The 144,179-nt window shown below is 35.1% G+C and overlaps 1 protein-coding gene across 1 annotated transcript; it reads right to left on the bottom strand.

Annotated features, from left to right (window-relative positions):
- Positions 1 to 32,881: 32,881 nt before the first annotated feature.
- LOC145684600 (doublesex- and mab-3-related transcription factor A2-like) lies at positions 32,882 to 136,804 on the bottom strand. The gene is made up of 2 exons (XM_081756993.1): positions 135,722 to 136,804; positions 32,882 to 44,956 (listed from the first exon to the last, which is right to left on the bottom strand). Exons 1-2 carry the CDS (start codon positions 136,221 to 136,223, stop codon positions 43,854 to 43,856), a joined length of 1,605 nt encoding a protein of 534 aa, XP_081613119.1. The 5' UTR covers positions 136,224 to 136,804; the 3' UTR covers positions 32,882 to 43,853.
- Between the last annotated feature and the right edge of the window lie 7,375 nt (positions 136,805 to 144,179).

Below are 144,179 nucleotides of genomic sequence, written 5' to 3'. Positions count from 1 at the left end.
CCAGCACTGTCAGGGAATTCTGAATAACATTTTTCGTGATAAATGGATCGAGCAAGGATCACAACTTCCGTCTTTTTATTGATGTCCCAAAAGTTCAGACCTCACGTCTTGGGATAAGATCAAGGGACGTGTTTTCTAAGAGCGCTAACAGACCTGCTAAAACAGCTTTTGAAACAATTACCAAAGCAATGATTGTTAAATATCACATATGACACTGCGCAACATCATGTACCACGTAAACGGTGGTGTTCATACAGTCTTTCTGGATGTGTGACAGTGACAGTGAATGAAAGTCGCAGTGATCAATTAAATTCGTTACGTGTGATCAGAGCCGTAGCCTTGGGGGGGGGGCGCAAGCGGGGCGGTTGTTCCGGCCGCTGATTGCAAAAGGGCGCCGAACGGGCAGTAAGAAATGAAAAGTGTTGGAAATGAGTAAATGACGCCTCTCCCCGAAAAGGTATTGGCACCCCATTAAATTAATATTGTTGTAGGTTTGCAAAATAGATTTGATAAATATTTTCTTGCTCGCTCCGCTCGCAACCCAAATGCTTCAATAACAGTCACAACAAGTTTTTACTTATTACTTACAGATATCGAATTTCTTAATGACAATGTGATATACAAGGTAGCGGATAGTGACTTACAGTATACACAGGAACGTTTACAAAATCAGAAACGCTCAAAGTCCGAAATACGCGTTCGTCGTTTTGCTGGTGTTGACTTCGTAAATCACGCTTTTCTACCCAATCGGATTAGTCACGACGGTGAGAATGAATGTATGACAATAAGAGGAGTGCAAGAGACACACGCAAGCTGTTGTTTGGGTGGGAATATTAAAGATGAAGATAAACAAAGGGAAGCAGTTGTAGAATAGAGGGTTAAGGGATCAGAACTTAACCCAACGAATTTCATCTTTTCCAAAGAGTGATATTTTTATCTATCTGCATAGATACAACATATATATATATACACAGTAGAGCGTCGGTTATCCGAAGTAATTGGGGGACATGGGTGTTCGGAAAACAGGTTCGGATAATCGAACTGTACTGTACTGTACTGTACTTCTACAGCCAGTGCCAAACCGACAGAAGTGTGATGATTGTTGAAACACAGCGACTGGCGGCTTGGCCGGTCAGCAGCGCCTTATGAAGGCCCCATTAGAAGCAATGTTCCTTTCCGCCAGCGGTGGCTCAGTGCGGCGACTACTGTGGGAAACTTGGTTTGGGAGTGAGGGGGATGATGGACGGTAGGGTGGGAGAGTAACAGGTGCGAGCGAGTACACAGTTCGGTTAAGCGGTCGTTCGGTTGACCGACGTTCGGATAATCGACGCTCTACTGTATATATATATATATATATATATATATATATATATATATATATATATAGTGTGTATTTATGTTATTGTATTTTTAATATGTTAATAATCAGTAACCTTAAATTCAGAATTTTCATCAGAACTTCCAATCATTAAGAAATTAAGTAATTACTATAATTTCAATCATATGCAGTATCCAAACTATATTTTGGATTTTAAATATAAACATTACACATATTTCTCACCTCCATTGATCAATATTGAAAAATTTCCAAACAAGGCTCCTTCTGAATTTCCGTTACATTTCACAAAATGTTTCTTTTACCGTAAAAGAATCGAAATTAAAATGCTATTTGTGTGGTCATATACAGAATGAAAAGTTTACAATTATTACTTGAAATTAATGCTGTCACCCATTTCGGACTTTTTAAAATAACATAGTTTCTGAGGTATTGAAATTTCATTTCATATACCTCGTATCGATAGTATGAAATGTTGTAAATTTGCATAACTGTTCCCTAAGTGGATTTGTATAGAACTAAAGGTGGTTTTGTCAAGTTTAACAGAAAGTCCAAAATAAGTCTCTTAAAAACAGCTCCTTTTTGTAAAAGAATACATAATTATCGCTTTTGGGTGTTGCAATGGTTTGTCCAAGTAGCTTAATAAGAATTCAGCGTAGCGTTAGAACAAAAGCTGCTTCTCTTATATGTAAAGAAAAGAAAAAAAAAACTTGTTAAGGAGAGTGTGCGGGGGCCGTTACCTACTACTTCGCCCCGGGCGCCGAAATCTCTAGCTACAGGTCTGCATGTGAGTAGTATTATCGTATTATTCTTACCTTTCAGAAGAGGGTAACAAGACATTTGAACCGCTCTGTACAATCGTCATTAATTTTCATTGCCATAACATTTCTTCTTTGGATTTAACTTACGTAAACGTAATATGAGAAACAGAAACATCGAGACTTTTACTCTATGTAAATTATCAGATAGCTCTCTCTGCTGTAAGGATAAGCTGTCTTCCATAATACCTGTTGGGGGACCTCATTCGATTATGACAAGCGGACATCATAAAATTAATTAGCCGTTACATGTTACTCAAACCTTGAGTTGCATTGATTATTGTTTTCTGCTCCCAAGCTTTGCGCTCCAAAGTCATCTGAGGAAATAAAAGCAAATAAGCTATGAGATTCTAAATATGAAGTATTATCCCGTATTAAAAAATTCATGGCATTCCATTTAGCATAACTCATTCTCCTTGTTTTCATAGTCATAACACTAGGGCGTAACATCACTGCAACTACGAGCATATTTATATTATTGCTTTGCACTTATTCTATTCATTTTATCTGTACATTAAAGCGCGTTTAAACTAAGAAGCAGAGAAGTTTCACCACCAAGTCTATAAATTCACGCACAGCGACTGACATATAACTCACTTCATTCTGCATTCTGGGTTCCCTCATCAATTGTTTCTCGTATCATTCTTCATTCCAAAATGGCAATTTTTGAGATGTTTCAAAAATTTTCTAGCAATAGAACCGAACAGAACAGGCACTGCAACCTGTATTCTACGATTTCCAGATCTCAAGGTTGCTGGAAACGTTTCCGCAAAACTACTACTTACAGTGGCCCTAGTGTTCTGCCAGAAACTTAGAAGAGTACAAAAATCAGTTGTTTAAATTATCTTTCATTGTTTAAGCCGATTCGTTTGTTTCTCACAGCAGTTAAGGAAGTAGTTTTATGAGAGAAATGAACGTTTTCGTGAACACTTTCGGATGATTTCAAATGTAGTTTAGCACCAAACCAATGTATGAAGCGACTTGATTTACCCCTTGGGGGATGAAGCATCATTCAATAGGACTGTATACAATTGGTTTTCCGAATTCCTGCGTGGTTGCATATTTCTCAGTGATGAATCTCGTGAACGTCGTCCATTTACTTCTGTTGTTGCCAGTAATGTTGATGTTCTGTGTGAAATGATTGAAAGAGATCGGTATGTGGCATACTGTGAGACTCAGGCATCCTTGCACAATGGGAGCCAGAAAAAAAGAATTCTAGGTGAGGGAGCTCAAATCCCTTATTGCTATATTACGTTCGGTATTTTTTATTTGTATGAGGCACATTTCAAAAGAAAGGGCCGATATTTTATTATAACCGACTGGCAATAGTGATAGGATCACGCTTGCGCAGTAACATCACTTGGACCATTGGCTATCAAACAACCATAGTTTCGCCAGTCATCTGTTTGTTTTCGTGTGTGCTGGAGCGTGTTAAAATGGCTGCGCGCATACACAATCCCACCAGGTGTGAGGTCCGCTCTATGATTAGATTTCTTCATGTCAAACGACAAAGTGCTGCTGAAGTTCATAGAGAATTGTGTGCAGTGTACGGCGACAGTGTAATTAGTGAACGAAAGGTACGGCAATGGTATCGTGCATTCAAAGAAGGCCGTACAAATATCCACGACGAAGAGAAGAGTGGAAGACCAAGCATTCAGACTGACGACTTGGTGCAGCGAGTGAATGAAAAAGTTAAAGAAAATCGTCGCTTTATCATTACCAAGTGACTATCACCTCTTTCTGCACCTAAAAAAGAGGCTTTCATCTCAACGATTTGAAGAACCTAATGAATTGAAAACGGCAGTGTTGAAGTGGCTGAACTCCCAGGCGGCGAACTTCTATGCAATAGGGTATAAAAAAAACTTGTGCCACGGTACAGAAAGTGCTTGGAAAATAATGGTGACTATGTTGAAAAAGAAAGTGGATATGTACTTGTTTTTACCCAATAAAACAATGTTGCTAAACTCCTCAGTGGGGGAGGGGGTCTTGGGCGCCACCCTGCCCTTCCCTTCGGGCGCCCATGCTTGCACAATAAGATGAAAGCAATGCATACGATTTTGTGTGATCAGATAAACATACGGATAATTTCAAGCCCTGGCCTTGTGTTCAATGATATAAATAAATGCTTAAAAAAAATACAATTGAGATAGGTTAAATGTAAACCCAATGTAAATACTTCACTACAGGAGACGAAGCTTGGATCTATTCGCATGAATCCGAAACTAAAAGCAATTCACTGTTTGGCTGTTTCAAATGAGCCGAAACTAACAAAAATTATTTGTTCGAGGAGTTCTGCCAAATAAATGGTTGTTTGTTACTTCGGTTACACCACATATTCTAACGATGCAGAGCGCTGTTTCAGAGCAACAAAAAGGATTTGATCATGCCGTATATGACAATGGATGGAACATGGATCCATCACTACACTCCGAAGTCAAATCGGTAGTCAAATGAGTGAACAAGAATTTTCGAAAGCAGCCCAAAGCGACCAAAAGCGCCATTGTCAACTGGTAATGTTTTTGCCTCCGTATTCTGGGATGCGTACGGTCTTTTATTCATCGATTACCTTGAGAAAGGAAGAACCTTCACTGGTGAATATTACATGGCGTTATTGGTGAGTTTGAAGGAATAAATTGCGAAACAATGACCCCAGATGAAGCAGAAAAAAGTGCTTATTCAGCAAGACAATGCACCGTGTCACAAGTCGATCGCAACTATGGTAAAATTGCACGAACTATACTTTGAATTGCTTTCCCATCCACTGTACCCTCCGGATCTAGCTCCAAGAGACTACTACATGTTTGCAGGCCTAAAAGAAATGCTCCAGGGAAAGAGATTTGGCTCCAATAAAGAAGTAGTTAACGAAACTTAAGCCTATTTTGAGGTCAAAGATAAATCGTTCTACAAAAATGCATCGAAATGTTAGAGAAGTATAAGAATGAATTTATCACTGTTGAAGGGGACTATGTTGATGGATAAGTAAAACTACCTAAAAGTTGCTTTATTAGTCATTCTATGAACTTATTGAGTGATATGTATCATAAAAATGACATCTACGTTGTCTGTCTCATCATAACAAGAAAAAGGCTGAGTTGTTATGAATGATTTTTTTTTTAAAAAAAACATACAGAACCTACCTCGAACTGGGTTCTTTATCGTGTCACATTGAACAAAATGCGTGTCTTGAGGGTGAAAGGGGATAAGTTTAAAAATTGCGTGCCAAGAACAGAATTTCTCACGAGTTCCTGGACTTAGGGCGGTGAAACTAGAAATTGTTCATTGCAATTGAACAATTGAAATTACTCATTAAAAATAATCGGAAACATGCATATAGGGAAAGGCGGATTTCTATAATATTTACGACATTGTCTGTCTCATCATCACGAAAATACAGCTGAACTGTTTGCAATGAATTTCGGAATAGTTAGCATTCGGCTCTAGGCGAGTTTTCATCGTATTACATTAAAATGCATATTTTAAGTACGGAAGTGTAGGCCCATCTTTAAAATATTTTTCGTAAGCCTATTCTTCCCGTGCAAAGAGCAGGCATTTGACTCCACCAAGCACGTAGCCAGGATTTCGTTATAGGGGGGGGGGAAGGTCCGTGACGAAACCCTGTGGTTTTCACACCAGGGACTGGATCGCTCTAAACTATTTTACTGGCAACATATATTAGTTCGTTTAGCCAGGATTTCATAATGGGGGGGGGGTCGTAACATGAAGTACTGTTGCTATACACCAGGGACTCGATCAATCTAAACTATTTTACTGGCAACATACCCATATTGGTTTCTTAGGACAATAAAATTAGGATATCTTTGTAAGTATTTTAATAACAAACTATAAAGAACTCTCCAGTAAAAGAATATTTTAAAATTATTGAAAAAGATATAGTCTCTCGAGGTCATTTGAACTCGGTTCGTCTTGTTTTCTTTCTTCTTTTTCTTATCTTCGTTTAATGCCGTCAAGGATAGCAACGAGATCTCTTTAGCAGTAAAGACATCCTATAAAATGGATTAGTGTTGCTGCGAAATTGAAATTTTTTCTGACACTTGTAACCGGAATCTATGTTGCCAGGCTCATAGTATTGGTGATTGTGGGCATTTTTTAAGTTCTACCTGACAGTCTATCTGATCCGGGCACTTAGCCAAGGGAGGGGGGTCTGGGGGTTTCGGACCCCCCTATTTTCGAAACCAGAAATGAAAAAAAATTAAGGAAGGAAGAAGCGAAATGAAATAAGAAAAAGAAGCATCAGCGTTAATTTTAAAAAAAAAATCTACAGGAAGCTTTTGGTTACTCTTTCTTATGAAGAGATTTGTATTAGTTACAATACATGTTGCCGAGGTGAACGAGATATCCTGGAAGAGTCAGGAAATTTGAAATTTCTAGAAAAGTTACGGAATTCTCAAAATTTCTGTTACTAGTCAGGGAGATTTCAAGCTTCCGAAAGCATAGTGCCGTTGTGTAACAGCGTGGACATTTTTTTAATCATAATTTTTCGTCATCGATCCTTGCACTATCAAACATGTTATTTCAAAAACAATTTTCTACTGCTCCTTTAACCTGTCATTTGGAACCGACAGTAGTTGACGGAATAATGAAAACAAAAATTTATGTGGAAAGAAAGTTCTGTTAGCATTTGATTCGACAGAGAAAGGAACGCAGATATTGTAAAATATTTTACAAGACATTATTGAGTATATACTTTTTATAATACACTCTGTAAAGAAAAAATAGCGACACTTGCTCGGATATGGTTTTCTCAACATACTCCAATCAATATGATTTTTTACATGAATTCATGATAATATTACAATACATATTCTTAATGAGCAGTTCATTCTTAATACTTGCGCCAGAGTTTCAGGCTTTTGACATGAATTTAGTGAATTTATATGCATATATAAGTAGCTATGTGTGTTTTGAGCAAAATCGTTTGTAGGAAGAGTAATACATAAAACTGAAAAAGATCAACAACAATAGCAGAAAACAAGAAATGGAATTTCTTTAGGGTAAGACATATTGTGTGCAAACATCGGGAAGTACGATACACCAAACTAGTATTTTGTATGTGCACCATGGGCTTTCTGCAGTGCAGCGAATCATCGGAGCCCTTTGGTAACAAGGCTATTGCAAATGCAACCTCGATTTCACGGAATAACACCCGGATTATCTGTTCTTTGAATTCCATTCTGTTTGAGATAGTTGTCTATTGAATCTTCTGCTCATATTGATCCACAAATTGTAAACTGGATTCATGTCAGGTGAGTTTGTAGGCCACAGGAGTCTCTAAATAGAAATATTCTTGAACCACGTATTAACGATTTTCGCTCGGTAACATGAAGTATTATCGTCCTGAAAAAGGAAGTAGTCCAAATTTTCTTCAGAAAAGTCGTCTTTAGCTATTTTAAGAATTTTAACTACCAGAATTTGAAGATATTTTCGTGCATCAAACATCCTTCACATATATCCGTTGGTCTGATGCCTTTAACGGTGAACCAAGCCCATACCATCACTCAGTAACTGAATATTTGCATCTCTTAAACTAAATCCTTGTCAAGTTCCTTGCTTGTTCGTATCCACAACTTCACACCACCATCGTTTCCCACTATTCTAAACTTCTTTTCAACGAAGAAAACGACATGCTTTAAGTTGTCAAAAGTCCAAGTTGAATATCGACTCACAAAACTACATGTTGAAGTCCTCTGTGTTTTGTCAGTTTCGACCTTCTACACGGTTTCTTCTTTGTAAATATCCTCTTCATACAGTCAAGACAATACAGTTGTACGAGTAACTGCAGATCCAAGATCATGTCAAACTACAGAAGCGATTTTTGGGGAAATCACTCCTTAAATCTGCGGTGCTATTGATTTCATTTAGCAATCTGCTCTGGTTGATGCTTTCTTTTTTCTTTCACACTGTTGACGAAGGGACGATTTGTTATGCTGTTTCCGCTTATAAATTACTCTTCCTGCCGTAGAATGATGTATTTTCAATATTCCATCTATTCCCTTAGAGATTTGCCTTAGCTGCGCAAAGCAAGAATTATGTCTTGTTCACATGGCAACAACTCACATTTCTTACCCATCTTATTTGTTTACGGTCCACATGTAGCAACAATATCACACACAAACATCACTGCACAACAACAATTTTGCCACTTGACACTGTTCAAACAATGAGAAAGCAAAGAACAATCATAAAATGCTATTTACCTCAGCCCACACATCACAAATGCAATGCAGAATTTCTCACTACAATAATTTACGAGACGCACTCAGTGCCATGTATCGAAAATACTACTGATACACAAACAATTGACAAGCGATGTCGTACACCACAGGTGTCAGAGATAACGCAAATGAACTATCCCACTCTTCATTTCCTTCTATTCCTCTTCTAACGGGCTGGAACTATGGTTTTCTGTGTAAGTTACTTTGAAAATTGAGGTGTCGCTATTTTTTCTTTACAGAGTGTAGTTGAGGTCATATTGAAAGGAAAATTGTTATATTTGAATAAACAGAGGAATGGTGTAAATATTGTAAAATCTTCTTCAATATGTTTTCTTTTTATTTTACTCGAGATTTCTATTGTCCTAACAAACTCAGTAAAGTAGTTTAGATTGACCAAGCTCCTGAGCCTTTTCATGTCACGCCGCTCCGCCCCCCTCCCCCCGTTACGAAATCCTGGCTAAATGAACCAATATATGTTCCAGTAAAATAGTTTAAAATGATCGAGTCCCTGCTGTGATGACTACAGTATTTCATGTCACGGACCCCGCTTTCACGAAATCCTGTCTACGTGCCTGATCTGATCGAACCGGTTTATCGATTGTCATTTGTAGTCCATAGGATTAACATGGAGCTAGATGGAATTCGGAATGATCCGTTCCAATAATGTCCATTTTAAACTTCAACCCCTTCCGTTTCCTCCACACAAAGCTCCTCATAAAAAAAAAGAGAGAGAGAGAGAGAGAGAGAAACCAAACGTGTGTTGTAGTTTTATATTTTTAACGCTGATTCTTCTTTTTCTCGTTTCTTTTTGTTTCGTCGTTCCTTAATTTTTTCGTTTATGGTTTCGAAAGGCGGGGTCCGGACCCCCCGGACCCACCCCTAGGCTACGTGCTAGACTCCACCTAATATACACTTTTTTTAAGAATATAGAAGTACACTAACTTCGCAGTAACAATTCACTCTGCGGTTAATGTCAAACCGAGTGGTTGTAGAAGAGGCAAAATACATGAATGGATGAATTTACTCGTACTAAGCGCCATTCTTGCAGTGGCAATGATGAGTAAGTGCAAATGGAGTTTCAGCGTTTATTCATTTCTCTGTTGACAAGTAAATAGTGTACACTTTCAAATCTTGAGTTATGCAATCAAGATGACTGTTAATTTTGGGCAAATTAGCTACAGTATTTGCAGTGTAATAGCAACAGCAAACATCACGTAAACAAAGAAAATAATGAATACAAAAGAACTGCATGCGGGCGCATTGTGTGCTTTGTTCAAATATGCACAAGTATAATTCTTTATAAATATAATAATGTATAATGTACAATGTATCGTAAAAAAGAAGACATTTTTACCATATTGTGGTTTAAAACATTGTTGTTTTATTCTTTAATTCACACACAGATTTATTTTTAAGACTTCTATTTGTTCAATTCAGAAAGTACTAGAGTATTTTGAACTAGTGTTGAAGGTGATTCCAGTATGGTCATTCTGATTATGGATGCAGTGGTGCCAATCTCTAAACAATAGACAATAACTCAAAATTCCTTAAACTTTAAAATGTTATTTTAATTAAGTCATGTTATATATATATATATATATATATATATATATATATATATATATATATATATATAGCCTATATATATATATAAGACTAGGCATTGGCTAGCTGGGGAATCCGCCCCCAGAACCCCGCCTACGGCCTCACATTTCTTATGTATCAACCTTTGCATAAAGAATTAACTTCGTGCATTTGCTCTTTAATTACATTTCCTGAATTTGGCCCAACTGGAGCCCGCCCCCTAACCTCCACGTTTACTCGGCCTACGGCGTCGGACGTCTTAAACCCACAATTGTACTGAATTTCAAATTTCCGTTCCTATTTCAAGTATCTAAAAAATAAGATTTTGTATTTCAAGAAAACGCCCATTTAAATAACATGGGAAATTTTTCATGCCCCTTTACACTTCTTAAAAACTAAAAAATATTCACTTTTGGCAATTTTCCTGTCGGTTAGTTTCCGAAGGCTACAATAGTGCCAAATTTCCTCATTCTAATTCTGCCGGAAGTGATTATACATTTTGGGATAGGTGTAGAAGATGTCCCGTAAATAACATATGACAGATTTTTCAGTTCCCCATAAAACCACTCTATAGTTGGAAATATTTATTTTTGGCGATTCACTTAGTTAACGCTAACAAAAACATGTAAGCATACCGAATTTCAGTTTTTTTCAATTCCAAGTGCATAAAACATGAGATTATAAATCCTTAAAAAAAACACTTAAATAACATAGGGGATTTCTTCATGACCTCTTTAGACCTCCTAAAAATTGTAAAAAATACTGTATTCACTTTCTGATAAACCTGAATAATGACCTCCCCTCCCCCGGTCATAAAGTTATATTAAAATCAAAATAAGTGAAAAAATTCATATGGACCTGACAGAAAAGTGCATAATTTCAAAGGGAAAGGCTGTCCAAAATTGTCAAAAAGCAAAATTCAACACACCTTCTTTCGAATCAGAGAAACCGTGGAGTGTTGGTGCATACCAGATTAAAGAAAGTCATACATACGCACTCCAAAAATACACATTTCATCAATGTGTAATTGGTGTGCAGGGAATACCCTACAGGATATCCCAGACATGAGTGAAAAAACACAACTTAATGTTTGGTTGGGAACACTGTTAATCTAGTGGTATTGAAGAGTGTATCTAACAATGTTCACTGTCTATATTTCCATGGTACGAAATTTCAGCGTTTCGAGAACGGGGGCAATGCAAAACTCGGGGTTTTGTGACAAAAACAGCACAAAACTTTGGCAGAAAATGAAATGAAAAATGAATTTTTTGAGTTCTACGTCTCACAATTATGCCGAATAGGTTAAAGGAGAAGGTGATGATGAGAAATGAATAAAATGGTTTAATGAAGACAGTGGGAGGAAAGGGGAGAACCCCAAGGAAACCCATTCACACGGTGTTTGTCCACCACAAAGTTCACTTGGGGCGAGCTGGGGTTAAACCAAGGACCCCATTCATCAGAGGTGAACGCTCTACCACTGAGCCACCGCGGACCCAAGAAAACTTCGGGATGGAAAAAAAGTCAATTTCTAAAGTTGGGACTGGATGTCTCCATCCTCCAATTTTATTTTTACTGTAACTAACAAACTAGTTACTGCATAAAACTTTGACATAGTAAAAGTTTTCAATTTGTGAACTGAGTGTGTGTGTGGAAGGGGGGAACATGGACCTTTTTCTGTAAGTTTACTACTTGTCTCATTGCGCTCACGAATGCCTTTCTTGTGTTCTAAATTTCACAAACAGTAGCTTCGATTGGATTAAGTTAAACGTCCCTTTCAGCAGCGAGGATATGTAAGAAGTGGACCTAGAGCTTAAAGTGGAATTCGAAACCACATGAGCTCCCGCCGGGAGCCGAACCAGGGTCTCGCGCGCCAGAGATGCATACGCTGGTCATATAGCCACAAGGAACCATACAAATAGCACTATACTATAGCACAATTAATAATTATATGTGGAAATAATGGTTACCACTACATTTGTCAAAGAAAAATCTCTAGTATTTTTATTTAAAAAAACAAATCGCTATTAAAGTCGTAGATTTATTCTTTTATTTTCAGACATGAAAGTCATAAAAGACTTGAAAGTATTTATTAAAATCTTTATTTGCAATGTAATCCATGATTGTATTCATCAGTACACAAAGGTTTATTACATGTTTGAACTTTGCTCTTTGTTTTCTAATGAAACAAAAATCCAATAGGTTAGAGAGAACGTAAAGGGTTCTGTGGACCCCTATTCATAATTGATTGGCTATGTACAAGTGCAAGATTCTTACTTACCAATATAAAAAAAAAAGCTCTTTATTTTTGTATTATTATTATTTCAGTATGTATATTTTAATGCTCTCTTCCCTATCAATCACTTTTGCGTTTTTGTGCGAGATTTCTGTACGTATCATTATTAATCATACCTTTTGATATCGTACTATTTTCATTTGTTTTCATTTCTTTTTTTTTTTTTTTAAATCGTTGTCTTCTGTTGAATGTACAGTTGCCAGGTCTACAGATTTTTCTGTAGCTCTACAGATGTTTCATAGCTACAATAGAAATCAAGAATTTCTGATATGATCTACTTATTTACTTTATATTACAAGGGGGGGAACAAAAGGAATGCCTCCTGTGTCACAAAACATGTATTAATGAACATAGAACAAGACAGCTATTGCAGAGCACAGCCTAAACTGTCCTCTACAGAACCTTACCCTTCAACATAGTATCCATGAATTTGAACACATTTACGCCATCTTTGAACCCAGGCATCAAAACCTTCCTGGAAATATTCAGGAGGTTGCTTTTTGACGCATCATTTTACAGCTGTTTTAACTTCATCCAAATCATTGTATCGGCATCCACGTAGGTGTTCTTTGAAAGAGCCAAACAGATAAAAGTAAACACAAGCATTGCACTTTGCTCTCAGGGTCATACAGCTATGCCCACGTCTCATCTCCAGTGACCACATTTTTTGAAGAAGTCTTGATTTTCAGCTGCAAATGCGTCCAGGAGCTCTTGACAAATGTCCACTCGCCTCCTCCGATTATCAACACCCAATTGCTTGGGTACCCACTTAGGACACATTTTGTAATAACCCAAGTCAACAATTATTCCTTGGACAGAGACATACGAGATGTTCAATGCATCAGCAACACTCTAAACTGTAATGCGCCTGTCTTCTCGAATCAATTCCTCAGCACATTCTCGATTTGCATCTGTAATCGATATTGTTGCCCGGCCGCTTCTGGATTTATCAGAGTTTCTGTTTCTCCGTTACTAAACTTCTTCACCCAAAGCCGCACATTGCTAATGTTCATTACCGCATCCCCATAAACATTCTTCAAGCGCATGTGGATTTCCTTAGGTGGACAACCTTCTTTTGCCAAAAAATCGATGACGACTCTTTCTTTTAGCTTCAGATCCACGGTTCTAATAGCTCAATCTGAAAAAGAAAAGACTACATTAGTGGAGGAAGGCTACCACTATAACGTCATGCATGGATAAGTCACTAGCTGTAATAGAAAAAATATAATGCGGGAGGCACTACTTTTTGATTCTCCCTCGTATTATTATTATTATTATTATTATTATTATTATTATTATTATTATTATTATTATTATTATTATTATTATTATTATTATTATTATTATTATTATTATTCAGTTTTGTGTATTACTGTATAGGCTCTCATAACTAATAACCACATGAACTTACATTCTCAGATATATATATATATATATATATATATATATATATATATATATATATATATATATATATATATATATATATATATATATATATATATATATCCAGAATGTAACAAATGCATGGCCAAATGTGAGGAGGTGATTGCGGGCATCCAAATAAGTAGAAGTGTTCCTTTAAACATCGATCCAATGCCACTTCGCTTCCGAGATACAGGGTGTTCAAATGTTTACATACGAACGTCTAGTGCTATTTTAAAACATAACACTTTGTACTAGGTTGGCAACACTGACAACCCAACAACCTCAAATGTTGGTTAGTTTCATTCTCTATGTTAGTGTAAATGTGTTTACACATGTATAATTCCACTTGATTGTATTATTCCTGTAATATTGAACATTTCCATTCGGTTTCCCATAGTGAGCCATTGAAGGTACTCGTCATTTAAACACTCTGTATCTCGGAAACGAAGCAGCATCAGACCCATATTTATAGGAACATTTTTACTTATTTGGATGCCCACAATCACCTCGTCACTTTTGGCCATGCATTTGTTACACCCTGTACATAAAATATATGTGGTAATCAAATTTGTGATGCTTCTATAATAATAACCACGGGACAGGGGGCAAGGTGCGCGTGACTCCGGTGGTTAAGCTTGTCCCCCCGACTGCATCCCAGAAAAATTGTATTGTATTCCTGGCCAAGTGATACGAAACTATCCCTTTCAATATATAAAAAAGTAGCTGCCCACCTTAAAACTTCTCCGTCTTCCTCCCCCTCGAAAAAAATAGTACTGAATTAATTTTGTTTGGGTGGGCTTAATGTTTGAAGAATTAGCAAAAAGCTGAGGTAAGTACAAACATCATGATAGATATTACTGCAGACATTCTACTATAAAAAAGTAGAAGTGAATCAAACTCAGAAGTTCTCGGCATACAGAGCTGTGGAACACAGCCTCTTTTGCTGAGCTCAGCCACCACATAGCGATCTTTATTTCTTAAATCTTGGGCTACTTGTCCACCAAATTTAGTTTAGATCCGGCCAGCAGTTATCTAGAAATAGAGTACCATGTGCAGTTGGAGTGAAACTACAAGGGTGAGGAATGACCTCAGAATTCTAGCACACAATATACCTGTATTTACTACTGTACAATGAAAACATGTTAATATTCAAAATATATACCCTCGTATTAGTCTGTCTGTAGCCACCTTCCTGCCAGTTCCTCGATTCTACATTGATATCATGTCTTATCCTTAGAGGCAAAATGTCTGCCACTGCTATTTCCAGCTATTGCTGCTTGATGAACCATCGTAATTTCAGAAAATTCACTATGAACCGAAAGGGTGTGGTATAATTTTGATGCTATCAAGTGTCTGCATTTTTGTTGCATTTTTCAAGCACGGTGTGGTTATGTGATATTTTGTTGCAGTAGGGAGTTCTTTCGTTCACCAATTTTAACATAGTGGACATTTTTAACATAGTGCAGCACATACGCTCCAATTGTTCAGAGCGAAGGCTTACATTGATGGTGAATTGCCCGTTTGTAGTTCCAGCACACACAGAACGTGACTTTATAATCGGAATAGCCCTGTTTGACGACCGGGTCTGAAAGTAGGCCTTACTCAACAACTGTTTTTGCACATTCAGGTTTCAGAAAAAACACCCACTTTTTGCCCCATGTGGCAATCCGTTTCAGGAAACTCATATTACGCGGATTTTGCACAAGCTGTCGACACACATCCACTCTCCTTTGGGTCTGAGGTAGGATCAACTCAATTTGTATAATGCAACAGTTCCTGATTATTTCCCAAGTTCGTGAAAGTGATACACCGCAGTGGACTAGGACATGCTAGGTTCGTTTGACAATCGTGTACTGCAGATGAACTTTCCTCAATAGCGTGTCGTATAACGTCAGATTCTGTTACCCTGGGATGGCTGGTCCTGACTACTTTTCAACATTTATACAACCTGCACTTAATTTCTGGAACCAACAAATTGCTGTGCTGTCGTTCAATGCACCTCCCTCTTCAGCACGATAAAAGTTTTGGGTTGCTGCTCATAGAGTAACAGTTCAGGTATTAGATGTTATTGAACATTCATCATCACTGTCACTAAAAACTGACTGAAGATACTGACGGTGGCCCCCTGTTAAATAGTTTACTTACCATATTACGTATGCACAGTTTGACCTTGGACTTACGATCAATAACGGCGTATATACAAACCTTCCTTTCCGGTTGTGGAAATAAGCAAGACTTATGACTTACCTTTGTATAAGTTCTATTCTCTGTTTCACATAAAAGGATAGGAAAAAGAAGAAGTTTTTTCCCCCACCACGCTCAAGTACAGGTGAATGTTGGTGTTCCGTCTTCCACCATCAGCCCCCGCACACGGAGGTATAGAGTGTATTTAAATATGTCTAGGCCTAAATAATAAATTACAACTTTCATAATAACATTGAGTATTTTAAAACACTTAACGACATTTACCTGCATTAGTGAGTAAGTAGCACATGTGTCATTTTAATGGAAATTTTATTGAACAGTTGTATTGTTTATTTTCCTTCTTGTTTGGCAGTCGGGGTTATGACATAATGTTGGAATGGCAAGGGATGTCAGGGTTGGTAATTGAATTGGTATTTACTGCTTTGATACATGAATTTCATAATATAAAATCGGAAACCAAGTACAATACGTATGTATGGGTAAATTATTAGTGCGTTAAGACAATAACAATAGAACCTGAAATATAATAATAATAATAATAATAATAATAATAATAATAATAATAATAATAATAATAATAATAATAATAATAATAATGATAATACACTTCTTGTTTCCTCTCTTATATACATGTGTTCTTACATTAAAAAGAACCAGAAGAAAAATAACCATATGTATACACACTGATAATAGTGAATAAATGCGTCTCGCCCCGGGCGCCTCAACTCAGGAGGCAAATGCCCTGGTTTCTATTGATTATTTTTCAATGAAATCATTTTCCTACGTTTTTCTCTTCGTACGTACACCTGATGTGATGGTGGCAAAGTATCTTTTTTTGTTTGTTGTTTATTAATACGCGACGATAAATTTACGGTAAAGCATCATAATACAAGATTCATCAACATTGAAGTCTTCTGAGTTTATTAAGGGGGGAAATTTGTTATGGTGGACTTAGAAAAACAATCCCAGATTGATTGAAGCCTGACACGAAATAGTAACTACAGATGCTACGTAATTTGAACAGGCCCATGTCTGAGTCTGTCGTTTCAAGCAAAATTATAATATTGGAGCTTAACCATCATAGTGAATTTGACGCCCCTAAAATTTGGCGCCTTGTGTGGTTGCAATCCTCACCCGGCCCTTTCGTTGGCCTTGAGTTTAGCCAATTGATAATAAAGGAAACTGACTTTTGAATTGTTACTTGACTATTTTAATAAAAACGGAGGTGTCAACAGTCCTGACGACCGTTGAGGGGGAGGGAGAGTAACAGATGTTTGGAAATAAAATTAAATCTTTGAGTTTTACGTATCGCAGTTATGCCGGGTAGGCTAAAGGAGACTGTGATGACAATGAATGAAACAGTGCAAAGAAAAAAGTAGGAGGAAACAGGAGAACTCCGAGAAAATCTGCAAAAACAGTGCTTGTCCACCACAAAGCCCACTAAGCACGAGCTGGGATCGAATCAGGGCCTTATGCCCCATAGGTGAACCCTCTACGATGGAGCCACCACGGCTCCAACAAAACTTTTTAGTTCTCACAGAACTCTTGTCTGGAGGTCAATGCAATTAATGGGTGCTATACATACTTGAATTTCATTATTTTCAACAGTCTATGGAGAGTTGAGTGAGAAAAGCAGGGCAGTTCATCATCGGTATTTATAGCTATCAGAATTTTATTTAACGTTGGCAATTCATTACGGAAAAAGACCTGATGAACCTTTGATCGAATTGCCGATTTCGTGAAGTCGTCATAGTTTTCCGAGAGGGGAAATACTTGTACGCGTATTTTTGTGACTTCTTAATTTATTTTCATTAAATTTAGCCTCCCGCCTACTTCTATAAACAGTTAGTTGCCTTTCCTACACTTGTCTGTTTCCCAGTCATGTCGGCGAATTCTTCAACAGTTAAATTAGGGTGTTGTTCTCTTAAAGCATGGAAGATATTCAAAATGCAACGCTTCTCACCACTTCGTAACGCTGTCCCGGGCTCATGTTTTATCGCAGAACTACTGCAAGCATCATGAATTGTCGCTTCACAAAGCACTAAATACGCAATTATTTACAATTTAATATGCACTAAAATTTGTTTCAGATAATATAAACTATACAAAACATAATGGATACAGAATACAATTTAATATGCACTAATTTCACACGACACTATATATAATATAGTTACCACACACGCTAAATTCATACAATATTTGCACAGGTCGATAGTCTGCGCACTCGATACTCAGACAGCCAGAAGATTACCTTCCTTGAAATTGTAAATAAAGACAGAATGTCAACAGGATTGGTTTGCTTTCTCTCCCGATTCTTAAGTGAAAAAATGATGGAAATTAACTTTATAACGAATTAGTTCTTATTTCTAGAAATGCAATTTAATAAGTAGGACTAAAGCCAAAACTTTAATACATAAATAGTAAAAAATACTTTTCTTAAAGACAACAATTAAAAACTGTAATTGTTTGTTTTTCGGGGTTGACAGGTAAAAACAGCAGTCAGCGCTTTCTCACCATCAGGTGCGAGCGAATTGACGTACGAATTTAGTGTGTACACGATTTTGTTTATTAGAAAAGCTTCCCTCCCTGTGAAGGTCAACGGCTTGATTTCCCCTCCGTACTGGAGAGTGGTGGGAGGAAGGGGAGTTTCCTATCAGGTTGCTTGGAATAGATCTTAGTATGCTTACGTCGCGGGAGCTAATAAGAATTTTTTATATGTATTTTATGGTAGATCGTTTGCCTGTTCGATCTGGCAACACTGGTTGAAAGAATGTGAGATGCGCGAGCCAATACGTAACACTTTTTTTCTTTAAAAAAAATCCCACTCACAAACATATATGTTGAAAAGAAAGAAAAACAAAACCACTCATTATTTGCGTCAGGGCAAGGTACAAAGAAACGCACAGTGTCTATATGAGGACTTCCTCTCCCAGTATTGTATAGAAAAAAACCTTTTGTCTATCTCCATACTCTTCAATATGGCTTCCAATCAATTTTCGAAAAGTTATTTTAGTGCTCTTTTGTCTTTCTTTTACCTTTTGCTTCCCCAACTTTGTGGTGCCCTCTTCAGGTGAAAAGTACTTTTTGAAGTAGAGTTCACCAGCAGATCTTCCACTGTTACTCACACGAAATAATACAAAACGATAACAACAACAACAAAAAAAAAAGTCAATAATGAAATAGATTAAACATTACATTGTAAAGCTTCTGCCAGTTATATCAGCCCCTCTGTTTCTCATAAAAGAAAGAAAACTCTTCTACGCTGTTAGAGTGTTTTGTTTTCTGCGCTGAACTGAAACAAAAGAACACCAGTTTCTTTTCTATTTTGTTCCCCCTGTTTTTTGTTATTTTGAGAGTATTTTGTTTCTTTTCGTTTTTTTTTATTTTCTTTCTTTTTTTTGATCTGTTTCCTTCCGAAAAATCCTCTTTTCATTGTTCTTGTCTTGGATGTTAAGAGCTAATCTTTGTGCTTGAGTACTCAACACCTGACACTTGTGTATCTGTGTATCTCAACAAGAAAAACTTTTTTTTTTTTTTCTTTTTTAAATCTAAAGTGTAAGAGGTTCATAGCAAAAATTTTTCAAATATAAGCTTACTCTTCTCTATAGTTACCTGCTGAAGATTACATGTTCTGACTCTCGGACTTAGTTTACGCTTTCCACTCAATTTCTCATTAGGTATATTATTTCTTTAATAATATCTACAGTAGGATAACAATTATTGCACGTGGAGAAACAGCATACACAGAATTTTATTATGAACGAAAGAAATCCACCAATAGAATTTTCATATAATATCGCGAAAATTTGTCAAATGAGGCGCCTAGTGTCAAAATCCGATATATCGATTTCGCTTAGTTTCGATTAAGGGGGCAGATTACTAAATATTTTTGAAAAGCTAAGAAATTTTCTTTTGCCCGTTTTTCGTAAGTGAAAAGAGATAATGAAATGTAACTTACCACAATAATAGATAATGTTATTCTACATCCAAAAATACGAATCGGAAGAATTATCAGTGATGCAATCCATAGAAATTACAGTGTGTCCAAATTTTGAATTACCCAAAATTCTAGGTTAAGGCAGCGACTAAAAAAATGAACTCAACGTAGTTGATTTCTCATCATGTTGTCTAGGTTTCTTGTTTACTACTTTTTGAATAATGTTTGTATTTATTTTGTAATAACTTACAGAAATTATTACAAAATAAATAAGGTATTACAAAATAAATACAAACATTATTTAAACAGTAGTAAACAAGAAACCTAGACAACATGATAAGTAATCAACTACCGTTGAGTTCATTTTTGTAGTCGCTGTCTTAACTTAGACTTTTGGGTAACTCAAATTTTGGACACACTGTAATTTCTATGGATGGCAACACTGATAATTCTTCTGATTCGTATTTTCGGATGTAGAATAACATTATCTATTATTGTGGTAAGTTACATTTTATTATCACTTTTCACTTAACGAAAAACGTTCAAAAGAAACTTTGTTAGCATTTCAAAAATATTTAGTAGTCTGCCCCCTTAATCTCACAAATCGTGCGGTGAAGCTCCATATACACGCGTACAAAGTCCCATATTTGAACTAGTTTTTTTTTTTTTTTTTTTTTTTTTTTTTTTTTTTTTTTTAGGATGAAATATTAAGCTTTTTAAACAAAATTCTGCTTCCATGCAATTCCTTTACATCAAATATATAACAAGCGAAATATAACTCGATTTCGGAAAAAGAAAAAATCTTGCAGCTTTTGATACTAGGTGCCTCAAATACTCTTTCTACATTTTCGTAAAAGCTGTTATTTTTATCCTCATTCTTATCTTCTGATGGGACATAAACGATAATATCGCATCACTGACCCTGAAGATTAATAAGAAGCCTAACATCAAATTCAACACGTTTAATTGTTGATATTCGTTTCTGAACTAAAACTTCTGTTTCTGCTTGGTGATTTTTATTTCCTTCCTCATTAAAAATAAATAAATAAATAAACATAAAATTTCCGGGCTGCACCCTCTTTCCTTCTCATCTAACTTCCTGAACTCCTACCAAGTCCATCCTATATTTCTCTAATTCACTTGTTACGGATTTTAATGCACCTGCAATATAAATACTTCTTATAGTCCATGTTGAAAATCTCTTGTCCATTTTACTTTGTACTTTGCTGAAGTCTTGCCAAGTCCTACTCCGAGGCTTCTGTGATTTTTTTTCTGAACCAGCGTTTTTTCTTACAGGATGACGTTGTTAATTTCACGCTAAACCGCCAACCACCCTCTTGTCGACTGTCCACGACTGCTTATTAAACAAATTCACAGCTAACCTTCATATCTAGAAGCCTTCGTCTCGATCCGCAACCTGAGGACACGCCATGCCATGCTGACAGGAACCCACGTTGCACAGTTAAGGAGAAACAAATCAAGAATTTTCTGATTTCTCCGCAAATGACATTTCATCATTGAAACATTACTCTAATTTGCCAGGCAGACAGAACATTTTCTGTGTATAAACATGTGTTAAGCGACAGGAAATATTCGCTTATTGCAACTCAATGGTAAGTAAGAAATGCATAAGTATGAATTTGAAGCCCAAAAATTTATTTTACCATAAGTAAAGGAGAAATTCTTACATTAGTTTCTTCTACATATACACCAATTTCTGGCACTGAAACTCGCTCATATTGAGCATGTTCACTTACATTAGATGTAATGAATTTGCTCATCAAAATGTAAAATGGGATTGTTGGATGTTTACCACGGTTCTGCATATTTTAGTGCATTTACCTCTTTACCACATATTTGATTGCATATTTTCGCAATTTTTAGTGCATAATTGCTTGCATATTTTGACGTCGTGTAGTGCCTATCAATCCGAAGTCTAGACATGATATTGCCAATAACCTAACTACAAAAAGGAGCTCAACATTCGGGTGCTACACAATCTGACTCAAGAACATCTACTCGATCGAATTTTTACCTACGAGTCTCTCAGTGGCGAAGGGTGATAGTTTCAAGAGGGTAGGCCCAATGTTATAATAATAATAATAATAATAATAATAATAATAATAATAATAATAATAATAATAATAATAATAATAATAATAATAATAATAATAATAATAATAATAATAATACGTAAATTAATTCCAAGTGCCAGTCTTTCTTCTCATCAAATATGTCTATTACTTTCTTCCTGAAAACTGTATCCTTGGCTAATATCCTTCAGAGTTCATTTCTGTAGTGATTGAAGCTAATGCACTAAGTCTGTCGTTACTCATTATATTGCTCCGGAATGTTTTAATTCTCTTCAGAGAACCTATGCGTTTGTTTCACATAGTGTTGTAGTAACTGGAATACTTAAGCACACATGTAACAAGTGAAGACTTTCTAGGTACACTTCTTGCAGACCATTTGATGAGATGTCTACGATGCTGTTTTACGTTGTAAAATACGATTGTGAGTTCATTCCGCAGCTGATTACCGTCGAAAGTGGGATACAGTTTAAGAAGATTCTCTAGTTTTTTCCTACGAAAATCACTATTGTAATCCTGAAACTGTTCACAGTCAAGTAGTTCTACAGATTCCAAAGAGAATAAATCCCGAAAACTCGTTTCCATCTGAACTTCAAGTGTATCCAAAATTTTGTAGGAGAGTGGCTTTTAAGTTTTGCTTTTCCTTATCACCGAACTGCAAACGAACTAATATTTTAACAAATCATGCAGTTTCTTCTGAACACAGTCAATGTTTGCATGACTCCTTTGTATCTAAGCGTGACATATCGAAAGTATATTTTCTTTTGCAAAATATGAAATAGATTATCGATAGATATAAATATTTTACTACAGAAACACAAGAAGACAAATTCATATGCACTTAACGTAATAATTGTAGACCATCGACCGTACTTATCTTGTTCTCAATTTTCATAATGAAATTCACGTATCGGTATGTGACTCATAGCTGATCTTAATTCGCCATAATGCAATTTAATTGTTTCAATTGGGTGTGATCGGGTGGGGAAGATGGACTATCACATTATCTGCGCTTTACAAGAAACATTTAATATATTGTTCAAAACATGTGACAAGCTTTCAATCAAGTCATTTTGTACGGCACTTGAATCCCTTTTAAAAACTTGCAGAACTTACCAATGAATGCAGAACTCGCTTGCCCCCTGTTTTTTCTGTTTTCAACACAGGCGTTGGTCTTCGTTCCTTAATGACACATTAATTTTAAAAAGACACTGACAGAAAATTCTTTAATAGGAATTATATTATGTTCATATTCTCCACTTACTGGCATTTTCTCTCATTCACTTTTGTAAAATAAATAAATAAATAAATAAATAAATAAATAAATAAATAAAAATAAAAATAAAAATAAAAAATAAAAAAACAATATCTCGAAAATAGACACTCTCTACTCAATTCTAATGAACACAATGCATCCAGGAGCTCTTGACAAATGTCCACTCGCCTCCTCCGATTGTACTCTTGACAATGCTGTAGTTTGAGTGCACCTAGTAATTCAAAAGAAATGGCCGTAGCTGGTTGACAACTATGTATACTTCGCTTAAAATGCCAGAGTGCATACATTTTTAAACGGCTCGTCAGAAATTGAGAGTATCTGGCTGGAAGATTTTAATGTTTCCATACCGTATAGCGCGGCCTGGCATCTTCAGATTATGTTTGTGGGTAGAGCAATAATATAAAACAATGTCGGCAACCAAGAAACAAAAATTTGCCAGATGATCCAAAACCCTTTTTGAATGACCCTTTATCTACCTGAGTCAGTTCGTTGAAGCTAGCATACTGCATGGGAACGCCCCAGCCCACATGACTGTTGTTCTCAAAGCTGCAGTGGAAGACTATGCCTTTGAAGAGATTTAGAGGCCCAGCCTACAGCCCAGATTTAACACTGCAGTGTTGGCAATAACAAATGTGTAGACTGCAGCATTGCCATGCAATATGCGAGTTCGACGACGCACACTGCATCGATTCAAATGACCACCTTTAACAAACTGACGTAGTTATACAGTTAAAACTGATACATTATTTTGTTCATAGATGGCACTATATGTCATAAACGCCTTATTATCAGTACCTCAGAGTCAGACTGAAACTTTTGGTATTACCCTCGTATACATATCATCTTGAAATGTAAGCTTCTGGGAACATGTGTAAGTTAATTAGGGTTCAATTTAGTATTTTTACCTTAGAACACGATACTATCCCTGGTTAGAATGTGTGTGGTTCCAAGGGCAAGCTAATGTGAAGTCCTCATTTTAATGAGATCAGTTCAGAAAGGTTACAAACTCCGAACAGGTAAATATATGCTGTGAAACCTCTCTTAACGGACACCTTCATAAGAAGGATTTTTTTTGTCCCGTTAAAAATATACGTAGTATTATGGGACAGAACCCTCCCTTTTACGAACACTCTCAATACGGACACTGACGACGGAGTTCTTGCACTCTCAATATTTTAGAAACCTTTCCATAACGGACAGGACTTATTCTCAGTCCATATGCGTTTACTGTGTCTCAGGAAATCCTTCCCGTAATTGAAATTAAGTATATATTTGACCTGATTTAGGAGTTACAAAGTATTTTTCGATCAGAAAACTAGCACCTGCAAGATTACGGGCAAACAATTTTCGCAGACTTTTATATAGAAAGCCATAAACCGTCATGATTGGTTAATACTTTCTACATTTGTTAGTATTTAGTAATACTTTTGGATGTTCTTATAGTATTGCCTTTATTTTTTAATACAATTAGCAAGCAAATTAAGGGATTTGTTTTTTTAGATATGGCATACTTGAGAAGAAAATCATCATAGAAGGATTTGCACGATTTGAACTAAAACTCGACTCAAATTTAAGTGAGTTTCGAGCTAAGTCAAAGTTAATATTCTCGAGTCGAATTCCGAGCCGAGTCACTGTTTTTGAGGTCGTGTTTCGAGTCGAGTCGAGTCGAGTTTGATAAATGTCTCTCTCGTTCAGCTCGTTTTAAGTCGTTTTGAAATCATGGCCTGATTAGACTGTAAAGCAAAAGCCATGCGAAATGCAAGCAGTTGTGTGGAATACTTCTAGTGTTGCTCACCCGAGAGGGGACACTGTCGATAACAAGACGACAATAAGATTTTTATAAAGAGACAGCCTCAAATGTCGTCAAGTCTGAGACCTGCACGGTCGAATTTTTGAGCCCAAGCAGAAGCCCAACTATGGTAATAACGTCAACCGGCTCGGCTCAGTTCAACTGAGCGAACAGCTCGAACCGGTTGGGTTCGGTTTAGCCACCGGCTAGAGTCGGCTCAGTTGGAATGAACCATCTGTTTAATTCGACTCACCGGAGCAGACAACCCTAAACCCGAGTCGAACAGTTTTGTACATCCAGAACCTCGTGAACGATGTCCTTGCCTCCTAGACGATGTAATGATGTCTACCGAGATCGGCAGTCAACTAGTTTTTAGTATACAGATACAAACCGCCAATCTTTCATGTTCATACGCGGTGTTGTTGTTATAAGAAGAAGAAGAAGTTGCAGTAGTAATGATAATGATAATGATAACGATAATTGATAATGATTATATTGTCTACGTAAAATACTTGAAGACAGTACTTGAAACTACACGTAAGATTTGGCTCGACTCGACTCGAAACTCGACCCAAATTTGAGTCGAGTAGGAGGAAATTTTTCGAAAAGATCTCAAGTCGAGTTCAAGGATGTCTGTTTCGAATCGAGTCGAGTTTCAAAGAAAACTCGCTTGAACTTGCTCCTGCCCATCCCTAGTACTAACCATATTTTACAGGACATGTCCATATAACCATATCCTAGAGCGGTATTTTTGTTTCCTTAGGAGGGAGATTTCCCAACTGTTTCCCCAGTAATTCGAACATTGAGTACCTATTTCGATACTAGCCTATATTTACGTTTATAACTATTGTAATTACTGCGTCCTGCATACAATTACTACGTAACCTGTGAGTAATCGAAACTTATCTAATTTTTCATTAACGGACACCTCTCAGTTATGGACAAAATGTCATGTCCCATCGGTGTCCGTTATTGAGAAGTTTTGTTGTCACCCAAGTGAGTCAGGTGATCTTTGACTGATAATTTATGCCATATCGGGTGTTGAGCACGTGAACAATTTCAGCTCGAGTATTGGTTATCATTAATACTCTATAAAATTGTGCAGTAATTGATTAAACCTTATGCTCTATGTTCAAATCCAAATCCACGGTAATATTTTTAGGCACGGTAAGAAAAATATATATGAAATTATATTTGGGGTAATCAGAAAGCCTGTAGTGAAATGTGTATATATTATTTCATACAACCAATACATCCAACAGATAATATATACGAGGGCCGTGCCGTGGGGGGCTAGCGGGGCAACGGCCCCGGGCGCCGAAGTAAGGGTGGCGAAAAATTCGGGAGAAAAAAGGAAAAAGATAGGAAAAATTGCTTGGAATAGATGTATGGGGGCGCCGTCGTATACTCTCGCCCCGGGCGCTGATTTTCCACGGCACGGCCCTGGTATGTACACTATGTTACATAATCTTGATAGCGGTTAAGGCACTTATCGCATCGTGGGATGATTTTTAAGACTCTCTCCTGGAAAAAATCCTGTCTTTGCTTGTTCAGTCACGTAGTCACGGAGTGTTTCATCTCCTCGTCTGAAGCGAAGCGACGGTCTCCGAGGTGCTCCTTCAAGTGCGGGAACAGGTGTAAATCGCTTGGAGCGAGGTCCGGGCTGTAGGGATGATGGTCGATGTCAAATCTGTTAATGCCATGCTGAGTCGGCCACTGCGCTCCTTGTCGGTTTTCTCTACCAACCGCAAACTTTCGTCACCATTCTGCGACGTGCTGACGAAGCATTAAAGTCCCTTCATAAATCTCTACCAGCTGCCGATGAATTTCAGCCGAGGTTACATGTTTGGCCCACAGAAATCAAATAACTGAGCGGGTTTCTTTGCGAGACCAATTTTCCAAACGAATCCCCATTTGTGTTTACCTATAAGTAACGCCGGTAGGTGGCTGAAAGTCTGCAGAGTTGCCAACTCCATGTATTAAAATTACCACACACACCTCATTCCTCTATAACAAACGAAACTTCAGAAATATCTGTCTTGTAACATTAGTTTCTGATCCTCCCTCGTATTTGAAATATTCAAAACATTGTACTACCTTGACTAATAAACATCGCACTGGAAGTCAAACAAGTAAATATTTGAACTCAAATAGTGGATATCATTAGTCCACTATAAAATTCTACAGTAATGGTGTAGAGTTGATATTTCAGCAGCTTATGGGTCGTCGAATCTGTCCGAGTCTCCGAGTTTGTCTGGTTCATTGTGTAAAGGGAACTGAGAAGTAAGACACAGACCATGATGATCCGGACAAAAGTTGTGAGCGAAGTCTTGGTGCCAAAGATATTAGTTTAACTTTAGTATAATTGTGTCTATAAGAGAGTTTTGCACATTAGCAAACGCAAGAGAGACATAATAAATAAATAAAAAAAAAAAAACAGAAATGTTACAGCCGTCCTTGGTTTCCCTTCGTAACAACTTTACCTTAAACCAAAATAGTGATTCCGGATGAATATAAATTGATCACAAAAAGATTGTTAAAAGACATTTAAATACAAACAAGTTGATTTTTTTTTCAAATGTTCTCCAAACCTCATCCTCATCGATTCCAAGTTGATTCAAGCAAAATTTTAAGTACTCTTTCGGTAACGACAACTGAAATTCCAAACCCCATGAAACAAATTCGAAGTTAAGAAGTAAAATGCTTTGAAATGGCAACATAAACTTATAGAAAACCCTTTGTGAGGGAACCATATGGCCGAATTCAAGTAATAGACCTTTCCTTGCGTTTCCCAAGAATTGAATGTTAATTGAATACCGCAGAGACAAGTCGCTTTATCAAGAAAGAGGATTGCAAAGAGAAACCGTAACTACATCTTCCAGGTCTTAAAAAAAGCATTCCAGTAGAATTTCATGACATAATGCTAACCATCGATTTTTATTTTCCAATGGAATGCCATTTCGCGTTGACTCTTTAACAAACTGTTTTTCCTTCAACCTTCCGCCCATGCAATTTCTCTTGCTCTTCATTGAATATTCAAAAAAACTCAGTGCCCCTCGCGTGGAGCAAATGACGCAATACATGAAACTATGACGCTAAAAAGAAAGACAAGTATGTTAGACTGTAGAATTGAACAGTACAATTGCCTATGCATGTGATTAGATGCGTTGAAATCGTTATGAACGCGAAGTTTCATTCAATCTCAAACGTAAGATCGAAAACTGCTCCAGGAGAAAAGATATTGAGAAGCCCAACCCTCCCAGAAAAGTTTAGTTTATTTTTAGAATCGCGAATAACTTACGAATAAATTGACAGTGTAAATGTAGCTCTAAAGATCAAGAATATTTAAATATAAACGGAAAGGTTATAGGTCTGTATCATTCTGACAAATACGCGAAAAAGAGCATGATAAGCAGTGGCGGTTCTCGAGGAAAAAACTGGGAGGGGAACTCTCAACATTGCATATTATATGCTGTCCTGCAAATTTCATCTAAATGAAAGAACGAAGAGATATATATTCAGAGTGATATGAAAGAACGAAGAGATATATTCAGAGTGATATGAAAGAATGAAGAGATATATTCAGAGTGATATGAAAGAACGAAGAGATATATTCAGAGTGATATGAAAGAACGAAGAGATATATTCAGAGTGATGTGAAAGAACGAAGAGATATATTCAGAGTGATATGAAAGAATGAAGAGATATATTCAGAGTGATATGAAAGAACGAAGAGATATATTCAGAGTGATATGAAAGAACGAAGAGATATATTCAGAGTGATATGAAAGAATGAAGAGATATATTCAGAGCGATATTGAGTGGGGGAAGGGGAAAATTATCTCACTTTTTATCCCCCTCAAATATTAAGTTTATCCCTGGGTGAAATAGTATAAGGGAGGGAACATTGTTTCATAATAAAAGTCTGTTTTACTTCTATTATTTTTGTATCGAAGTTTAGCGACCTAACCATCAGGCTACAGAGAAGCTCATCACTGCATGGGATTTATGGAATTTACAGAGGAAAACTTATAGTTAACTGGCAAATTTACACCGGATAAAATCACTTGATTGATTTTACACTACATAAAATGGCATTAAGAGCCCTCCATCTACACACACATAGAAATCTATAAATATTTTTCTACCATACTGGATATATTGGTATAATTCAACACCAATTTAGACCTAAATAAGTTGATTTTAAAAATTCTACTTTTTATTTGTAGGTCGGACTAGAGATTCCTATATTATTTTTATAGTAAAAAGTAAGTCGGACAACGATTAACGTTTTGTCGTTTTCGGTATATAAGCTACTGGTGGTATAATTTCGTTCCCTTTGTTACAAGTTGTTGATAGTGAAGACTTCTAAAAGGTTTTAAACACAACGGAATCTGTGTAACATAACCAAAAAAAACAATAATATAACTACTTGAAACTTGTTCTAAGAAATTTAAAAAAAAAAAAAAATCGTTTAAAACGCAGTTTTTAACATACACTGTGACTCCTTCCCCCACTCCATGTTTATAGAAGAATCTTATCATGGTACATTTCATTTCATGTTGAAGAAGCGATAACATTAAATTTCTTGAAAATAAATATTAATTACTAAATATTTCAGGACAATTGAAAATACTAGTTTATCTTCATTGAACAAAAACTGGGGGTACCAGGCCTAGAACCGCCGCTGCTGATTATTACTAGATGTGTCAAGATTTTTTTTTTTTTTTTTTTTTTTTTTTTTTGCATATAGCAACGTGATAAGATTTAAAAAGATATTTGCTATTAAAAACTTTTTTAACAGATAAAGAATGGCTGGCTTTGAAGTATTATATCGTAATGAGGTTATGCAAATGGCAGTATTAAAGGAAGGTCCGTGACAAAGAAAAAGCTGTACAAGAATTAAATTGATCATATAACATAATATGGGGGGGAGGACTGTGTGAACCTGGTCCTCCACTTTGTTTTCTTAATTTCTCATACTATAGTACAGTACAACCCAAGTAATTGCGGAACAAACCGGTACAAACTAAGTACTTTTTAATGATGTACGGAAATCGTTTTTACCGGGAGATGTGGGGGAAGCAAGTTTACAAAGGTGACTTGTTACCATATATAAAAAATTGCATATCATATTTACATTTTACATGTATATATTGATTGGTTTCTAAGGTTCAGCTGTTTTAAAGTATATTTGGGTAGTGTTTGAATTCACTGGTTTCTGAATGTGTTTCTTTGTGAGTTGAGTAAGCAAGTGTAATTAGTAATTTATAAAATATGTTTTGGCTTTGTAATTAGGCCTAATGTTCGTAAGCATTTGTTAGTTGGTTTAATGGAATGTGTGTGTGTATGCAGATATACCTGATGTGTGTGACTAAGTATGCACCTGTGTGAGTTCTATAGGATCCAACACTAATATTCAATTGTATCGAACAGAAAATAAAAGAAAACAAAAAGCTTCTCAAGAAAGAAAATTATTAAGAATTTACCTTATTTACCGGAGTATAAAAGCACTTTTTCTTTCGTTTGACAATAAGTAACAAAAATGGGATACATTTTACATATGCCGGAACAGAGAAATGAATAAATTAATTTTTTTTATAAATTTTCCTGATTTTATACTGTTCGATGACATTCTTGCTTCCAGATGGCGTACAGTTCAGTAAATCAGGAAACACAGTTTGCATACAATTAATTTATTCATTGTTTCACAGTCTATGTTTTTTTTCTCTGGACGCAAATGCGCTATAGACATTCCTAGACTCGCGCGTGACTCTATATTTGGTTAAGCATTGTTAACTTCACACAACATACTGTAAGTAAATGTACGTTCCATGCTAAAATATCACTATCGTATACAAAAAGTATCCTATGCCGCAATCGTCAGTGGACCACCGACGGGCAACTAACGACATCTCGCCAAAAATTGGCAGCCCCGCACCGAAGGTCCGCGGTGGCCCCTCTTCCATTTTCAAGGTTATACCACAAACGTCAGAGGCGCAACGAAACGCCAATCAACTGCAAAATTATTCCTCTAAAATGTGTTAAATTGCCTATATAAGTGATTGTTTACACTAAGGTGATTCTGAAAAACACTATAAAAAAGAAACAAAAATACTCTGCGGTAGGTGCGAACTACCAACTTTATGGTTATCAGGCACGTGTTCTTCTGACTTTGCCACGCAGTCGATGCAGAAAACGTAGCTTACAGAGGCTTAAACCGTTTAGATCTTTTCAATTTGGCTAATTAGAGTGCTCCTTTAACTGTGTATATTCGACGACAAATGCGTTCGCCATGTAATTTTATAACAAAATGACGCTCGTCTATTTACTTTATTTCATAGTTCTCCCATATTCACTTTCTAATGGCCGGCTACAGTTGCCATACATTCACACAATTCATGCAAATCCACATACATTCATCTAAATTCATACAATTATACACATTCATCTCAAGATTTTTCACTTTATGATGTAGAGACAAGGGTCATTCTTGCTCCCTGGAGCTCACTTTAGAAACAATTCGTCAGGAAAATATAATAGATAATAATAACGGCATGAACATGACAGGCGATCGTGTTGGTCCCTTCGCGATTCTTGACGACGAATCGAAGGAGGTTTGACCAAAATGAAGTCCTCGCTGCTATGCGGTGGGAACTTCAACACCTCGACTCTAGATATCTATTTCGACTCAATGAAATCTTGGCACCATTTGCACACTAGCGACAATTCTTCGAAGCGTCGCTATATCAACGATGGACATTTACCGGCCCACTAGGTGTTGACGACGGTAGCCTGGGGTAGCCTTCGGCTAGCTGGAGACTTCGCCCCCGGATCCCTGCTTTTCCTCAGCCTACGGCCTCGCACTTCTTATATCCCTAACATATCGCTAATCTTAAGGGATTTCGAGATATTGCTACTATAACGATTGCAGCTCCCGCCATTTTTCTTCCCTTCTAATGGAAGCATCAAAAAATGCGGAACGTATTTAATTAGCGTGTCTCTACTTTTAAGGAATTTCGAGATATGGCTATTATAACGATTGCAACCCCCATTAATTTTTTTCTCCCCCTTCTAACAGAAACATCAAATAATTTAGACGAAATGAAACGATAAAACCTTATTTTTTTGTTTCGCCTTATCTCGTCGGTAACTCTATTTTCGAAAATATGACTCAAAGTTTGATTGCTTATAACTCAGAAACCACATGGCTACAAAACATTATCCGCTTGTATGGGCAGTTCAGGATATACTACCATGTCAAGTTTGATCTCAATCGGATACGTTTGGTTGAACTCTTACGTTGTAATTGATTTTGCAGGATAAAATCAAATTAAGAACAAAAATAAGTGTTACTATTGTAAATTATTCAAAAATTCAGAGTTCTTTTTAGATATTAACAGGTTGACTGCCAAAGCGAAATTGTAACATTCTGTGGGGCCGTAATAAAAATTTGCGGAAATGAATCAAACTAGTACGTCCATTTTGACGCCATTGTTATAAGCGTCGGTTGATTTTCAGGGCTAGGCTACGAGTATTGTGCAACATTCTGGAGAAAAAAGATTATTTATTTTTAAATCATGTTAACAAGTGACAAGTGAAACCTATATGCGGGTATCGCGGCTTGAAACAGCTGGTAAAATGAGACACAAAAGTGGGTATTACGGCCTCACGAATGACAGTACTTGAGGCCTAATTTTGGGCCTCATGGCAGTCAATTTGTTAATTGGAAATTCACTTTATTTATTATGAATATGATTAAATGGGTAGATCTTATAACCTTCATCACCTAAACTTCTAAGACATTAAAGTAAAACCTAAATAAATGAAGACCTCTGTTATTCATAAGACTAAGATTTGGAAAGACAAAAGAAAAATATTCATTTTAACACATTCTCTTTATTTGCAATAGCTTCTAACGTACAGATAATTAATTCATCTCTTCCAATAACATTATTTTGGCACCGTACTTCTCTATTTGTTTTAAAATTATGTCTTTCTCTCTCATTCTCGTGTTTACAATAAATTATAATTGTAGGTTCTTTCTTTCTTTCTTTCTTTCTTAATTAATTAATATTTACATACATTTATTTCTCATACATTTATGTACACAAATACATTTTTAAATATATTTTCTTTGAATATGCATTTTTTTTAAATATCAAGTATACAGCAAGCAGTGATTGAGATATAAAATATTCTTATTCACAATTTGACATAAAATAATTCACTTACAGTACATTATTATGTCTTACTTTAAATATCTCTTCTTAGGCAAACTTTATGGAATTTTTCTGGTTGGTAGAGTTCAAGCTTTATTTTTAAGGTTCTTCTTAGGACACAGAACATTTGAATCTTGTAATCGCTTCTTTTACGAAACGATGTTATATTTTAGTGTGATGTAGGGCTACTAGACTTATTTATTTTTTTTTCTTTTTAGAAATGGTTGGCGAATTTCTTCACGAAGAAACAAATCTTTAGTCGGAGAAAGGAATGTGTTTGAAAAACAGTTATGATTATGATAATAATAAGATATATAATCGCTTTTAAATAAGTTAGTTTCATTATCTACAATTTTCAGCAAGTATAATTTATATTGTAGTTTCATAAGAACTGAATTTATTTCTTTGTGGCTACCGCAATCAAGCAAATTATTGAAATTTATAAGTCTAACACCATAAAGAAAAATTAAGACGATCAGTGCTAAACAGTGCAGGTAGACAGAATTAGCGTAATTTTGCATTGTAATGTATGCTCTTTTAAAACCCCTAGAATTATGTCTTTATGTATGAGAATCCTTTGAAAATTAAAATTATTTAAGTAAACGCCAGAGAGAAAAAGTGTGAAAGAGACAGTGAAAAATTATTGTTATGATAAAAATAAGCAACAATGAAAGAAAAACTAAAATCTGGTAACCCAACTTTGAAGGCACTAAACAGTTACTAAGAGTATATATATAAACCAAAATATAACAACGAAAACATAAAATTACATTTTGGATTCCTTATTTACAACTAGAAAACTTGAAAAGTATTTCTTTACAATGTATCCTTCTTCAATAATATCCGTCTGTAAACCAACTTTGTCATAAGAATTACTAAATGGAACTTGTACAATTTGTACTGCATGGCTAGTTTACATTTACTACTGAAACGTTTGTTACTGGCTACTGTAAAATGAATAGTCAGAGTAGTTCACATTCATATGCAATAAAAATAAAGAGAACACTTAAATTTACAATGTATCATCTGTAAAATTTTCCATCTCCTGAAGCATTTCTTGAGGATATGTTAAGTGTATATATAGGCAGGACGAAAATTAACTTCATTTTTTAAAATTTTCTAGTCAAAATAGAGATGCCATAGTCTAGCTCTTAAATTTTAGAAACAAATTATTTGAGAAAAGCAGAAAATAAATCATTTTCTTTTCTTCAGTCATTAAAAAAATAAATTATTGGATAAAATAACATATAATTTACATTATGTTATTTTAAAGAATAAAGTTATAAATTTTAAATTTCAATTATTAATTTTTCCTGATTTACATTGAACGATTTTTTCTCTTTCAATATTCATTTTTTGTTGTCTATCTTGCAGGAAGCAAAACGAAACTTTATGTACACAAATAAAAAAATTTTGTATGTGACATATTTTCCACCAAAAATCTTCGTTAATCCTTATGAGGAAAAAACTTAGTGATTCATATTTCATATAATAAGTTGTATTGAAAAATATTCTTGAAAATATAATTTTAAATTAGCATTTATGACTACTATAAAAAGACTCAGCAGCAAAATAATACATATTTTTGACAGCCGATTTTGAAACATTACTAGCACGTATATTGTAAAAATCCAAAATAAAATCAAATAAAACTTTAGACTTATAAACTCATTGACTTCCAACTATCTTAAATGACATTGTTTAACAAAGCAGCTTTCATACAAACATTTTTGGTAAAATCTTTCAAAAAGAAATACGAAAATAGAATTGTGTAGGCCTTATACAATTTAGGCCTACTCTATATTTTGACTTTGAAAGTTAGAAAAAATTGCATAGAGATTTTGTTTCATTAACTGATCTAAAATGAGATGTTTGAAATTTAATGGATTAGAAGAATACAACTTAAAATGAAACTGGCCAATCATAGGTTAAATTTTCATAAGTTTGTCCACACATGTAATGAAAACCGTTATGAAGTAAACAAAGCAACTACGTAACATAGCTAGTGGAACACTTTCTCAATATGAAAAGAATCTAAATAGCTACAGTTCAGCAGTTTATAAACCATCAGAAATCTCATTTGACAATGTTGTCACACAGTCACAATAGCAAATACAATATTAAATGCTTAGTTTGCAACGTAGATTTCAAGAAACCAAGTGGATAATCATAATCTGATTCATTTCGCCTATGAATGGAATTACAATGCATTTTAAGGAAGGATAAATGAGTTGTTTGGACATAACTGTGCCTTAGATTTCCTTCATTTTCATATTGAACAGAAGAAGAACGAAATAATATATAAAAACCATAAATCTTCCAGTCTGATATTATATGTATTATATTTATTAAATTCTCCAATATATAGGCCTACTTACGACACTTTAGACACGTTATAAGAAAATATTGCGATAATATTGAATACAATTTAATATATCATACAATTTAAAAAGAAGCCGTAGAAAATTGTGTTCGAAATCAAATATATTCTTTGTTTGTTGGCAAAATAAATTTTGTACTTTTTGTTTGTTAGGTACATAGCTTATGTATTGAATACTCTATTTGTTCTTAAATTAAAATTACTTGAAAACAAGCAAAACATGAAATTTACAAAAAAAACAGTGTTTTATGCAACACAAAGTGTTAGGATTAGGAATTAAACTTACTGGCTTTCTGCAGTTAATACAATGTTAGCCTGTCAAATATGGGAATTACATACCTAGGATATCACACTTCCCAAGGAACCGGGGAGGAAGAAAAATGGGAAAGAAAAGAAGCGCCCTGGGACCATTATGTTAGATAACAATCTAGCATTTGCCTAGTGGTAATGAGGAAAATATCACTCAGAAGAATGGACTGACAAAGCTCTTACACATTCTCGATCGTGTCCCAACGGATATCGAATCCGGGACCCTCGCACCTAAGCTGAGAGCGACAGCGGTCACGCTAAATGCTTGTATAAATTGCTCGATTTTAGAAAATAGGCTATATTATAGATATTATGAAATGAATTAATTACCTAAAACAAAATTAACTTTTAAATTATTTATTGATTTATTACGAAATTAATGTAATGAAGTATTTTTCGATAACTTTAGTGGAAATTTTAATATTTTGATTACTTCTTCATAGTTCTTTTAAAGTCGTTTAATTTATAAAAATGAACTTTCACCGAAAGAAAGCGAAGTAATTTGTAGACTCATAAGCAATTTTTAAAATTCTAAGGTTGTATGATTTCATTCTTCAAAATAAGTACTTTGATTTCTATGGCAAATATAATCCTTTCACTTTGCTTTTAATATAATAAGTATTTTAATGTTTTAATTATGTTTGTATCTTCCTTGCAGTTACTTACATATGTCGTGCTTTGTAAAATACTTGTTTAGGTTTTGTATTTATATATAACTTTAAGAGCATGTAAATTTTAATTTAAAATTTAAAAGATTTGAAGTAAATTTTAAAGTGCCAAATAAAGAATTGTTATTAACACTTCAAAGATTATTATCTATATATTACTTCTATGTATCTATAAACTTATAAAAGTAGGCCTGTGCATTTCGAATTTATTTAATAATTATTATAAGACATTCTATCAGAATAGAGAATAGTTACACAGTACTATTTTACTCTTGTATGTATTTATTTAAAAAGTATATTTTACCTTTTAACCAATTTTTATTTTCATTTTTCATGTTTTATTTTTTGTATTGTTCTGTATGTCGGTGACTAACATGCCTAACTGTATATCATTTTTATTCTCGTCATAAAAAATGAGTTCCGACTGTAAAAGAAAAGTGTAAATGGTTGAGTGGAAGAAAAGGTTATGCCTTAACTCCGCCATTTTAAATAATAAATAAATGCCTTTCTTTTTCCTTACTTATAATGTTAAATTTTTAATGTAAGATGGCATGTATCTTAATTTTTTAAACAAATATAACTAAATTATGTAAGTTTGCAGATATTTAAATATGTAAGTTTGCAGATATTATAAGTTTACAATTTATATAAAAATAGAATTGAGAAGATTTTTATAACATGATAGAGAACTGAAAAAATAAACAGAGAACTGAAAAGAGTAAAATATTATTAATTTTGTTTATAATGTTATCCATGAAAGTCACAAAATCTAGGGCGCATATTAAGAGTTAAATTTGATCTACGTTAATCTTTAGTAAGATAAAGTTGTGAAATGTTAAATACAAATATCGCTTTTGTAATTTGTAATTTGATTATAGGTTATATCGCTTTTCTTACATACAAACAATAATATAATTAATGTCTTGATTATTTTAGTTATAAACCAAAACTGTCATCAACACATTAAATATTACGATATTTAGGTTTCGTGTGCTTACATTATATGGAAAACTATTTGTTGAAATAAATGTTGATACATGTATGAAGGCTGTCAAAAGTCGCTGTCATTTTTGAATTTTAGTGCTTTTGAATGAATATTTGCAATGAAATAAATGACCACTGGTTTCTTTAGTGTTGTTACTTCAACATCTCTTGCTTCGTAGAAGCAATTCATACGCGATTATATATTACTAGCTTCTGTTTCGACTAACTAAGACAAACCAATATTATTTTATTTATTGTTAAGCCAGTTCCCTGGTAATAGTTTAGCTCAGTTTCAGTTACTCACATGCGACAAACTATCCATTATTCTTCGATTTTAAATCATAATTCGTTTGAGTTAATCAACAAGCAACTTTGTCGCATGTGAGTAATTGAAACTGAGCTAAACCAATAGCAGGGATCTGAGTTAACAATATTCTATATAAAATTATATTGTGTGTCATAGTTTGTCGAAAAGGCAAGTAAAATAAAAATATGCATAAATTACTTTTAGAAAGCAAGAGATGTTTAAGCAGCAGCATTAAAGAAATCAGTGATCATTTACTGGTATTTCATTGCAAATATACATTCAAAAGCACTAAAATTCAAAAATGACAGCGACATTTAACAACCTTCAAACACATATCTCCATTTATTTCAACAAATATTTTTTTCATATAAGTTAAGCATATGAAACCTAAATATCATACCTATATTTAATAAGTTGATAACCTTTTGATTTATAACTAAAAGAGTCAATACATAAATTGTATTTTAATTTGTATGTAATAGAAGTTATATAGCTTACAAAATCGAAAAATATTTGTATTTAACGTTTCACAAATTTAACTTATCAAAGAGCAATGTTAATTCCTTAAAATAAGCAAATTCAAAAAATAATGATGAATTAATTTGCAATAGATTTCAATTTTAAACGTGGTCAACATCTATTTCTAGCTAAAAAGCATTGGTAGATCTAATTTCAATTGAATTTTGAATTGTTCTTCCATATTTGAGTATCAGTTATTTCTTAATGTCGAAATGAATGGAGGTGATTGAACTTAAGATAAATAATGAAAATCTAACCGAATTACTATTAAGATATTTGGTAATGAAGCATTAAGATTTCAAATTTACATTTATTTCCACGGATAGACTAAAGAAGTTAACATTTACTGGTACTGTTTTAATGTTCTTCTTATTGTTTGCTATATCGCACCTTTACGAGAAAAGTGACACAAGTCAAAAAACCTAAAGGTCCAAGCTCGTATCCCTCGCAAGAAAAATGACATAACACGTAACTTGTTTTAAAGTCATTTTATAGTCACAGTGTTTTTTTTTCTTTTATATGTAAAAGTATTGTAAATATAGCTTTAAAATTATCCCAAAATCAGAGTGTATTAGAACAAAATGACAAATTTCGTATTATGTCACTAGAATATTATTACTAATTTCAATGTTGACTTCCGCTGTAACTCTAAGTGTAATATTAACTTTAAGTCCAATAACTATGAATCACCAGTGCTTGTATTTACTTAATTAAAAAGGTTGCCGTATATATATTTATGAGCCAACAGGATCTTACAAAGAATTCAAACAGAACAGGAGCAGTTTCAACTTCGTATTTAACTACTTTTAAGTTTACAAGTAAATAATCAACATTTTATTTAAAATGTTATGTTAAAAAATAAATAAAGATAATGCCATATAAATTATTACTTTGTGTTACTTTCTACAAAGTTTTTTTTTAATTTTACAGAAATCCCGTAAGAATTTGCTCTCAAAGTATCTTAGGTTTCAAGTAAACAAGGGGTCGCGGTGGATCAGAGGTAGAGTGTTCACCTCTGATGTATGGAGTCCCTGGTTCGATCCCAGCTCGCGCCAAGTGAACCATTTGGTGGACAAACACCGTGTGCGTTGGTTTCCTCGGGATTCTTCCGTTTCCTCCTACTTTCTTCATTCCACCATTTCATTCATTTCTCATCATCACCGTCTCCTTTAGTCTACCTGACATAACTGTAGGACGTAAAACTCTAAGATTTCATTTCATTTCATTTCAAGTAAACAATTTGGATCTATATATTATTTCTGTTGCTGTTTCTGTTAAATATGTTGAATATATATGTTTCTAGTGTATTACAGTATTTTAAAGCATTTTTTTGTTATCAATAAAGAAAAAATATTTTTTAAAGAAAATTGTAATGGATAATCTAATTTTGGTATTTTCCAAACCAACCTAGACAATGTTATCATAAATGAACTGATCATTCTTTGTTTATTTTTAATATAATTAGAAGGACCTTGAAACAACTAAGCACAAAAGTGTAGTATTGGTTCAAAATATATAATTAGATTATATTTTTCAATCTCCAAATAATGGAAGATGAAACATTTAAACCCTATCTGTATTTATATATACGGATAGTTAAGTAAGGTCGGTGCTTACTCGTGTTTCACTTTACTCAAAATTTTCAAAACACCAATGTACTTCAAAGTATGAATACATTTAGAATCGTGTTTTAGTTGTAACTTAATATTCGCAAATACAAGAAAATAAAATTATTTCTGGTTACTCGTGAAAAAAAAAGGAAAAACAGCTTCTTGTTTTATAGTATGTTCGTTACAAAATCAGATTTGTAATAATTTCTTAGTTTTTACGCAGTTCTTCCAGAAAACTAAAACATTGAGTATATTTTGCGGTATTGTTGAAAGTAGTGTTTAATATTTTGTAGTATTATCATGGTAACTATACAAGTTATTTTTAATTTATGATGTTTCAAATAAGACATAAAAAGTGAAATTAGACAATAACCGAACTAATATTAGCAATTGCTACATTTTAAGTCAATTTGACCACCTTATACTCGGTAAATATGATACTTTAATTGTTAAATCATAATTGTCATCAACATTGAACTATAACCACTAATTACAGTTCAATGGATGAGACATTAGCTAATTTTTATTGCAGTTTTATCGAAAAATATTATAATGTACCATTTGAGATTAAAATTGAAGTTTTCAGAACATCTATGGTTTGTTCTGTTATTTTATATTGTGTATCTAATTAACATTTTTTAAAAAATTAAATAAATGGATAGCAATATATATATTGTAAAAATTTTGTGCATATTTTAACAATAGTTGTTTAAAAATATTTTTCTTCCAAATTATACACGACCCAAGTATTACGTACCGGTATATATTCCAGGAAATAGAAATTTCTTGTGAAAGTTTTCCAGAAGCACGTCCCATGTCAATCACAATCTTTTTCTTTCAGCTGTGCCGACACAAACAAAAGATTTCCTTTAGATTTTTTTAAAGAACAATATATTCACAAGCGCGCACACTCACATACATACATACATAGTGTTTCAAACACGTTTATTTGCAAATGAGCTTCGTTCAACTCCATCGTTGAGTGTTTTATGAGTACACACAAGTAGTTTGAACTTCGTTTCTTTTTCCCATGTTTCCACGTCTATGTACCCATTATCAAAACAAACAACTTCAAATAATGCTACATCCACATACTTGCTATGTCCATACATAGGCACAGAAATAGGTAATCAACACGCCTGGGTTTTAAAACTTTTAGAGGATAGATTGTGTTGGATTTTATGCGAAAATCAAAATATTAGCAGGAAAATTAAAGAAGTGCTTTAAGTACTCTTTTAGTACATGAAGCAGCTTACTATATCCTCAAAGTAAGTACATTAATATATGTTACATGTTTTGTCCTTAAGATAGATATTGTAACGAAACATCTGTTCACTTTCTGCAAAAGTTTACAGTACTTGTAAAATTACATCAGCTTTATTCTCTCCGGAAATGATGTCACCAAGGAAAAATTCGAAAACTTACCACTTATATATGTAAATTACTATTTGTGACCCAATTTAAAATGTAAACTGAAAAAAAAAACAGATATTTACTTTATGTGTCTGTCTGTATTCAGCAAACAAATTATAAATTCTGTGAATCAGAAAGTGCTTTGTCATGTCTTCATGATTTCAAAATGCAACATTCATATTTAAAACATATAAAAGTACGCCCTTGTGAATATTCAAGAAATATGTTTATACTTTGAAAAGTTAAATAATTAAAAAGATTAAGAAACGTAGATGATGATGAAGATTTGTGCATACTTCTTTATCTGAAGATAAAACCAACAAAAAGTAGTCTCATAAGAAGTAATATGGATGACAGGAAATAATTTCACAAGTTTCTTCGAAATTCTCGATTTCCAAGATCTAAAAAGTAGCTAAATGTATTACAGTATTATTTCGATTCTTTTTACGTCATTTACTTTGAAATGTTAATCTCTTTTACAAACGGAATTTTTATAGATTTCTTTTACAGATAAATCTTTTATAAAACTCGCAATAACATAAAAGGACATGATAAAATAAATTGGTTTGCAGTAAATTAGATCATTCATCTATCGTAAACAAGATTTTACTCCCTCACATCAAGAGAAATTACACATCCAATCATATGGTGTTAAACTGTATTTTTTAAACTTTCTACAGATTGTTTTTGAAGCATGCAAATTTATTAATTTTAACTAAACTTTAAACTTTAAAATCGAGAGATTTTGTAATTAATCGCTTAGACTTATTTTCTAAATAGCCAAATCTTTCTAAATTACATAAAAATATAAAAATTCTTAAAAAGTATTAAATCACTGGTCAAATCCACCAAAGTTATGTTTTACAAATAACAGGGAATATTTAAACGAAAGTCTAAACACGAAGATAAGAAACACATTTTGCATCTTTGAGAGTACAATCTACATTTTTTTCTCTATATTAGAAGAAAAGAATGTAGGGCAATGTTCTGACAGAAAAAATAGAAGGACTTAATAATTTTAGAATCAAGTTTAAAAAATAATGCTTCATCTAAGTTACTCTATATCAGTGCTTATAAATACTTTTATTAAACAGATAATCACTTTGTTTTTAAAAAAAAATCCGATAGAGAATACCAAGCTTAATTACCCAATTTTCGAGCTATTTGGAGACTAAAATCAACATTTAATAAGGTTCTGCTCGTCCAAGCAACACAGTATATTTCATTTTAGTGTATAATTATGAAAATTATGAAAATTACATTTTTTCCAGCTTCAACAATACAATTAATTAATATCGTCAGGAACTCAAACATGAGTAGAATGATGTAGATATCTTTAATGATACTAAATTTAGAGAGTTCATGTGGTTCGGATTCCACGTTAATCAGTAGGTCCACGTCTCATATAGCCTCGCTGCTGAACGGGACGTAAAACTCAAAACTCAACTCACCTCAACTAAATTTAGAGAGAAGCAATAGAATATTGTATTCGAAATTTTCACTTCACGGACAACTTCGAAACTCTATTAAAACACGACACAAAAATGCTTGTATGCTGCTTTTGACCAAAGGATTTGAATAGAGCTTTCTTAATTATCCCCACAGATATATAAAGAACAGATCGGCAACAAGTGATATTCAAAATATGCTATCTTGACTGACATGGAACAATGTCTTGCTATCTATGATTCTAATAATCATGTCACCTTAACTCGATAATGGGACGCAATAAGATAATTGTTCATTGACTATTTTATCTCCAATAAAATTAAGACCTTTTCTCAGGAATACTGCTCTTATGGAAAGACAAGAGCAAAGAATGCAATTATTTTTCTATCCCATCCTTGCTTCAACCCAAATTGTAGGGAGAACAATAAAGCCGATTATATTCTTTACATATCTATGACTACTCTCTTACGAAAAAAATTCTTTACAACAATTGAGTCTCATTAATTCTCAATGCAAGCCAACCTTCGTCTTCGACTAGTGAGATCACTAAAGATCATAATTTATGGATAACCACTCAAGAATCCGTGCAAGAATAAATTAACATAGCAATTCTAAGCTTCTGTCAAATTTACACGCATTTCAGTTTCATTTTTTATCATTTCTACCTCTGTTGTCAAGCATAATAGTACAATAAGAAATTATTTTCACTCCTTTTGAGTAATTAGATTGTTTCCCTCATAATTATGCTCAAAACAGCATTTCTACTCAAAGATATAGAAATGCCTCAATACAATTAATTTTCCATTTCCAATGTTTCACTCACAACTCCACTTCAAATTTACACTCCACTCCAATTCCAAAGTCTAAGTCTGTATATATATATTTTAAATATTTAAATAAAAATTGTAACAAAACTTGTACTCCACCTAATACTTATGCACATTCAACAACATTCGTTTCTTAAACAGCTATAGCCCTCCCACAGTCAATAAGTATATATTTACTCAGAATAAGAGGTTTTGTCAGATCCTGTACCTGAGCCTGGGGACGCTGCTTTTTCACTATAATAGTCTGTGGTCCCCAGTGAAATACCAGATTGTGTGACCGTTGTTCCCAAAGTGGTTGGAGGAGATCCTGGAAGACTTACCAGTGGTAGTGCACCATAAGTGTTGAAATCTGGAGGTCTAATTATAGTTGGTAAATAACCAGTGCCTGCGTAGGGGGCGGATAGAAATCGACGATGAGGGTTGTAGCCTAGTCGTGCTGAATTAAGAGGTGATGAGGTTACTGTTGGGAATGGAGATCCCAGAGGTGAGAAAGCTGACTTCATAACATCTATGTCTTGATATCCTCTTGCAGAATCAGCCATGGCTCCAAGTTGTTCTCTGCTCAAGTCACTGACTCCTCGATCCCCACTTGATGGACATAAACCTTTGGCGCCATCACCACCATCTGATGGACAGGTCTCGCTAGTATACGCTAAGTGTTCGATAGCTTGGAGAACATCACCTTTGCAGCGCTGGAGGAGTATCTCAACTTCACTGCGTCGCTTATTTGGAAACACCCGCATTAAAATATCGATTGGAGATCTGGTACCAATTCTTGGAACAGGAGAGTGTCCTCTTGGGTGATGTTGACTATGGTGCCTGTAAGTAATACCAGGAGGTTTCTTCGGTAACGATAGATTTTCAGGAGCGCAGTTTGATTCTACTTGTTGGATTGAAGAGGGATCATAAGGTATTGAAGCCTCTTCATCCGGATGCTGACCTGTCTCCGCTCCTCGACCATCGGCTGGCGAAGATGCACTATCTTCTCCATCTTCACCATCTGGACCAACATCTGCATCTTCACCTTCATGCTGATGTTGCTGAAGAAGGTAGGCTGTCTGAGGAGCTACCATATCAGGTGAACGGCATTTAAGTGCAACTGACGTAGAGCCTATCTTTCCTTCTGCTTCGTCTGGTGATAGGAGAGGAGAATTTGACCTACTTCTCTTCTCTTCAGAAGCTCCACCTGATGTTGTCAGTGGAATAGCCTCGCCTACACCGCCTCCCACTTCATCATCTTCTTCCTCCTCTGTCAATGTCCGAGGTCGTTTTCCATCTGAAATCACAAAAATGACAAACAAAACGTTAACACTGTTATAGCTTTCATTACTGCTTTACAAACATGAGATATTAATTAAGCGAGGGCTTCTTTTAGGCTTTCTCATTTGAAATTAAATTGAATAAAAAGTTTTAATTTAACCTCCGGTGGTTGTACCTTTTTCATCTATAGAAACTAAATAATAAATACACTTGAATAATACCGAAGAAGTTGCTGGAATGAAGAAAAAATGGAAGGAAAAACGGGAAATCCCGAAGATAATCTGAGGACATGATGAACAAAAGCCGTTTGCGATAGAAATAGATACTCCTTCTATCAGAGGTAATGTGCTTGTTTCTATTTGCATTTTGGGTCTTTCCTTTGTTACTGTAGCATTTTATTTATCCAACATTTCCCTCTGAGTGACTGAGATGTCACTTCCTAGATGGCTAACTTGAAGTAATTTCTTACTCAATTTATTATACCCGAGCTTTTTAATGCCCGAGATTCTATAAGGAAATAGGGCTTTAAAAAAGCTTAGCTAGAAATATCGCCAATATTCCCTCCTTCTCTTAATGAGAGATTTCAACAACACAAGATTCCACAGAAAAATGAATTTGCGTATTCGGAAGCAGCTTTTGTGTGTTGTTGGGCAGAATAACGCAATAGGCTATTCGGTGACTGCTGTATACGCTCGTGTGATGTTCTCACATTTTAACCAAAAAAATTCAACTAAAATTTCAAAGTGTGGACATTACCTGGGTCTCTCAGAGCGTAAGTTTGAGTCCCGGTACTTTCCTTTGAAAGTGTAAAGAGCTTAATTATATTAAATACAAAATCAAGAATTCCTTCATTAGATGAATTGAGATCAAACCATTCTTCACTTAGCACATTTCAATAATCCGAATATTTAAAAAAAAAAAAAAAAAAAAAAGTGGAAAAGACAAATTTTCTTATGATGATATTGTGTTTTCTCCCTCTCTCCTATCTGTCAAAGGAAAACAGAAGACGAATAAAATAAACTGATAAAAAAAATGCTGGTAGCAAAGATACCTTCCGCCTTGTCCCCTGCCATTCACACTCAAAATTGAATACATCTCGTGTTTCCCTTGTGTCATACAGATTCTGTTATATATATATATACGGTATATAAAGAAAAACAGGAGACATGATTTATCGCTGATTCTCATCTCCATGGTGACATATACAATTTGAGCCAAACTTTGTATGTATATCCACTGCTTCTGCATATATTACAGTTACTGAGAGCCCCTTGAAACATGACGCCTATTTGTATTTGTGTCAAGGAAGAGTCTGATCCTCTTTCTCATATCTTTTTTTCTTTCTTTCTTTCTTTTAAGCGAAACTTTTCGGGGAGGGAGGAGGAAGAAGTAAACAGAACGTAAAGACATGAAAGAAACTTGTGAAATAAAATAGGATTTAAAAAATGAAAGAAAGAAAGAAAGAAAAATCTCTTATACAGAATACACTCCAAAAGATATCATTGCTCCGGTATATTTGTATACGATATCTTTCTATTATTCCAATGTTAAATGTTAAGAGTGAGAAGAAGGTATAGTGTACTATATTAAAAGAACTGGTATCCTACTTAAAAAGGGATCTGATATTTTTCTGTCTTGGTGTGAAAAGTGTTGTGTATCATTGGCATTTGAATATTAATTTATTAAATGTAATTTAATTATCTTTTAGCTGGATACTATTATCAACAATGCCAAATAAACATATGTACTTGTGTTAGGTCTATCCCAGCCCCCGCCAAGTGAACTTTGTGGTGGACAAACACCGTGCTCGTGGGTTTTCTCGGGGTTCTCCCGTTTCCTCCCACTTTCTTCATTCCACCATTTCACTCATCTCTCATCATCACCGTCTCCTTTAGCCTAACCGGCATAACCGTGGGACGTAAAACTCAAAGATTTCATTTTTTGTGTTAGGTCTTGCACTACTTATGTCAAAGTCCCATAACATCGCTTTTATAGGTGTAACAAGAGTTTAAGGAATGATCAAAAAACGGATCAAAAGATTGCGATCTTGGCCAAAAATTAGTTTTTGGATCAGGGGCCACAAAATTTTTGAACGGCCCCTAAATCGATTTTTCCTATTTTCTACGGAATAAGCTCATCATATTAGGCATATATTCCGAAGTTGGGCGTCCGCTTTCGTCGAGTTTTTTCACTGTTATCTCCTTTCCACACTTTCTGCAATTTGTTATTAGGTTCATTAATCCGTGCTCTTCACAAACTTTTAAAAGATTTTGCTCGTTATCAATGTATTCCTTCACAGATGTTAAAACTGCTAGTTCATTGCCCTTGTACATTCGCCATGTTGGTAACATAAATGCTCGTTTTTTCCCACAATGCAACTGTTCGGTTACCTTGCGCCAAGTAGTTCCTCTCCGCCCGCCATATAGTTCCATGTTTATTACCGCTTATATATAACAAATAAACAGATTTTTCGAGACTCTTATATATTATCAAGCACACAAACGATCAAATTATTCCTGTAAATTTTAGAAATTTCGCTGGAAACGGACGCTCAACTTTGGAATTTAACCCTCATATTAAGTTAAGTGATAATTTGGTTATATGTAGTTCTCCAGATATAAGGCGTCCAAGAAAATTTTTGATTGAAATATACTGGATCTTTTGATTTAAAAAAAACTATGAACAAAACGAAATTGCATGCAATTTATACGATTACAAGTGATCATTTTTAAAATATAACAATTACAATTAGTTTTTATCTAAAAGAGGATGTGTGTCACCGTTCGGAAAAAAGAATTTGACATAATCTTCTAATTAAGAATGTACTTTGTAGAATACACAGTACAGAAACAATTAAAAATTTCTTCCAACAAAACAAAACCTGTCAATTATAATTGGCAACGAATGATGTATATTTTTAGTACCGCAGAAGTTCGTTTTTCTTTCTTTTTAATGACTTAAAAAAAGGGAGTTCTCAGTTTGACCTGTAGGTTTGTAGGGTGCACCGACATTGCGCAAATTTTCCCACGCTTATCTGTTGACACAGATAAAGCCTTAATGAGCAGGCAACAAAATTGGAAATTGCGAAAAAAATCTTGTGCAACGTTGCCATCATTACCATAAGTATATCGACTAATAAAAACAGTCACCAAAATGCAAGTCGTTTTAACAAAAAAAAAAAAAAAAATACAAAGTAATGGATAACAATAGCATTTTCAGTCATCTATATTATATGTGTGCAATGGCGTCGTTAGAGAGGGTGACTGGGGAATGTGTCCCAGTCATTCATTTTCCGTATCATATCTAACTGTAAGATTAAAACTGTAAGAATATAGTTATTGAAAGCAAATAGTTTTGAAATACTGTAAGGAAAACAAACATATATAAAATAAACAATATATATAAATATTTCTAGAAGTTCTCTTGAAATATCGTGAACAGACGTTCGACCAATCAGAAATAAAGATTTGTCTATATCTTCCAGTTTTGGCCAATCAGAAACAAGCACTTGTATACATATTTCAGGTGTGTCTACCACATATCTTAATAACTATCCTTTCACCTTTCTATAAATGATACTTAGATTTGCATTTGCGTCTTAGTTGTTCTTAGGTGCTGTGAGAAACATTTGTTATATATTACCTAGGTATTATCGTATAAATTGTTACAAGAATGAGTGGTCAGTGTATTAGAGATAAATAGGGCCCCTTGGCAAGAGGAATAGCTTTATATATTTCATTTCGATGCAAAATTTCACACAATTCCTTAAATCCTGTTGTTGGCAACGTCGCGGCGGAAATTTGCGCAATTTCAGCACTTTCTGCTCCTCGTTAATAAGACATAAATTACTTAGATTATCAACGATCTAATCTTTAGAAAAATTTGCGCAATGTCGTTGCATCGGGTTTGTATGGTTGTATGTATGTATGGTTGTCATTGCACGACATTATCTCGAGACCCGTTGGTCATATTTCGATGTGGTTTTCACTAATCGAATAAGCTATTCCCAAGGAAGGTTTATATATATATATATATATATATATATATATATATATATATATATATATATATATATATATATATATATATATATATATATATATATATATATATATTAAAAAATGAAAAAGTAATAATTAATTATTTTTTATTAAAAAATGAAATACCGTATTTACTCGCGTAATTTTCGCACTTTCTTAGACGAAAAAAGTTGTTTTGAAACAAGGGTGCGTAAATTATGCGGAAAAAAAATTAGCCACATCAGTGAACATCATCTAATTTTTTCCCCAGTCAAAATAACACGAAAATACCGGTACACATTTTCTTTGTAGCAAGAATTGACAACAAACAACTAATTCTAAATTTGTAGAAAAATAACATTAAAAAATTGATTAAGAAGTCGTGTGGTTTCTTACAATACAACAATGGATTTGCTGCATTGCCAATTGTTCATTAGCTACAGTAATTGATTTCTGGAAAAATGCTGCTTCACAAAAAGTTTCCGCGTGCGTAAATTACGCGAGGAAAATAAAATATACAGAAAATGCCCTTCAAAATTGGGATGCGAAAATTATGCGAGGGCGAAAATTGCGCGCGTATTTACGGTAATACCTTCAACCTGAGAAACTTATCCTACAATATACTGCAACCATAAATTCACTATATTAAGGCGGGTTACATATAATCAAGGGGTAAGAACCATTTGTTTTTTCAGCCAGCTTGCTTAACTTTTGCTAGAATATCATCTACTTTTTCTGTGATTGGCCGCCTTCTACGAGAAGTATTTTTAAATCGAAATTTCCGGAACGAAAACTACTGTTTTACTGACTTTTATGTCTATGTTTCCTATTTGAAGTGACTAAATATCCAGAGCCTACTAAAAATAAACCTATAGGGAGTTACCATAGCCATTCGTAGAGGCTTACATCTGGTTTTAAGAGTCGGATGTTTGATTTCAGGCCATGTGAGTTCGTGAAGGACGACATTGAGAAAGAGAGAGAGAGAGAGAGAGAAGATTCAAATATGAGGACACATTCACATGCAAGCTTAGAATTGAAGGAACAAATAATCTGATAGTATCCGTATTCTGAGCAAAATTGTGACTTCTTGAAGCATAATAAGAATCATAAGTTCTCAGTAAAACCTGTGAGCTTCACACCCGCAGTTGTCGAATTAAGGTGGAGAATACTTTTCTATCTTTGAAGCGTTAGATGATTACGCAATGAGAGAAAGATCTTAACACATGACAATGGAGAATTTCTTTTAAAAAATCACAGCTTTCGGAGACGGATTTCAAACCAAGAACCTCTCTGTTATCGAGCCATGACATTAACCACTCACCCACGCAAGAGGCTCCTTATGAAACTATGTTTTTCTTGCATATCTCGAGAATGCCAACATTTTCGACGCACGAAAGTTGGAAATATTCTCTTATTGTTTCTATGTTTCCTATTTGAAATTTCTAAATAACCGCATCCCACTAACAGAGAAGTTATAGCGAGTCACGATGGCTAATTGGTAAAGTGCTTACATCTGGTTTCAAGAAATGTAGATTTGACCCCAGGCCATAAATTTGTAACGGGTGACATTGAGTAAAAGACAAGAGGGAGTGAGATTCAAGTATGGGGACAGAAAGAGAAACATATTTTAAAGGACAAAATGTATCAACATCACATACGCAATTTGGCTGATCTACGGGAAGCTATCACAGAAGAGTTTCACAGGATACCAGTACGGCTCTATTAAGCTGCTTATAACAACGTTGTACTTTGTCTCCAGGCATGTTTCGATTTGGAAGGTGCATTCATTGCTGGACCATGCTATGGAGAACAGATATTAGAATAAGAATATGAGAGTAATGTGTTTATATCCAATTTTATGTTCGAGTTATATTCCTAATTTCTTTATCTCAGTCTTTGAAACATTATGTACCATATATGAAACATTATCGGTCACCCTGTATAATAAAAATGTGACATAAAAACTATGAAAGGCGAATTTTCTTTTGTTATATAGAAAGTTTATTAGTTAAATTTCTTCATTGTTTGTAAGTTAATATTGTGGTAGAAAGCATGGTGTAAAACCATTAAACAAAGAAATTAACCATTCTGTACTATTCATCAAAACATTGCTTTCTTTCAATGTTTTACAGTTATATATTTTTTTTATGATTAAATGCCTGAAAAATCTATTTACAACAATAGCGTTTGATCTCTAATTGCTCCTATAGCTAAAGGCTTGTTACCCCCCCCCCTTCACCGCTTACTCTGGCACGAACGTCATTCATGCAATGTGACCGTAACTCTCTATGAATCAATGGCGCAGCGGGAGGAACCAGTGTTAATACTTCCATGGTAGCATCGTTTGATATGTTTGAAGTTATTTGCATTATTACCACTTCCTCTCCAGCTACGGAAGGAAAAAAAAATAAACGGTACTGTTACGTGGTGATAACAACGCCGATATGCAGGCCCGTATCCACGGGGGGGCAAGAGGGGGCCGCCCCCCTAAATTTTGGCTCGCCCCCATAAAATTTCACGGTAGGCTTGCAAATAAACTATAATATGGTGAAGAAGTATAACATGATTGGGTCGGGGCCCCCTAACTTCTACCGGCCCTTCCCCTAAATTTTTGGGCTGGCTACGGGCCTGCCAATATGGTTATTTTAGCCCGTTCTGGGATATTGCAAAAAAATTAGTTTACATTTCATTACAAGCGGTATATTCGTAACTGTTTGGAATGTGTATGTCACTGCTAGGAGCTTGTCTGTCACTGTTAGAAGAAGACCAATCTGATAGTTTGATCTTATAAATACATAAACATTTTGTTCTAGTAGATCTAGCAATTATTATTGACAACGAAATTTTTAACACCATAAAAGCTCATAGTTTTGTCAATTTTCTCACAAACTATACATTAGAGTTTTACTCTTAAGCTTGTCATTTTAAGTTTAATTAAGCTTGAAACAGTTGATTATACTTAGTAGCGCTTTAACTGGCTTATTTTCTACATTTTTCTTTTTCTTTTTCCTCTTTCATCGTCTTTAAGTGATTCAATAAAACTCATAAAAGTACAGGAAAGTTTAGCGAAGAGTGTTGAAGAGCCTGCCTTCCTAAAAATAATACAAAATTTACATTTTTCTTGTGCTTGTTTATTCATAAGTGAAAGAAGATAATGAAATGCAACTTAATACAATCATAGATAACGTTATTCTACAACACCAAATATGAAATTGAAGAATTTTCAGTGTTGCCAACCATAGAAATTACAGTGTTGACAGAATAACAATTTCCCCAAAATCTAATTTAAGGCAGCGACTACAGTAACGAACTCAACTGCATTTGATTACGTGTCATGTTGTTTTGGTATCCTGTGAACTACTTTTTAAATAATAATTGCATTTAGTTTGTAATAAACAATATAGTTTTAACATACAATTATTAAAATTAAATAATAATATTATTTTACAAAGTAGTTCACAGGATACCAAAACAACATAATATGTAATTAAATGCAGTTGAGTTCGTTCCTCTAGCCGCTGCCTTAACTCAGATTTTAGGGGAGTTGTTATTGTGGTAACAGTGTAATTTCTATGGATGGCGACACTGCAAATTCTTCAGGTTCATGTTTCTTGTTCTAGAGTAATATTATCTATGATTATAGTAAGTTGCATTTCATTTATCTCATTTCACTTTTGAAAAAACAAGCAAGAGAAAAATGATAAATTTTGTATTATTTTTAGTAAGGCAGGCTCTTAAGTAGCACAATGTATCCATTTTTCTTTTCTTTTTTTCTCCTAAGAATGACATGCTAGTTCTAACACTGACTTACATAGTCATAACAGCCACATATATGCTCCGAACAGTGACGTAGTCTGTCCTCCCAACAGTAACACATATGCTCCCTTCAGAGATGTATCTATATGTTTCTAACAGTGACACATGCACTTAAGTGACATACTCCTAACTGTGAAGTGTATGTTTATAACAATGACGTACATGCTCCAAAATTTTACTTATGTGCTTCTAACAGTGATGTATATGCTCCTAACAGTGGCGTATATGCTCCTAACAGTGACGTATATGCTCTTAACAGTGACTATATGATCCTAACAGTGACGTATATGCTACTTAGAGTGACGTATAGACCCTATGCTCTTAACAGTAACTACATGATCCTAACAGTGACGTATATGCTTCTAACAGTCACATACATGCACTTAACAGTGGCATATGTTCTCCTGACAGTGACATATATGCTTCTAATTGTGACGTATATGCTGCTAACCGTAACGTATATGCTCCAGTCTGACCTATGCGCACATAACAGTGATTATGCACCTCATAGTGACGCATATGCACCCAACAGTAACGTATACGCTTGTAACTGTGATCTATATGGTCCTAACAGTGGTATATATGCTTCTAACAGTGACATACATGCACTTAACAGTGACAATGACATATATACTTCTATCTACGATGTATATGCTCCAAACTCAGATATATGTGCGCATAATAGTGATAAATATGCACCTAACAGTGACGTATATTCTCCAAGTTGTGGCGCTTATGCTCTTAAATGTCACGTACATGCTCCTAACAGTGACGTATATGCTCTTAAGAGTGATGTATGTGCTTCCAACAGTGACATACCTGCACTTAACAGTGATTATGTGCTCTTGATACAGACATATATGCTTTTAACTGTGACGTATATGCTCCTAGATATGACATATATGCTCCTAAGAGTGATATATTTTCTCCTAACTGTGGTGTACATGCTCATATCTGTGATAGAAATACTTATAATTTCCTATTTTCTTGATGGAAAGAAAAATTCTTAGTTTCATAACAATTTAAGCTTCATATTTTTCCTCACAGGAAAAGCAGCAGAAGCAAGTTGTGTTAAGAGGGTACTGTGTTAGAGGAGGAGGCAACAAGGAGCAAATAATTCTCTTTATTGTTTTCCAAACATCAGAAGTATTTTTTAAAAAATCTTGTTTTTGAATGTCATTAGCGTAAGTGGTAATAACGAAAGAACTTGCAGCTAAGGGACGGCATCGCATCTCGAAGCTACGGTACGCAAAGGACATATTTGAGAATTGTTGTTAAAATGAAGAGCACGAGAAGAAAAAAAAACTGCTATCTCAATTCTTCTTTCCATCTCTCTTTCTTTCCCTCGTTTATCGTTCCTTCTCTTCTTTCCCTCCCTTTGTTTCTCTGGCTATTCGTTCCCAGCAGCGGTAGCTATATAGACACATTCAGCTACCATCATCAACACGCAGAGAGAGGGAAAAAAACATTCGTCGCTCTTATTGCAAAATTCCTAGAGTATCATTCATAAGAATGATGACAGTTAGCTGGGGTGGAAGGGGAGGTCAAATGGCTATGGAATAACTGTATCTGGAACTAGTCATCACGTGCCCAACATTCCGTTTGTCGTCAGTGAATGTGGCTTATTAGAGAGCTTTAATGAAGAAACTTGGAGCTCGTCTTTTTACAACTCTCGCCTATATCATTTATTATTCGCCATTTATACGCTCAGCCAACAGCTGATAAATACGCTCTTCTGTTCCACTTTTACAGTGGTGTATGTCAACTCCCTTCCATCACGTTGCCATCCGCCACTTCGATATTTTGGATAGTCATCATAACATCGGTGTTAAAAAAAAAAAAGTTATCTACTCGTTTATTATCTTTTATGTTTTTTTTTTCCTGTTTAAATTTCAAGAACTCGACACATATTAAGAGTATTGTATTAGTATGAATATCAACAGGAAAATGTTTCTCTAGACAATGAAAGTAATATCACTCCTGGCACACACAGATATACACATGAAACAAATACTGATGTATATTGCCTTAGATTGGCCACTCGAGGGCCCTCAGACAAATCTTGAAAAGTCAACTATAAAACAAAAGAAAAGAACATCTATATCTATAATTATATCTATCTACCTAACCTACCTATCTATCTGTTCATACGCACTCATTCACTGACATAAAATAATGAGTACCTCCGGTTGACGTGGAAAGTTAAAATTTGGCATGATTGTATCTTTTCGCGACTAACCCACAGAAAAATTGCTAAAAGTCTCTATTTTTAATTTTTAGGGAGTCTAAAGGAGGATGAAGAAATTTCCCATGTTATTTAAATAAGTCTCTTTTTTTTCTGGATCTATAATCTCGTATTTTAGGTACTTGGAATAAAAACTTGAATTTGGCGTGCCCAAACAAAAATCTTTTCAAGCTTCTATCTGGGAGGAAGCTTGGTGCCTGTCCAAATGAAAACTCATGTTGAACTTGACTTCGGCAATATAATACGAACCTGGGCAGACACAAATATCACTTACGTTCTACTTGGTAGTATACAAAAGACATGACCAAGCAAAAGCCAGCATTAAAAGAGAACTATACCTATAGCAAGATACCCTAAGGGTGGTGTGGAAATACTACAAAGTTTAAAAAAAAAGAATCAAACTTTGTCTTGGTAGTATGCAAGAGGCCTGGTCGAACAAAAATCCTGGATTTTTTCTGAAAACTAGAAATAACAAATAAATTGTAACCTCTGTGAATGAAAATCCAACATCATCATCGTCATACAATAAGTCGATACACTGTGAATGACAAAACAAAGATTACCGTGTGACTGAGTAAGTAGAGTATGAAGAAGCAAAGACTAATACATATGAAATCCGAGGCCGTAGGTCAAGCAAACGCAGAGGTCTGGGACAAAGCCCCAGATGGCCAAAGGTAGTATATATATAACTGAACAATTTCTGAAGATCAGTAATTAAAACATTTATTCAAAATTGTAATATGCCAAGTACATTAGTTCTTGAAATAATCAGGACCAAATTTTGCGTCGTCTTAGATACATAGATGCTCAGAGCTGTATCAATATTAGAGATCCCCTTAAGAGGCCTAATGGCTGCGAAATTAAACTACCGCCAATTAAACTAATTAAATTAAACTTTTACAGTAATTATGTGATATCTTTAAATATATAAAAGATAATCGAAATGTGAAACAAAAGCGTGCTAGACAACATTATTTTGCATGAGGTACCGTTATCACGAGTCACCCAGTACCTTTTCGTTTGCAGCCATTTAGAAACGTGAAAATAAATGCCAATTTTTCTAAATCGCTCAAAATCGAAAGCAGATAAGTGAGTCGTGATAACCGTACCTCATGTAAAATAATATTGTGTAGGGCGCTCTTGTTCCACATTTCGATTATCTTTTATCTATTTGAAGATATCACATAATTATTGTAAAATTAGTGATATTTTAATTTCGTTGTGATGTGGCCTCTTAAGGATCAATTGTTCGATCTTTTTTATTTTATTAACTAACATATAACGGTGTCAATTGTTGTACCTCATTAGGGTATATTATTTTTTCATAATAGTGAAATAAACATTACACTCTATGCCTATCACGAATTTAACAGAACGACGTTAAACAGTAGGTCTTACGTTCTATAGGCTATGGTTACACTGATTGGGTATTTTCAGCATCGCAAAGTAAGCTTGGTCTAAGGTTTAGTTGATTGGCTCTTCTGGAGATATTGCATATACTTAATTTAAATTTAACATTAGTTTTATCTGCTGTTGATGATGTGATCTTTGGAACAAGAAAATGAAATCAGTCTAAGATTTAAGTGATTGTCTGATGATGATCTTATCTTCGGAACTGTTAGCTAATTTTATTTTGAGATCTAGCTGATACATAATATACCAAATTACCATTTATTTACTTTTTGGAAAGAAAAGTAACTTGGGTTTAACTGATTACATCATGTAGTCATGAAGTTACTTCATAACTTCAGGTGCAAATTTGATCTAAGATTTGGCTGATTCGGCTATCTAATATTGATGTTACTTTTGCAGTTTTGACCTGATTGTGAGGTTTAAGTGATATTTTTTCATTTAATGGTGATCCGCAACGTAAACATAAAGTTGGTCTGTGTTGAACTATTAGCATTTATGTTATGTACTCGTGATCTCATATTTGAAGCCCGAAGAAGAAATCAATCAGAAACTTAACTGATTAATTTTGTCTGAAGGTAGTTTTCTTTGAGTACAAATTAATTTGTCTGATAATAATTATTTAGAGCTTTATTAGAAAGTTGGTTAATCTGGCTTTCGGAACGTTCAGCTTGTTCGGAGGTGGTCTGTTTATCAAATTAAGAATTTAGTTAAAAGCTGTAAGTTGGTTCTGAGGCCTAACTAACCAGTTTATCTTTAAAGAAAAAAATTGGAATGTTATATTACTTTCATCTAAGTGTTAGTTGAAGTTGTAGTGCCCAATTCATCTGTGTGTCTCATATATATAGATAGATAGATAGATAGATAGATAGATAGATAGATATAGATATAGATATAGATAGATAGATAGATAGAGAGAGAGAGAGAGAGAGAGAGAGAGAGAGAGAGAAAAGATAATACAGTATGCTAACATACAAGTCATTCCATTGAAATACCGTTGCACGGTGTCTATCGGTTACGAATGTCACGAAATCAGAAAATGATCATGAAAGTCAAGAAAAAGTCACGAAATTTAATTTTTGGGTTACCATTTTTTTCTCATCTGTACTAATATAAGTACAGACTGAAATGTTTTATTCTATAAGACATCAAAATTCACCACCAAAAAGGTCTATGGGCGGGTTTAGTCGCTACCAAATCGCTAGCAAAGCACGCTTCTTTTGTATCCATGAAAATTCGGCCTAATTCGCACCCAAATTCCCTCTTGAGAATGTTAAGAAATTTTATGGTTTGGTACAGAAAAGGTCACGAAAAAGTCACGAAATTTCATTTTGGAATTTTAGTAGACACCCTGCGTTGAAATGCGCCGTCATTTAAATCAGCGAACGAGTACATGATTGTATATTTTTTTTCCTTTATTTAGTCATCATGCAATGTTAAAATTGTGTTCTCTTTTCTCAATTCAAATGAAAATAAAATCAATTTATATACGTGAGACAAAGAATAAAATGCAATTTTTACCATCATCTCTGCTATCTTTTGTCGTTGCAATGAATGTGATGTTTTCGCTTTGTAAAATTGGATGTGGTTGGAGCTCCGTTGTTTATATAGAGAGAAATATATTGCATTGTCCTGCTATTGTTGTGTTAGTAGCAGTGTGTGTCTGTCTTTTAGATTAGGCTGCTTGCTGCTTGGAATAAAAGGGCATTTTTTTTTGTCGTCCCCCACCCACCCAAATGGTTCATGGCAATGTTGCAGGGAGAAGGGGAGGGGGATGGGATTTCGAAGTGTAAATCAGAAAGTGTCACGAGCACTGAAGTGCTAACTGGTCTGGCCAACTATTTGACTGTCAGAAACTTTTAATGAGCGCATAATTAATCAGCAGTTTATCATGCGCCGTGAAAATTGGAACAAAAGGCTAGCTTAGTCCCTTTTAACGGTGTGATTTTCCACAAGGAAAATGGTTTCTCGTGAAACAGTTAGCGTTTTATTATTTCATTTTCCAAGCGCTAGATGTCGCCACCACCACCACTGTCAGGAGATTCTTCTGGAGTATGAGGAGAAAACTGCAAGCAAGAAACGTTAAGGGAAATTGAGGGAGGGAGAAAATGAGAGACAGAAAAGATTTAAATTTTCTATACACACTGCCGAAGTCAATTGTGCTACTAAATTTATGAACCATGGTATTTGCTTCGCTTGCAGATTAAGGGCGGGTTTCAGGGTAGGGGCATTGGAATCGGGGGGAAAGTGGGGGAGGTATGAACAGGAAGGTAAAAATGATTTCTAATGAACGAAATGCGCGTGTCCAGAGCAGTTGCTAGCCTACCTGATATATGGTCATTAAAACTAGCTTCTCACTGTTCCAAAACCCTTATAGCAGAGAGTTACTTTAAAAACCGTCTAGCGAATTCAATTGGCAAAGTCGTTAGACTAGGGAAGAAAAGATTTCAGAATAATAGCAGTTCCCGCCTCTTTTGTTTTAACTGTCTTCATTTCCCAATCACACTTCCTTTTTTATTAATTCTCTTTAACTCAATAATTTCTCCCTTTCTGCTCCCTAATTGCAACGATAATGGTTATTCATTTGTCAAATAATGACCACATTGTCCTTGAAGCAATTAATTGATGTAGAAAAAAAGGGAAAATCGTTACTCAAAATGTTTCTTTAGTTGAAAAGTTTGAGTAATGTCTCTCTAGATGTCACGTTGCTAGAGAATTTTGTTAAATGTTAGTTCCAACACAAATTTAACTTTAGGGCTATAATCTTAAGTATCAATTTTCATAGGTTACATGACCACTGTCAAGGACAAACTTGGTATGTGTAGGTTACCAGTGTAAGGTTACCTCCATTTATTTTGGTGTGTCAGAATATCAACTTCTGTATTTATTTATTTATTTATTCACAAGGTCCGAGACGAACTGAATTTTATTTTGCAACCATTCGCTGAAGTACTTGATACGTTGTGTTGGAACATACACTTTTTCATTATTTATCGTAATCACCACAGATATTCTGCCATTATTGGCAATTCACTTGCCGCAACTGAAAAGCTTCCATGCTCCACGATTTTCAGCTAACCCCTTCGTCTTTACGTACGATTTTTTTTTATTATTTGATATCGTTCATCAATTGTAGCCTCTTTTGCCCCTTCCTCTCTTTTCTGTCACCACGTTCTTTTCTCTCTAGTACGTCCTTCTAGTACATCGAGAAAACCTGCGTACACGCTAATATATCCATCATAACTTTTCCAGGGATCGAACCAGGGAGACCACACACCAGAGGTAAGTACATGATCACGGAGCCACCGTGTTCCCTCTTCCCCTCAAAGCTTTCAACACGATAAGGAAATATTCAACGATGTAGTCATTTCTGTTGCGACAAAGTGACTATCATATGTATGTTTCTGAATGTGTAGGTGTGCTGGAAAATCCATTGTTTGTTTGTACATATTTGCACTCGCCACAGAAGATCCAGTCCTGGCATTGTGATATTTGGGAAAGAAGTGTCTCATTCGTCTCTGGTTTTCATTTAGGAAAATTACGACTAATGCATTGTGAATCTTCAATCTTTCCTCCGATCTTATACATACATATATTTTAGCAAGATCCCATCTTCCAGCAGAACAACGCGCGTCTCATACCTCTGAGGTAATCCAGTGTCCCCCTACTCGACAAATTTATTCTACTCTCGCTTTCAAGACCTTCGTTCGTAAATTCTTGGGAATACGTGTGAGGACTTTGCTACAACGTAGTTTTGTGAGTAAGAATATATCATAGTGCAGATTCTTTGCATATGATCATTAGTACACATTTTACCTTGTAGCCTCTAAGGTAAAGAGTCATCATCTTAAGTGTTCTGGCATCAGTAGCAGGTCAGTTGCCGCAAGATGGGAATTTCATGAATTTCTGTCTCCTAGTTTTGATGTAAGAATTGCCACCTTTAATTCGTCCATGTTAAAGTTGAAATAGTTTAGCAGGGATAAAACAGAATATGTATATATTTGGCAATGCAAAGAAATTGTTAATTGCTTGATAAGTTTCTGATTAAAGATATGTTCAGACTAGTAACTAGTTCTAATCTCAAATACGTGCACAACTTTAAATAAACTCTTCTAAAGATGGTATAGATTGTCACGTGTAATTATGAATAAATGGGTAGGTGTTTTAATAAGGACTAAAAATACAGGGTTATTGTAAATGATGGATCCATTTTTAAAAATTCGTAGTAATTAAAGTACAAATCCAAAATGAACAATCTTTATACCAATAGAAAGAGGAAGGTTGAAAGTTTCGGTGGGCAATGATGGTTCCCAAAGCGGTCGGTAGAGTTCGCGCGGCAGTAGGCCGCCATTCGTTTCCCTCTCAGTTATGAGTGAGATGGCTACTATGGAGCACAAGGTTTTCTGAGCTCTTGAGTTCCCAAGAAGTGAGTCACAAATTGTAGTGCAGCGGGCATTTCGTACAAAATTCGGTTATGTTAAGGAAGCTGTTCATGTCCCATCTCTACCAATAACTCTGGACGATCTGCGGAACCGTATCACAGCTGCCGTGCACTCCGTAACAGTAGATACACTTGCTCGTGTGTGGAACGAGTTCAGCTACCGCATAGATGTTTGCCATGCAGCAGACGGTGGACACATTGAACATTTATAATATATTGCAAAAAAAAACTTTGACTTTCTACTTTCCATTGGTATAAAGATTGTTCATTTTTGATTTGTACTTGAATAAATACACATCTTTAAAAATGGGTCCATCATTTATAATAACCCTGTATATAAAAGTTTTCGCCTAGATATTAATGCAACCCACAACTCTTCAATGTTTTGATGGTTGCATATTAAAGTTGAGCGAAATATACAGTATCTTTTTTATGATTGAATGGGATATAGATAACTACCGTTTAAGTTAGCGTTAGATCAAACAGGAGCGTCATTTAGGGGTCAGGGAGGCATTTGTCCCCTGAAATTTATATTTATATAGATTTTATCAATAAAATAGTAGTAAATCAGTGAAAAACGTGAAATTTTACTTATATATCAGGGGGTTTCCCCCCCCCCCCCAGCAAAATCAGAAATGACGCTCCTGGGATCAAATTTGACCGTTATAATAGTTCTAGCTGTCTATTTAAGAAAAAAATCAAAAATTTGACTCTATTCAGGAGTTATTTGTGCAGTAACGTACTACGTAAGGCACTTACATTGCAATCTTATAAATGCTACTAGCGTGATCCTAATAACTCAGTCCTCAGTCCTATCAGGCAAATGCCGGGATGGTACCTACTAAACAGGTCCTGGCCGATACCTTACCAAATTCTTTCCATTGTTGTTGTTATTGTTGTTAGATATCCAGTGTAAAATGGTCCCGGAGCTGTATCTGGTGATTGTTAAATAAATAAATAAATAATTCTCAAATTATCATGATGAGACGATGTTCAGATCAAGGATCTCGCAATTCGAAACGTAGAATGCTGATTAGACACGTTCACTGATCTTGTAATTTTGCTTTTGTTTATAAATTACAAATAGTATGTGCATCTGCGATTAGGAGTGCGTTAGGCACTATTTATAGCAACCAAACAACAGATACAATCTGATATGTAACACTTGAGTATTTTTCATACACTATACAGTGCATAAATGCATCAAATAAAAACTGCCTGGCCTTCTTACAGTTTCTCTGTTAACAACAGTCATAGTATTTAATGCTATAAAGATTCGTCTTTCTCGAAAACTGCGCAACAGAATTCATTCCATTTCGCCGAACTCTATGTAGTCCATAGATTAATGTCTGTCTAAACTTTCGACAATATTATAGATTAATCTCTCCCAACTGGTAGTCTGCGGACTCCTAGATTCCATGGAACAAATTTAGAGGGTAAATGGCATTATTTACATTTCATAATTTATCAAAGATATAAATACTCCCTTGTATGTATATAGGGTATTTGTTGTATTTTTATAATAGAAATAAAGGTTTGTAAATTATTGTTAATATTGCTACCTACTTCTCAATTATTATTACTACTACGCAGATGCCAAAATTTAAAGGTGTAGGATCAGTACCTTTCCTAAAAACTAAAAAAGGGGTTTGCAACTTTGAAGTAATTGGAGGACTACTGTTATATAGGTAAAGAAAAATTGTAGAGTTGTAAGTTAGTCATAGTTAATTTTGGGCTGTGTTTCATTAATTTTGTTTCAGTTTCATTAACAGTTTGTCATTAACAGTTTCATTAATTTTGGGCTGTGTCAGGACCATATACTGGGATATATATCTCCTTAACTATACCATATACTTGGCTATATCTCATTAATTCATACCATATACTTGGCTATATCTCATTAATTCATACCATCTACTGAGCTATATTACATTAACCATATAATTTACTGTGCTATATCTCATTAACCATACCGTCTACTGGGGAATGTCTCGTTAACCATACCATCTACTGGGTAATATCTCATTAATCTAACCATCTACTGGGCAATATCTCATTAATCTAACCATCTACTGGGCAATATCTCATTAATCTTACCATCTACTGGGCAATATCTCATTAATCATACTATATACCGGGCTATATCTCATTAATCATACTTTATAAAGTTGTCTTCCTAGCGTTAAAATGAAAAACTTGATTACTGTATATGTCAGGATGTTTCATTTTAATATGTGCCTTTGTTATAGTACAATATTTTTATTTTAAAAGTTACAAAAATTATTTTTGTCGATTTTCTCTAAAACTACGCTTACACTCGCCCGTATCATTTTGTTTAGCTCGATTAGACTTATCAAATGGCACATGCGACATGTTTAGATTTTGTTGTCAGTAAACGCTAATATAATATTGTAGAACTGAAGAAAAAAGGAAATATTTCAATTCTTAAGATTTTGAAGGAACCAATTAAATAAATATCAATTTAAAAATTTCAGTTCACTAGAATGTAGGACAAAGGTGATCAGAATAATTATAAATTCTTACTGCTCTTTTTTTTTTTTTTTTTAGTTTTGTGGAGAAGCATCTCTTGTCCATTGTAATAGGAAAGAGCGAAGAGTTTAAAATGCTCACCACGATTCTTATTAACGGCGACTGCTCTATAAACTCCTGCCAAAGAACGCTCATTAAAAAATCTTCACGAAAATAATAATCGAGACGAGAACTTTTCTCTCTTCACATCATTCTAGCTTTTCTTTCTTTCTTTCTTTTCCATCTTTAACCCTTGACAGACTTAATATCTGTGTGAAAGATTGGATTGACACTCATTCATTTGTCCATTTTTCAATGGACAAATACTGTTATAACCAGTGAGGGACAAATTTTCTCACACCTAGAATGTTGCCACTATACAAGTACACTCCCAAACAACAGTGGAGAAACAAATAAATAATAGCTGACTTCATTTAATTCGACATATCCAAGAGCTCTTTTGTGACTAAGTGGTTAGCGTACTCGCCTTTGGCGTAGGAAACCCGTGTTCAATTTCCGGCGGGAACTCATGTGGTTCGGATTCCACCTTAATCAACAGGTCCCGTCTCATATAGCCTTGCTGCTGAAAAGGACGTTAAACTCAAATTCAACTTAACTCGACATATCCAAAAATAAGCAATTTTATAAAGGTAACCAAGAAAGTTCTGCCGCTTTTTGTGGAGGTCTGTGTTCAATTGGCCCTCACACCGTAAGTCGAATGCGAATAGAGATAAGGCGAAGGTCAGTTATTGGTGTGGATATATCCAACATACTACCTGGTTGCGGCAGTTCAGTTATACCGTGAACTTGTGTAAGGACAGAGTGAACATAGGACCTCCACAGAACGTTATAAAGGCATATATGCTGTACGAGTTCAAAAACTGGAGTCAAACGCCGCTGCAGCGCGGCGAAAAGATATGTCAGGCCTTTGGTGAGGGTGTCCCGATTACGAGGGCAGTGCAGCGGTGGTTTTAACAAGTTTAAGGACGCTGACGAAACTTGGGAAGCACTACAAGTTGGGTCGATGGGTCCCAGGTGATTTGATTCCGGGCCAGAAAGTAACGCGAGCAGACAACTGAGTTTCTTTCCTGTCTCGTCCAAGAAAGGAAACATTTCTGGACATGTGGTGGAAAGTGGGTCCTGTACGAACCTCCACGGCACCGTGATCATTGGTTAAAATCCCATGAACCAGTTCCGAAACAGCCGAAACCAGCACTGTACCAGAAGAAGTTCCTCCTGTGTGTTTGGTGAAATGCTCACGGCATCGTGCATCTGGAAATGCTACCAGTTGGTCAGCGCATCAATGCAACTATGTAGTGTCATCAGTTGAGAAGTGAGCAGTTCAAGAAAAACTCAAAACTCTGTAGCCAGCACCTCTAAATCGCAAAAGGGTCCTTCTGTTGCAGGACAACGCTAAAGCCCCACGTGGCTAGGATGACCCGGGACACCATTCCTTGGACAATCACCTTAGAGAACGCCAGTGCAGTAGAGGTACAAAGTGCACTTGATAGCTATCTTCTTCGCTTCATGGCCCACCAAGTTCTACCGTGATGGAATCCATGGCCTTCCAGAACGTTGGCAGAAGGTCGTTGATGCTGATGTGATCTTCCAGATACGTCTTAGGTGATATATCGTTGTTTGAAGGTGGTGAGTGAAAAAGATACAGAACTTTGTTGGTTATCTTTATAGAAGATGTCCCATATAAATAACATGGGAAAGATTTTTTACTTCACCATAAAACCACTCTACGTTAGGAAATTTTTAATTTTGTTAAGTTACTTCGATAACGCTAATGAAAACGTACAGTCATAGGGAATTTCAAGTTTTAATTCCAAGTACCTGAAGTACAGTATGAGTTTTTAAATCCAAAAAAAGGCTCATTTAAGTAACATGGAGAATTTCTTCATTGCCCCTTTAGACCCTCTAAAAATAAAAATATTTACTTTTGGCAATTTTCCTGTTGGTTAATCCCTGAAAGCTACAATCATGCTAAAGTTCAACTTTCCACATCAACCGGAAGTACTATTTTATTTTATGTCAATTCATGTAAATTTATATATAGTTAGGAAGGATATAGATATATAGACGTCATTTGCTGTTGAAATACTGTAATTGTGTACCAAAAGGGCTTCTGTACCTTCAAGTTAAAAAGTTTTTTTTTTTTTTTTTTTTGTCTTATTATTTATAGCCTAGTATGATGTCAGTAATTAAAAAGCTTTGAATTATCCAAGAATTAGGTCTACATATTTTGTTTTCTGCAACGTCATCTGTTATTTATCGTTTAATTAAGTTAATTACTATATAAATGCTGTTTTTTTTATGAAATTGAAAAACTAAAAGATTCCAAAAGTACATTTTCCCTGAAGGAGGAACTATATATATATAGTGTTAACGGTGATAGAGAGGGAGAGAGAAAACTGAGAAAAGAAAAAAAACAGTAGGTCACATTTCATGTGGTGATTTGTGCTGGTGGTCCAACGTTTTATTTCACTTTTTTTAAAAATTTATTTATTTATTTCAACCTCCCTAATTGGCTGGATGAACACTGTTTATGTAAGTGGCATTTCTCTCTTTTCAACTTGCAATTTTATCGTCAAGTGGACTTGGTCCATTACAGAACGAGAAAAATAAAAAAGAGGGAGGGATATTATACTGGTATATATATAGACCAAGAGAGACACAAGGGGCAGAGAAAAGTTAACCTTTCAATGTAAAATGATTATTTTTTTATTTATTTTTTAAATGGACGCACTTGAGAATTCACGCAAGGAAAAACGGAAACGAAAATACAATAGTAAATAGTATTGTATTATTGTTGCTTGAAAAATGACCAACAGTAGTCACCCAGGTTATTTTTCTCTTTTTCAAAAAAAAAAAGAATGTTAAAAAAAGTACTAAACGTATGTGTAAGTGGCCAAAGTGGGTGGTGTTTTTTTTTTATTTTTTAAAAGCAATTACTAGCTGAATAGGATTTTTCAAAAACAAAAAAAAAAGTAAAATAGGAAGAAAAAATAGAAAGAGTGGGCAGTTAGTTCATTTTTTATTATTTTACTTTTACAAATAAAGTAAAAAGCTATATATATGCCTTCCTTTTTCTTCTTTTGTAAAGTAATAATAAAAAAATCTCGTTTTTCTCTCAACTTCGTAATTACTGTTGTAAAATGTTGGTTTTTCCAGATGAAGGGTTCAAATAAAACTTCTCTCTCGAAACCGTCGAAAGTGGTCACTGTATTCAAAGCACTTACACACTGACCAATCATATAAAAGCTTCATTCACTTGTTTTAATAACTTCCCCCCTCTTATTCCAATCTTTATCCACTTCTCTCTCTCTCCTTTTAAATCTCCTCCATTTTAAAACAATTTTATGTCTTTCTCTAAGTTTCTTTTTTTAAATTTTTCTTCAATGATCTGAGTAACTCAATAACATTGCCGGAATCATAGGCATTCTACAATTTAAAATGAAAGGCTTTTTATTTTTTAAAAAAATCAAAATGCATAAAAGAATGACTTGTTTGTTTAGTAATACGTAATTCTTCTCAGGATTTACTTTATATGAGATCTGGACCATTAAGTTAATGTAAAATCTAAACCGCAAGACTCTTATGAAATATGATCTATCATTAACTATATTTTTTTTACCACAATTATATTTCGTTAACGAAATTAACTTATTTTTTTCTCTCAGTAATTACAGTTACATCTATCGTTTTTATTTTTTAAATAGTTTTTTTTACAGTTTCTCTGTTTTGTGTGTTCTACTTGAGAGCAAATTGTATAGTTTAGTTTAACCCTCTCACTACCAATTGGAAGGGGTACTTTGTGCTCATCACATTTTTTTTTTTAATTACTATTCTAACCATTTCTTCAAAATCCTAAAAGAAAATTTTATTGCTCAACTTCTTTAGCTAAAGTGTATACATTACGGTGATGCAAATTGAAAGTTACTGTGTCTTATAAATTTGCTATTTTAAGCTGGTAGGTACAAAGTACCCCCTCCCTCTCCGTTCGTAAGAGATGTGACTGACATTTAGAAGTGTCACTCCTAGATGGCAGTACAATAAAAAAAAGCCGTTAGTCATACCGTGTACTGTTCACTTCAATTGCTGTAGAATTTTGTGAGAATTTCTAATTTGTTTCTTTTGCGAGATATATTTAGTCTTAACTGGTGGGTACAAAATGATCCCCCCCCCCTCAATGGTAGTCTGCGTTAAAAAATAAAATACGTAGGTAGTGCGAGGATTAACACAACTGGACAGGGATACTAAACGTTCACAACAGGGTCAGAAAATAGAAACAATATTTCCCCCTTGTCATTAGAAAATTATCTTTGGTACACTGAAATACATAATGTATAAAAACACAAAGCCGAAACCAACAATATTAGAATTTAATACTAAGCGGAGTTTCCCAACCTTTTTTTCATATCACGATCCTCTTTTTATCACAACCTCTGGAGCGTGGGTTCGATCCCCGGCCAATCCGTAAGTTTTCTCGAGGTACTCTTGTTTCCTTCGACATTCTCATTCCACCAATTCTTCCATAATCATTCATTTGTCTTAATCATCCGTTTCCCTTAGTCTAAAGTTCGTAATCATAGGACATTTCATTTTCCCCTTTTATTACATCCTTTTGCCAGCGACCCCCACACGTGTAAAAATAATATTTTATGTTTTTTCTGCTACTAGATCCTAATTATATTGATCACTTTCACCTTTCTTTGTGACTCTCCTAGGTGTCTTACCAGAGATGTACATAAGGCAGCTTTTTTGAGATTGAAATATTTTCCCATAAAAGCCGGCTTTTTGAGGAAGGGAACGGAAATTTTAACTTTTTTTGCTATATTAATGATTTGCCATTTTGTCATAAATACCGCCTTCGTTTTCCTGTAGTGGATTGCTCAGTTTTTTAAAGTGCCTTTACAATATTCATTACTTATGAGTCCTATATTCAATCCCTAGATGACAGAAACACCAGTATTACAGGACAAAATTTTGATAGAATAACAAACTTTTAAAGTCATGTTCCCACAAATGTGTAATTTTGACTTGTAACAGTCTTTCACCGTGTGTATGATATCTATGCATCTACTATCTCTTTCTTTCCCTTTCAACAGATCATCATCATCATAGGTATTCTGCTTTTATTGGCAGGTCACTTGCTGCAGCTGAGAAGCTTCCATGCTCCACGGTCCTCCGTTAACCTTTTCGTCTTCGCATATGATCTTTCTGCTTTTATATCATCCATTAATTGCAGTTTCCTTCGACACCTCCCTCTCTTTCCCGCCACCATACCATCTACAACGTCCCTCATGATACAATCTCTTCTTAGACAATGTCCCAACCAGTTTCTTTTCCTCTTCCTAATAATATCTAAAAGTGTTCTTTTCTCACTCACCATTTCTAACACTCTCTCATTCGTTTTCCGCTCGACTCAACTAATTCTTTCCATTCTTCTCCACACCCACATTTCGAAGGCTTCCAGTCGATTTTCATCACCTTCACGTAATGTCCATGTTTCCGCCCCATACAGTACAACACTCCACACGAAGCATTTTATGAATCTTTTTCTCAACTCTTTATTCAAGGTCCCACAAAACAGACTTTTCTTTCTTTTAAAGGCTTCTTTCGCCATTATTATCCTTGCTTTTATTTCACGTTCGCACTTCATGTTATTACTAAGAATACTACCCAGATATCGAACACTATTCACTTGTTCTATTTTCTCCCCTCCTACTTTTATATTTGACACAGACCCCTTCGTTTCAATCACCATGGCTTTTGTATTTCTAACATTTATTTTCATCCCATATTCTTCAAAGCCTTTTCACATTTTTTCTAACATTTTATTGATTTTCTTTTCAGATTTTGCACGAAGCGCCATATCGTCTGCAAATCTTATGCATCTAATCATTCTACCTCCTACCGAAATGCCATCATCATCATGTAGGCTCTGTTTCACTATCTCTTCTAGATAGACATTATATAATGTTGGTGAGAGGCAGCATCATTGTCGAACTCCCCTTCCAATTGCACTCTCTTCCGTCAGTTCTTCCCCTATCCTAACACTTATAAAAAATTAGAATAGTACTACTGTATAGGGGGTCAAAACTTAGGACTCGAATTCCTGATGGATATTCTTCGACAGGAAGTAAACAGAAGATTATGTGTACCAGAGGGATAAAAATATTAAAATTTCTTTTGAATAAACACGATTATTTCTTTCTTGGTGATAAAAAAAAAGTAAGCACTTTATTCTGTAAGTATTTTTAAATGATTCTTTTGTATAAACCGCTTAATGAATTCTTTCGAACCTATCTAATTATTCTGGGGGAAAAAATGGAACGCTATTAACTACGACCACACACACACACAATTCCAAATACTGGTAAAATTCATGAAAATAAATAATTGAAAGAAAAAGTCTTAAAAACATGTACGAGTTATCATAAAATTTAATCTTTTAACAAATTTTTACAAGCATTGATGTAAATAATAATTATCAAAAGTGTAAATAATGCTTTTAGTTTCTTCTTTAGAAGTTTCATTTAAACTTTTTTTTTTTTTTTTTACAATTACGGATATTTGTTTATAAAGAATCGCTTTTCACTTCAATCTCTAACCTTGTTAATCGTCTGAAAAGATTTTACTTTTTTAAAAAATGTTTAGAAAACAACCAAATAGAGGCACAGAATACAAAAATACAGATTCTTTTCGTTTCACTATTTTTTTTTTTTTTTTTTAATCTTTCATTATATTTCACTGGAATTATACAGAAATACTTGAAATTTCAAGAGTTTTATGTCCGTAAAATCAGTTTCTTTTTCTCTACAAGCGTTTATCTTTTCTGATTGTGCTTCAATTTTTTTTTTTTTTATCTTCTTTCTTTCTTTCATCCTCATCGCTAATGGTCGGAATCAATTTGAGACGTTTTTGCCCTTTTTAACCAACTTGTTATACGTTTCTTTCAACCCTGTTTTCTCTCTTTCTCTTCATCCCTCTCATGTTTCTTTACAACTATCCTCGGATATTCTTACCCATCTTTTTCTTTCTCTCTCTCTATATATATATATCTTTTGCTCTGTGTATATCTATACAAGAGACAGATTTCAAAAGGCTTTGGTCAAGAGATGCTTCAAGTTGCTATCTATTTCTGTTCCTTCCAAATAACGATAGAAAAATCTTGTTTCAACTTCTCTTCTTCTTCTTCTTTATTTTCTTTTTTGTTTTTATACAGTGAAACCTGTGTTTGACGAAATTCAATGATCCGTGACTTTATTTCCGTTCCGGGCAGGAATTGGTTGTCGAAAATATAAAATGAATTTAAATCTTTGGGTTTTACGTCTCACAATTATGCCGTGTGGGCTAAAGAAGACGGTGATGAGAAATGAATGAAATGGTGGAAAAGTGGAAATGGAAGAAAGTTGAAAAAAACTTGAGAATCTACACAAAACTCACGCACATGATGTTTGTCTACCACAAAGCCCACATGGCTCAAGCTGTGATCGAACCTACGCACCAGAGGTGAACGCTTTACCACTGAGCCACCGCGGCCCTTGCCAAAATTGAATCTGCACAAATTCGAAGAAGTAGCGGACCGAAAAATGTATAAATTAAGAAAAATCTATGATGTTTGCACTGAGCAAATAATACTTGGATTTCTATAATCTGTCTAGGATAGTTAATCTGCCTGGTCAAGTTATTGTCGGGTTTTACTATTACTAAGAGCTAGCAGTACAATTTCTCTTTCAATTATATCGCGATTCTTTATTTATTATGATCTATAATTTGATATCGAAATTCCAATTATTGCGCTCTAAATTCGAATTCGCATGGCCGCGAAATGTAGGCCACTATATATAAAACCAAAATTACATTTACTTCAAGCTTACTCACTCTGCATGTAAGCTTTCGTCTTGCCGACGGCATGAGTTCACAAAGTACCTTTGCCTCAAGTGGATAGTTTTTCTTCCCATGTATTCCATATAATCTATATCTATATCTATCTATATCTATATCTATATTTATATCTATATCTATATCTATATCTATATCTATATTTATATCTATATCTATATTTATATCTATATCTATATCTATATCTATATCTATATCTATATCTATCTATATACAAAGATTAAAGAATAGTCTTTTTAAAAGAATAAACGTTCATTTTTCAATTAACGAGTGTAACACATTTAATCTATTTCATCTTGTATATAAAATTTGATAATTAGATTTGAAAAATCCTTGGTAGTGATTGCACATTTTACACGTCTTATTTAGCTCCATGCATTATCGCGGAATCCATTATTCAGGTATTTACGTGATAACAATTAATAATCGAGGTATTTCCGTGCATTAAGAAAACATGGGTTAATCTCCGAAATCGAAGTCTGGCTATATTACAGTACTGCCACATATACAAATGATGAGTACAACAAACTTAATTCAATAGGAGATTTCGTTTAACATCGATTTTATCTGCTCTAACGTGTAGCACATGTAGTGATGGACTATAACTCGGAAGCCACAGGTTTTTATACGAAAATATTTCAGATAGATACTGAGCAAATTAAGATCTTCCTTCGTACCAAGTTTGGCCAAGATTCGGTACTACGATCACGAAAGATATATATGGGACTGATCTGATTCTTTTGCTTTCTTTGTTTTGAAAAGTCCGGGTGATGACATCAAAAGAAACAGAGAAATAAATAGAGAAAAAGAATGAAATTTTTAGAAATTGTAAGTTAAAAATTACAGTCAAGTAAACGGTAGATGCGTGTTTATCTAGTGAAAGTCTTGTTCTTGAAATTGTGGTCGTGGAACATTACTGGTTTCCGCCAAGCTTTGGGCTGGTCGCATTTTCGCCGATCCCAAGCGTTTCAGTATTCGTGCTTTTACCCTGCTTTTTTTTTTTCGCTCGCTACACTAGTGAGCTAATTTAAGTTGGTCATTTAAAATTTACAGAAAAATTTGGGCAAGTCTTTAATTTGCCCATTCCATGTTGAGAACAGAACCCAACCAACCCCTTCGGGGCTTCTAACCTGTTCCTCCTCATCATCATCATCTTTCTCCTCCTCCTCCTCCAACTACTACTCGGTAAATAACTCTTTTGAGTATTATTTTCAATTGTATTTTGGGGGCCGCGGTGGCTCAGTGGTAGAGCGTTCACCTCTGGTGCTTGGGGTTCCGGGTTCGATCCCACCCCCCGCCAAGTGAACTTTGTGGTAGACAAACACCGTGCTCGTGGGTTTTCTCGGGGTTCTCCCGTTTCCTCCCACTTACTTCATTCTACCATTTCACTCATCTCTCATCATCACCATCTCCTTTAGCCTAACCGGCATAACCATGGGACGTAAAACTCAAAGATTTCATTTCATTTTTCAATTGTATTTTAACGAAAAAAGTGTTATGAAAATTTAAAAAAATAGAAAAAACTTTCCTTTGACAAGGTTTGAACCCACGCCAAAATTGATGTTCTTTACTAGAAAACCAATTTTTTCCGTTCACTAGCACGCTCGGTTACGAGGTCCGACAGCATCTGGTGTTTTCTTTCTGCTATATTAATGTCATGACTTGATATCCTATGTGTATCGAATAATAAGATCACAGAATACCTGAAACGGTTGGGATCCGCGAATATGCGGGCTGGTCTACAGGTTGTCCACACACTAGCGACATCTTTTGACATTAGATAGGAACCAGTGGAAACTAGCGACAACTATTAACCTGTCTGCGAACTATTAGGAGCGTGTCTTAGACGTCTTCCTTTTATAGAGTAATTGCGTAATGTTTAAGCGTTTAGAAAAGAAAAAGTCCAATAATGAAACACGTACTAATGGATAAAACTTGATTAGACTGAACGAAATTATATGCGTGACTGTAAAAGCTGATGTGTAGTTTTCGACGAAATGGAACAAAGTAAAAATTTTGTAAACTAATAATTATTGTACGACAAACATTATACTTACTGTTATGAAGCTGATACTGAAATATAGTCTCATAAAGTTCTTCATTATGATGCTAGTAAGGTGACAGTGCATAGTATGGTTAATAATGAGATAAAACCTAAAAATTATGGTTAACTCTTAAATTTTAACTTCTGTTTAACTAAACCAATGCCCAAATCAGGGGTGTGCCCACGGCGGCGCACCGGATCCGAAGCTAACCAAACTTACTATCTCAACATATATTTCTTCACTTTCTCATTAAAACTATACTTGTTTAACAGGGAAATGATTAATGTAAAATTAAAATTTGATCTTATACTCCATCCGCACTCTCTTTCTCATAAAAAATAATCTAATCCTATATTATATATAGGTGCAGAATAATACCCGTTTAATACTACATAAACGTAGTGGCTTGTATAAAGATAACCAAAAAAGTCGCTTTTTCACCCACTACTTTCGAACATCGATATGTCACCTAAGACGTACCTGAAGATCAAAAATAGTTCCTATCAGCACCGACGACCTTCTGCCAACGTTCTGGAAGGACATGGATTCCATCACGGTAGAACTTGGCGGGCCGTTAAGCGAAGAAGGTATAAAGTGCATTTTGGAACTCTACTAGGGATTTGAACTGGCGTCCTCTAAGGTGATTGTCCAAGGAATGGAACAGGTAAAAATCGGACGGTGCAATATCCGGGGAGTATGGCGGTTGCAATAGTATTTCCTATTCAATGCGTAGAATGGTGTTCTGAGTCATCCTAACCACGTGGGGCTTATCGTTGTTCTGTAACAGGAGGACCCTTTTGCGATTCAGAATTGCTGGCTTCAGAGTTCTGAGTTTTTCTTGAACACAGCTCAACTACTGACAGTACACAGTTGCATTGATGTTCTGATCAGCTGATAGCAGTTCCCAATGCACGATGCCGCGAGTAGTTCACCTTCTTCTGGTGCAGTGCTGGTTTCGGCTGTTTTGGAACTGATTCATGGGATGCTAACTAATGACGACGGCGCCGTGGAACTTCGTACAGGACCCAAACTTACTTCTCATCACATATCAACACCCTGTCCAGAAATGGCTCCTTCCTCAGAAGAGACAGGAAAGAAATACAGATGTCTGCTCTCGTTGCCTTCTGACCCGGAGCCAAATCATGTGGGACCCATCAACCTAACTTGTAGTGCTTCCCAAGTTGATGGATGTGCAGCCGAATGGTTTCTCCACTCACATTGAATTGTAGTTTCAGTTCCTCACGTGTCTGGCCACTAAACCACCGCTGCCCTGCCCGCGTAATTGGGACACCTTCACCAAAGACCTGGCGTATCTTCTGCCTGCTGCAGCGATGTTTGACCCCAGTTTGAACTTGTACAACATACACGCTCTTATAACACTCTGTGGAGGTCTTATGTTCTCTCTGACCTTACGCAAGTTCACAGTGTAACTGAACTGTCACAACCATGTAGAATGTTGGATATATCCACATCAACAACTGACCTTCGCCTTATCTTCATTCGTATTCAACTCACTGTGTGAGGACCTATGGAATACAGACTTTCACAAATAGCGACAGAATTCCTTGTCTATCTTCATAGTATTAGACCCCCCTAAAGCTTGGGCCTCTCCCAACAAAAATTTCTGGGTGTGTGCCTGATCTGAACCTAAAAGAAGGAGTCGTCATTGAACTTTTGTAAAAGAAGGTTGTCCACCTAAGGAAATCCGTATTCACTTGAAAACTTTTTATGGAGACGGTATAATGAACATTAGCAATGTGCGGAGTTGCGTGAAGAAGCTTAGAAACGGAGAAACAGAAACGGAGATAAACGGAGAAGTGGCCGCCGACATCAGTCACAGATGAAAATCGAGAACGTACTGATGAATTGTTCGAGGAGACAATCACATTACAGTTCAGAGTGTTGTTGATGCATTGAACGTCTTGTAAGGCTCTATAAAGGACAGTTCAGGCTACGGTCTGTAATACATACCTTATGGCAGGGCGCAAAATTTCCGGTCGCCAGGCCGCCATTGGCGACTATAAATTTAGAGCTGGCGACCAGTGTTCACTAAGAATGGTTTCTGCCTAAACTCACAGTGCTACTAGTTTTTGTTTCGCACGAAAATAATTCTCACTGAGTGAGAGAAAACACGGAATGTGTAATTTGGCCGTGAAGTGGGGGAGAATCTCTCATAAGTCGTACGTGAGAGATACCGGCGACCATCATTTTAGGATTGGCGAGTGAAACTGACTTTGAAATTTTGCGCCCTGCCTTATGGTGTTATATATTCATTAATACATTTTTTTATGCCACAGGAGGCATTACTTTTTTTTTATTCGCTCTCGTATAATCTTTGTAAGAATACATTGTACTAGGAATTATGTTCTTTACTTCTAAATGTTTTATTTACTTCAACTTTATCGTTTTAATTATTAGGCCTATTGTTTAATTTTTGTTTCCATTCCCTCAAACAAACTAACTCTATGGCCTATGGAACCCGGAGGTTCAATGTCGCGTTCACAAAAGCTCTCCACTGACTTCTATCCTTAGCTAACTGCATCCAGTTTCTACTTTGTATTCCAATCTCTGAGAGATCCATCTTGATATTGTCCTCCCATCTGCGCCTAGGTCTTCCTAATGGTCGTTTTTCGATTGGTCTTCCAGTCAAGACTTTGAAAGCGTTTCTACTTTCTTCCATTCTAGCTACATAACCCGCCCACCTAAGCCTCCTAGACTTGACGACCCTAACAATGATGGGTAAACCATATAAATTATGTAGTTCCTTGTTATGAAGTTTCCGCCATTCCCCATTCTGGTTCCTCTTAGGTCCGAATATTCGTCTCAGGATCTTGTTCTCAAATACTTTCAGTCTATGTTCTTCCCTCAGAGTAAGTGACCATGTTTCGCAGCCATACAGAACAACAGACATGATTATCGTTTTGTATATTTTTAAGTTTCAAATTCCTCGACAGAATTCGCGACGACAAGAGATTTTGAACCGAATAGTAACACGAATTCCCTACTTTTAGTCGACACTTACTTTCTCCGTGAATATGATTTTCCTCTGTTAATATTGATCCTAGATAGTTTCCATTCCCTTACAGTTATGAAATCGTGAAATCAACATCTATACGCAAAAGTACTCTTCTTTTGTATGCAATCCTGGATGTAAAGTGTGTATAATACTTGTATGCAATTCTGGATGTAAAGTGTGTATAATACTTGTATGCAATCCTGGATGTAAAGTGTGTATAATACTTGTATGCAATCCTGGATGTAAAGTGTGTATAATACTTGTATGCAATCCTGGATGTAAAGTGTGTATAATACTTGTATGCAATCCTGGATGTAAAGTGTGTATAATACTATTACAAGTAGTTATCAATTCATAATAGCAATCACAACGAGAAAAAAAAAAGACATCAGTATTTTTCACATTAACATACTTTGTACTTTGTACTTTGATATTTCATAATTCTTGCACTTATTGAAAAATCGAGAAAGGAGGGGAGAAAGAGGACAAAGGAGGAATTAGAGATGTAATTCCTGTGGCATCTCGACGCACACGCATCGACCTCTGCATCAGAGAAGAGGAGGGTAGGAATATGTCAGCAATAGAATGGACAGAAATCGCTCCAATAGTAATAACAGCTGAAAGACTTGGTCATCGACATCTATACTCTTATTTCGGTTGCTTCTTTCTCTCCAGACCTCACTGGGCTTTATACGTTTCTTTGAAAGAAGAGAATGTAGTGGGCTATAAGAGGAATTCAAGAAAGAATTCATGATACCAAGATGTCCCTCACAATGGTTAAGTTCGGCAGCGTTCTCTCTCTGTTTCTCTCTCAAACACTTTCTCTCAAAGCTCTCTTTCTTTCTTTCTTTCTTTCTTTTTCCCGTTTTCTCTTTGGCAGAAAATTTATGAGTAAATAGTAGCAGTATCCCGTGTACACCACGACAAGAAGTTTGGTTTTGCATGGCGTTGAATTTTCGCAATTACTATTGAAACCGGAAGTGGTACTATATTTCTACCACTTCCGCTTTTAGAGGTGAGAGGGAATATATTCTTGAGACATTGAATTGATTGCCGAAAACCGCTTCTCGCAACTTATTATTGTTTTTTTTACTCTATGCCAATCAATGTTAAAACCGGAAATGGTTGATTTATGCTATTTCCGGTTTGAATTGGCTGTTAAAAGAGATTATGATACTTAAGCCTAAAACACTAAATCGATTTTAAAAATCACAACTTGCTATGTCTTATCGTTTCTGTTCTAAGTAGTTCAATACTGAAGCCGCAAGTTTCAATGGATTTTTACCACTTCCGGTTTAGTAGAGAGTTTTAAAAATGAAAATGAAATTTGTTCTTGGATACTTAATCGATCACAGGAAACTACTTCCGATGCCTATTACCGTTTTTGCTCTATAGTAAATCAACGTTAAAACCAGAAATGGTTAATTTGTACTACTTCCGGTGAACGAATTACCTTAATCAACCATTTCGATTTCAAATTTTTGATCCTCTATAATCTGGCGTAAATTGGTGGTGATTCCTAAGACATTTCTTGAGATTGCCTCCCGGACGTTAAAATGTAACACATTTGAGTTTTTGGCCCAAGGTTCGAATCCAATGATTGCACAGAAGTTTCGATGCGGATGCAGCATCCTGAGACAATACCCAGTTGCTTAAACACGGGAGGTCAGTCGTAAAGGAAGTGAGTGAGTACGATCCGTAAAGAGTGAGCGCAATCGCGAGATCCATTGAAGATAGGAAACCAGACCTATTAGCGAGCTCGAGGCCAATGAGGAAAATGAATGCAATATCAAACTAGCGTGAGTCATATTCAGGATAATGAGCCAGAGCTGTTAGCGGGCGCGAGACTAAACTGCCGTGAGCCTCATTGAAATCATTGTAAGGCTTGTCTCCCTGTTTAGATACTTGTCCTGGTCATTAAACGCCGGTGGCCCACGACGGAGCTATACCAAGGCATTACAAGCTCTTAGCGAGCTTGAAACTAATGTGGGAAATGAACACAAGATCAAACTAGCGTGAGTCCTATTGAGGATAGTGAGCTAAAGCTCTTACTAAGCGTGAGACCAATAAAGGAAACCAGCGTGAGATCAAACTAGTGTGATACTCATTGAGGATAGTGAGATAAAGCTCTTACGGAGCGTCAGACCAATGAGGGAAACCAGCGTGAGATCAAACTAGCGTGATACTCATTGAGGATAGTGAGCAAGAGCTCTTAGCGAGTGAGAGAACAATAGGGAAATGAACAGAGATCAAACTAGCGTGAGTCCTATTGAGGATAGTGAGCTAAAGCTCTTACTAAGCGTGAGACCAACAAAGGAAACCAGCGTGAGATCAAACTAGCGTGATACCCATTGAGAATAGTGAGCTAAACCTCTTACGGAGCGTCAGACCAATGAGGGAAACCAGCGTGAGATCAAACTAGCGTGATACTCATTGAGAATAGTGAGCAAGAGCTCTTAGCGAGTGAGAGAACAATAGGGAAATGAACAGAGATCAAACTAGCGTGAGTCCTATTGAGGATAGTGAGCTAAAGCTCTTACTAAGCGTGAGACCAACAAAGGAAACCAGCGTGAGATCAAACTAGTGTGATACTCATTGAGGATAGTGAGATAAAGCTCTTACTAAGAGTAAGACCAATAAAGGAAACTAGCGTGAGATCAAACTAGTGTGATACCCATTGAGAATAGTGAGCTAAAGCTCTTACGGAGCGTGAGACCAATGAGGGAAACCAGCGTGAGATCAAACTAGCGTGATACTCATTGAGGATAGTGAGCAAGAGCTCTTAGCGAGTGAGAGAACAATAGGGAAATGAACAGAGATCAAACTAGCGTGAGTCCTATTGAGGATAGTGAGCTAAAGCTCTTACTAAGCGTGAGACCAACAAAGGAAACCAGCGTGAGATCAAACTAGTGTGATACTCATTGAGGATAGTGAGATAAAGCTCTTACTAAGAGTAAGACCAATAAAGGAAACTAGCGTGAGATCAAACTAGTGTGATACCCATTGAGAATAGTGAGCTAAAGCTCTTACGGAGCGTCAGACCAATGAGGGAAACCAGCGTGAGATCAAACTAGCGTGATACTCATTGAGGATAGTGAGCAAGAGCTCTTAGCGAGTGAGAGAACAATAGGGAAATGAACAGAGATCAAACTAGCGTGAGTCCTATTGAGGATAGTGAGCTAAAGCTCTTACTAAGCGTGAGACCAACAAAGGAAACCAGCGTGAGATCAAACTAGTGTGATACTCATTCAGGATAGTGAGATAAAGCTCTTACTAAGAGTAAGACCAATAAAGGAAACTAGCGTGAGATCAAACTAGTGTGATACCCATTGAGAATAGTGAGCTAAAGCTCTTACGGAGCGTGAGACCAATGAGGGAAACCAGCGTGAGATCAAACTAGCGTGATACTCATTGAGGATAGTGAGCAAGAGCTCTTAGCGAGTGAGAGAACAATAGGGAAATGAACAGAGATCAAACTAGCGTGAGTCCTATTGAGGATAGTGAGCTAAAGCTCTTACTAAGCGTGAGACCAACAAAGGAAACCAGCGTGAGATGAAACTAGTGTGATACTCATTGAGGATAGTGAGATAAAGCTCTTACTAAGAGTAAGACCAATAAAGGAAACTAGCGTGAGATCAAACTAGTGTGATACCCATTGAGAATAGTGAGCTAAAGCTCTTACGGAGCGTCAGACCAATGAGGGAAACCAGCGTGAGATCAAACTAGCGTGATACTCATTGAGGATAGTGAGCAAGAGCTCTTAGCGAGTGAGAGAACAATAGGGAAATGAACAGAGATCAAACTAGCGTGAGTCCTATTGAGGATAGTGAGCTAAAGCTCTTACTAAGCGTGAGACCAACAAAGGAAACCAGCGTGAGATGAAACTAGTGTGATACTCATTGAGGATAGTGAGATAAAGCTCTTACTAAGAGTAAGACCAATAAAGGAAACTAGCGTGAGATCAAACTAGTGTGATACCCATTGAGAATAGTGAGCTAAAGCTCTTACGGAGCGTCAGACCAATGAGGGAAACCAGCGTGAGATCAAACTAGCGTGATACTCATTGAGGATAGTGAGCAAGAGCTCTTAGCTAGTGAGAGAACAATAGGGAAATGAACAGAGATCAAACTAGCGTGAGTCCTATTGAGGATAGTGAGCTAAAGCTCTTACTAAGCGTGAGACCAACAAAGGAAACCAGCGTGAGATGAAATTAGTGTGATACTCATTGAGGATAGTGAGATAAAGCTCTTACTAAGAGTAAGACCAATAAAGGAAACTAGCGTGAGATCAAACTAGTGTGATACCCATTGAGAATAGTGAGCTAAAGCTCTTACGGAGCGTCAGACCAATGAGGGAAACCAGCGTGAGATCAAACTAGCGTGATACTCATTGAGGATAGTGAGCAAGAGCTCTTAGCGAGTGAGAGAACAATAGGGAAATGAACAGAGATCAAACTAGCGTGAGTCCTATTGAGGATAGTGAGCTAAAGCTCTTACTAAGCGTGAGACCAACAAAGGAAACCAGCGTGAGATGAAACTAGTGTGATACTCATTGAGGATAGTGAGATAAAGCTCTTACTAAGAGTAAGACCAATAAAGGAAACTAGCGTGAGATCAAACTAGTGTGATACCCATTGAGAATAGTGAGCTAAAGCTCTTACGGAGCGTCAGACCAATGAGGGAAACCAGCGTGAGATCAAACTAGCGTGATACTCATTGAGGATAGTGAGCAAGAGCTCTTAGCGAGTGAGAGAACAATAGGGAAATGAACAGAGATCAAACTAGCGTGAGTCCTATTGAGGATAGTGAGCTAAAGCTCTTACTAAGCGTGAGACCAACAAAGGAAACCAGCGTGAGATGAAACTAGTGTGATACTCATTGAGGATAGTGAGATAAAGCTCTTACTAAGAGTAAGACCAATAAAGGAAACTAGCGTGAGATCAAACTAGTGTGATACCCATTGAGAATAGTGAGCTAAAGCTCTTACGGAGCGTCAGACCAATGAGGGAAACCAGCGTGAGATCAAACTAGCGTGATACTCATTGAGGATAGTGAGCAAGAGCTCTTAGCGAGTGAGAGAACAATAGGGAAATGAACAGAGATCAAACTAGCGTGAGTCCTATTGAGGATAGTGAGCTAAAGCTCTTACTAAGCGTGAGACCAACAAAGGAAACCAGCGTGAGATGAAACTAGTGTGATACTCATTGAGGATAGTGAGATAAAGCTCTTACTAAGAGTAAGACCAATAAAGGAAACTAGCGTGAGATCAAACTAGTGTGATACCCATTGAGAATAGTGAGCTAAAGCTCTTACGGAGCGTCAGACCAATGAGGGAAACCAGCGTGAGATCAAACTAGCGTGATACTCATTGAGGATAGTGAGCAAGAGCTCTTAGCGAGTGAGAGAACAATAGGGAAATGAACAGAGATCAAACTAGCGTGAGTCCTATTGAGGATAGTGAGCTAAAGCTCTTACTAAGCGTGAGACCAACAAAGGAAACCAGCGTGAGATGAAACTAGTGTGATACTCATTGAGGATAGTGAGATAAAGCTCTTACTAAGAGTAAGACCAATAAAGGAAACTAGCGTGAGATCAAACTAGTGTGATACCCATTGAGAATAGTGAGCTAAAGCTCTTACGGAGCGTCAGACCAATGAGGGAAACCAGCGTGAGATCAAACTAGCGTGATACTCATTGAGGATAGTGAGCAAGAGCTCTTAGCGAGTGAGAGAACAATAGGGAAATGAACAGAGATCAAACTAGCGTGAGTCCTATTGAGGATAGTGAGCTAAAGCTCTTACTAAGCGTGAGACCAACAAAGGAAACCAGCGTGAGATGAAACTAGTGTGATACTCATTGAGGATAGTGAGATAAAGCTCTTACTAAGAGTAAGACCAATAAAGGAAACTAGCGTGAGATCAAACTAGTGTGATACCCATTGAGAATAGTGAGCTAAAGCTCTTACGGAGCGTCAGACCAATGAGGGAAACCAGCGTGAGATCAAACTAGCGTGATACTCATTGAGGATAGTGAGCAAGAGCTCTTAGCGAGTGAGAGAACAATAGGGAAATGAACAGAGATCAAACTAGCGTGAGTCCTATTGAGGATAGTGAGCTAAAGCTCTTACTAAGCGTGAGACCAACAAAGGAAACCAGCGTGAGATGAAACTAGTGTGATACTCATTGAGGATAGTGAGATAAAGCTCTTACTAAGAGTAAGACCAATAAAGGAAACTAGCGTGAGATCAAACTAGTGTGATACCCATTGAGAATAGTGAGCTAAAGCTCTTACGGAGCGTCAGACCAATGAGGGAAACCAGCGTGAGATCAAACTAGCGTGATACTCATTGAGGATAGTGAGCAAGAGCTCTTAGCGAGTGAGAGAACAATAGGGAAATGAACAGAGATCAAACTAGCGTGAGTCCTATTGAGGATAGTGAGCTAAAGCTCTTACTAAGCGTGAGACCAACAAAGGAAACCAGCGTGAGATGAAATTAGTGTGATACTCATTGAGGATAGTGAGATAAAGCTCTTACTAAGAGTAAGACCAATAAAGGAAACTAGCGTGAGATCAAACTAGTGTGATACCCATTGAGAATAGTGAGCTAAAGCTCTTACGGAGCGTCAGACCAATGAGGGAAACCAGCGTGAGATCAAACTAGCGTGATACTCATTGAGGATAGTGAGCAAGAGCTCTTAGCGAGTGAGAGAACAATAGGGAAATGAACAGAGATCAAACTAGCGTGAGTCCTATTGAGGATAGTGAGCTAAAGCTCTTACTAAGCGTGAGACCAACAAAGGAAACCAGCGTGAGATCAAACTAGTGTGATACTCATTGAGGATAGTGAGATAAAGCTCTTACTAAGAGTAAGACCAATAAAGGAAACTAGCGTGAGATCAAACTAGTGTGATACCCATTGAGAATAGTGAGCTAAAGCTCTTACGGAGCGTCAGACCAATGAGGGAAACCAGCGTGAGATCAAACTAGCGTGATACTCATTGAGGATAGTGAGCAAGAGCTCTTAGCGAGTGAGAGAACAATAGGGAAATGAACAGAGATCAAACTAGCGTGAGTCCTATTGAGGATAGTGAGCTAAAGCTCTTACTAAGCGTGAGACCAACAAAGGAACCCAGCGTGAGATCAAACTAGTGTGATACTCATTGAGGATAGTGAGATAAAGCTCTTACTAAGAGTAAGACCAATAAAGGAAACTAGCGTGAGATCAAACTAGTGTGATACCCATTGAGAATAGTGAGCTAAAGCTCTTACGGAGCGTCAGACCAATGAGGGAAACCAGCGTGAGATCAAACTAGCGTGATACTCATTGAGGATAGTGAGCAAGAGCTCTTAGCGAGCGAGAGAACAATAGGGAAATGAACGGAGATCAAACTAGCGTGATACTCATTGAGGATACTGAGCCAGAGCTCTTAACGAGCCCGAGACCAATGAGGTAAATGAGTGCATGATCAAAATAGCGGGACCTCATTGAGGATATGAGACAGAGTTCCTAGCGAACGCAAGATAAATGAGGATTGTGAGCAGGAGACCAAACTAGCATGAACCTCGTTGAGAATAGTGAGCTAGATCTCTTACCAAGCGTGAGACCAATGAGGGAAACCAGCGTGAGATCAAGCCTTATTGAGACTAGTAAATGCGAATTCCTTTAAGGATTAATCCTCAGTGATTTAAGATCCATGAAAATCAGTGTTGCCTCTTAAACATCGGAATTTTCTAACACGACATTATTTATAAACACCAAACGTCTTCTCAGTGTCACACTAATTCCTAATAATAAACAATCACTCTAGTAGATGTCGTTATCTGTGCTTTCAATTGCCTGCCTGATAGCAATAGATGTCACTAATGTGCAGGCAATTTGTCAATTTAAAACTGACTATTAAACTGCAACTTCGAAACTGTATTATTTCAAATGATTGATTTCAGAATAGGACAATGACCCATGACATTTCTCTGACATGCTCCGTCCGTGACCATTCACACTTATCATACAGTGCCTTGCCATGCCGGTATTGCTTTCTAAACCCTTTCTCCTGGTTGTAGGCAACTTCGCGTCGCTTCGCGTGCTCCGAAGAAAGCTGAAGGATTGCATTCGACGAGCCACGACTGGGCTAGCTTCTCTTCGCGTGTCGGGGCATGGTACGAGAACGGCACAGGCACGGCACATGATATATGAATTAAAAAAGACAAACTAATGAATTTTCGATGCGAAAGTCTGAAAAGTAACTTTGTGAACCACGGCACGGACGGGGCAGAGCACGTCATGTGTGAAATAAAAGAAGACAAACCAACGAATTTTCAATGCGAAAGTCTGTAAAGTAACTATGAACCACGGCACGGACGAGGCACGCACGTCATGTGTGAATTAAAAGAAGACAAACTAAAAAATTTTCAATACAAATGTCTGAAAAGTAACTTTGTGAAGCATGGCACGGAGGGGGCACGCACGTCATGTGTGAATTAAAAGAAGACAAACCAACGAATTTTCAATGCCAAAGTCTAAAAAGTAACTTTGTGAACCAAGGTACGGACAGGGCACGGCACGTCATTTGTAAATTAAAAGAAGACAAACCAATGAATTTCGAATGCCAAAGTCTGAAAAGTAACTTTGTGAACCAAGGTACGGACGGGGCACGGCAAGCTATGAATGAATTAACCATTATTGTTACTTTACAATCTTCTGATGTTTATTCCTATAATTGGCTAATCCTATATTCTATATTCCTAAGGATAAAAGTTAATATCAGATGAAATGAAAGAAGAAATATTGATTGTATGATACGATGACCTTTTTCATCAAGATTGGGAGGAGGGGGAGACATTTTGACAATACAAATACTAAATTAGGTTTTCGCTCTATTATATTTCCACGCAAGAAGGTACTAGTTGAACTGGAAACCCGTTGCTTAGTAAGACAACATTCCATTGTAATTCATCGCTGTTATTGAAGTATATAGCTTACCTGAGTAGATAATTTATAACAATGAAAAACAATTAAGTTTCAGAGATCACGGTGTTGCTATGGAGAACAAGTCGAATAAAATACATATACAGATAATGCTGACGGAATTAAAAATTGCAACAACCCAAGAGGATTTAAATAACATTTCTCTTACAGTGAAGTTCTTGTTTATTTTTTCATCTCTTTCTGACAAAAAAAAATCATCCTGTAGTTTCACGTAGAAACTTTTGTTCCGCAAAAGAGGTATTGTTGTATTATTTCATCTTCTTTTGCACTCCGACCCCACTTCGAATCCTTCGCATTTTTTTTTTTAAACATCTTCATAACGCTGGATTAGGGTTAATTGTGATGTGAGAATGAATTCGTTGAAGTGAAGAGAATTTTATCATTCTACGGACCTCCCCTCTATCCTGTGCAGAGACCCCGGTCTTTGTTCTTGGACTTTGGATCTGCTACGTTACTAGTCTCTGCGTGGTGAGAGAGAGCTGTTATTGTATGAAACACAATAATACAGATGAGTCAGTCACACTGTCTCTCGCTTCCTCTAATTTCCTCAATGAATTATATATATATATATATATATATATATATATATATATATATATATATATATATATATATATAAAAGAGAGAGAGAAACTCATATTGTTAGCATTACCATTATTATTATTATTCCTACTGTTATAGCAGTAAAATATGTTCCAAGGAGGATTTTCTGTTAGCGATAAGAGGTTTGTATAGAAATGAGTGTTACTAAGAAGATTAGTTAGGCAAAGCTCTCTCTCTCTCTTTTTTTTTTTTTTTTTTTTAAGTTTAACAATAACTTTGTATACAAAATAAACATAAAATGTAATCTTCAGTTTTAAATTTTCATGGATATTTATATATACAAAGCCTGGTACACTAAAGGAAATAGATTATAAGGTGGAGTAAAATGATCTTGAAATAAATGGAGAAACGAGAAAGCAAAGGGGAAAGGGAATGACCGTTGGTGATCGGTTTTAGCCCATTCCCGCTGGTCTAGTGGCTAGCATATGCACCTACAGTGTATGAGTACGAAGTCCAGGGTTCGATTTCCGGTGGAAGAGCCTTTGGAATTTTAACTCTCCTGTGTCCTCGATGTTAGAGTGTTCGTGTTGCTGTCGTTATCGGTTGCTGGAAAAACGAATAAAATAAAATGAAGTAAAGACATATTGATAATTAGGTACATAAGTTACTAAAGAACATTCAGTAAATCAGTTAACTTTTAGAAAAGTGGCTAACGCGTGCGCCTTTGGTGTTCTGGTCCCGGGTTCGATTCCCAGTGTGAGAGTCTTTGAAATTCTAACTGTCCTAGATATGCTTGTGTTTCGTGTCCGTGTCCACTTTGGTAAGGGTTAAACGAAAAACCCTGTAACGACAAAACTCGGGTACTCACCCAATCGAGCATTCCGGGTTCGATTTCCGGTAAGAGTGGAAAATTTTTCTCTTCTTCTATTCAATGTGGCACTAAAGTTCACTTACACTGAGAAAAAAATGTATGAGGCGTACGTAAAATCGTATGTTACATTTGTAAATTCTGTAGTTTTTAGACTTAACGTACAGCAAACGTATAACTGAAAACGCATGTTTTATTGTACTTTCTGTATAAGTGTTCCATCTGTATACTTTCCATATGAAAGAATATAGGCGATCAGGATCTCACATACAAATTAACGTATATAACATATAGCTGACCTAGGTAAAATACATATATGTATATAATATGAGGAAGACTGTTAGATGTCAGACATCCTACAACGTCATGATGTAACACCTAAGGGCAGTGCGTATGTAGCATACGGATAACGTATGCTCCGTACTGATTTCTGTAGTAAGCATAAGGATTCCGTATATTTGTACAATATACCGCTGTCCGGAGAACGGATTTTTCTCAGTGTAATTATTTTAACGTTAGTACCTGTGGCAACTGGAAGAGTAACGGCAGCCGAAGCAAGGTGCTTGCTACATTTCATCTACCCATGAAACGAGACGAGACAAGACGAGATGTAAGTTTGTTTCGTCTCGTAGAATTTTGTAGAACTCGTGTTTCGTCTCGATTCTTGTAAAATCTCTTCTCATTTCATCTCGAAAATTTTCACGTGTCATTTTAGTAAATTTATGTGCAAAATTTATTATGCTCTAATCTTTTTCCTTAATTTCATCCGGGAGATATCAGAATCATTTCGCGTGACGAGAACTCTACGGGGAGGAAAAAAAGTGACATAACAACATAAACCAAATTTATTGTTGGAATATATTGTATAATGACTTGTGAATCTCTCTAAACATTCATAAATAGTGAAAAAATGAAATGAAATCTTTGAGTTTTACGTCCCGCGGTTATGCTAAAGGAGACGGCGATGATGAGTAATGAGTGAAAGGGTGGAATGAAGAAAGTGGGAGAACCCCGAGAAAACCCACGCACACGGTGTTTGTCCACCACAAAGTTCACGTGGCGGGGGCTGGGATCGAACCCGGGACCCCAAGCACCAGAGGTGAACGCTCTATCACTGAGCCACCGCGGCCCCTTCATAAATAGTATTCATTATGTTCGTACGATCACTTGATCAATTTGTCGTTTTTATAGTTTTTTATTATGTAACACTACGTCAGTGGTTGAAATCTAAGACTTGGGTGAACTAGTATTGCTCACAAGATTCGAGAAATGTTTCAGCTCGTGAAGAATTTGGAAAGTGTACTTCTTATTTTCCTCCTCCGATGATTCTCCTATTTGCTGATGATCTCAAAATAAATGTATCCAAGTGTAAATCCCTTTCTTTTACGAGAAAAAGAAATCCCAATCACCTTTGACTATGCACTGAAAGAAAGAGCTCCTTCGTCGCTAAGCGGTTAGCGTACGCGCCTTTGGCGTGGGAGACCCGGGTTCGATTCCCGGCGTGAGCTCATGTGGTTCGGATTCCACGTTAATCAGTAGGTCCACGTCTCATATAGCCTCGCTGCTGAACGGGACGCTAAACTAAAATCAACTCAACTCAACTGAAAGAAACTAAGCTGTCTAAACCAAGTACTATCAAAGATGTAGGCGTTATTTTTGATCCTGAACTAATTTCAAAAAAACACATAAATATGGTAACAAACAGCTCATATAGAAATTTAATTTTAATATGTGGAATAGGGTAAGACTTCTTCAGTGAGACAACGTTTGCAACACTTTATTTTGTCTATGCAAATCAAAAGTAGAATATTGTTTTACTATATGGACTCCCAATAATAATAATAATAAAAAATACTATCAAGAAATAGAAAGCATTCAAACGAAATTCTTGAAAATGCTTACATACAGAAAAAAAATGTTATTATTCCAATTATTTTTCCTACAATGATCTAGTAAACAACTTTAATTTTCAAACTCTAGAAAAAACAAGGTGGATGTTAGACTTGTTATTCTTATACAAGTTATTAAATAATAAGATCGATTGTATGGAGTTGGTTTCGAAAATATCACTGCAGATTCTCACTTGCAAAACCAGAGTAGAGAATACAGGGACATTTTATTGTGCGAAAGCCAGGAGCAATATATTATATAAATCCCCTATGTGGAGGCTGTGTAAAGTATACAATAATATTGTAAATAAGCTTGATAAAGTGGATGTATTTAGTCTTTCAGAAAACAGGTTCAGATCATATGTGAAACAAGAAATTTTCTGTAGAAATAATTAAGAAATTTTACATGTAACATTTACTGTATGTACACAACACTGCAATTGAACATTGAGCCTCTTATTTTGTATATTAAATGAATAAATAAATAAAATAAATGTTAATTTTTGTCTCATTTTCCAGATAAGGAGAGAGATGAGAATTTTTTCATCCTGTGGGCAACCTATTCCCCGTTGGGCGTGGATTTTTTTTCTCGTTGTATTCTTATTCTTTTGCCTCTCTAAAGTTCACCTACCCTTTGTAACGTGTAACTGGGGTAACTTGTAAGAGTAAAAGCGGCCGAAAGAGGTATGATGCTCCGTTACCTCTTCTACTATGTAACAGTTACATAATGTCTACTATACCGAACTTAAAGAAAGTTTGGAAGCCACGTTTCGATTTTTGTATAACTTTAGGGAGTCAATCAGATATGTGTTACGTTGTTAGATATTCAAGGAAAGATCAAAAAAAAAAAAATGTATCCAGATTACAGGGGACCCTGTGACCTATCACCCACCTATCCTCCGCTTCCAATGGTCAGTGACCATGTGTGGAGCCTTTTCCTGCAGCACCCCTATGTAACAGATACGTCACTTTTACTGTACCAAAGTTAAGGAAATGTTGAGCAAGAGGAGGCGATATTTGTATACTTTATGCGAGCGGTCAGTTGTGTGATTCTTTGTTAGATATCCAAGCAAATGTATTCAGATTCTAGATGACTTGAATAAACTTTGGAGAGCTCGGGTCTCATCACCTACTCATCCACGCTTCGCAGAATCGACGCCCATGTGTGGAGCACTTTCCTTCACACCAGCTCTTGCACTTTCTAGGCCTATTCTAAAGGGTGACGGGACAGGGGACGAACTTTACTAATGCGAAAAGGTAGAAGAACAAGACTACAATAAACACAATGGTGTCCACCACAAGCTCACGCGGCCTTGAATCAAACCAAGGATGCTTGACACTAGAATAGATTACTATGGCTTGAAAACATCATATTTGGAGACGGCTTCCCCTCTTACATTTTGTTGTAACTCTGATAATAACAGAGCTAACCTATGTCATGGGACTTTTGAGACACCCTATATATATCTACCAAAAAGTCACCAGTCGCCCTACAACTTTCAGAATGAAGCAAATCATGATATACCTAATATCGGGTAGGGCCTCCTTTGGCCTGAATCACAGCATGTATCCTATGAGGAATGCTTTCCATCAGTTGCTGATAGGTATCAGGTGGAATGGCAGCCCACTCTTAATGCAAGGAGTTCCAAGTGCGGCAGGTGAGTTTAGACGAGTTGGTCTGGACTTTCAACTCTGCTCCAATTCATCTCACAGGTGTTCCACGGGGTTCAAATCAGGCGATTGAGTAGGCCACAGGAGTGCAAGTCATTGTTCTCATCACACCACGACATAACATTGGCAGCTTTATGACAAGGGGCATTATTATCCTGATAGTAACATGGGTCCATTCCAAAGAATTTCCACAATGTGGGAAGCATTGAATTGTCCAAAATGTCCAGATAATTTGCAGTCGTCACGTTACCAGGCAAAACAACAAGCGGGCCTAGGCCAAACCAACAAAATGCACCCCCACTCCATTACACTACCAGCACCAAATTTCACTGCTGGCACAATGCAGTCTGGTAAGAAGCGTTCCCCGGATTGTCGCCACATCCACACCCGACCAACTGACATGAAACACGTGTAGCGTGACTCGTCACTCCATAACACATCTTTTCATTGGTTTAGGGTCCAATTTCGATTAGCTTTACATCATGCCAACATCCTGGCTTTGTTCGTTGGAGTAATGTGTGGCTTGCGGACAGCTGATCTATCATGGAAACTAATTGCATGCAGTTCTATCCTGATAGTTTTCAGTGAAAGTGATGGGCCCGATGCAGTGTGAAACTCGTGCTGGATGGCAGATGCAGTTTGACGGCGATTGCTGGACACCACTCATTTCAATACTCTCCGGTCCCTAATCTATATATAATCCAAATTTCTGAGATATCTCAAGCACAGTGTAACAAATAGGCCTGTCTTTCCTAAAAATTAAAAGCTGTTACTGGTCTACTCATTAACAGATTTAAAAAAAAAAAAAATCCATCACCCTTAAGCACAGTCGAATATTTACATGGCACTGCAACGAACTGTTTTTGTGTTTTCAAATAAATACATGGTTTGTTTGTTTGTTTGTTTGTTTGTTACTGTGGAATTTTTCAAGTTTACTGTTAACAGACATCCATACTACAAGAGCTCTGAAATTTCCGTACAGAAACGTAAAACCGGCAACAACACAATATTTCCACATAATTTTCGATCTACCTTATAGTTTGACTGTAAAATTAAATTAAATTATTACAATGTATATGGTAAGACATTTAATTAAACCATTACGTCAAGTAATTGGAAAGTTGTTTAGTGCTACTTTGAGATCTATTTTAGACACCTTTTAACGGTAGAGTTAGGACCTATTGCCTTCCACAAATGTGGCAAAACTTGTAAAATGTTCTTTAGAGAATAAAAGATTAAAACCGTGTACCATTTTCAAGGTAGGGAAGTCAGGAGTAAAATATTGATTGCAGGATATTCAATAAAGAGTAAAAGGTAAATAAGAACCATTAAAAAAGCAACTTATGAAAACAATATTTTAATACAATGCACTAAAAAGGAAAGAGTAAAACACAATAAAAAGGAGAAAATAAAATGTATTGAAAAGAAGAAAATAAAATGCACTGAAAATGTGAAATTAAAGTCACTAAAAAAGTAGAAAATAAAATATATTAAAAAGAAGGAATACAATCTACTAAAAAGGAAATAATAAAATTCACTAAAAGGAGAAATTAAATTCAATTAAAAGAATAAAATGTACGGAAAGAAGACAACAAAATGCACTAAAAAGGTGATAAGAAAATTCACTAAAAAGCAGAAAATAAAATGTACTAAAAGGAAAAGAATATAATACACTAAAAAAGGAAAAATTAAATTCACTAAAAAAGAATAAAATAAAATGTACTAAAAAGATACAATAAAATGTACTAAAAAGGAGATAATAAAATTCACCATAAAAAGGAAAAATTAAATTCACTAAAGAGGGGAATATAAAATGTATTAAACAGATAACAAAATGCACTAAAATGAGACAACATTCACTAGAAGGATGCAATTAAATTCACTAAAAAGGAGAAAATGAAATGTAATAAAAAAAAGGAGAAGAAAATGCACTAAAAAGGAGAAAAGAAAATGCACTAAAAAGAAAACTATGCACTTAAAAGGATTAAATGCTTTTTATGATGGATAAAATGAAGGAATTAGATTAAGACTAAAAGCATTGGGCGCTCTTCCTAAGGTTCAGAGTTAAAGTCGTTACGGATATTAGAGAAATGGTTCGCTATAATCCATTATAATCAGTGGATGCCATGCTAGATGCGATATGCTTGTTACATGTTAGAGACCTAGGCGTACAATGTTGGATAGAAACGCCACTTAAGCATTAAACGCAATTAGGTTTTAGGTTTAGCCCCGTTTCTTCATTTTACTCTACAAAAAAAAAATATTTTCTAATGCATTTTATTATAAAAAGCATTATTGTTAAAGTTATTTTTAGGGTTATTTTATCATTCAAGTGCTCGAAGGAAAGTTGTAACTTACAAATAGACTTACAAAAAGGGAAGTTTATGCTGAAAGTTTTGAAAATGAACTTGTAAAATATTATATCATGAAAGATGAGCACTGTAAATTTGGTGTAAGACTTGTTGTGTCATATTTCAATAAACATATAAATAAATAAAAAGAAATATTCAAATTCGGAACACATGTTTTATATAATTTTTGGATAGTTTCTGCTTACATTGGCGCCCTGCTTATTTTTACCATAACCACCACTGAGCAAACTATTCACTAATCTGAAAGTTACATGCTTCGAGACAGTAAGGTTTTTTTTTTTTCATTTTTTTTGGTTGATTTGTATTTTCAGTGTTTCCTTCAGCATCGAGGCTATATAAGACATAGACCTACAATTTAAAAAGGATTCGAACCATATGAGCTTCCACTGGGAATCGAACCCAGGATTTGTGTTTTCACTTCTGTCTCTTTTTACAAGACTTTTAAAATCTCTTCCATTTAATCAAATTATAGTGGAAAATATTGATTATCGATTGTTTTTAATGATTTGTAAATGTTTAAGAGGCCTTATCACAGCGAAATTAAAATACCGCTAATTTTACAATGATTATGTAATACCTTAAAATAGGCAAAAGATAATCGAAATTTGGAAGAAGATCGCCCTAGACAATATTATTTTCCATGAGGCACTGGCGTCTCTGGACTGTAAAATTTGGGAGGACATCAAAGAAAGGATTTAAATGGTACTACCTAGCCGAACCTGTGAATTATCTTCGATTCCATTTCTTACCTTTGTGCTTACCTTCACGGACCCCCTGAGGTATATCAAGAACTCTGTTACGTATAATTGTTTCACAATCTAAATATTATATTCCAAATAAATATAATTATTATTATTTATATATTATTCTATTGTTAGTATATAAATTAAACTAAAATAAAATATTGAGTATTTTGTACTTCAAAATATTGGGGGGACGCGTCCTCCTTGTGCCTTCTCCCCCGGCCAGAGACGCTCGTGGCATAAGGTGCCGTTATCATGAGTCACCTAGTAGCTTTTCGTTTGCAGCCAGTTTTCATGGAAGAAACGCGAAAATAAACCAATTTTCAATAATGGCTGGAAATCGAAAGCAGATAAGTGAGTCATGATTACGATATCCCATGTAAAATAATATTGTCTAGGACGCCCTTGTCCCACTTTTCGATTACCTTTTATCTATTTGAAGATAACACATAATTACTGTAAAATTAGCGGAATTTTAATTTAACCGTGATAAACGTAATTGCTACAAAATCAACATTTTACCAATTTGCTTTCGAAAAGCTGTGGTAGTAATTCATTAACTTATGATGATTTGGTCTTTATTGGTTCATATAACAAAAGGGTCACAGTCACGTGACCCTAACCTCAGGAAATAATCAGCGATATGTGCTTATTTGGAATCCCCTCAAACTCCTAAACATTTCTCCCTTCTTGCAGTACCTCAAACTCCCTTCTTCCACTGCCTATAAACTAAAAAGAAATAAATCCAATGTACCCGATAAAACCTAACTACCCATTCCTGTTTCTATTTTCTCCCTCTCAACCATACACACACACACACACATGCACTACAATAGTCTACATTGAAGATCCCCTCTCCTCTTCACAACCCCATTCCAAAAATCAAATCTTCATTTGTATATATTTCCACGCATTTTAACGCTCTAGTTGTTAACATGGTCTTTTAATTCAGGATATAGAGTTGAAAATATTAACGAAGTAATTGGTGTTAATAAACAGACCAGTAGATATATATTTTTTTAAAACGATAAGTTTTCGGTTGTTTTTAATTGCTTTTCCGCTGTAGTGTATGCGAAAATTACATCACGAGGTGTTTTTTTTTCTCAGTCATAATGCGAAAAAATCAAATAGATGAAGGGGAGAGAGAGAGAGAGGGAGTATCGTAATAGAAAATTGAAAGAAGAAATATTTTTCTCTTTCTTAACGCTTTGTCATTTGGCGCCCATTAGAAAAAACGACGATTTCCGGGGTTGTGCAAGGAAAGGGCCGGGGGCTGAGACAAAAAAAAAAAAAAAAAATCAGGGGTGATGATAAAAGAAAGAAATTGATAAAAAGAAAGATTAAAAAAAACCTTCCACACGATGCAGTACCATGATCCAGTTTAGTTCAAACAGATCAACACGACGTCTGTCCGCAGTTCAATTTTCCCATTTTTATCCCTTCTCTTACCGATCACCCCGTTCCCCCGCTCCACAACCCCCTAGAAAGAGCGAAATATCCGTTCTTCTTATGTTTGGTAGCTCCCCGCGTTATTTCTTTTCGATCCACATCCAACGAAACCCCTTTAGGTTTTCGGTGGTGGAGATAGTGGTGGGCTGGCTCCCCCTTTCTATCTCGCCCCCCTTTCCCTCGTACTACAATTCTTCATTCCAAAGTCTATTCTCTCTTTTTTTTTTTTTACCCTTCTCTCTTGCGTTCCTGTTAAAAAATAAAAGATGGGAAAGGAAGAATCATCGGCAGGAGGAGGGAAGGGTTGTTTCAAGAGTGTGGGTTGGTAGGTTGAGGGGGGATAGTGAGATCGCGTTTTCGCTCTATTACAGATCATTGTTGGATGAAACCAATTTGCCCTTTTCAACGAACGAATGCTTTGGTCTGAATCTATATATTCCACCATCAAGCCACCAAACAAACCAACCTCTTCTACTTCCTTTTCTACAGCGGAGAGTGACCCGCCACTTTCTACCGGACCTTGTGTCACACACACACAGACACACAGAGACATACATATATATATATTTGTGTGTGTGTGTGTTGCCCTCTTTATCTCTCTCCTTAATCTCCGCAAGCAATTTTAAATAGAGGACGTCTGCACCATTATAGGTGTATGGTGTAGCCTTCTTGGTTTCTGTCAAGATAGTATAGGGTAAGTTAGGGTAATTCTGAAGAAAATAAAAATAAGGCTCAGAGTTGCTAACTCTTAGAAAAATATTGATTTCTTTCTAAATTGAAATGTACATACGTAAATTGGGCGTGGGAAACCCGGGTTCGATTCCCAGCAGCATTTATGTTGGTCAATCAATCAGAGCGAGATTTTTCTGGATTTTTGTCGTTATATCGAGAAAAATCCCTTTTTTTCGTTTTTGGCTAAATTTACCTAAGAAATTTCCCTAGATTAGGGAAAGTTTCCTTAAACTATGAACACAGGGGCCACGTCTTTTTACAACAAGACAATCTCAAATCTGGTTCGGGTTGTCACTGAGAATGAACCCGGGATCGCTCGCAATAGCCAGTTGGTCATGAATAAGCGCAAATAGCGAGTATAAATAATTGTAAAGTTTTCACGCAGTCTGTTTTTCAGTTAACATTTTCGTCTTATCATAGCAAAGTTATCCGCTTCTATACTGTCCAGCAATCGTGGCATTTTCCTACTCCTTCTTTTGATTTGATTTTGAGTTTTGTGTCAGTTTCAGCAGCGAAGCTACATAAGTCGTGGATGTGGGATACGAACCACATGAATTCCGGCCGGAAATCGAACCCAGGTACTCCTTCTTTTACCTTCTCCACAGAGAAAAAACAAAGTGTATGATGTACGTAAAAACATAGGTTACCTAAGTCTTGAAAATTATTTTGAGTTCAGTACAAGCATGTACAAAAGTTTTGTATGTTTCTAAATTGCCATAGATGTTAACGTTAGTTAACACACAATGAATGAAATAACTTCTTAAAAATCCACGCTAAACAATTCCTATTGCTATCTTTAATGATCTTCAATATTGCATAATCTTAACACATTCTCGTTGATTTTCTGTTCGACTCAAATAATTTTCTTCATTCTTCTCTACACCATATTTCGGAAGCCTGTAGTTTCTTTTTTTTTAATTGATTTCGTACAGGGTCTACGTTTTTCCCGCGTACAGTATAATACATCGCACGCAACACATGGTGAGTCTTTGTTGTATCTCTTTAAGCAAATATCCATCATGTTTACTATTAAGTGAAAAAATTTATCTAACAACGGGCTCATTAGTAGAGCGCGTGCTCACTTCTGGTACAAGGGGTCCCTACTTCGTTTCCAGGCTATGTGTGTCTATGGATTTTCTCAAAGATTTCCGGTTTCGTTCCACATTCTCATTCCACCGACTATTTCATACCCCTTAGCCTCCAGGGGATTATATCGGAAAACGTAAAACTATTTAATTTCTTCGAGTATTTATAATTCAAATAATTACCCGTTAAAATGAAATGGTATCGTTTACATCCATGGAAATGTCCTACAGACTAAAAGAGACGGATCATTTTTAAAAGTAAAAGAATTGGTGGAATGAGAGTGTAGGAGAAAACAGAAGAGCCTCGACAAAACTCAATGTAGCTGGGCACTGAACCAGGACCTCTCGCGCTACAAATAAGCGCTCTGGCACTTTAAAAAAAAATAGCCGCAACCGGAACACTTGTTCCCATGGTCATTTAATTCCTTTAAAAAAAACACACACACACATTCTGCGACAGGAATACGAACATGAAAACGTTCAGTACAGTTAGATAGTGCCTTGCTCTTCAGAGAAAGATTCAAACCTTCAATGAGTTTCTCCCTCAGATCTCTCGACAATACCTCACTGGCACTCACCAACTGAGCCACAGTGCCTCAATGAATCTTCGAAGTACGGTTATTGAAACAATTATTTGAAGAATTTTACTAGCAAGAGATCAAATCTTAAAATCTTCACATTTAATGAAGGCACCATCTTATCAGGAGATAGACTGATTAGGTGTATACGATTTGTGGATGATACAGTATGTCGCTTGTTGCAGAATCTGAAGAGAAAATTAATAAGGTGTTACAAAACTTGAGGAAGAGCTGTGAAGAATATGGGATGAAATAAATGTGAGAAGAACAAAAGTCATGGTGATTGGAACGAAGTTGTCGGTGTCAAATATAAAGGTAGCAGGGGAGAAAATAGAACAAGTGACTAGTTTTCCAACCTTGGTAGTATTATTAGTAATGATATGAAATGTGAACGTGAAGTAAAAGCAAGGATAGGAATGGCGAAAGAGAACGAAAAGTTTATTTTGTGGGTCCTTCAATAAAGAGTTGAGAAAAAGACTCATAAAATGCTTCGTTTGGAGTATTGTTCTGTACGGATCGGAAACATGGACATTACGCAAAAGTGATGAAAACAAATGGAAGCTTTCGAAAATGTTTGTGTGGAGCAGAGTGGAGAGAATTAGTTGGGTCGAGCGGAAAATGCATGAGAGGGTATTAGAAATGGTGGGCGAGAAAAGAACAATTTTAGACATTATTAAGAAGAGGAAGAGAAACTCATTGGAACATTGGCTAAGAAGAAACTGTATCACGAGATTAGAGGGTACACTGAGAAAAATCCGTTGTCCGGACAGCGGTATATTGTACAAATATACGGAATCCTCTTGCTTACTACAGAAGTCTGCACAGAGCACACGTTATTCATATGCTTCATACGCACTGCCTCTAGATGTTACATCATACCGTTGCAGGATGTCTGACATCTAACAGTTTTCCGTATATCACATGCATATACTTATGTTACATTCGTCAGCTATATGTTATATACGTCCATTTGTATGTGAGTTCCTGACCGCCTATATTGTTTCATACCGAAAGTACGTATAGATGGAACACTTATACGGAAAGTATTATAAAACATGCGTTTTCAGTTATACGTCTGCTGTAGGTTAAGTCCAAAAACTACAGGAATTACGCATGTAACCTACCTTTTTAAGTACGTCATCTACAATTTCTTTTCTCAGGGTATAGTGGAAGAAAAGAGAGGAAGCAGTCGTAGGAGGCTACAGTTGATGGGCAATATCAAAACAGAAAAATCGTTCGTGAAGACGAAGAGGTTAGCGGAAGACGGTGGAGCATAGAAGGTTCTTAGTTGTGGCAAGTGATCTGACAATAATAGTAGAATACCTATGATGATGATGATGATGACAGAAAGGCTACTGGTATTGGCAACCCTAATACACAGAAGTTTTGCGCCACCAAGAATACAAAGCGCGTTAAGCAAATGGAATAGGATGTATGAAAACAGCGACACTCAAAGAGAGACAAGAGACGATTTTTTTTTTTTTTAAGTATTATTTTCTCTTTTCTCACTTTATCTTCTGTTCTTTTCCTTGAGTGGGTGGGCAGGAACGAATGTTGACATCTTCTCTCTACTTTCGTTCCATAGTGACCTCAGGCGAAGAGTGAATCGCTCTCCACATTGGAATTTTCTTTCCATTCTTTATTTATTGATGTTCTTGGTCTTTCAAACGCAAAAGAAGAAAAAAATTAAAAACGAAAGATTGGTGTGAAAAGGAGTCTCCTGATAGGTTGATTTCCGCTTTTACTTTTGTCTCTCCATAGCATCGAAGTCGCTTCTATTGGCTTGACTTTGTACTCTACAGAAAAACTCATAACCTTTTACTTTGATACGACCTATATACCAATTTATTTTGGGACGGAAATTGGTATTACAAACATGTCTAATGCACTTGATACCATGTCTTTCACGCTCGTCTAGGGCCTAACGAGCACCAAAGGTGGTTCGAATTCTTTCTTGAACGCTTCTTACACACACTGAGAAAAAATCCATTATCAGGACAGCGTACTAATAAACGGAATCCTTATTTTTACTACGGAAATCAGTACGGAGTATACGTTGTCCATATGCTACATAGTACTGCCCTTTCTCCCGCTTAGATATTAGATCATCCCGTTGCAGGATGTCTGCCATCTAATAGTCTTCCTTATATTATTTTGGTCTAGGAATTAATTCGTGCGGGTGGACAAGAGATGGCGCAACGAACGGAGCGTCCCACAGTTCCGTGTATCCACACATGTGTTGCAAACCCCTGTCATCGCGTATCGTTCGTAGTGTAGGGCAGTGGATTAAAGCGTCAACAACACCAGTTTGTAGTTAAGTGAACATGGCGCAATTTGTGCCTGATAAAGTGTTTTTGCGGGGTGTCCTGCTGCATTACTTTAACATGCAGAAAAGTGCGACTGAAAGTCATCGTATTTTGGTGGAAGTGTATGGTGACCATGCTCTAGCTGAGCGAACGTGTCAGAAGTGTTTTGCACGGTTTAGAAGTGGTGATTTCGGCTTGGCAGACCAAGAGCGAGCTGGACAGCCAAAAAAATTTCAAGACGAAGAATTGACAGCATTGCTCGAGCAGGATTCGTGTCAAACGCAGGAACAACTTGCAGCAGCATTAGGCATTGATCAAACAACAGTCTCCAAACGCTTGAAAGCCATGGGAATGATTCAAAAGATGTCACATTAGGTTCCACATGAATTGAAAGACAGAGACGTTGAAAGACGAAAAACCATTTGCGAATTGCTGCTTCAACGACAGAGCAGAAAGGGGTTTCTGCATCGAATTATTACGGGTGATGAGAAGTGGATCCATTACGAGAACCCTAAACGAAAAAAGGGCTGGGTGAAATCAGGTGAACCAGGTCCATCACAACCAAAACGAGATATTCACTGTGCAAAGGTTATGCTGTGCATATGGTGGGATATGAAAGGTGTGGTGTACTATGAGCTGCTGCAACCGGGTGAAACTATGAATGGAGAACGTTATCGACGACAATTAATGCGTTTGAAGCAAGCTATGGCCAGAACACGACCAGAATGGGAGAACAGACATGATAAACTTATTGTTCAACATGATAACGCTCGCCTACATGTCGCAAAACCGGTCAAAACCTATTTAGAAAATGTCGGATGGGAAGTTTTACCCCACCCGCCGTATTCACCAGACGTTGCTCCTTCGGACTACTATTTGTTCGATTGCATGAACAACGATTTGATTGGACAGCGGTTTACTTCTTCAGAAGATATCGAAACATGGGTCTCTGACTGGATCGCTTCCAAGGATGAGGACTTCTTTCGCCACGGAATCCGTACATTGCCTGACAGATGGGCGAAAGTGGTGGCTAGCGATGGACAATATTTTTCTTAAGGTATTTATGTATTTTGTGTTTGTACTACAGCTTCAATGTGTGCGTACCAACCGCACGAAATAATTCCTAGACCAAAATACATACATATAAGTATGTTACATACGTCTATCTGTGTGTACGTTTATTCGGTACACTTATACACAGTTCTTTCGTTAATACGGAAAGTACGTTTATTCGGTACACTTATACACAGTTCTTTCGTTAATACGGAAAGTACGTTTATTCGGTACACTTATACGGAAAGCACGTATAAAATATACTTTTCCAGTTATACCTTTGCTGTAAGTTAAGTCCAAAAACTATACGATTTACACATGTAACCTACGTTTTTACGTGAGGCACATATATATTTTTTTTTCTCAGTGCATCCTCGGGACCGAAAAGAGGCGCTTAATATTAACAGACAAACAGAGAAGTACTTCACATTATACTAACTTTAGTAGCTGATTTGCTGGTACAGTCAGCGACAAAAGTTCTTAATATTTGGTAAAATTTATTTTGGAAATAACACTGATATGGTTAAAACATATAACAGTGGTATGGCTGGAACGTACAGAAAATTATATTCTTTTTAATTTACTGAAAACTGTACTCAAATTGTTCTTCCATTATGAAGTTATTTATGGAACTAATTTCGTGGAACGAAAAGAACTTCTGTCGTTGACAATACAATTACATTTTTATACGCATGAAGTTAAGTTTTCGGTAGGACCTGGGTTTTAGATTATTAGGCAGTTTAAATGTTGGGGATTAAATGACACATTCTTCTGTTACACTGTTAAAATATCTTAATTATTAGAGAAACTACCTAATTTGCTTATTTTCTTTTAGTTGTCAAGTTAGAACATGCATTACACGAACGATACGACTTTTGTGCAAATAAATCAATAACTGATTATCATTATTATTGATTGTTATTTTTATATCAATACAGTTGATATAAAAATGCTCAATGACGGTCGTTATTATTGTTAATTATTAATTTAATAACAATATGAATGATTGATAACAATCAATGATTGTCATTATTATTGATTCAGGATTAATGCGGTTGATTTGAAAATGCTCAATCATTTTGATTATTTATTAATTGTTAATATAATAATGATAGCATGGTTAATATTGAGTATTTAAAACCAATAAGTACTCAATAATTTGATAATTTTAATGCAGTTTTGGAATATTTGATTTTTATTTTAATATCAAACATTAACACTTTATTAGGGGCCGAGGTAGCTAAGTGGTAGAGCGTTCACACTTAGTGCATTGGGACTTTGGTTCGATCCCAACTCACGCCAACTGAACTTTGTGGTAGACAAACACAGTGTGCGTGTGTTTTCTCGAAGTTCTCTTGTTTCTTCCCACTTTCTTCATTCCATCATTTCATTTATTTCTTATCATCACCGTCTCCTTTATCCTACATGGAATAACCGTGGAACTTATACCTTGAGGATTTCATTTCATTTATATTTTAGACCTATTATCTTCAAATATGTTTCTTGTGTTTCTATGTTTTGTGTATTGAGTATTTCTATGATTTATTTTCTTTCTTGTGTATAGTTTTGATGTGTTATTATTATTATTATTATTATTATTATTATTATTATTATTATTATTATTATTATTATTATTATTATTATTATTATTATTATTATTATGTATTCTGCCTGTTAGCAGCTCCTGGGACCAATGATTTTTTTTTTTTTTTAATTCTGTTTGGTCCTGGAAATGTTTCTTTCACGTTTCTTAACAGGCCGGTAGTCAGCCCAAAAAATAAGGTAGGAGGAGTCCGGCTGAAGTTAGGGGGTGCCGATCCAACCATATTGTAGTTCATTTGTAAGCCTACCGTGAAAATTTTAGGGGGACAGCGAAAATTTAGGGGGGCCCGGCACTCCCTAGACCCCCCTGGATACGGGCTTGTTTCTTGATCTTCAGGTTCCTCTTTTACCTTCCAATATTTTCTTCTATTTTTGAAATCATCGATCAGTTGTGTTTCTTCTTTTTCCTATCCATCGTTTTCCTTCCATTCCGTCTATAGCGGTATGAAGAAGACAATTTCTTCGCAACATGCGTCCAGTTCAATTGGCCTTCCTGCGATATTGATTATTTACACTTTCAAAATTATTCTTATTAATTACAGTTCTATTTACTGTAGATTAACGAATTTAGTGTAAATTTAAGGCAAATTAATGAAAATGAATACATTCATTTTCGCAATATAAACTATTATTTTTTAAATGTTATTTTGTTATTTTGTCTGTCATTTTGGGTGTTTTGTTTTACCATGACTGCCCATTAGTTTGGTACTGAATTTTGTTCCGCGGTGATGAACCTTCGAGTTCGTTACACCGTAGAGTAATTTTAGTGAGTTATAATGAAAAGATTTTTTAAAAAAAAGAAAGAAAGAAGTCTCAACCTGAATAAAAATTAAAATATCGCCTTCCACAAAAAAGTGATCTGTCTTTAGAAAATAGATTTATTATTATTATTATTATTTTGTTCCTCTTACAACGTAGTTTGTATACAAGGAGAAAAGGAAAACAATGCCTTTGACTGTTCCTTTTAGGAAACAGAGGGAAAAAAAATAAAACATGATACACGAAGTAGAAAACCAAGACAAGCTTTTGAGAGAAACCTTTGAAATATCAATTGAAAGTAGATTTTAATTTTTTTTAGAAAACTAATAAGGTTTCGGACGCAGAGTTTAAATTGGTTTTTCATGTTATTAATCTTTGAATTGCTTTATTGATCTACTGCTACAAAAAGGATTCATCACCAGGAGGGCTTTTTTTTATTTTCTAAGGAAAATACCTGTAACTAAAGAATGGTTATATACATCACCATTTATTATGAAAAAATATTATATGTAACAGGATTAACAATTTAAGCATGTGGCTTTAGAACTCTGTATGGCATATTCGCAGTGATTTGAAATGGAAAATTTTCCAGAAAATTTTCTGGAAAATATTCCGATTCATAAAAACATACTCCACTTATTACTATATGTTATTTAGCCGCAAAATTTATTTGTAATAAATATTGTCTGAAAAAAGTTACATGAAGTGAAAATCAAACGATTCATCATTTCTGCAAAAATATTTTAAAAAATGTATTCCTTCCTCAAAATTCCAATTTGATCTCACAAAATTATATTTCGTTAATTTAATACGCGTAAGACGATGTTTTCTCATAGTTTTAAACTCAATAAAATTAAAGCATTTCTTCTTATTTTCTGTTACAAAAATAATCTTCATAAGGAACTGGAACTTCTATATATAGTTATTTCATTACATAGGCAGGCGTGAACTAGTGAAAAAATAGTGGAATTTTCTGTTTTTGAAATGATTGATAAATTCACAAAGGCTTCTTTTCGGTTTCTCGTTACATTTTAAACAATGAGATGGGATACTCTACGAACTTGATTTATGTTCCCTGTACTTTACACACACACACACACACATACACATACACACACACATACACATACACACGCACATACACAGAGACAGAGAGAGAGAGAGAGAGAGAGAAGCACTATGTAAATTTTTACTTACCAACTTGGAATATTGGAAAATTTTCTGATTCCCGAAAGCTAATTGGAAAATTATAATTTGTTGCTGTCTAACTTTCACTACAGGAACTGCACATTTTATAGCTCAATGTGCAGTTAAATATAGTGGAAAATTTTCCACCTAACATCACTATACATAATATTCAAAATTTTCCGGGTAATGAAAAGATTTTGCTCCTGTTTCTACATCATAATAAAAATTTTCCGATCCATGAAAATTTCTTTCACTTGTTTCTACATAGAAATAAAACTATGAAATAATTCATAGTTCATAATTCATAGAAATAATTCATAAAACGTTCTTTTACTTTTTGCTTCAAAATGATGAAGATTTTCCTGCTTATAAGAAGTTTTTTTTTCTTTTTCATTTTTCCATACACGACAGAAAATTTTTCGATTCATGAAAAACTGTTTCACTTGTTCCTACATAGTACCGGAAATTTTCTGAGCCATGAAAATTTTCAGATTCTTCAAACGATTTTCCATCTTTTAATATTTCTATACAAGTCAATCGATTTTATGGTCACAGGAACTGTTACTTGATTACTGATATTTGTTTAGAACGAAAAATTTTCCGGAAAAATATAGGGAAAAATTTTCCGGAAAATTTTCTGAAATGGATTTCCGCCTCACATCGCTACATATTCGGTCATTGATTAGGACTGAGAAAAACGGATTTTTTTAAAATAAAAACCAAAAACCGAAAATTTGCCATTTCATTTTTGTCCAAAACGATTCGGTTTTACTGAAATCGTTATCTGATAGAAATCCGAACTTTTTTTAATAGAAAACCGAAACACTTTTAAACAGAAAATCAATCCTATTATAAAAACCGAACTTGATTTTGGTAGAAAACTAAAAACCGGTTTTGATAGGAAACCGAACCGGTTTTAAAACAGTTTTTTATTTTTTAAAAAAAAGAAAATAAAACCTATTATCAGATACGAGATTATTCAACATTTAAAACGCTAATAGACCGCCCCGTTCTAATTTTTATACGTCCTTTTGAAACAAGTGTAAGTGAATTTTCACTATTCGATTCAGCATGCATTTGTGTATTTGGTATCAGCATGTTCTCATGAAAATGTCTGTAAAATTTATCCTATTTTAATAAAATCTGTCGAGTACTTTCTTTTAGGCTTAGAAAATAAGCGTATTTCTTGAGATGGGGTTGAAATATGATAAGTATGAACTTAAAATCAATCCCAGGTTTGTTCAGACTTTGTACCCATACACAAGGCTGCCGATAACGGGGAACAATTATGACAAATGTCTGGGTTCCGGATCTTCGTATGGCCTGTGAAAATAAAAAAAATAAAAAAAATATATTTTTAAGTTCCCTTCATTCAATTGTAAGATTTTTTAAAGTTTCAAATCCTCACCGAACTGCCTCTGGTAGGCCGTCATATGTCTGGCCAGCTTTGTCATTCATTTTTTAATATTTTTTTATAGAAGCTGATTAAGTTTTTAAAAGTAAAATAATGGAAAATTAATCAAAGAAACCTAAAGATTATAATCCTGCAACTATCGACATCAATTTTACAACAAATAACCATAATATTATTGTGATGATTGACGACTAGTATCGCCAATTTCGACGATAAGTTGCTACATTTGTGTTTTTGCCGCAATTGTCAGTGACAAAATAATATGTTTCGGAACTCATAAAATCTATGTGATACTTATGCATAATGTGTTAACAAAATATTTTCGACGATAATGTACGTAAAATATGATCGATTTTGGTGCAAGATGTCTTTTATTAGCTTTTTCATAGTTTTGTAATTACACCCTCTAGACAATATGTTTAGCGATAATTTTTGAAATATTCCTCCGATGTTCATGAAATATGGCGTGTGGTTTCTTCGAGGTTTCCGAATGGGGCCTATTGTTCTGTTAGACATCGGCAGTAACTTTTAAGATGAACGTTATTGGTTAATAGATGCCAACACCTCTCCCTTTTTTAAGTTGAAGAGATGAATACTATTGGAAGTTTAGTCAAAGGAAAATTAAATCAATTATCAGTGTATAATATTTTTTTTTTTTGTTTCAGAAATATAATGTTTCGTTCATTATATGTAGAACTTAATGATAGAAAATGTACGTTCTTCTTCTTCTTCTTCTTCTTCTTCTTCTTCTAAGCCATTGCCCCACTTAGCTGTGGTCGGTTTTTCGGATTGCTTTCCTCCTCCTGTTTCTACTTTGTGTCATATCCGCTGTGACACCACACTGCACTATATCTCCACTTCTTCTTTGGCCTGCCTCGGGGTAGTTTCCCACTCACTCTATATCGTCTACTGGGTGAGCTAAGCTACGTATTTCAAAGATCTCCTTCTTACATGCCCACACCATGGCCGTCAATTTTCCTGCAGTTTTTCTACCACTGGTTTCACCTTTACTGTTCTTCGGATCACTTCATTCTTAATTTTTTTTTTCCTTCCGCTTCACTCCACATATCCTCCGCAACACAACTTCTGTTTCTCTCTTCTTCGTCGTCCAACATTCTACTCCGTATAATAAGTCAGGTCTTACTACTGTTTTGTAAACTTTTCCTTTAAGAGTCTTCATCCCGGCGAAATTAAAATACCGCTAATTTTACAGTAATTATGTGATATCTTCAAATAGATAAAAGATAATCGAAATGTGGAACAAGAGCTCCCTAGACAATATTATTTTACGTAAGAAACCGTTATCACGGCTCACTTATCTGCTTTCGATTTTGAGCCATTTTGAAAATCGGCATTTATTTTCGCATTTCTAAACAGCTGAAAACGGAAAGCCACTAGGTGACTTGTGATAAAGGTACCTCACGCAAAATAATATTGTCTATGGCGCTCTTGTTCCATATTTCAATTATCTTTTATCTATTTGAAGATATCACATAATTACTGTAAAATTAGCGGTATTTTAATTTCACCGGGATGAAGACTCTTAACACTCCTGCTGCTTCTTTCCATTCCGTTTAACAGCTGCTAATTCCGATGTTTACATCTTCTTCTTTTCCTGCAGAATTGATATCAAATACTTGAATTTCTTAGTCATTACCACTTCTTTCTCGTCCAGTTGTATTTCTGTATTCTCGATTACAGTTTTCATAAAAGTACAATGTAAATATTTTGTCTTAGAACTATAATTCTAAGCCCTTTGCTCTTCAATACTCCTTTCCAGCCATCTAATTTCTCTTGCAGTACTAGCCTTGGTTTCACTCACCGACACGATCTCATCCGCAAATAGCATATTCCAAGGTGCCAACTCTTGAATATCCTTTGTAAGTTCGTTCATCACAAATGCTAAAACGTATAGACTAAGACTATATTCCTGATGAAGTCCCGTTTTTAACTGCGAACTCTTCCATTATTCTGCACGTGCTCTTCACTTCTGTCCTACATCCATTATACATATCTTGAATTACATCGATGTATGTGTTCGAAACAAACTTCTTCTTCAGTGCCCACCAAATTAGATCCCGTGGCACTCTATCATACGCTTTCTCTAGGTCGATGAAAACCATATGAAGATTCTTCTGGTATTGTCTGTGCTTTTTCAATAGTATCCTAAATGCAAGGATTGCATCCGTTGTCGATCGCCCTGGCATGAAACCAAATTGGTTCTCTGTAATTTCGGTCTCTTCTCTCAATCTTGCGTCTATCACTTTCTCTCAGAGTTTCTTTGCATGGTTCGTAAGTTTTATTCCTCTGTAGTAGCCACATTCAAACACATCTCCTTTGCTTTAGAAAGTAGAGCAATGCTTCTCCACTCATTTGGCATATTTCCCGTTTCCAATACACTATTAAAAAGTCGAGTAAACCACTGCACTCCTTCTATACTTAAACCATTCCATGCTTTGATAGAGATTATCCGGTTGTGAAATACAGTGTGACAGAATATTTTTATTTAAAAAAAAAAAAGTAGTAGGATTACTTCCTGGTTATTGATTCAATTAGCTTTTGAACAAAGTTTTTAATATTAATATCTTGAATTTCACTGATTTCTTATGAATATTGAAGCTTCATTTAAAAAACGATAATTGTGAAAAAAACGCTTTTATAAAATGCACTAAAAAGAAGAATAACAGCATTGGGTTTTGTTGCTAAAGTTCAGAACTTGTGTTCAATACTTTTATACTTAGTTATTTTGTTTTGTTCCACCAAAAACATTATTGTCTCCTATTTAGTGCAATTTATTTCCCCCTTTTAGTGCACTTTATTTTATCCTTTTTACTTTATTTTATCCTTTTTACTGCATTTTATTTTCCCCTTTTTTAGAAAATTTTATTTTCTCCTTTCTAGTGTATTTTATTTTCTCCTTTTTAGAGCATTACATATATTTTCTTATTTTTAGTGCATTTCATGCTTTCCTTTTTAGTCCAAATAATTTTCCCCTCCTTTAAAAAAGTGCATTTTATTTTCTAATTTATAATACATTTAATTCTCCCCTTTTCATTTCATTTCATTTCAATTTCTCATTTTTAGTACTTTTATTTTCTCTTTTTAGTATATTCTTTTTTCTCATTTTAACGCCCCCTTTTGCACCAAAGATGAGTGGTCTACCGCTTTCTTCTTTAATTCGACCCAAGCGGAATACTTCTCTCCATGAGCCCTCCCCGCTGGTCTAGTAGGTAGTGCGTTCGTGTTTTGGGCATGTAGTTCCCTGAATCGATTCCCAGTCGAGAGGGTATTAAAATTTGAATGCAATACGGTGGTCCAGATTCCAACTAAAATTTGACTTCCATTCTCATATAGTCTTGGTGTTGAAAAGGGCAGCCTAAACTTCAACAAACAAAAACTGATTTGTCCCATTTTTGAATTTGGATTTAAACAGCATCGAAAGTGTCACTGACCTTCTCAGCGACCCCGAAAACTATAGATTCGACACTAATATCGGTCATTTTCGATCATTTTTAAATATCTCACTCCTTCTTCCTCCCCTAAGTTGTACCGTCAAAATGATATGATAAAAACCATGCCAGTCCGAACCTCATCTATGTTGAAAATTTGATCGAGATCGGTCGGGCGGTTCAAGAGATTAAGAATCACAAACATAGTCCTTTTCAATTTTATAATATAGATTATTCCTACGAGTCCTCGAAGACAGGAACACGAACACAGAAACTGCAAGGTCAGTTAAAAACACCTATGATCTTTAGAGGGAATTGAACCTACGACAAGCCCCCTAGTCCCTTTATAGTTAGAGTACGCGGCTTCGGCACAGGAGACCCACGTTCGATTCTCGACGGGAGCTCATGTGGTTCGAATTTCACATTAATCTGTAAATGCATGTTACATATAGCCAATGCTGCATGAGACGCTAAACTCTTACCACATCCATCGCGTCTACGATACATTGCACCTCGTGATCCCAAGACGTATACCCGAGACCATTTTGTTATTGCCACCGTCCCATTGAGCCAAAGTACCACCGAATGTTGAAACTATCTTACAAATATCAGGCAGTGATTACAAGAGATAATTCCAATATTTTTCCTAAATAGTATAGTCCGTTTCTTCAACCGAAATGCAGTTTGAATATAAAGAATGCTGCCTTATACATGTGGTGGCTCGTGCCATATAAATAAGTCATCGTTCGAAGGATCTTGCGGAAAACACCCACAATAACTAAATGGTCAACAAGAACCCTCATTTCAAACAATTGACAGTCGCTTGTCAACTCCACGTGGAGTCTTGTCACAATTCCAAATGCTGACCTTTAATTTAGTGCTCGATTCCCTGTTCCCAAGGTCGCTTCCTTGTTCTTACATTGCCTGACATCTGTTTCATATTAGCCATATTATTGGGAAGAAAGAACGACAGTGGGTGTTAAGACGTTGCAACACGCCAAATGTGGTCAAAACAGAGAGAGAGACGACGGGATGCGGGTGTAAAAATCAGCACAGGAACTTGAAAGAAATTTGCCAAACTGCACTTCCGTTGAGTGAACGAACTATATACAAATATTTTAGACCAGTAATATTCAATCCCTGTGGAACTAGTATCCCTAGGGGTACACGATGTCTTTCCATGCTAACTGTAACATATTTCTCCTATTTGTAGTAAATTTAGGTTATTTAATTAATACGTCCTACTGTATAATTTAGTATAATATAATTAGCCTACTATATATTTGAATTAGGGATAGCTTACATCTGGGAATACACATTTGAATGGAAAGATATCGTTAAGATATGCAATAAAACAATGAATAGCCCTACCACTGTTTTAGACATATGAGACCCCAGACCCTTACAAACTTTGTATAAATCTGCAAATAAGCTTCTCATTAAAGACAAAAAGTGTTTGTTGAACTTTTGTCACACACAAACGCGTAGTCACTATTGCAAATACGCACTCTACGCACATTTATACGTAACATTATTTTTTATTAATATTATTATTTTAAGGAAAGAAAGAGTTCATTTAGGACTTGCCAAGTGGTTTTAATAACCTCTTGAAGCTGACAAAAATTACAAACGTTTTGTGTTCCCCCCCCCCCTCTTCAGCCTCCTCCACCACCACCACGATCTTTTTTTTTCATCTCTTTGTTTTCACTCATTTTGTGCTTGTGTTAATTGCTTTTCTCTCTCTTCTTTAGATCAAGAAGAGAAGAGAAGAGAAAGAGAAGAAGACATTTAGCAAAGGGGGGAGAGAATAGGGTAGAAATCGTTTCTGTTACAAGTGAGTAAAGATGACGTCATTCTCTCATTAAGGCAGGGATAGATGAGCCCACGAATAGAGTCAGGGAAGATGATGAGACATTTTGAACAATGAGCTTTTTTTTTAACGGTTATTTGACGTTACTCATTTGAAATCGCAACATGAATGAAAACACTTGAAGACTGAATAAATGAGACAGTTAAAATGGCAGTCAAGGGTCGAATGAGAGGTTTGGAAGATATCCAATACATTTGCCAAACTTCCCCCCGTCTCTCTCTCTCTCGCATTTCCAATCTCTGAAGCATCATTTGTTTGCTTTGTAAATTTTAGACTCTTCAAAACCACTTGGTGACTGTTACTAACCCTCGACACATTCAAAGGACTGTTTTTTTTATTTCTTTCGTTTTTTTTTTTAAATAAACTTTATAGCTTTTGGTGAACCAGATTATTTTTTTTTTAAAATACACTTTGGCCAAAGTCACGTCATTCGATGTTTGCTATTGCTACTACGTTACATTTTATACAAAGGAAAACAAAAGATAAATTGCAAACACACGCCAGGCGAAAGCTAATATGTCACATGTAGCCAAAAATAATTTGTGTATTTAAGGAAAAAAAATGAGATGAAGTCTTTCAGTTTAACGTCTTACGATTCTGATCTTTAAGCTAAGGAAGACGGATAATTGGTTTTACATCTTGAGGCAAAAATGTAGTCAAACAATCTTAAATTTATCGATAAATTTTATCGGCGATTTAAAGAAAACATTGACGTTGATATATCATAGCTTCCATCAACATTCGCAAACAGTTGATATAAATGATTTTTGGCAAAATGTGTCACATCAGTTTTTTGTCTTGCGGCCACAGAAATTATGATATACAAATCTAATTTCAATTTAGCGTATGTCATTATCACTGGTATTCCGCTATATTTGACAGGTTAATTCCTGTACAGGACCATCCAATGGCCCACAGTTAAATTGGATAATCCTAAGCATAGTCTTAATATAACAATTACTAGTATTAATACCAACAATTAGTTATAACACTTTTTACCCTCTTTTTTTCTTTGTCGCATTAGAATCAGGCCCGTATCCAGGGTGGATCTAAGGGGCCGGGCCCCCCCTAAATTTTCGCTGGCCCATCATAAAATTTTCACGGTAGGCTTGCAAATGAACTATAATACGATGATAAACTATAGTATGGTTGGATCGCCCCCCCCCTAACTTCAGCCGGGCCCCCCCTACATTTTTGGGCTGGCTACCGGCCTGATTAGAATGTGTTATAATTAAAGTACCCCAAAAGCATAACAACACTTTAGAAATATATTTAGGCCTACTACCCTGAATTTGATTTTCCTTATTTTTAGGGTAGACAGATAAAACTAATTTTAAAAGGATAATAAAGTTTTCCGCCCAGTGGATTTTACGATGGACAAACATTGTGGAGGGGGGACGCATCTTGCCCTCAAATATTACCTGCTTGCTAAAATTTTGACTCCTTCAAATATACTATGTACAACAGTATCCTTGTCTCTCAAGATACAATTGTAGACTGAACATCTATAAAATCCGTGCTAAGTGCCAAAATTGGAACACTACTCAGTCAAAAACTGACTATCTAGTATTCACTGTGGAAGTAGTTTAAATAATCCCCAGAAGAATACGCCTGTCTACATAAGTTGTTCATTTCCAAGCGGCATCTTGTCCATCAAACAAAAATTTCTAGAAATCGAGAAAAATGCGTCAAATTTTCACTATGGCTTTTTTTTTTACGTTCTGGCGCGTCAAATTTTCACTAATATACTTTTTTTTTTTTTTTTGCAGAATTATTGATCAGGGGCAAACAAATGTTTGCTAAAAATCTGAACAAACTCTAATAGTTTAAAGGCAATATTAAAAAGTAATTTGGACAAGACTCATTTTGGAACTGATTGAAGGACAAAATACCTTTTGCAACTGTACGAAGCCATTTTGACATGGAGATAAGGCGTTTCGGAGATAAAAGATAATATAATGATGAATGAAATTATTTGTTTATTGTAATGGAAAAAGGATAGAAGTGATAGCTATAAAAGTTGTAATGTCTGAAATAGAACGACTTACTTATGAATAAACAATGACTAGTTAGAAACTCCTTCTTCAAAGCAGAAGATAATATAAAAAGCGAAGCGACGATTCCTTTTAAAACTTCACGAAACTAAAAATAAAATAAACTTTTAGAAAAAGATCGCGCAATGAAAGCATGTTTGCATGGTAAAACAACAGTACCCAAGCTAGCTTTAAAAAAAATCCATTTGTCACATGTAATCTTCCATATACTCCATTAAAAAAAATTTTTTGATATTTTTCCCCGCCTGCCATGATAATTACTTTATTTCGGAAACAATATTTTTTTCATGATATGTTAGTCCTATACCCAGTGGTGCCCCCCCTTATGCCCATGACTCACCCCCTCCCCCGCAATTGTCTATCCATAGGTGTTCTTCCATGAAAAAAGAAATCTTTTCGATTAATTTTTACACCCGCTCAAACATATTTATATAGACTTTTAACCCCCCCCCAAATATTTCAATGACGCAGTTTGCGTCATAGCCCCCCCCTTGTAGGCACCCCTGCTATACCTTCCTGATAGTACGAGAGTTTCGCAAAAATTCTACACTTCAATTTGGAGCTCCTTGTGCCAAGGAATCCTTTTTATTTTATCTGAATCTAACATTGACTTGTGGACCAGAGTGGCTTTGAAATTATATTTTTATTTACACCCTACAGATGTTTAAAGGACAAGAAGCCATTTGTTTCTGTAAATTTAAAGATTTTTTCTCCGCCATTTTGGTTTGTTTGTAACTGTATGACAACATTTCCCACATTAGAACGTAATTTGTAGCACTTATCGGATTTTTTTGGAACTACAAAGCATATCTATATAATACGAAAGCTGTGAATATCATTGATCCAATGGTACCAATATCTCAAAATCGAATTTTCTTGGACAAGATACCATTTGAAAATGGATAACTCATATGTTCCATCAATTCTGAAGTAACATCTGGGCTCTTTACCCAATATTTTCGTTTTGACACGTAGCAAGGATTTTATATTGTCTACAATTTATAATCAAACATTTATTTTGCTCTTTTTAATTTTTAAATACTCTACATCCAATTGTGCTCTCTTATCTCCTATTACTCCACAACTGAAATTAATATAATTTACAATAATCAACAACTAAGTTATGAGATGACATAAATCTTAAACATTTTATCAGTGGCGGTTCTAGGCCAAGGACGAGAGGGGCTGCGCACCCCAGTTTTTGAATGAGAAATTAGTAATTGAACTTATTATTTATACATTTTTTTTGAAAGTTTATACGTAGTAAACTCATGATACACCTAGCATAATATGGGTTCTAGTGCCCCCAGTTTTTACCTTCTAGAATCGCTACTTCATTGATTAATACTACATTCAAATGTTACTGACGGCGTCTTCAGTCTTAATGAATCCTAACCTTCCCCCCCCCCCCCAAAAAAAAATGTTGCCTGCTAAACAAGATTTGAGACTGGTTTGTCTGGACAAAGGTGAACTTCAAGCGATGTCCCGTCTCGAAAATTATATTTGTTTCTCGTCTCAAATCTTGTCTCATCCGGTCTCGTATGTAATTGTAATTAATAAGACGTCAAAGATTACATGTATTATGATAGTTTTTTTTTTTTTAATTTATTATTTTGAAATACCTTTAGGTTAACGCTGGAGTTTAACAATGAAAAGTATGTTTAAAAATAGAACCTACATACCGAACTACTAACATAGGCTAGTAACAAGTGTTGTATTTTTGCCATTAAGATATTCACCACTAACCACTTGGCATAACGGTTCGATTTTGTGGGTCTGAGTTGCTCCACGCCATCTGTTAGCTATTGGTGGAACTACATACAATCTAGCGACGAACGTGTGGTCAGTGAGTCGCATCGCCTTATCGCTAACCGGCGTAGCGGTAGCTTTCTAGACCTTGTAGCCGTCACGTCTTTTATTCGAGTGACTTCCCAGTTTGCTTCACGACACTGGATGACGGCGAAAATTGGGAAAGCACCGGCCTGGAATTGAACCCGGGACCACGCGGACATGGGTCCAATACTCTAACCACTAGAGTACGGTGTCCTCCTTAGCTTGCTTACGACACATAAAATCTATTATTATTATTATTATTATTATTATTATTATTATTATTATTATTATTATTATCATTATTATTATTATTATTATTATTATTATTATTATTATTATTATTATTATTATTATTACTGGGCCAAAGAATCTATGTTTGACAAATCTAAAATACGAAATTAGGTAGCATTGATTCGGTATAAATAGATACATTTGAACTAATAACTTCTCAACTGATCGTGCAAGGACTAATATTTTGTGTACGATGGATGTTATACATAAGGTTATACCTAGGTACAATATTCTAAAATTTATTATCATACACTCATTTAAGTTTTAAAATTATATTTAATACACAAAGAATATTTTTCATTTTGTTTACGCATGTATTTATTTATTTTATTTTATTTTTATTTGTATATTTACTTTTTATTTATTTATTTATTTATTTATTTCGAACAAGTTAACTTCTAATTTTGCTCTAGAAAAAATATGAATAATTATTTTATAGGTAATATTAGTATTATAAATAATTGATACAATAATCAGGTTCATACGAGCACTTCCCTTCTTCGTTTCTTTTAATATGTAATTTATTTATGTAATACCGTACTTTATGGACAAATTAAATTACTTCAATTCAATTCGTTCAAACAATACTTTTTGAGACTTTTTTTTCGTAAATTAATATTGTATGATTTAATAAATTTATTTGACTTTATTCATTAGTGTAATTTACGTACATCACTTAACTACATTTCCCTATTGTTGATATTATGCTGATTTTAGCTTGAGAGGTCCCTACTTTCAGTCATCAATTATTCTGGAAGCTGTTGTAAATTAAATCTTGTTAGTTGTAATTGACTTAAAACAAATTTGGATAATTAACCAACTCTTTATGCAAATAATAAACCAATGTTCAACATATTGTGCTATTAACAACTAGCGATGCGCACGAGACGAGTCGAGACAGGATTTTCCTGTCAAAATTCGAGTCGAGACACGGCTCTTCCAATAGAAAAATATACACTTTTCGAGTCGAGACATCACTTTTACAGCACATTTCCGAGTCGAGACAGCCACAAATCTTGTCTCGTGCGCATCCCTATTAACAACCATAATTACCTATACCCATAACACACAATAAACAGTTGACGCAAGGGTGCACCCAGGGGGAGATCCACCGGTAAATATACTTGTTTAACAGTGAAATGACTGACGTAGTCTAAAGATTTGATTTTACACCTCATCTGTACTCTTCCTTTTCATATAAAAATAATCTAGTTCTACAAGATTTTCTGAGTATATATGTGACATTTCTGAGTTATCGTCTTTTCTGGTGCACAATAATAGGTTTAATATTACATAGACATATTAGACCCCTCCTAACAAAAAGTTCTTGTTCCGCCCCTGAGTTGAAGTTATATTGCAATAATTTAGGGGTATAGAAGCAAAACCAGCTAAATCCATTTTTCAGTTTTGTCAGCAGGCGAAACAAAAGTGACTCCCGTCAGTAGTATATGTTTCAGAATTGTTGTACTTGTTTTTGTTTGTTTGTTTGTTTGTTTAGTGGTCACTACTTAATGCAGATGAGTGAAATCAACCACTAAAGAATAACAATTGTTCAATTTACACGTCATTTGTACTCTTCCAATTCTGATACATGAGGGAATCACTTTTGTTTCGTCTCCTGACAAAATTGAAAAATGGATTTAGCTGCTTTTGCTTCTATACCCCAAAATTAAATTTATCTTATTACTCTTCATTAAATATTTTAATCATCCTTTAACTTTGTATATCTATGCGAGTAACAACATATTTTAGATGCTTCGTATATACCTAAATAACGACCACAGAACATATCTTGATTAATTCAGCAGCAAGCCATTAACTGATTTCAATTTTAATAAAACATCAACCAATACAAAGGCATTTGCAAGTTGCTACTCAAATTTTCTCCTTAAACATTTGCACATTCCAACATTATTTTCCGTCATTCATTACACTAATGGAAACAATATGTACTATGGCAAGAATTCGACTTAAATACATAGGCTGTATAATTTCGATTTTATTTCATAGTGTATCTGATAAAGACAATGGAAATGATAGCACTGTTACAGAAATTACAAATAATTTGCTTTCATCATATTTTACATTCATTTTAAAAGAGTCTAAACAATGATTACATAAAGCTCTCAAGAGTTTGAGTCAACCAGCTTGGTATTTTATATTAGGAGGGTATTCAGAACTGAATAGTATTTACCAGGTTATGCTGATGAAGTAAATTTAATAGAGGGAACAATACAAAGAAATGCAGAGGTTGTATTAAAAGCTTGCAGGGACATGAGTTTAAAATTAAATCCAGAAAAAGCTAAATACATGGGAGTTCGTTGGGATCATAATACTGCAAATTATGGATGCACTAAAATATCAAAAAAATACTTTTGATAAAGTGGATACTTTCTAATATATAGGATCAATATTAACAGACGAAAATCATATTCACGAAGAAATTAAATGTCGACTATAAGCAGGGAATTCGTGTTATTATTCAGTTCAAAATCTTATGTCGTCGCGAATTCTATGGAGGAATTGGAAGCTTAAATATATAAAACGATAATCATACCTGTTGTTCTGTATGGTTGAGAAACATGGTCGCTTACTCGGAAGGAAGAACATAGACTGAAAGTATTTGAGAACAAGATCCTGAGACAAATATTCGGACCCAAGAGAAACGGGAATAGGGAATGATGGAAACTTCATAACGAGGAACTTCATAATTTATACGATTTACCAAACATTGTTAGGGTCATCAAGTCTAGGAGCTTGAGGTGGGCAGGTCATGTAGCTAGGATAGAAGAAAGTAGAAACGCTTTCAAAGTCTTGACTGGAAGACCAATCGGAAAACGGCTATTAGGAAGACCTAGGCGCAGATGGGAGGACAATATTAAGATGGATCTCGTAGAAATAGAAATACAAAGTAGAAAATGGATCCAGTTGGCTAAAGATAGAAATCAATAGAGAGCTTTTGTGAACACGGTATTGAACCTCCGAGTTTCATAGGCCATAGGGTTAGTTAGGGTTAGTCAGTAAATATCATACTATATCTGTTTTAATGTGTCACTCCCTCCGTAAGATATATCTCATTTTAGTGAATTTTCTCCCATCATGTGTCACTTTCAATCCAGTGCCATTTTGTCCGTGGCAAAAAATCAAAGAGAGAAATTATATCAAGTGTTTATTTCGAATGCAAACGACAATAATAAGGATTTCTTTATTTACTAACAAGGAATCAACTCAAAAGCGAGTAGCAATATAATGGTTGAAACTTTTCCTTATTTCACGTGTAGGCCTATATCTATAGTTAACAAATTAACGTAATAATCCGAAAGATATTTCGCACGCTTATTTAACATTACAAGTAATATGTATATATATATTACAAGCAGAAATGAGTGTGTCTCTGTTAAAAGTAAGTGTGTCACTACTGTTACAAGGGAAACAATAGTAGAATAGTGGAGAGCGTAATATTACGTAAAACACAGGGAAGAGGTTAGACATTATAATTTCAAGTACACCAATTTGTTAATACTATTTTCTGTTAATTATACGTATTTTTTTTAATTATATAGGTTATTTCACTTTAATCTTTTATATAGGCCTAGATAGATAGATATAGACATACCTAGGTAGATATAGCCATAGATGTTGGTATATTCCACTCACCTCATATTAACCGGATTTTTTATTACCCCGTTAAATCACAGTTGACTGTATAGAACCTATCTACGTCATTCTCATTACCAATATGGAGTTAGGTTTATTGCTACAAAAACATACGATTTCATGGACTTCCTCTCCTCCTCTAATATCTTTATTTTTTATTTTTATTTTTTATTTAATTTTAATTTCATTTTTTTTAAAAAAAAAAGAATTATTCTCTCTTGTGAAAGAATTACCCTCGTTCCTAATAGAATTACGCTCTTTTGTGACAGAATTATCCTTCTTTTATGAAAGCCTTGCTCTCTTTCGTGATAGAATTACTTTATTTTGGACTGAACTACACTGATAAAAAATTGTATATGGCGTACGTAAGTTACATGTGTAAATCCTGTAGTTTTTGGATTTAACGTACAGCAAACGTATAACTGAAAAAGTATGTTTTATACGCATTTTCCGTGTAAGTGGTCCAAATAAACGTGCTTTCTGTACGAAAGAAAGAATATTGTATATAGGCGATCAAGATCTCACATACAGATGGACGTACGTAACATATAGCTAACGTATTTAACATACGTACACAATATACGGAAGACTGTTAGATGACAGACATTCTGCAACGGCATGGTATAACATCTAAGCGGGAAAGAGGGCAGTGTGTACGTAGCATATGGATAACGTATGCTCCGTACTGATTTCTGTAGTAAACATAAGGATCCCGTATATTTGTACATTATACCGCTGTCCGGATAACGGATTTTTCTCAGTGTAGACTTAGACTGTTTTGTGAAGGAATTATACGCTCAATATCGTCCATCAATGGCAATATTTCTTCTCATCTCGTTCGTCTTTTAGTTTCTATCGTACTTTTCATCACAATCTCGATAAAGCTCTTATTCTTAAATAAAGGATCTGTATTTCATATAAAATCGATCAAAAATAGATAATAAAAGATTTAAAATTAGATTTTTTTGTAATAACTATTAAAATAATGAGGAAGAAAAAGATTACGATTTTAAACTACCTCACGAGCCTCAATAGAAATAGCGAAAGCAAGAAGAAGAAGAAGAAGAAGAAGATGGTGATGATGAAAGATACATAGAACACTAGAAAAAGTAAAGAGAGGAAAATATCGAATACTATATTTTGACTTTTGAAATCAAATCTTACAGTTTAACGTTCTATGTTTATGTCCTTTAGGCTAAGGGAGACGGAGGATTAATGCAAATGAATGATAATGGAATAATTGGTGGAATGAGAATTTGGAAGGAAATGGGAGTACTCCAAGAAAATCCATATACACGATGTTGTCCACCACAAATTTACTTGGCCGAGAATGGAATCAGGAACCCTACGCACCTGGGGATCTTATACCTTTTACAGAAGACATAAGGAGGTGGACCATTTACCTTGAAACACTTTTGTAACTTTTAAACTAGTAATACGCAGAAGACGCTGACATTTTGAATCATGCTAATATCGACAAGAGAACATCGTTTAACATACTCTGCAATACGAATGTATTAACAGTGTTGCCAATCAAACATAAAGTTGTGTTTTTCTTTTAACTGCACTAAGTTAGAAATTAAGTTAAGTTAATTAAGTTAGTTAAGTCAGTTAATTAAGCTAGTTAAGTTTATTAGAAATTTCAAACTCACATACTAAATGAAAACACATGATACCACACTTATTGTTCAAAGTTGCAAACTAAGCACTCTATAATACCATAAACATCGAGAAATAAACTTTGGAGTCCTCTACAACAGAATTAACAAAGTGAGACGGGCTTGTCAGTGCACATGAGAAGTATGTTAATATCGAATATTACTGCCATGATATGATGAATTTCTAACAAGTATTTCTAGGAACAAAGTTTCAGAGAAATGAAAGTTTGACTTTTGTCTAAAGGCTGTATTTCGTACAAATGCTTAGATAAGTATCCGATCTAATAATGTAAAGAGTTTGCAACATACATGAAAATCAGAATGGCGTTCATAGAAATTCAATATCTAAACCAGACCCAGAGAGTTGGAGAACATGAGTAGAGATTGCTATACTGGTTAAAATGGCGTATTTGTGGGGATTTTTTAAAAATGGTTGTTACTTTCGTTTGTTACTTTGATTTTACATCGACAGTTTTTTTTTTTAGTTGAAATTATAACATCTCAAAATTGCATGGTATTAAGCAGTGTTGCAAACTTTACCAATGTTTGTCAAATCATCGGAACGGCTTGAGATATCAAATTTCTGTAAAAGGGAATTCTGATCTTTATGTCTATTGCAAACCATCGACATGACTGGATGTGATACTTATCTACTCACTTTTTCGAAATAAAGCTTTACAAAAAAGTGAAAATTTTTAATACCTTGTAACTTTATTCCTACTAACTATAAATGTGTTATATCATGCTCATAGTGTTTGACTCTAAGGTACTTCCGATTTGCATTGACATGTCCATCTCACTTGTGTTATTACTGTTATAGCTTAATATGTAGATATCAAATAGGGTTTATTTAATAAAATGGCTTTGTGTTATTTGAGAAAAATAACTATGCTGAGTTGGCAACACTGTTAATACGCTGGTATTGCAGAGTACTTCAAACCATGTCTCCCTGACAATTTTTATATTAGTTCAGAATTTCAGTTTTTTTTTTCTTATTAGTTTAAAAGTTACAAGAGTTTCTACATAAATGATCGACTTGGTATATGAAAACTAGTAATTTTACTATTGATATAGGATCTACTAGAGTACTTCCCTCGACATATTCTTTTGTCAAACATTGGAGTAATCTGAGCAATGTATTTAAGTTACAAAGAATAAAGTCATTTCTAAGTTAAATCAAAAACATAAAATGTAAAAGAAACATAATATTTTCGTTAAGTTACAGAGAACTAAGTCCTTTCTAAGTTAAAGAAAAAAGAGGAAAGGTAAAAGAAAGATAATATTTTCGTTAAGTTACACAGAACTAAGTCCTTTCTAAGTTAAAGAAAAAAGAGAAAAGGTAAAAGGAAGATAATATTTTCGTTAAGTTACAGAGAATTATGTCCTTTCTAAGTTAAAGGAAAAAAGAAAAGGTAAAAGAACGATAATGTTTTCGTTAAGTTACACAGAACTAAGTCCTTTTTAAGTTAAAGAAAAAAGAGAAAAGGTAAAAGGAAGATAATATTTTCATTAAGTTACAGAGAATTAAGTCCTTTCTAAGTTACAGGAAAAAAGAAAAGGTAAAGGAAAGATAATGTTTCCGTTAAGTTACACAGAACTAAGTCCTTTCTAAGTTAAAGAAAAAAGAGAAAAGGTAAAAGAAAGATAATATTTTCGTTAAGTTACAGAGAATTAATTCCTTTCTAAGTTAAAGATAATAAGATTTTAAAAAAAAGAAGAAACTATTTAAATTCATAGTTCTTAAGTTATTGACTGACAAAAGAAGATAATACACTTTTACTATAACTGTGCAACAATAACATTACTGTTCGCATTAATTATACCATATTGCAGGCGCGCACCCAGAATTTTTTGTTGGATGGGATCCAAGCTTTGGGAGGGGGGAATATATCTAATAGTACAAGACACTACGTCTGTGTAGTATTGAACAGATATTATTCTGCACCCGAAAATAAGATAAGTAACTGTTAAATACTTGCACCTATATTTTCAGGGGGAAAAATAATAGAAATAGATTGTTTTTATAGGTATAAGAGAAAAAAGTACAGGTAAAGTGGAAGATCAAATTTTCATGCTACATCAATCATTCCACTGTTAAACAAGTATATAGTTTTATTGAGAAAGTGTAAAACTGTATTTTGAGTTAGGAAGTTTTGGAGGTGGGGTTCCGGACCCGCTGGATCCCCTCTCTGTGAGTGCGTCACTGTATGTAAGTGTTAAAATCTCAATTCGAACTGTACAAAGTAGAAACTGATTAAATTTGTGTGAAAATAAAACCTGAAAGAATGTGCATCATTTATAATTTTGTCATTAGAATATAGTTAACTGTCGCTAAAATTTCGAGTAAACTAAAATATGAGAATATTTTTTAAAAATTGACATTTGGAAACTAACTATAAATAATAATAATAATAATAATAATAATAATAATAATAATAATAATAATAATAATAATAATAATAATAATAATAATAATAATAATAATAATATAGTAGTAGTAGTAGTAGTAGTAGTAGTAGTAGAGGATATCAGTAAAATATTTTTTAAATAAAAAATAAAAGCAAGAAACACATAGGGATCTACTAATATATCAGATACTAATATAATGTAGAAAAGATAAAGTTTTCACTTGAGAGATGCTGTATAGGGTTAACTTTGAAACGTATTGATTGATGTAACCGATTTTATTTCAGATTATACCATTGTGTAAATACTGAAATATTTTATTATCTGTGTTATTGTAATATATTTTGAACAGTGTGTACAGAGATTATATGATTATCACCACAATTCAAAATCTTTTTCCCAGTTATTGCAGCACTGTAGTGGAGTGTATTAGCATGATATCTTTAGATCAAATCTTCCTCCGAAAATCATGGAAAATTTATTAGAATTTATGCAAAAAAAAATCTGAATTCGTTTTTCATAAAATTGATTTATGAATGAATATATTCCGATTCTCTAGAGATGTACGCAACTTCGTATTAAAAAAGAGCGGAGTTGGAAGGTTTAATAAAATTGATTATCATCGATACACACACACTTTTATATAGTGTATAGTTGAAGTATTAAATAAAAACTATTGAAACCTCTTCATGGCTATCTTTCTCTACTCGACTAAAATTCAACGCTGTGTTTACAATATTATTAAACCTCCTACTCCGCCCTTTTTTACATAGGAAGTTGCGTATATCTCTAGAGAATCGGAATACAGTGGAGTCTCGTTAATTCGAACTTGGATAATTCGAAATATTGGACAATTCGAACAGAAGTCCATTCCCGTTGAAAACTGTATTGAAAACAATAGTAAAAAATCGTGGATAAATCGAACTTTTGAACCTATGTTTTGGATAATTCGAAGTAAATACAGTTGAAAATTTTTAATATTGTACAGATGTAAACAGAGAAATACAGTTTTAACGTGTTTACAATTATCCAGATGCAGCCATAGGGAAGAGTAATACGAAAGATAAATAGAAAATCTAGGTAATGATAAAGATGAAGGTGAGTTGGGGAAGAAGTAAAGATAGAGAACGTGTGCCAATCTCATCTTGTTTCAGAATTGATTGAAAATTTAAGATGAGTTATTGATAAAGTCAACCAAATGTTATTAATATCGTATTCCACGCAATACATAAAATTCAAGATTTATTGACCGTACAAAAAACAATCAAATTTAAGCAAATGAGGTTTACGACTTCTTAAAAGTGAGAACAGAATATTCAAATTGTTACTGGTGTTTAATTGTTTGGGCTATTCAATGTATGTTGTAGTGTTGTACGTAAATATATTTTCCATTGTAACGTAGTTTGTATTATGTGGAGTCAATGTCGTTTGTTAGTTTGCGGTATTCGATCACGCAAATAATAAGCTGATTTAAAGGTAAAATCTACACCATATGAATATGTTTTTGATGAGCAGTACTTTGGTTTGTTTGTTGTTATATATGTGAAAATGAATGTTGTTGGATAATTTGAATTTTGGATAATTCGAAGTTTTTTCCTGTCCCCTTGGACTTCGAATTAAAACGAGTCCACTGTATATTCATACATAAACCAATTTCATGAAAAACGGATTCAGATTCTTTTTGCATAAATTCTAATAAATTTTCCATGATTTTCGGAGGAAGATTCGGTACTCCACTATAGTGCTGCAACAACTGGGAGAAAAATTTTGAATTGTGATGATAATAATAACGATTTTTATTCTGTTGGTGTGTTGCTTATAGCCCGTCTGCTGAATATCCTAGATTTTCTCATTTATACCATAACAAATATCAAGATGGCTGATTAATAATATACATAAAATAAACTTTTTATTATCTCTGTACACGCTGTACAAAATATACTACAATAATACTGATAATAAAATATTTCAGTGTTTACACGATGGTATAATCTGAAATGAAATCGGTTATATCAATCAGTACGTTTCAAAGTTAATTCGGACGTCCTACGCTTTAGCGGAAAGTAACTTAGTTAATTCTGTTAATTTAAGTAAATAAGTTAATTATGACATTTTGCGCTTTGGTGACAAATGAGCTCTGTAAGTTAATTCCAACATTCTACGTTTCGTTGACTAACTTGACTAAGTTCATTTTCATAACCTTCGCTTTTGATGACAAAGTAAGTGAATTTTGTTAATTCTTTACATTAACGAAAATTATCGATATTCTACGCTTTGGTGATAAATAACTTAATTTTCTTAATTCTAACATCTTACACTTTGGTGAATACATATAAGTTAATACTAAGCTAATTCTGACGTACTATGGACTTTGGCACAAGTAACTTTATTTTGTTAATTGTGACACCCTATATGCTTCGGCACAAGTAACTTAATTCTGTTAGTTCTGACATTCTGTACACTTTGGAACAAGTAACTTAATTATGTTAATTCTGACATCCTATACGCTTTGGCACAAGTAACTTAATTCTGTTAATTCTGACATTCTATACGCTTTGGAACAAGTAACTTAATTCTGTTAATTCTGACATTCTATACGCTTTGGAACAAGTAACTTAATTCTGTTAATTCTGACATCCTATTTGCTGTGGCACAAGTAAATTAATTCTGTTTATTCTGACATCCTATTTGCTTTGGCACAAGTAACTTAATTCTGTTAATTCTGACATCCTATTTGCTTTGGCACAAGTAAATTAATTCTGTTAATTCTGACATCCTATTGCTTTGGCACAATTAACTTAATTCTGTTAACTCTGACATCCTATTTGCTTTGGCACAAGTAACTTAATTCTGTTAATTCTCGCGTCCTATGCTGTAATAACAGGTAAGTTAATTCCGTAACTTAATACAGTTAACTTAGACGTTTGTGCTTTGATGGCAAATAAGTTATTTTATTTTGTACCTTAAATAAATTAATTCTGATATCCTACTTTTCAGTAACAAGCAATTTAATCTTATGAGTTTAATTCCGACATTTTACGTTTTGGTAACAAATAAGTTAATTAATGCAGTCAGTCTAGGCTTTAGTGACAAGTAAGTTATACTGTGCACACGTAAGTAAAGAAAATTTGTTCTGTCATGCTGTTCTTGGGTAGTATGTAACTTAAATAACCGTTGTTATAATTAATTTAATTAATTCAGACATCTTACACCTTCGTTACAAGTAATTTCAGTTTATTGTCATAATTAGATAAGCTAAGTAAATTAATTTTAGTCCTAAGTAATAATGTAAGCATAGTGAATTCACTGTGATGTAAATAATATGATTTGGTAAGATGTAAAATGTGTCAATATGCTGTTTGATCTTTTATGTAGTACTTGCATTTTTCAGTTTGAGACTGGTGATGCCAAGAAGACAAGAAATAAGATTTTCTCATCTTGTGTCGTAAATTTTGTGAAAATTTCGTGCTAGCTCGATTTTCGAAACACTTTTTTTTTTTAATTTTGTTTTATAAATTTATGTGTATAACATTTATGTCCTGATTTTAAAAAATCACTCGAAAGGTATCGAGTGACGAGAGCTCCACTAAGGTTATGATACAACAACATATAACCAGTGGCGGATCCAGGGGAGCGATCGGGACAATCGCTCCCCCCTCCCCTCCAGAAGAGGAAGTTTTTTTTTTTAATTTTATATATAAATAAAACCCATCCCAGACTTCGGAGCTCTTAAAAGTAACTCTAAGTATCAGTATTATAACCCACAGCCCCCCCAGAAGTCCGTCCTGGATCCGCCCCTGCATATAAACCACATTTATTATTGCAGTATATTGCGTAATGAATGATTTGCGAATCTTTAAACGTTGATAAATACTTTTCGTTGTGTTCCTACAATCACTTTATCAATTTATAGTATTTTTTATTATGATTCATGTAACACCGAAAACAGTGTTTGACATCTAAATTCTTAGGAGACTCGGGAATTTTTTTCGTCTCGTCTCGTCTCGTCTCGTTTTCTCACTTTCCTTGTCTCGTCTAGAATGTAAATATGTACACTCATGTCCAAAGTGATTGTCGCATATCTATAACTGTCTTTTTGTAAGAATATAATTTGATAACGATTTTGCAGGATACTTTTAATAGTGATACGATGTGTTTTATGGGGAAATTGTATATTTGTTGTAAATCTCATAGGAAAAGAATTATACTGTAAATACGAAAATTAGAATGAGTAAAACAAAATGTTGCTAAATGAACAAGAAAAAGTTTTATTTTCGTTTTATTGTTCTGATTTACTGCTCTTTTGACATGAAATTTGCCACATACATGTCTTTGCTGATTATACACATACTAACATTATAAGAAATACCGGGCGAATTCGTTATCAATTTATATTCCTAGAATAACATATTTATAGACATGCGACAATAATTTTGGACATGAGGGTACCTCTCGTCTCGACTCGGAAGGTACGAAATGTCTCGTCTCGTGTTTAATACTCTTTGAGCTTACATTTTCAAATATAACAAACAACCTTAAGTAAGCTTACAACAATATTATTTCATGATGTAATAATTATACGAAAATTCTATTCTTATCTGTCGTACAATATTTGAGACCAAGAATGAGATACATAGTGCACGTTCATGAAAGCAGTTATTTAAAAACATAGATAAATATGTATAATTTAAAATTATAATACACTCAATGATGATTAAAACTATATACATATATATATATATATATATATATATATATATATATATATATAGTGACAGATCCAGGGGGCGATCGCCCCCCCCCCAAAAAAAAAAAAAGATGATTTTTTTTAAAATTTTATGTATTAATAAAACCCATCCTAGAGTTTGGAGCTCTTAAAAATGACTCTAAGTAGCAGTATTACAACTCACTGCCTCCCAGAAGTCCGTCTTGGATCCGCCCCTGGCCACCTTTGATGCTCAGGTATACACTGGATAAAATGGGTTTCAATCCTGCTTTACATTGAATAAAGCGGCAAACTATGGTTTAGCCCCTCCCTTGATCATATCCTGGATCCGCCACTATATATATATATATATACACAGGATGGTAGGTAACTCCACCGACAAACTTTGGGAGGTGATTCCTTATATGAAATGAATGAAAAAAGTTCTAATAAACATGTGAAGAAAAACGTCTCCTTTCAGAGCTATGAGCCGCCGAAAATTCGAAAATTCACGTTTCGAAACGCTCTGCCTTAGAAACTACAGGACCGATCCCAAGCGGTTTAAGGAATTACAAAGGAACTAGTATGCACTCTTATCTAAATATCCATGTTCTACCGTGGTCCATTATCGGCGAAACGAACTGTAAAAAGGAAGTTGAGGTATAGGGATACTCCTTTAAGTACTAATGGCGCGTCGTTTCACCAATAACGGAGGATGTTAAAACATGAATATTTAGATAGATCGCATACTAGTTCCTGTGTAATTCCTTAAACCGCTTGGGATAGGTCCTATAGTTTTTAAGGCAGGGCGTTTCGAAACATGATCTTTCGAATTTTCGGCGGTTCATAACTCTGAAAGAAGACGTTTTCGGACCTATTTTTATCAGACCTTTTTTTCTTTGATTTCATATAAGGAATTACTTCCCAAAGTTTGTTGGTGGAGTTACCTACCACCCTGTATATATATATATATATTGAAATTGTAAACATTTATCAAAGTAGAATAATATAAATAGCAACTGACATATTCAATATGATTATCGTTATTTCTAGATGCATCCATATTCGTCATTTATTCTATTATTTTATTTGTTAGGATGTTACATTAATGACAAAATTAAATCAAATTTTAGTTTAACGTCCCACATTTATACCCATTAGGCTACAGGAGACCAGGCCCGTATTTAAGTAGGTGCTATTCTGTGCTCGAGCGCAGGGCGGCAGAATTTACGGGGCAGCAAGATTTTGGAATTATTTTAAGATTCACAATAAAGTAATATTTAAAACTAGCAATCCACAGAGTCCCACGCAAGAGCGAGAATATATGTTAATGTGTTTAGTTTGATCTAATTACAGTAGTTACTAATTAGCTAGCATATCTGATTATTTTTAAAAAGCCATCCTCTTCCTCTCCTACCCCAAGGAGTGAGGATTAATTTGAACGTCATGAAAATCCGGCAGTCATCTTCCTTATTTTTGATGTCGAAATCTTTCTTCTCTTACCTGTAACAATCACTATTAATAACACTAATATTTCTATACCGTTAAACTCAGCGACTTCAAAAACTATGAATTCAACACTAATATCTGTAGTTTTCGATTATTTTTTTAAAATCTCGCCCCCTCCCTGGGGAGTGGAGTATGACCTTGAAGTTGAATTGGATTAAAACTTCACTATTCATCTCAGCGACCCCAAAAACTATAAAATTCAACTCTAATATTAGTCGTTTTCAGTGGGGTGGCAAATCATTTAGACCAAAGGGGTGCACAGGGCCTGCAGAAGACAGTTAATGAGTGTGAAATTAATTTTTGTGTATGCTCTCCCACCGGCAATCGAACCTGAGACCATGTAAACGAAAGGTACACGTGCTAACCCACGAGGCGAGAAAGGAGGGCTTAGTAAGAAATATAGGCGGCTACATAAATCATTGTATCAAAGAAAATAAAACTGAGAAAAATGAACTCTAAAATTAAAAACAACATTTAGTGTAAATTTTATATAAATATTTCTTATCTTTTTTAAAGAAGAAGGTGGGGGGGGGGGACGTTTCACACTTTTGCAAGCTCCCAGTACTCTAACTAATTAGAACAGTTTCGACCAATTTTCCACTAGATTCTTGGTTCAATTATCTAAAGCAGTATTTCTCAAACTGTAGTTCGCGGACCATAAATGATTCTAGAGGTCTACTCTTGTGGTTCTTTTAGATTAAATATTAGTCTAATTTTTTAAAAATATAAAATTCAAGTAAATTTTTATCAGACACTACTTTAGAATATCAAAGTTTGGAAATCATATATTCATGAGTCTCTCACTTTTTTCCAGCCTTTAGTTATCTAATAATAATAATAATAATAATAATAATAATAATAATAATAATAATAATAATAATAATAATAATAATAATAATAATAATAATAATAATAATAATAATAATAATTTAAATTGTTATGAACTGTTCATAGGCAAAAGTACAGCACTATGTTGAAACCATTGTAGAAAAATATAGTAATTTTAAACAGACTAGAAAATTTATATCTAGATAATACAGAATGAATATTAGAGCACGTTAAGATCCGTGTCAGAAGTTTAAGATATTCAAATTATATGGTTCAAAACCTTATTTATAAAAAAAAAAAAAAAAAAGAGAGAGAGAGAGAGAGAGAGAGAGAGAATAGTAACAGCACTATGCAACTTATAGTTTCATTTAACTACCATTTAAAAGAATGAGTAAACATTGCTTAAAATTGCATGTCCGGCATGCAAAAAAAACTTGGTCACTCATTGTCATATTTCAACCTAAAAGATTGGTTCTTTGAATAAAAGATTATATAACGTAAATATGCACTGAAAAAACATAATAACAATAAAATCAAGATTGGCAACTAGATCCATTGTATTATTATTATTATTATTATTATTATTATTATTATTATTATTATTATTATTATTATTATTATTATTATTATTATTATTAATAATAATAATAGTCTAATAATAATAATAATAATAATAATAATAATTTATTCATTTACTACGAATATGAAATTAAAGGAAATTTAATTACTATTGTTTTAAAAATACAGTACAAGCATTCCATAATAGCAGCTGTTGTCCTAAATATATTTGAAAAATATATAACTTATAACCTTACATTTGGTTCCGAAGATGACAAGAGTACGGTGATCTTTACAACATTCTGACTAATAAAAGTGGTAACTACTTTAAAAAAAATAAAATAAAATAAAAACGTTGATTAAAGGAACAGAGAGTAATGTCCAATATGACATTAGCTTCTTACTGTACGTATAACATTATTCATGTGTTTTGTTTGTTTCTTCAATATTCCACGCCTGTTTATTTTCTTTCAAACAATGAAACTATTATAAAAGGCAAGGCTTACAGTTTAAAATGAATGTGAACAGTAGGTTCTTTCGTCAGGAGCTGAACCAGGTTTTCCGCGCGAAAGTCAAAAGTCCAAATAGATTTTTTTTTCCACGAGGAATCCGATGTAGTTTTTATTTTTGCTAATCTAAGATGTATAATTTCTTGTACTTAAAACTATATTTCGGTGCCTTAGTTCACTAAAGCCAGAGGTTCACTTTTAGCGCTTTTTTTTTTTTTACCTTATTACTTTATATTTAATAACTACAGATGGCCTATCACTGTATCTAGCTCTAACAGCGCTAAGCCCACTATTTTCAGAGTTGTTGCTGTTCTGAAAAGACGGGTGTTCATTAAGAAGTTGACACTTTCTTTTTTCTTTCTTTTTTCTTTTCTTTCTTCCTTTTTTTCTTTTTGCTTTTTTCTGAAAGACTAGATTTTATGACAACTGCCCTTAGAGAACTAATGTAGGACTTTTTCGAGAAATTGTAGTATATAGGGATGCGCACGAGACAAGATTTGAGGCTGTCTCGTCTCGAAAATGTGCTGTAAAAGGGATGTCTCGACTCGAAAAAATGTATATTTCTCTATTGGAAGAGCTGTGTCTCGACTCGAATTTTGTCAGGAAAATTCTGTCTCGACTCGTCTCGTGCGCATCCCTAGTAGTATACAAATTCACAAGTTATATTTGTCGCTGTGATATTCTATCGTGTGAATATTAAAAAACAAGTTAGTAATGCAAAAGAAAAAATGTACTTGCTGAAAACTGAAAACTGTTTCAAAAAATCAGTTAATTTTGCTAATTGAATCATCAGTTTTAAGTAGGGAATCAAAACAAAACAACAACAAAAAAAAAGAGAGAGAGAATGACCTTTTGAACTCTTCATTATTTCCAAACTTGATTCTATATACGTGAGTGATATTGTGTATAGTTCTCAAATTTCAGTGCAAATTTGGTTCCAGAAACCTTTACCACTTTCACAGTTTTTTTTTCTTGGACTTCTTAATATTTCTTAAGGATTTTTTTTTTCTTTGGTTTTTGGACTCATTCCCTTCTTAAACCTGACAGTTCAATTATGATATTTTGAACATAACTCCACTGTGGGAATTCCAACTTATATTTTCAAAAAGCAACTTAAAACAATGTATAACCAACCTACAGAATTTGATTTGATAGTGATGATTCCCGTAAGTACCAATCAGATCAAACAGAAGATAATAATCGTAGTTTTTTTTTTAATGTTACCTATTATCACCGCTAAAATTTATCATTCAAATGGATAAGTTGTATGTAAAATGTTCTTAACTACGCATTCAATACAAGCAACTTAAAATAAGATTCCTTGCATTTCTGTCTATTACGGATAGTAAATGATAAAAAAAATAAAGTATTTAGAGTTAATACAGGCGCGCACCCAGAAACTTTTCTTGGGAGGGGTCCAAGCTTTTTTGGGGGGGAGCAATATTACAAACCACTGCGACTATGTATTATTAAACAGGTATCATTCTGCACTTAACAAAAAAAATAAGTAATTATAAAATACTTCTATCTATATTTTCAGAAGCAAATGATAGAATTAGATTGTTTTTGTGAGAAAAAGGGTACAGATGAAGTGTAAGATCAAAATTCCACGCTATATCAATTATTTCAATGTTAAACGAGTTTTTTTTTTTTTTTTTTTTAAAGAAAGTGTACAAATGTATGTTGAGTTAGGAAGTTTGGGGGTCCGGACCTAGTAGACCAGTTTGGGGGTGCGCACCTGATTTAATATTAGTACTTCTAGGATCAGTAGAGGATTTAAAAGGGGAGCTTTGGGGCTGAAGCCCCACCCAAAATATTAAAGCAACAGGAATTTGAAGTTATTCACACTAAAAAATGCTGAGCATTTTGCTGAAGTGATAAATAAGTTTTCATCTGAATTATGGAAATGGATGATCGGGGCTTCCTCTTGTGTTTGGCTTTAAATATTAACTGCTGCTCTTTTCAATGACAAAAGTCGATGACCTTAACAGCCAAATCGCAAACTAAGTTGTAAACAGACATCCCAGAAACATTTCAAAAGATTGCTTAGTTCTGTTTTGTCCTGAAGTTTGTGATATGTATTCTTTGTTACAAAATATTTCTTGTATCTCCCTAAGATTTTTTTTTTTAATCATAGCTCATCAAGAATACAGAAAAAAATATTACAATTAGATACATTGAATAATGTATCAATTATAATAAAATAAACATTTTAAATAGATTAGGTAGAATATGTAACACTACTTCTTTGACTCCATAAACTAACCTATTTTTAACTATATGGAAGTGTATTATATATTACTATCAAATTTGAGCAGCAAAAATGAGTTCCACTGTTTTTCAAAATTATTTTGTTCCAGCCCCCCTCAAAAACAATTTATTGGTCCGCCACTCTCTAGGATTTTGTTTTTTTTTTTAAAAAAAAAAACTAGCACCACTAGTATGTATTCTTCCATAGTTTTGAAAATGAAATAATTTGTTGGTGGAAGTGACTTCTACATTCCATTAACCAGACTTGTATCCCCTGTGGGAGTAGTGCATATTGGGTTCTAATATCACTTCAATACACTAGGCTCATGTCAAAAGGACGGGGTTTGCAACTCCAAATGAACAAACAAAAAATTGTATCTGGTGTTTTCCAAAAGATTAATCTAAGTTCAATTCTGTAGCTGAAATTATATCTAACTAATAATAAAAGACAAGATATTCTAACCATATTTATCTACATTGTATGATATATCTTTATAAAACCTTTTATATTTTGATGTACCATATGATACATTTAAAGTGCACTAAAATTCATCAAATGTAGTATAGACTAAATTAGAATATTTTAAATCATATTTTCATTTTAATTTTAATCTATATTTAAATAAACGCATTTAACTCTGATGAACCATAACGTAAGCTAATTAGTTACTAAATAGTACTTGTAACGGTGTGTCATAATTTTAATTAATATCAGGTATGGTTGCGCTTATGTGCTGGATAAGGCTGATTACACAGATTGTTGTTGATATCTTTAAGATGATAATTAGTGTATACCCTGTTAGTGATTAACCTCAAGGGAATTCTTTCCAGTAACTTGTCATCAAAGCAATCATATTTCACGTCTCTTACAATAAATAAGAAGTCAATGTATTTTTTTTATTTTTTTTTTTAATTTTTACAATAATATTTATAATACAAAAACATGTCGGTTTGTAAGCAACGTAGCTTTTTAAAATTATATAGTGTCTCTCTAATAGGTATATTGCTACTTGCCTGCCTGTGTCAACAGATGCCGCTAGCGCTAAAATAATTTTGTGGATTTAAAGCAAATAGATTGTTTCAGTGTAATTATTTCAAAATAGGACAAGAGTTGTAACTACGCTTACATTTGAGAATTAATATTTTACTAAGGGAGGCACGGTGGTTTAGTGGTAGAGTGTTTACCTCTGGTGCTTGGGGTCCCTGGTTCGAATCCTGGCCACGTAACTTTGTGGTGGACAACATCATGTTCGTGGATTTTCTCTTCGTATTCCCGTTTTCTCCCACATTCTTATTCCACCACTTTTTCCATTATCATTCACTTGTCTTGGTTATTTGTCTCCATTAGTCTAAAGGGCATAATCATGGGACATTCAATTGAAATGTTTCATTTCTTTCTTTTTCTTTCTTGAAATATTTTCTTTCTTTTTTAAAAAAAAAAATATTTGAGTATTTCTACAGTAATATATTTTGACGATTCAATTACAATATAAACTGTGTTGTTTCAATTTAGGCTAATTATCAGAAAATACATAATGATGATATTGAACATTAACGTGCGTTCAATGCAGTGCGATCTTAACCTATAGTGCACAGAGGGCCGAAGATTTGGCTCCAACAACTGGTCTAGTAAATGTATAATTTTGTAATAATTAACTAACATTTTATGTTCTTTCTCAGCAGCCTGGTTATAGGACGAATCATAAAGTTTGAAAGTGATAGGGTCTATCTGAACTAGTATTCTGTATGAGATGATCTCACACCGGGACTCGAACCTAGAACCTCGTGCATTCAAGAAGAGCTTGTAATAAAGACAAATGTTATTTGGCTTAATCATAACAATTGGATTCGGTGATTTAAGATTTATTTTTATTTTTATTTTTTTTTGTATCTTGGCTAAATGTAAATAATTAATATAGTAGTCTATATTTATTATGATCACTTGTTATCTAAGAAATAATGTTTTAAGAATGTTTTCATTAACACTAATTCATGTATGAGAGTCGTTTCATACACAGAATTGAGCATATTAGCAATACTGATAATTGCTTATGTTATTTCATAATGAAAAAATAATAATATCTACGTAACAAATTGAAATAATTGCTTTCTTTGAATGAAAATAACTCACGCCTAAACATATAAAAGAAAGCTTGAAGAGAATTTAAGATACTTTTGATATATTAACTCTGTTATGCAACATTTTTTATTTTATTTTTTTTTATCACTTAATATTTAGACTATAATGAACTGCAGAAGTTATTGTCTCAAATTTTCTACGAAATAGGCTAAATCTTCCTGTGATGTAGGACATAATTAAAATAAGTTGCTACCAAATTACATAAAGATGTAAACGTCATCCTTATTTCTCCTAATAAATAGCAATTAAGTAATTTGTTCGGCTCAAACCGAAATTTACATTACGCTAGCGTCTTTAAGCATTGTTTTACAGTTAATCAATTTACGTTGTTCTAATAATAGGCTCCAAATTTAATTGTTAGAATTAAAAGAAACTTTTGATTTCTCACTTACTTGGACTTTTTGGTTCCTGGTCCATAACAGATGCAGACGCTCCTGGGAAAGCCGGCTGCTCAGCAGTCCGTGTTCGATTCCCCGTCTGGAGCGAAAGGGCAGAAAGTGCAAGGCTATTTTGCATGGCCAGAATCCCGGCGTCGGCCCCCGGCGGAGTAGGAGCGGCGCCTGTTGTTCCATACAGAAGTCCTAGCTCACGTGCTTCGTTTTCTTCTTGAGCCTGTTGCCTTCGAAGGGCTACTTGCGCTGCCATTACCCTTTGACGCTCGGCGATCAGAGTACATTTGGCACAAACACAGTCTCTCCAGCGGCAATAACGTTTGTGGCCCTTCAAAGCAGAAACTACACCGTGATTTCGGCAACGAGCGCACTTTGGAGTCCTTTGGTACCTTTCAGTGGCTCTGAGGAAAAAAGCCGGCGGGATAGCACCCAGTACGGGATGTTGGGACATGAGTGCTAATGCGTCCCGCCCAGTTACATCAACACCGTTCGGCAAACTCATGACAACAACAGTATATTAACAAAGCACTAATTAATCACTTGTGTCAATAACAAAGGTACCTTTTCATTGAGCTAAAGCACCAATTACATAGCCAAGATTTACAAAATTATAAGTATTCAGCACTTCATATATAACTTATATATACATATAAAAAGGACAGACAATCCTTAATTAAATGTTCGACGTTCTCAAAATACACTAATTATCTCAACTATTCCAGTTTGATTGATAACCACCTCTTTATTGCTTATCCACATTATTGTCAAATACATTGTTTCGTTTTGCACTGTTTCACGCCAAAAGTTTACTTCTAACTTCTTAGATTCTGTAATTTGATTAGAATATTTTAACAGTACACAGTCATTTTTTGTTCTGTGATAACTATGTAGAACACTAAACGATACACTAAACACACTGTCAGTCTGTCTTGCCTTCTTTCACGATAATCCAAAAGGTTTCTGAACGATAACAACTTGGAAGAACAGTGTTTCTCTTCTGTACAAGATAGAAGATTTCACTTTTCGCGCATGTGACGTCAATTATTTTGCCTCCCACCTCTCGTGCCCTCATGCCGCCTCTTGTATCCGTCTTTTTCATCACTATCCTCTCCCTCCTTCCACATTATACTTCTGATTCTCCTCCCCATACTATTTCCCCCTTCCCCACTCTTTTGCGACGCATAACCTTTTTACTCGATGCTTTTCTGTTCGTGTGAGAGGCCGAAACACAGTGTAGCGGCAATGATCCGAGCTTTTCATTGGTTGAAGCTAAATTCTGGGGGATGTAACATGGGAAGATTGAGAGTTTGAAGGGAATCTGTAGGAACTGGTACATCCGGTCTGTTGGCGTTACGAGTTTCGGAATGTGGAGCTCGGTTCAGATACACGGTTCACTTCGAACCACATCATGAGCGTGAAGTGAAAACCCTTGCGTTTATTCTTCAGTGGCTAAAAGCGTAAAGAGTATCGAAGGATAGAGAGGAACGGGAGGGCAGGAGGGTTGCCAGTGTAATCTTCTGGTTTCATCCCAATCGACAAGATTTGAGAATAGTCTTCCTACAGTAAGCGGTGGAGAAGGGGGAATGTTGAAACTGACGTAAAGCACAAAAGAGAATTAGCTAACGCTTAATTCTATTCTGTACCCACACAATTCATCTCTCAAATATTTTTCATTAAAAGGTAACGCAAATATTTTATAATTTAATTTTCTCTTTTCGTCTGGTAATTGGAAAATTTTCAGCGAGCGCGAGCAGATTACTGGTTAGCGTTCGTGCTTTACCGTCAAGAGGTTTTTTTTGGCTGGTAATCCTAATTGAGCTTTTCTCTGCGTCAACTTTTCTAAGATTTTTTCCCTCGGTCTACGAGACACGAGCGAAGGGTGTCTCGTCTCGGAAAGGTGATGTGGAAAAGGTTGCTCGTCTCGAAAAGTATCTGTCAGACGAATATTAGGATGATATCTTTACCTATAGAACCTGGTCTACTTTTTTTCCACTGAGGGTTGCTCAGACGACGAGAGGAAATCAGAAAGAAAGTTTTCTCGTCACGTCTTGTAAATTTTGTACATATCTCGTCTCATCTCGTCTCGATTCTGGATTCTCGAAGAGCTTTTCTCGTCTCGTCTCGATTTGAAAATTTATGATTAGGATTTAGAGGCTCAAAAGTTAGGAATCCAGTCCGACCCTGGAGGGAAAAAAGAAAGTGGTAGAAGTCTAGGGATAGGGGCACGAGTCGAGCTAACCTCGACTCGAATTCTAGTCGAGTTCCGAGTCGAATTAAAGGTAATTTTCTCGAGTCGATGTTCCGAGCCGAGTCACTGTTATTGAGGTCGAGTTTCGAGTCGAGTCGAGTTTGATAAATATCTCTCTCGTTCAGCTCGTTTCAACTCGTTTTGAAATCATGGCCTGATTAGACTGGAAAACGAAAACTGCTCGAATGCTCGCATCTCGTCTCGTCTCAATAACGAGACGACAATATATTTTTATAACGAGAGAGCCTCAAATGACGTGAGCATCAATATAAGTATATACCGTAGTTCTTACTATCAAGGCTGAGATCTACAAGGTCTAATTTTTGAGCCTAAACAAAACCCCAACCGGGTAATGGTGTCAACCGGCTCGGCTTGGATCAATTAAGCGAACTGCTCGAGCCGACTCGGTTGGGATGAGCCATCGGTTCGGCTCAATTGAACCGATAGTTTTTTTATCCGGCCGGATGAGACATTGGTTTAATTCAATTGAGCCTATGGCTTGAGCCAGCTCGGTTCGGATGAGAAACCGACTCGGTTCAGGTGAGCCAGTGGCTCGAACCGCTCAATTTAAACGAGTCCATTGGCTCGGTTTGACTCGGATTAAATAATAATAATTATTATATTATCTATGTAGGATACTTGAAGAGAATACTTGAAACTAAACACAGGATTTGGCTTGATTTGGCTCGTTTTGACTCGACTTCACTCGAAACTCGATCTGAATTCGAGTCGAGTTGGAGGAAATTTTTCAAGCTGAGTTCTTGAGTAGAGCTCAAAGATGTCTGTTTCGAGTCGAGTCGAATTTGCTCGTGCCCATTCCTATAGAAGTCAATTATTCCCGAGTTTAACGTTTATTTATTGTATGTTGAACACAACAGGTATATACCCATTGATAGTGTTCAGCAGTATACATAGATTATTATATTACATAGTATTTGTTCTACATGCTAAACTATGTAGTCAAAGTATTTTTTTTATATGTAGGCTAGATCAAATGTATTATTGTAGGGCATTTTGTTTGTACACTAATATATATTGTGCACACTCTCTTAATAGACGATATAGGCCTACTTAATGCATTAGTACGCTGTGGTGGTTCATGAAATGTTTGTAGCCATGAGCCAGGCACGTAGCCAAGGGGAGGGTTCAGGGGTCGGAACCAGAAATGAAAAATATTAGGGAAGGATAAAACTACAGCAAGTGTTTGGTTACTCTTTCTTATGAAAAGCTTTGTGTGGAGAAAACGGGAAGGGAGTCAAGTTGAAAATGTATATTAGAAAATATTGTAACGGAGCATTCCGAATTCCATCTAGCTCCATACTAATCCTATGGATTACAAATGATGATCGATAAACCGGTTTGATCAGATAGACTCTCAGGTAGAACTTAAAAAATGCCCACAATCACCAATAATAAGCCCGGTAACATAGATTCCAGTTACACTTGTTAAAAAAATTTTCAATTTCGCGGCAACACTAATTTATTTTATAAGATGGTTTCACTACCGAAAGAAATCTCGTTGCTATCATTGTTGGCATAAAACGGAGATAAGAAAAAGAAGAAGACAAAAAGAACAGGGTTCACATGACCTCGGAAGACTATATCTTTTTCAATACCTTTCTAAATATTCTTTTTACTCAAGATTTCTTCATAGTTTGTTATTAAAATACTTACAAAGATATCCTCATTTTATTGTCCTAATAAACCAATATGGGTATGTTGCCAGTAATATAGTTTAGATTGATCGAGTCCTTCGTGTGATAACCAGTTTTTCGTCACGGACCCCCCCCCCTTCCTCCCCATTACGAAATACTGGTTAAACGAACCAATATATGTTGCCAGTAAAATAGTTTAGAATGTGTGGAGGCCCTAGTGTGATAACCATAGTATTTCGTCACAGACTCCCCCCCCCCCTCATTACGAAATCCTGGCTACGTGCCTGCGTGAGGACATTTTCCTGTTCGGAACATGAAAGGATATTTCGGACAATAATATTGGCGAATCTCTCTCATTATGTACAAGTGTATGTTAAAAAAATGGAAATTACCTCTTCTTATTTCCAAAGAATTCATTGAATAGCTTGGTAAGAGTTCAAAATATTTTTCAAACTCATTCATGTCGTGTTCATGTGACACTGCTACATATTCTTTTTAAAGGAGTATGCTTTATCCCAGAACTTGTTAGTCGATTTTCATCACTGGAAGAGTGTAAAATTTTAACAAAAATATTCAATACTGTCTACGCGTAGTGTATGGTCTCCGTTTCTCGAGTAGGGATGCGCACGAGACAAGATCTGAGGCTGTCTCGTCTCGAAAATGTGCTATAAAAGCGATGTCTCGACTCGAAAAATGTATATTTCTCTATTGGAAGAGCTGTGTCTCAACTCGAATTTTGTCAGAAAAATTCTGTCTCGACTCGCCTCGTGCGCATCCCTATTCTCGGGAATAGCTGAACTGATTTTATAAAGCGTAGTTTTCTCCGAATTGTTTTAAAATAATCGCAATAAAATAGATATAAACTCTAATGGTTGGCATGACATATCTCAACTTGTTTTATGTTAAAATAAACTCTCTACTAATAAATGTTCAGATACCTAAAATCTATGCAACCAGTTATGCTTTGCTTTTTGTCGGGTTGCATAAGATGTAGGGGCTAATCACATTATTTTCTTGTCTTATTGTTCATTTGATTTCATTCAAACATAAATCGATCATCGCAAGAGGACCAGCCTATCGTACGCGATTTTCAGAACTCATCGTATCTTGGCCAAATTTCACATGGAGGTTAATCGTAACTGTTTAGGCTATCGTACATGATTTCCAGAACTCATCGTATTTTGATACTCACAAAGAGGCTGATCTTAACTGCTTCGCCTATCGTACGCGATTTCCAGAACTCATCGTCTTTTTACCAAACTTCACTGGAGGTTGATCTTAACTGCTTAGTACTATTATGTAAAATATTTTTCTTGCAGACTTTTGGTTCCCGAGTTATAGGACATTATAGCTCTTGGTGTGAAATTAGTTAAATTTTCTCAAAATGTTTAAGGATTTAGGGGATATTTAGGATTGCGATTTCTGGGCTTTCGGCATCTAGATTTCCGGCTATTTAGTCCGTCTCGTGTGAGGGATGACGTCCCTTGGTGAGCACACTATTCGGTGAAATGGAAGGAAGAAGCAGCCTCGGACCACCTCGTAAGCGCGAGAGACTTGGTCTTGCAGTTTGTGCAAAAGTCTTGCATGCAAGACCAGGAATCTCGATGCAAGACCAAGGCCAAGACCAAGACTCTTGCGCAAAAGCTTGCACAAGTACCGGTTCAGTGGTAAAGCGTTCACCTCTTGTGAATGGGTTCAATCCCAGCTTGGGCCATGTGAGTTTTTTCGGTGCACGAACACGATGTGCGTGAGTTTTGTCGGGATTTTCCCGTTTCCTCCTACTTTCTTCATTCCACCATCTCAGTAATTTCTCATCATCAGTGTCTCTCTTAGCGTAGGTGCATAACCGTGGGACGTTAAACTAGATATTTCATTTCATTTCAAAACATATTAGTGATGCTTTTCTTCCCAAACTAAAGAGAAATGTAGTATTGAACATCGGTAATTCCGTACACTCACAGTTCTACCAACGACACTCACACTACTAAATATACTTTTCCTTAAGATTACTATATATTTTACTGGTACCACATCACACACTAAAGATTCACATAATATGATTTCTCTAAAGCAGGGTTTCTCAATCTGGGGGGTCGCTAGAAGGTTTCATGGAGGTCGCGAAGATAAGCGGGAGAGAGAAATATAATTAGAATCTAATATCGGAAAATGTTTTACATATTATTTTGATTTTTTTTCTGACAGGCACATTTTTATTTTTACATATTCTTAAGAACAACAAAAAAATAGGTCTACTAAACATTTTCAACAGGTTCAGAGTTGTTTAAAAATCAATTTAAATGAAAGAGGTATAATATAAAACTAATGAGAACTGCATATTGAAATACTAGAAAAATAGAAATGGAACAAAACCTCCATATTGCAATACAATTAAAATTGAATACACTAATCTGCAATAGTTGTGTTGCACTTGTTGATAAATCAACAATGGACAAACTATTCTGTCGGCGATAAAAGGAATCGCTCTTTTTTTTTTTAACGATCCTTTGTTGTTCTTTGCAGAATTGTGTACGTATGCCTTTCCAGCAAACAGGCCAAAATAAAGGTAGATTTTTGGTGTGGGATTTTATTTGTTTCGTAAATTTTAAATATAAACAAGTTGCTTGCTGTTAACAGTTTTTGGTGATACTGAACACATTCAACAATGTATCAAATTCACAACAATATGAATTAACTCAAAGTGAGGACCCTCAATAATTAAAATACTCAGTCACTTTTTTTAAAACAACTTTTCCAAGTTTTTTTTTTTTAAACCAAAATTACCTCAACAAAAACGAAAAACATGGTGTCTACTAAAATTCTAAAATGAAATTTCGTGACCTTTCCTTTACCAAACCATAAAATTTCGTAACATTCTCAAGAGCGAATTTTGGTGTGAATTAGGCCGAATTTTCATGGATGCGGTTTTCATCCAATATGGCTGTCATACATACGTATACAATTTGCAATATGTCTATAAAACAATCATGTTTTCCTTGATTTCTTACCCCAGGTTCAATTCTACTGTCTTGAGAATATTATGTAAATAAAATTCCCTTTGTATAATATATAATTCCTCTGTACGTCAGAAAGATATAACGATACAAATGATAGAGTAGGCTTCTATCGCTTATATAATCTTGTACCTGTATTTCTTTCAAGCTTATTTTTCTGATTTTCCTACTTTTTGTACATATAATTTATATAAGTAAAAAAAAATAAAGGAAATATGTCAATATGCCATAATTATAATTGATATATACAAAATATGGTACATTTGAGAATAATGGGGCATTATACTTAAGTTTCTGTAAACTTATTTAGCAAAATAGTTCGCAAAGAAAACGTTATTTAAGAGTCTTCATCCCGGCGAAATTAAAATATCGCTAATTTTACAGTAATTATGTGATATCTTCAAATAGATAAAATATAATTGAAATATGGAACAAGAGCGCCTTAGACAATATTATTTTGCATGAGGTACCGTTACCACAAATCACCTAGCGGCTTTCCGTTTTCAGCCGTTTAGAAACGCGAAAATAAATGCCGATTTTCAAAATGGCTCGAAATCGGAAGCAGATAAGTGAGTCGTGATAACGGTTTCTCATGTAAAATAATATTGTCTAAGGCGCTCTTGTTCCACATTTCGATTATCTTTTATCTAGTTGAAGATATCACATAATTGCTGTAAAATTAGCGGTATTTTAATTTCGCCGGGATGCAAAATTATTTTTTAATAAACGATAGAAATAATTTATGGTACACAAAAGACACAAAAAATTAACTTATCTCTGGCACGATGCACTGCTGAGATATAGACGATACGGTTGGGTTGTATCAGACCCACTGCTGCTTTAGATTAAAAAAAAAAAAAAGTCATTGAAACAACGAATTTTAAGGAAAACATTTATATTTGAGTAATTCAGGTTTCATATAATGAATTCTGTTTCTTTCAGAACAGGAAAGATACTTATTACACTGAAAAAAAGAAAAAGATGGAAGGAGCTTCGAAAGATTCATAAACGTAACGAGGGTAGTTCGGTAGTTCAACACTAAGATAACGCCAACATATCACTTTCAATTTTGTTTTTCACTCCATACATGTGATTTTTCTATAAGTAATGCACATGTCTGAGTAAAACAATCTCGAACATCAACAGCTGGAGTAAAATTTTACATTTGCGATCAATTGCTGGAATATATTGCTCCAGCCAAGTTTCCTCTGATGGCACACCTTGCTTTTATAGCTAAAACTGAGAGATGAGTGACTGGTGTGAAATAAATCTTCTGTACGTAAAATATCGACAGAAAGCCAGTGCGTCACCATCGTGCAATGAATGTAAGAATAATTGGAAATGTTTTGCAATTAACGATCTATCTCTCGAGTAGTTTCTAATAAGTTTTCTTCCCTTTCTAGAACTGAGACAAAAGCGTGACACTTCTGGAAAATTCATATAAAAGTAGTATCATATCATCCATGTTTCCTTATATATTTCCATGTATTTAAACATTCTGCTTGATTGATGAAATCTTTCTTCTTTATGAAAGAGCTTTTTAA

Source organism: Thermobia domestica, chromosome 1, assembly GCF_964235325.1.
Source record: "Thermobia domestica chromosome 1, izTheDome1.hap1.1, whole genome shotgun sequence".
Classification (NCBI taxonomy): Eukaryota; Metazoa; Arthropoda; class Insecta; order Zygentoma; family Lepismatidae; genus Thermobia; species Thermobia domestica.
The sequence above is the reverse complement of the archived record's forward strand: the minus strand, read 5'-3'. Positions and strand labels throughout refer to the sequence as shown.

Coding starts and splice junctions, on each gene's coding strand:
- LOC145684600 (XM_081756993.1), bottom strand. CDS start 136,223: ATGAGTTTGCCGAACGGTGTTGATGTAACTGGGCGGGACGCATTAGCA. Junction 44,957..135,721: donor CCAGGAACCAAAAAGTCCAA/GTAAGTGAGAAA, acceptor TTGTGATTTCAG/ATGGAAAACGACCTCGGACA.